The sequence below is a fragment of the Perca flavescens genome, chromosome 17, assembly GCF_004354835.1.
Source record: "Perca flavescens isolate YP-PL-M2 chromosome 17, PFLA_1.0, whole genome shotgun sequence".
Classification (NCBI taxonomy): Eukaryota; Metazoa; Chordata; class Actinopteri; order Perciformes; family Percidae; genus Perca; species Perca flavescens.
The window spans coordinates 2,867,821-3,011,999 of NC_041347.1; the positions used below are offsets into that span (position 1 = coordinate 2,867,821).

General features: G+C 41.0%; 6 protein-coding genes across 10 annotated transcripts in view; 4 read left to right on the top strand and 2 right to left on the bottom strand.

Annotated features, from left to right (window-relative positions):
• Window positions 1-10,866: 10,866 nt before the first annotated feature.
• On the top strand, window positions 10,867-16,796 carry nanp (N-acetylneuraminic acid phosphatase). Its single transcript, XM_028603766.1, has 3 exons — window positions 10,867-10,997; window positions 12,993-13,151; window positions 14,651-16,796. Exons 1-3 carry the CDS (start codon window positions 10,908-10,910, stop codon window positions 15,143-15,145), a joined length of 744 nt encoding a protein of 247 aa, XP_028459567.1. The 5' UTR covers window positions 10,867-10,907; the 3' UTR covers window positions 15,146-16,796.
• Window positions 16,797-17,767: 971 nt separating this feature from the next.
• Window positions 17,768-37,273, bottom strand: polr1b (RNA polymerase I subunit B). Of its 2 annotated transcripts, XM_028602751.1 has the most exons (17): window positions 36,961-37,273; window positions 36,707-36,818; window positions 36,467-36,606; window positions 35,658-35,825; window positions 34,807-34,953; window positions 34,574-34,706; window positions 34,305-34,441; window positions 33,318-33,541; window positions 31,831-32,002; window positions 31,394-31,565; window positions 29,440-29,721; window positions 28,336-28,469; window positions 24,827-24,997; window positions 24,515-24,671; window positions 22,836-23,032; window positions 22,383-22,633; window positions 17,768-19,023 (listed from the first exon to the last, which is right to left on the bottom strand). In XM_028602751.1, exons 2-17 carry the CDS (start codon window positions 36,762-36,764, stop codon window positions 18,141-18,143), a joined length of 3,426 nt encoding a protein of 1,141 aa, XP_028458552.1. In that variant the 5' UTR covers window positions 36,765-36,818; window positions 36,961-37,273; the 3' UTR covers window positions 17,768-18,140. The 2 variants fall into 2 exon arrangements, with proteins under 2 accessions (XP_028458552.1, XP_028458553.1); XM_028602752.1 differs by lacking the exons at window positions 36,707-36,818; window positions 36,961-37,273 and having other exon boundaries at window positions 36,467-36,700.
• Window positions 37,274-37,323: 50 nt separating this feature from the next.
• Window positions 37,324-40,089, top strand: LOC114571679 (tubulin alpha-1B chain). Its single transcript, XM_028602753.1, has 4 exons — window positions 37,324-37,453; window positions 38,262-38,484; window positions 38,576-38,724; window positions 38,831-40,089. Exons 1-4 carry the CDS (start codon window positions 37,451-37,453, stop codon window positions 39,809-39,811), a joined length of 1,356 nt encoding a protein of 451 aa, XP_028458554.1. The 5' UTR covers window positions 37,324-37,450; the 3' UTR covers window positions 39,812-40,089.
• Window positions 40,090-40,802: 713 nt separating this feature from the next.
• On the top strand, window positions 40,803-54,551 carry si:dkey-187a12.4 (uncharacterized). Its single transcript, XM_028603667.1, has 4 exons — window positions 40,803-41,294; window positions 45,144-45,367; window positions 50,109-50,268; window positions 53,729-54,551. Exons 1-4 carry the CDS (start codon window positions 41,012-41,014, stop codon window positions 53,887-53,889), a joined length of 828 nt encoding a protein of 275 aa, XP_028459468.1. The 5' UTR covers window positions 40,803-41,011; the 3' UTR covers window positions 53,890-54,551.
• A 5,962-nt stretch (window positions 54,552-60,513) lies between these two features.
• Window positions 60,514-113,624, top strand: LOC114572357 (ras and Rab interactor 2). Of its 4 annotated transcripts, none has more exons than XM_028603956.1 (12): window positions 60,514-60,737; window positions 70,346-70,425; window positions 73,190-73,290; window positions 74,006-74,216; window positions 76,120-76,231; window positions 80,577-80,649; window positions 82,768-82,859; window positions 90,629-92,275; window positions 107,864-108,172; window positions 110,152-110,283; window positions 110,388-110,551; window positions 111,859-113,624. In XM_028603956.1, exons 1-12 carry the CDS (start codon window positions 60,665-60,667, stop codon window positions 112,333-112,335), a joined length of 3,471 nt encoding a protein of 1,156 aa, XP_028459757.1. In that variant the 5' UTR covers window positions 60,514-60,664; the 3' UTR covers window positions 112,336-113,624. The 4 variants fall into 4 exon arrangements, with proteins under 4 accessions (XP_028459757.1, XP_028459758.1, XP_028459759.1 ...); XM_028603957.1 differs by having other exon boundaries at window positions 60,654-60,741; XM_028603958.1 differs by lacking the exons at window positions 60,514-60,737; window positions 70,346-70,425 and having other exon boundaries at window positions 73,216-73,290; window positions 74,040-74,216.
• A 19,881-nt stretch (window positions 113,625-133,505) lies between these two features.
• slc24a3 (solute carrier family 24 member 3) overlaps window positions 133,506-144,179 on the bottom strand; it is a 148,672-nt gene continuing 137,998 nt past the window's right edge. The window contains exons 12-17 of the mRNA XM_028603933.1: window positions 142,385-142,625; window positions 140,295-140,461; window positions 138,807-138,921; window positions 137,986-138,098; window positions 135,151-135,216; window positions 133,506-134,312 (exon numbers count right to left, since the gene is read on the bottom strand). Of these exons, the coding sequence (XP_028459734.1) occupies window positions 134,163-134,312; window positions 135,151-135,216; window positions 137,986-138,098; window positions 138,807-138,921; window positions 140,295-140,461; window positions 142,385-142,625 (852 nt within the window). The 3' untranslated portion in view covers window positions 133,506-134,162. The remainder of the gene's footprint in view (window positions 134,313-135,150; window positions 135,217-137,985; window positions 138,099-138,806; window positions 138,922-140,294; window positions 140,462-142,384; window positions 142,626-144,179) is intronic.

Consider the following 144,179-nt stretch of genomic DNA (forward strand, 5'->3'; position numbering starts at 1 on the left):
TTATTGGTTTAATTTTTTCTGTGAACCTGCTGCAGCATGATGAAATAATATAATTATTATTATTTCCTTAACAGTTAATGGCAATAAATTCTATAGTTTCAAAAGAAATGTGATGCTCTAAGCTCAAACTTTACTCAAAAAGCAAAAAGTCTTAAAGGGGAACTACGCCCATTTCTTTTCTTATTTTTTCTTTCTTTTTTTTTTTCTTTGTTTTGAAATTTTAGGCCTTTATTTGTATAGGACAGCTTAGACTTGAAAGGGGAGAGAGAGGGGGAATGACATGCAGCAAAGGGCCACAGGTCCGAGTCGAACCCGCAGCCACTGCATCAATGGCGGATGCAGAACGTGACAGATGGGTGGGCCTGGATTAAGTCGAGGTGGGCCTGAATCTAGGGTGTCCTGAAATCAAAGCAGTTGTACCGAATCCAGGAAATTATATGAGGGCAGAGGAGTCTTGAGTTGCCTGATGAAACATTAAAAACTGTTCACAGGGCTTAAAGGAGAAAAAGGGAATTAATTATAGAGCTATAGAATTATAGATTCATTCCCGGTCTACATTTCCTTTCCTTGAGTTTTGAAATTCATGCACCCACAACCCCCACCCACCCCGTCCCAAATTTCTCATCTGGTCACCCTAGCCTGATCACCACTTCACCAAAATTGATTACGTTATGGTAGCCTATCCAGAAGCACCACTAAAGGGACATCACATCATACATGAAACAAGTATTCATAAAGATGTGTTTACTACTTATTTTGTAGTTTACATTTCATCTGCTGTCAAAACTGAGCTAAATACATGAGCCTATAACATAGGCTATGGCTACCGAGCCAGGAACATATCAATCACAAAAAGGCAACATTGTAGCATACAGGGCAGATCAATTAGAGAGCACGTAGCTCTAACAAAACAACAAAAAACAAAAACAACATTTTAAGGAATGACATGTTATCTGAATGAATATTCAGTCCCAGAACAAGAGGCTGAGGTGAACCCCCACATACATAACATAACATTTAGCTTCATTAAAAAAAGCAACATTTCATACCGGTATCTATAGTGCCATTAAGCTTACTAAATAGGCCTACCCTACGAGCTTGGGAGAGGTCCCACTTTAAAATTTATTTATTATCTCACTCAGAGGTGATAATAGTCTAATCCTGCTGTCAGGCCACGGCGGGCCTACATTTAAAGAAAACCTGGCTACACAAGGCGGAGTTGCCTGGGTTTTGAATTGAAGATGCTGATGATCTCGTCATAATCCAGTGTTTCTGTCAGTTCTCTTTTGAAAGACAACAGGGTCAAATTGTTCAAGCGTTCAGTCACCATTGATGCTCTCAAGCGAGTGTTGATCCTGTGCAGTGTTTCCTCTAGGATTTCTTTTACCAGTGGGGGCAGATCTGTCCGAACCCCTTCCCCCCGCGCCCCGCCGGCAAATGTTTTACATATTAAACAGAACTGACACTTCGCTGCAACGCAAACAAATATATTTATTCACCTCTATTCAACACAATGAGGCATATTTTCATTTCGTTTAGATTGAACTGTATTTTTGAGGAACTGTAGGTCTACAAAATGAATTTTACAAGAAATTCTTCATAGGGAAACCAAAACCCAAAATAGGCTATATTATGAAACCATTCATAATGAAAATAATTGCATATTTGCCTCAGTGGCTAAGTTGGCAGCCTTGCTGTGTGCATTTTATTTTTCTTGGCTTTTGGAAAAATAACTCCAAGGCTCGGTTACACCAGGACGGTCATTTTGACCATTTTGAAATTGATATGTGTAATAACTTTGCTAAATAAAAAAATACAATCCTGCTGGTACCTGACTTTTCCTAAAAGAGTCTGTATTTTCATTTAAAATTGTTTTTATATACTGTACATTACACAAAAGGCAAAACAAATACAATCACTTTGACCTATTTTGGCCATACACAGTCATATTGACCACTCGGATTTTCGCGGTTTTGTTTTTAATCTTTTGCATGGTTGAAGATGCATCTTGGTTGCTTAGTAATAATCATAGTCTCTGTCAGAGAAACGTAGCTAGTGGTCTCGAGTAACAAGTGTGGGCATCACCGATGGGCCGAAGGCAAAGCCAGAGTGGGTAACGTAGGCTACTACGGCGTGGATGGACTCAGTTCTGAATCAGAAGAAAAGCACCGGGCGATCACTCTGTGAAAGGCGCAGTGTACACGTAGATGGCCGGTAGCTGTCTACATGTTCATATAACTTCATACATGCTACAACTGACTGGAATCATTGCACACATCCTCTCCAAGGTGTGCACCAGCTGTAAAATGTCCCGGAGGAAGTTCATGCAGCAACTGGCAGAGGAGCTGAGAGCGGAGTTTATGGAGGAAAAAAAGGGATGTGTACTAATACAGGCTTAAATGAACTGACAATATAAGTTATACGACTTATAGTTCTCAAGAATGCACACATGCCATCTCAACCAGGTCCTCCGGACAGCCTCTCTCTTTTTTCTTTCTCCCTTTTCTCACTCGCATTGTGAAGCGTGTGTCTGCGCTATTCTCCGTCGACGTGCTCTTTATAATCACTGCTGATAGACGGATTTTTGTATATATATTTCTGATACTGTGGCGGGAGAAATCTAACCGTGGCGGACCGCCACTTGCCAATCAACATAGAGGAAACACTGCTGTGTGTAGCGGAGAAAAGTCTTTCAACATTGCAGTGACAATCATCCCGGGGAAAATATAATATAAATAGTACCATAAATTATGGTACTCGGGAATGCCTGTAAATGAGGGTGGGTGGTAGGTTCCCCCAGAGCTGAAAGATCAGACGGTGCAATCAAGGGTGGCAGTGATCGTCGATTAGCCAAGGGAGTGTGCATAGGCAGTTCTGCTTGGCGGTTAGCAGCAGTAGAGGTCGTTGGTTTGGAGTTCATCTCCGCTCCATTCTCAGAGCCAACAGTTTTTCCATTACGATCCGCAGACTGGTCATCCAAATCATTCTTGTTCTCAATACAATTTTTTTTTTTTTAAATGAGTAAGTGCAACTTGTTTAGCCGCACTAAAGCAAAATCAAGATACCATGACACTTCTAGCTAGCGAACGTTGTTTGTGCCAGATTGCAATAGTGCTACATTGGTGTTGCATTGACCAATGAAAACACACTTAACCAATTTCTGATTGGGCAGGCCAGCTGTCAATGTGGGCAGGCCCCGGCCCATCCAGGCCCGCCTACAGCTCTGCGCTGCGTCGAGGAGTAAACCTCCACATATGGGTGTCCGATCCACCAGGTGAGCTAACCAGGTGCCCGCTATGCCCATTTTCAAACTTTATACAGGTTATTCCTATGGTCTAAGACGGTGGCACGCGGTAGCTCAACCAAATGGCACACTAAGTGTCCAAGACATTTATGGTTTTTGGAAATATTCCAATCCGCATGCCGAATGACCTCTTTCACAGCCATTGGCAATAGCACAGACTGTTATTTACAGTAGTTTGAATGACTTTTTCCCCATCCGCATTCCACAAAGACCCGCCCTATTCTGCCCCTGATTGGCTAGTACCCATTGTCAACTTCACAGAATACCGAAGGAAAAAAGAAAAAGAAAAAAACTTACTGAGCAGGCTTAATGTTGATATGAACAAGAACATTTCAAAATGGCACTTCATATATAAAAAATGTTACCGACCGCTGGTCTAAGAAAGTCCAAAAATATTAGTATACATAAACAACTCTAAAACTAGAATGCTAAAACTCAAATTTGTGATGTTAAGTCAAAAGCTGTGTTTGAAACCGTTCCCTATCACGGAACTAGTGCACTATAGTATAGTGTGTTCGCTATTTTGTAGTGGTGTTCGAATTCTCTGTGGGGTAATTTCATTCACTATATAGTCCATTATAAAATACCCACAATGCACAGCTAATTTGAGTGTACATACGATGTACCACATATTTTACTCCCGTATGCCTTAATGCAATGCGGTCGTGTTTTCCCAGAGGAGAAGAAGAAGCAGCAGCACTCGCAAAAACTGAAAAGTAAAAATGGAGCGGGCTTTCATTTCTAAGCAGTGAAAATATAGCATGCATTATCTATATAACATTTTACTTTCCTCCTGAGTGCTCGGTTTGTTTCAGTGACGTATTAAAAGTATTTTTGTTTGTGTGTCCAGAGACAATCAACTGGAAAACATGTCAGAGATCAGTGGTTTCCAAATGTTTTCTTGTCAAGGATACATCCATTCTGTTACAGTGTTACTTATGGATGGAATTATAATGAAAATAAATGATTTCCCTTTTGCTGGTCATCCCCTGGAACTCTCTTTAAGGACCCCTGGGGGTCCCCGGACCCCAATTTGGGAACCACAGTTATAGATGACACTGAGTGCACCCGGGGGAATGTTCTCAGTAAATGGGTACATTTTCCCAACTGAGAACAATATACAATAGGATAAAGCTCATTTGAGTATATAAAATCATTCTTCCATTCATTGTCTAGATAAAGAGCAGCTCCAGACTTCATACTAAATGGTTGGACAAGTTTCAAACTTACTTCTGTGGTTTCTGGCTTTGAGAGAGTGCAGCTCATGTTCACAAATATGATTGAACTATCCTAGGCCGTGGGAATAACATGATGTAATTCCTAATTTAGGTGGTGTTCCCCTTTAACCCTAAAATGTTTTGGGGACCAGCTTTTTTGGCCCCGAAATTAGAGACGTGTCCCATAATTGTGACTGTGAGAAAAGATTTTTGTTCCCATAACATGAGTCTACACACACATTCCGCTCTGGTTATTGACTTTGCTGTGTCCCAGCCAGGACTGGATTGCGATTGGATGATCTTCCAGGATCCAGGCTCTCAAGGCTATACTCCAGTGACCACACATAGTTAGTCTGCCTCCCTACTGCTGTGCTGGTTCAGTCGCCGGTCAGGAGAACCCAGGTGTATCAGCACACAGACGGGGGCTACTGGAAGCCTGCCAGACTATGGAAGGTGGCGTGGAATCTCACTCAAACCAGCATAAAATAATGCACAACAACACTGATGAATTGATAGTTATAGTTATTATTATTGTACAATAATAAGAGAAAGACAAACCTTGTCACAAAACCCATAAGTCAGGAAGAGAATGACTTTCTGACCAGGCAGACAGTCAGTGCGTTTACATGCAGTTTAAAAACCTGATTATATTCGGGTTAAGGCAATACCCCGGTTTCTCAAACGCCATGTAAACACCTTATTATTTGTGCATGTATACACCTTAACCAGGGTAAGCTTGGGTTATGCGTCTGTGTAGGTTCTGTATGTTATAACTGGCCCTCCCCACTCCACTGCAGTGGTTTTTGATTGGAAATTGATGAGAGCAGTTGGAAGCGACAGCGCCAAAAACAACACAAGCTTTAAACTGTTGAACCCACTGAGTACTTCACCATGGTAAGTACTATCAAGAAGACCCATTTCTGGACAGACAAGGAGACCATGTTCTCCCCCCTATCCAAGTTGATTTTGACTAAGGTCAACCAGAAGAAAAGGCCTTTTACAACCAGTTGTACGTTGGAAGAGCGCCACCTACTGTACCAGAGGTAGAGTTACTCCCATCATTCTTCCTAATGTTCCCTGCTTATGTCAGTCCTTCCTTTTTTTGTGATTGTTGTGGGCAAAAATCCTGAATTATGCGGCACGTTTTCTTAAAAAATTTGATGGAATATGCGGGATATTTATGCAATTTTATGCGATGAAATTGCAGGAACTTGCCAAAATTGCGGGAACTTGCAAAAATTGCGGGAACTTGCAAAAACTGCGGTTTGATGAAAAAGAGGAAAAAAAGTGATTCCCCCAACACCCTGCTTTTCAGTGATGTTCACGTCACTTCATAACGTCACTTCATAACGTCACTTCATAACGTCACTTCATAACGTCACTTCATAACGTCACTTCATAACGTTCCCATGGCAACAGGGGAAAATGGCTGCTCTTGTGTGAAGTAAACGCAACATTTTTCAACTTTCTGCTAAGATGTATGTGACAAAAATGCGCTGATTATGAAATCAAAATTGACAATTTATGTTATGTATATGCACTGCAAAAAAGGTTTTTCATTTTCTGTCAGCAACACATGTTATTTCATGTGGTGTCAACAAAAAAAAAAATGTTGGCCCACAGGACTTGAAACATTGCATTGTTCTGACTATTATAATTGCAAGTTGCCAGTTGATTAGTTGTTCTAAAAACTTGGGACAAATTATTTTTGTACCCTCAACTATTTGAGTTGGTAGCACAATCAAGAAAGAGTTGTTAAAACTCAAAACAATTCATGCAACTTATTATTTTAAGTTGATACAACTAAGCCCTTTTTAAAATTGTGGGGAGAACTGGCTACATATGCCAGTTTCTGCTGTGCATCTAAATGCACTGAGAAATCCAATCCAATCCAATCCAACTTTATTTGTTAAGCGCTTTAAAACAACCAAAGTTGACCAAAGTGCTATACAGAAGAATAAATCAACAGACATCATAAATAAAATACATAACAATATGACATGAATAAAAATAATAGCTGCACAATGAAAAGCAATCAATCTAAATAATTAAAAGAAGTAAATTAAGTCAACATCTTACTAGGTTTCAAAGGCCACAGAGAAGAGATGGGTTTTAAGACGGGATTTAAAAACAGACAAAGAAGAGGCCTGTTTAACGTGCAGAGGCAGATCATTCCATAATTTAGGAGGCGACACAGCAAAGGCACGGTCTCCTCTGAGCTTCCGCTTAGTTTTAGGCACGCTCAGGTGCAGCAGATCTTCTGACCTGAGAAAGCGAGTGGGGATATAAGGGCGTAGAAGCTCCGAGAGGTAGGGCTTTAAAAGCAATCAAATGTAGTTTCCTCCCATTGTCTACGGAAAGTTGGATATGATATAATAGGGTCATGTGTACATCATCTGACAGCTCATCGGACAACTCAATACAGAATGTAAATTTTCTATGAAGAGCACTCGACATCCATCCGACCCATCTTTGGCATGCACCGTGTAATTAAAGCAACACTAAAGAACTTGTCCCGCTTCTGTCCCCCTACAGGTTAGAAGTGGAATTGTCCATTACATTACATTGTCCAGTTCATTCGAACTGCAGATCCGCTCCCCGATCTGGCAAACTTGCACAATGTAATGGACAACTCCGCTTCCAACCTGTAGGGGGACCGAAGCGGGAAAAGTTCTTTAGTGTTGCTTTAAATACAACATTCTTTTGTTTACAGAGGAGCCAAGTGAGCAGAGTATCACTAATATCAAAACTTGAATAAATGATAAAACAATGTTTCATGCAGGTTCACTTTCACAGAGCTCCTGTCATTTCATAAGGGACACTCACACTCCATACTTGACACAAATGTTGTGAAATATTTGTCTACAAAAGCCCACTAAGAAAATGGCCAATCTATGTTGATAAAAAAAAAAGAAATCGGCCTCAAAGAGTAAACCCCACTGACACAATTGATTGCAGTTGACAGTGATACTGATGGCTATGGGCGAGAGGCTGCTGGAGGCCCCTAACACACAATCTGCATAAGCTTTGCAGAAAAGCATATCGCTCCTTGATCATGGAGAGCATTGTGTAACAGCCCAAAGAGGCACCGTCCTGCCCCAGATCATGTTGTTTTGGTTTGTGTGTGCATGCAGTTTGCCAGACTCCCCTTGTTGCCATGACAAGTGCGATTAGGCACACCCGTGTTTCTCTATTTAGACTGTAGTTCATACATTCCCCTGGCCGTGATAAAATCTCACATCTACTTGTGTGTGTGGCCGTAGTTTGGCTCTAAATCCGAGGCAAGGCTGGATAGGAGCACCTTGACAAAAGAAAGGACAGCAGAGTTCCAGGTATCGCTCTCCACAGCGTTGTGGGCATATTTGATCCAAATCTTTCAGCTCTGAAGAATGTTCAATATTTAGATAAGTAGATAATGAATTTGGTGTCCTAGACTATATCTGTGTGAGCAAATAATTGAGATATCTTGATTTGTAGGTGACCTGTACACTTCCTATTTTAGAGCTCAGGACATGCCAATACAATTTCGGGGTCTTATTCTTTTCAGATTACCTGACATCAATTAGAAACCCCGAAGCAGCTAACATCCTTAGAATCCCAAGTTCCTTTCTCTGATGGCCTAAAGACTCACCTGTCCCTTTGGCTTACACTCGCCCTATCCAGACCTGAGCCAAAATGTTTTTTTGGTTCGTCTGTTCAGATTATTTTGTTCTTGTTATTGTCCAAAAGGTTTGAAGAAGAGTGGGTAGGACCAGAAAAGCTTTCAACTTCTTCCTGCCCCTGTTGAACATGAACAATATTCTTTCAGTTTGTTGGTTATATGTTGCTGACCAAAGTGCTGTACATAGCGCATTAGCCACAGGGTAATAAAATAAAATAAAATACACTTACAAATCAGTGATTTAGGCTAAAATGACATCAAAGGACAGGTTAGGTGAGGTGAGTTTTGAGCCTGGCTTTGAATATCACAATTGAAGGGGCATTTCTGATGTCAGGTGGCAGTCGGTTCCACAGCTGAGGGCCAGCAATAGAAAAGGCTCTGTCACCTTTTTGCTTAAGCCGGGACCGTGGGACATGGAGGAGGCCTTGGCTGGAGGATCTGAGGGACCTGGGAGCTACGTGGGGAATGAATGATATCTGCTGTGTAGCTGGGGGCCAGGGCGTGAAGAGCTTTAAAAACCATCAACAGTATTTTAAATTGTATCCTAGACTGAACTGGAAGCCAGTGCAAGGAGGCTAGGACAGGTGTAATGTGTTGTGTTTTTTTGTATTCGTGAGCAGCCTAGCCTCTGCATTTTAGTCCATCCAAAGCCGTGCCACCAGAGTCAGAGGGAGACCAAAGTAGAGAGAGTTAGAATAGTCTAGGCGGGAGGTTATGAAGGCATGGATGACTTTTTCCAGATCATTGTATGACAGAACAGACTTGAGTTTGTAAATTATTCTTAATTGGTAAAAACTGGTCTTTACAACAGATGATATTTGTTTCTCCAGGTTAAGATGGGAGTCTAAAATAACACCCAAGTTATGTGCATGGGATTTAACATAGGGGGCAAGGGGACCAAGGTCGGCATGGATGGCAGTTTGGGATTTTGAAGGGCCAAAGACAATAACTTCAGTTTTGTTATCATTTAACTGACAAAAATGGTTAGCCATCCATAAAGCATTTTAATAAACTCAAGATGAGGAAAGGTCTGGAGTGCTCACAAGTTCAAACACATAACGAAGGTGCTCTTTAGAAGGGAACACAAACATTCAAAAAAGAAGAAAGGTTCCAAGGCACTCTTCTTTTCTGCAAACAGCTAAAAAAGCCTTTATTTAAATAGCTATTTCATATTGAAATTGTTAGTATGTTAAAAAAATACTCAATACTCAAGCGTTATCTTGCAGCTATGAGGTGGAATGACACCCTTAATAATGGGCCTTTGCAGGGGATTGGTGCCCAGCTGAGAGATAGCGTGTGCAGCCACGGCCACCCACACAGATAAAAGAGGAAGGGTGTCGTGCAGACAAAGTCCTTCAGATGCCTGCACTTTCTTGGAAGAGTCACAGGCGGCCAATCATTTGCTTCGTTTTTTCCCCCCTCTACATCAAAAGGGAAATTCCATCTTTACACTTGTAAGTTCACTCTTCACAAATCCACTGTTTATGTTTCTCTTCCCCTTTTTTAAGGTTAAGGGTAATAATAAAAAAGAAGGTTTTGAGCTCATTTGCCTCACGTCTGTCATTTAATCAAGCACATGTCTCCTTCGCATGCAAGCGGTAGGTGTTGTTTGTTCTGATAATAGCAGGTTAGGCCTCTCACACCATTCCTTGATTTATAGTTTATCTTATTTTTTCTGTCCAAGGTAATTGAAATGATCAGGTCAGGTTTCTCTTAAAGACACAAGCACATGAGCTGCAATCTGAAGCTGTCAGGTAATGTGAGAAAAGATTATTGTGATTCCTGCTGGTGCAACAGGCATACTGTTGCGTGTCAACCTCTGGCACGTTGCCAGATGAGAGAGGAGTTATAGTTGCATAAGAAATGAGGTATGTTTTGATTTTGAAATAGTGTGTCACGGAATATGTGTTTGAAATTGCAATATGCATAGTCCAGTGTGACACAGGGCATTTAATTAGACAAGTGATGATACACATTGTTTTCCTTTCATTTTGATAATTCCTTTCTATAAATAATTTTGGAGTGAAATATAAGCAGGCTTTGGTTATAGCCAAATGGAAAATTTGTCATAATGGAAAACACAACATAATGGAAAATGGTGAGTGATGTGTGGTGGTGTGTCAAATAAGGCAAAGTGCTCCATTTTGGCCTTTTTTTTCTAACAAAATAACCACTTATATTCACTAATATTTCTATGAGGTGTTTTAGTGTGTCACGTACGTATACTCATACTTCTTTCATATTTTTCATATTTTAAATCGTTCTATTCTGCCTTTACAGTTATTTATTTAAATTAAGCCTATCTAATAAAACAAAATGTGTCTGTAGTGACTATTTACCCTTAAAAATTGGGGAGGTTTTGAAAATTTTGATTGTATTTTGAAATTGTAACATTTTTACATTTCTATTGCTTATATATAAGCAGCTCTCTTGTCTATATTTCCTTTAAATGACACTAACAAGGTTTCATGTAATTACATGTAAAGTCATTATAAGTGGAGCAGCGGAAATCAGCGCTTAGTCCGTGTGGAGAGCTCATTGTAAAGCTTAGGAACTGCTGGCAAAAATATTTGATTTAATGGCGCCATCTCAAGGAATAAGCTCGCAAATAGGCCTACCTCAACGCTTGCATTTATCAGAACTACGACTCCCATCATGCAGTTTACCCGGCAGTACTTCCGCAATGTAATATGTGTTTATGTAGAATGAACAGTGTGCTGCGGCAATGGACGATAAAGCTGTGAAGGCGATATTGTTTGACTTAGACAACACGATCATTGAAACAAGTCGGGCAGGTAGAGTGGCCATACAAAAGGTGATAAAGTCTGATATTCTTCATGTAGCATTTAAAGTTAGCTTCCATATATGTAATGTTTAAGGTAGGCTACTATACGTGTTCAATGTAGCCTACTACGTGGACTGGTGACTTGTCTCTAACTACCATAACGTTAAATGTCGTTTAATTAATTTAATTCAGGTTGCTTTGTGACTACCTGTGACGCTATTAAGCGATAATTGAGCTAAAATTGTGTGTTACTGTTGTCAGTGGTGTAAAGTAAATTAACTACATTTACTCTATTACAATTTTGAGACACCTGTACTTCGCTTAAAGCCTCTTTACTACACACACAAGGGGTCCACCCACACAGGTATTTTTTCGCACCTCCTCTCGGTACTGGGTGGGCATGTACACTGGGATTGACAGGCCTTTTTTACACAGCAGATCGTTTGAATTGTGAGAGCAGTAAAAGCACAGGTGTTACAAATTAACTTGGGCACCACTGTATATTCTTCTTTTATTACCAACACAGTATTATTACAATAGAAAAAAATAACAATACAGGGATTATTTTTTTTACAATGTGCACATAAATATACAGTTTATAACAATAAATAACCAACTCAAATCATCTGGCAATGTTGTCCATAATGTTCCTCAAGAGATGAGAAGTCATTCATTGTTTTACATTTTTTTAATATTTTACAAGCAGTCATAGAATGTTGAAAGTTGACGGTTGTATTGCACTTAAGCCTAAACCAAGGGTCGTCAGTGTTTCTTAAGCCAAGGAGCCCTTAAATGAAAGAGAGGAGGAGCAGGGCACTAGGGCTGGGCGATATGGAGAAAATGAAATGTCATGATATTTGTTGACCAAATACCTCGATACCACTAGGGCTGGGCAATATATCGATATCGTGATATGAGACTAGATATCGTCTTGGATTTTGGAAATTATAATATCGTAAATGCAAGTGTTGTCTTTTCCTGGTTTTAAAGGCTGCATTACAGTAAAGTTATGTCATTTTCTGTGTTACCAGACTCTTCTATTATTTTTACCTTTACCCACTTAGTCATTAAATCTACATTACTGAAGATTATTTATCTTAAATCTCATTGTGAAGATATTTTTTATAAGCACCAATTGTCAACCCTATAATATCGCCACAATATCGACATTGAGATATTAGGACAAGAATATCGTGATATCTGATTTTATCCATATCGCCCAGCCCTAGATACCGCAACGATATTGTAGTGTTGACGATTGGTGCTTTCACAAAATATTTACACAATGAGATTTTTGATAAATAATCATCAGTAACGTGGATATAATGACTAAGTGGGTAAAGGTAAATAATTGAACAGTTACAACAGTCTGGTAAGTTCAAAAAATGACATCACTTTACTTGTAATGCAGCCTTTAAAACCATGAAAAGACAACGATTATGTCATATTACGATATTACAATATCAGAAATCTAAGACGATATCTAGTCTCATATCACGATATCGATATAATATAGATATATTGTCCAGCTCTACAGGGCGCCCCTACTAGATATTTTATCAAATTAAGTTACCTATTAAACTGGGCCTAGAATAAATTGTAGGGCGGCCTAAAGATTTTACACATACCTTTTTTTAGTTCATAATTCTTAGCTATTAAAATAATAATTGTTGGCATGATTTTATAAATCATGTTTTAATGTTAAACATACATGTGGCACACTGAATCCTTAGGATGAACTGAATCTGTGGATGTGACTACCTTACTTATAGGCCAGTAAACTTATCATTAATGTTTTCATCCCAAATAGGCTGATTTATGATATGTTGGATTCGTGTTAAGACATTTTCAATGTCCCCCCTGCAGTAACAATGAGGACCCCCAAGGGGTCCTGGACCCCCTCGTGAAGATATCTGGCCTAAACCTCTAAAACAATCTCGAGGCTGACCTCTTGTGGTTTCTCGCCGAATTAGATACACGTGTTTTCAGTTTTAAAGGGTCATCTGTTGTGTCTGAATCTTACAGACCAGTGAACTTTTGAAGAGCACACTGGCCCTTGACGACAAAACCATCAGCAGCATTTGTGACAAGTTCCAGCAGAAGCTTTTCCATGAGCGCTTTGACCCGTCAGCCGGCAGATCCATCGATGAGGTCCGGGTGGGTCACTGGGAGGAGAGCATACAGGTAGAGCTGTAACAATTCCAAATTTTGCCGTACAATTAATCTCAGAAATAATTGTGATTAATAATATAATTGTCTCTTTCAGTCAAATTCTTAAAAATGTTTATTTATGTATTACTTTTTCAAAGAAATTCAAGTTTGGAATGAATCCCAGGATACATCTTTTGGTTATATCCCGGTTATGTGACCCAGATAATGTAATAACACAGGTACACAGCCTATTAAGTAAACCATGCCTTTTTATCACATAAAACATTGTATTTTTTTTCTTAAATGAACATAAAATTGACAATTATTGTGTGGCCGGGTTAGCTCAGTTGGTGGAGTGGGCGCACATGCTTAGAGGTTTATGCTTCAACGCAGAAGTCCAGGGTTTGAGTCTGTGACAATTTCCTGCATGTCTTCCCCCTCTCTCTCCCCTTTAACACCTAGCTGTTCTGTCCATTAAAGGTCCCATGACATGGTGCTCTTTGGATGCTTTTATATAGGTCTTAGTGGTCCCCTAATACTGTATCTAAAGTCTCTTTTATATAGACCTTAGTGGTCCCCTAATACTGTATCTGAAGTCTCTTTTATATAGACCTTAGTGGTCCCCTAATACTGTATCTGAAGTCTCTTTTATATAGACCTTAGTGGTCCCCTAATACTGTATCTGAAGTCTCTTTTATATAGGCGTTAGTGGTCCCCTAATACTGTATCTGAAGTCTCTTTTATATAGACCTTAGTGGTCCCCTAATACTGTATCTGAAGTCTCTTTTATATAGACCTTAGTGGTCCCCTAATACTGTATCTGAAGTCTCTTTTATATAGACCTTAGTGGTCCCCTAATACTGTATCTGAAGTCTCTTTTATATAGACCTTAGTGTTCCCCTAATACTGTATCTGAAGTCTCTTTTATATAGACCTTAGTGGTCCCCTACTACTGTATCTGAAGTCTCTTTTATATAGACCTTAGTGGTCCCCTAATACTGTATCTGAAGTCTCTTTTATATAGACCTTAGTGGTCCCCTAATACTGTATCTGAAGTCTCTTTTATATAGACCTTAGTGGTCCCCTAATACTGTATCTGAAGTCTCTTTTATATAGACCTTAGTGGTCCCCTAATACTGTATCTGAAGTCTCTTTCCCAAAATTCAGCCTTGGTGCAGAACTTTAACCTTGCTCCTTATGACCTCATAAGGAGAAGATTCCAGATCGACCCATCTGAGCTTTCATTTTCTCAAAGGCAGAGCAGGATACCCAGGGCTCAGTTTACACCTATCGCCATTTCTACTCACTGGGGGACCATAGGCAGGCTGGGGAAAGCATATTCATGTTAAAAAACCTCAAAGTGAAATTTTCACGCCATGGGACCTTTTAAAGTTGGAAATGCCCCCCCCCAAAAATGAATTATCATCAACAGTCATACCCCTTAAGAGTTAGCAATTAATTGCAGTTAAACAAAGAAACCTTGATTACATGAATAAAATTGCGATGAGACAATGATGTAATAATTGTTACAGGCCTATATCCAGGAAGCAGTGGGCAGTTGTTCCACACCCTCATTGGCCGCTAAGTGCTACTACCTGTGGAAAACCAGTCGCCTGGAGGTTCTCAGTCTGTCCCCTGAGATCTGCAGTCTCCTGAAACAACTGCGCAGTGGATACAAGCTGCTGCTGCTGACCAACGGGGAAGCTCGCACTCAGAGGGAGAAAGTGGAGGCAGTCGCATGCGAGGAGTTCTTCAATGCCATCGTGATCGGGGGAGAACACGCGGAGCAGAAACCGTTCGCCTCCATCTTCGCCTTGTGTTTCAACATGCTGGAGGTGGAGGCCCAGGACTGTGTCATGGTGGGAGACTCTCTGGACACAGATATTCAGGGGGGCTTTAACGCTAGGGTACGGGCTACCGTTTGGATCAGCAGTGCAGGAGGTGCTGTGCCCGATGGTTCAGTGAAACCAGACTACACTATCCCTACTGTCTTGGACCTGCCAGATATTCTGCAAAAACTGGAGTAATAAGAACTGGTAATTGAAACCATGTGTAATACAAGTGAATGAGGGGAATTTTGTGGGATTTATTTTTAGTTGGAATGGAAATGGTAAAACATGAATGCTGTTTATAATAATGCTGGGTGCCAAATTTAGACAGACCGAATTGCCTCCATAGCATCGAGTATCGGAAAATGCCTCGTCATTCAATACCAAATGTCAATACTTAAGGAGTAAATCTCATCAGCGACAGTGAGCCAATAAGCATGCAGCACGCTTCTACCAAGCTCTAATGATGCTGGTGATTTGCTCAAAGTATCTTTATTTCAATCAGGAGAGACTTCCTTGCAATTATGAACATATTTATTGTACAGACAAACATGTAAATATAACAAGTCTCTGGAGATTGGACTCCATTGAAACCAAATGTCATAAAGGGTTAAGGAAACCCAAACATATCCCCCGATGGAGTCCAGACACTGGAGGTGGTGATGAAGGAGCAGAGGAACCACGACACCCGAACCCGAGGGCGTGACCACCGGTGGCAGAAGGGGAGGAGGCGGGACGCACTCTATTTCCTGAAACGACAACTGCCAAACGCGGAAGAGAGATCCGATTTTAAAGCAGGATGTCATGCTGTGATAGGCTCGTGACAAATGGCCGACTCCGATTGGTTTAACTAACAACGACACAACTGGATCTGATTACTACTGACAAGTGACATACCATGAAACAGCTGATCATTATGAGTGATGGAAAAAGTATATGAAGTCTTCCTTTTAGAATTTACGCTGAGCTTAATTGGTCTCCCCAAGGAGAAATTTGTGTTTTGGACACAGAGAGAAATTGCTGCAAGAGTTACAACAGAGACACAGCAAGCAAAGGTTAAAATAATTAAAAGACAAATGTACAGTAAACATTTGGGCTACTCAAAGAGCTGTGCAAATTGCAAATTACCATTTTCTATACTTTCTAAAAGCCATCCTTCCTACATTCTTCTCTTCTCCCATACGTGCCTTACACACACTCATTCCTACTTCCATAAGCATAAAATAAACATTCATTTATCCATACATTCAGTTATAAATATGAATTCATTCCTCCATTCATATCCATACACACATTCAGTCACAGATATACATTAATGAATTCATATTCATACGTTCATCGCTGCTCATTAATGAGGTTGACTGAGAGAGGAACAAATGAGTGCTTATGCCGGTTATATTTGCACAGAGGAACCCTGTACCTCTTTCCTGAGTTCAATAGCTCAAACTCTGAAAACTGTCTCACGTTACACGTCGTAGAGACACACAGGAAAAACTCTCCGTCACACAGAGACCGGGCTCGCGTAGTAAGTGCCGTAATGTTGTCATTTCTTTTTGCTAAAATGGTTTTTATAAAATTTGTATTGGTAAAAGTATTGTTCAGAAACCCGTATCAAAGTTACGGTATTGGCATCAACTTTTTGGAATGATACCCAGCCTTAATGATTAATTTTACAAAATTCAACAAGGGTGCTTTTTTTTTTTTGTAACTTGTTTTATGCTTTCTGCTATGGATCTTACACTACATCCTACACGGAGTCTGTAGTAAGATTACTCACACAGCTGCACTTAAAGTGATGGTTCGGAGTAATTTCACCCTAGGGTCCTTTGCACCATGACCTCGAGCCAAACACCCCCCCAGAAGCTTTTTTCACCTGGGTCGAACATTGGGAGAGTTAGCGTAGAGTAGTGTTATCAGCTGAATAGCTTAGCGCAGGGGCTAATGGACCCACGTTTGTATTTCGTAAATTACCCCACTAATAATGTCAGAAATGATACCAAAGGTCTACAGTAGTACATATAGGTTATGCATTCACAAAACGATGGATTGGAAAGTTTGTAAGTACACCAGAAGTTTATGAACACTTGCCTGCTCTCTTCTGCTAGCTACTGCTGCTGCTGCTACCTGCAGTTAGACTAGTGCTTAGGGCCGTCTACAAATTACAACACCGAAAAGAGATACAACACAAATATTTATTAATTTAACTTTGACTTTTTTAAGTAAGTGCTGTAGTATAACTAGCAGGAGACAAGTAATAATTGAGGTAAGTTTGGAGACATTACCTTATTTAATCATTAAATAAAGGTCATGGTGCAAAGGACCCTAGGGTGAAATTACTCCGAACCATCATTTTAAGTACAAGTATCTCAAAATTGCACTTGAGTATTTTTATTTTCTGCTTCTTTACTTGTACTCCACTACATGTCAGAGGGAAGCACACGGTTACTCCACTACATCTCTGACAGCTGTAGTTACTAAACACATTAAGGACGTACATTCAAAGATACACAATACACTGATCAAATAGATTGTTAAAGATTCAAAAAGGTTAGTAGTTCAAACTAACTCCACAATTACCCAGCTACACAGTTCTGCTTATGTTTTGATGCATCAACAATCTAATAATATAATATGGCATACGGGCATTTTATGCAGAATGAGTACTTTTACTTTAAAGTACATTTTGCTGATAATACTTCTTTTTTTTAAGACTATTATTTGCAGAATCCACATGGAGTGTGAGTTGGTACTATTATTTGCAGAATCCACATGGAGTGTGAGTTGGTACTTTTACTTTAAGTAAAGGATCTGAATTCTTGGTACAATGGTACAGCATCATTTTTATTCAACACTCAGTGTGACTGTACAAAAAGACCTTTGGGTTATTTATTTTTACACACCTTTAACATATGTCAACACATTCATTCCATCATATGCTGCTTTTCTGTCATTTCCGCAAAATCTTGGCAAATAAAACACTTGACGAAGGAGATTAACTTCTCAGGCTCCTGGCTATTCTTACACACATGGCTTTACAGTTTATTGTTTTTAATCTTTATTTAGCATGGTTAATTGTAGCAGCTTCAAAAGGGTATAAAGACCAATTTTAATCAAACACACAGCAGTTTCATAATCCACTTACTTTGATTTGACACGTTTAAGACACGCATCTTTACTGGTTGTCCTGCAAAATTTACTTAACGTCTAATTTGACTTTGATGTTCATTGCTGCGAGCTCGGCTACAAAGTAGCGGAACACATAAGGGACAGACACTGAGTCTATAGAGTCGCTTTTACCACACAGAGTGCAGACAGTCTTACGGTGGCGCATGGCCGACCAGTAGGGTGGTGGTTTCTCCAACAGAGGGGAGAGCAGGCTGCCGCAGTCGACGCACACCTGAGCCACGGATCGGTCCGAGCAGTTGAAGAGGCGATCGTGAAGCAGGAATGACGAGCCGTGGGCCAGCAGGGCGTCTCGCTCCATCTCCCCAAAACGGATGCCTCCCTGGATGTTCCTGCCTCCCACCGGCTGGTTGGTCACTTTGTCCCGCGCTCCCGTGGTCCTCACCTGGAACTTGTCGGAGACCATGTGACGCAGCCGCTGGTAGTAGACGACTCCGATGAAGATGTCGGCCTCCAGCTCCAGGCCGCTCACGCCGCTGTAGAGCCGCTCCGTGCCGTAGAAGTTGTATCCGCCCGCCCGGAGCATTTCGCCAAAGTACTCGAGTGCCGAGCTCTCCTCTGAGAAGGTGAAGGGCGTGGCGTCGTGGCTCAGGCCGTGCAGGGCGCCCGACTTGCCGGCCATGCTCTCGATTAGCATCCCGATGGTCATGCGGGAGGGGAAGCCGTGCGGGTTGAACAGGATGTCGGGGGCCATGCCGCTCTCTGTGAAGGGCATGTCCTCGGCCGGCCACAGGCGGCTCAGGATTCCCTTCTGACCGTGGCGACTGGCAAACTTGTCCCCGATGGTGGGGTTTCGTGGCACTCGTATGGTGATGCAGACGCGTTTGAAACGGCCCGAGCCAGTGTCGTTGCTGCAGATCTTTATATTGTCCACAACGCAGGCCTCTTGACTCCTAGGAGAAAAAAACAAAACGCATTCACATTGTGGTTTGTAAACTGTAGTGCTGCCCCTTCTTAGTCGCCTAATGGGTCGTTTTGTTCTCAGTAGACTAAGATTTCTTTAGTCGATTAGTCATGTTCTTATCCTTTTTCATGCTGAATGACTTCTAGGGCTGGGCGATATATCGATATAAAAAATATATCGATATATTTTTAAATGAGATATGGAATTAGACCATATCGCATATATCGATATAGTTCAAATGTGATCCTTGCTCCCATAGATATATACACAGATGTCGCCTTGAGGTTCTAAACATACGTCAAAACCGCCGCCATCTTGGAACAGGCATTCAGATCAACGCTAAAGATGCCGGACTTTTGTACTGCTTAATTATGTTCGATAGAGGAAATGAAAAGAACAAACAGCAATGAATAACATTTAACAGGTGACAATGTGTTTTATGATTATGTATGCCGCCTTCGACCAGCAATCTGAGCTCCGGCGGCAGCGGGAGGCGGAGAGCTCCGTGGCCGGCCGCAGCGTCTCTTCCCCCGGGAAAAACACAGCTTTGCCTCGCTGCTGCGCCGGTCCCCGCTGATCCAAATCGGACCAGCCAAAGACAGAGTGGTGATCAGTAGGATCTTACACGTAGTCCAGGACGACCTGTATGTCGATATCGGCGGAAAGTTCCAATAAGTTTGCCGGCGGCAGGCGGACGGAGAGAAGCTACAGCGGGGCAGCAGAGACCGCTCTGCGGCTGCAGGATCTGGAGCTCAGTGCCCGTTAAAATTACATGTAACGATAAATACATACAGAAATAAATAGTGGAGGAATGAGCCTGGACATTTCAGTCTGTTTTAAACTTCACCTTGAAGCAGAAACTCTTAGTTCAGAAGGGTGAAGTTTCCGTTTGGACTCAGATCTGTGAACCGATCATAATAAATATTCTTTGTATTAACACATTAATTAGTTTCTTTGTTTTGTAGTCGATAGTTCATCTTTTAGTTTACTTAAGTGGAAGCAGTATCAAGTGGAAGAATAGGACTATAAACCTAGGCTTACAGGCATGAGGCATTACATTTTGAACAAAGTAGATTATATTAATATCAAAAGCTTAATTGACCTTTGGAACGAATCACAAATATGGAGCTTTGATTTCAAAAAAGGTACTCCTGTTATACAGTATTTAAGTTTACATTTTATTATTTGAACAGCTGAGCATTTAATCATGAACCAGGTGAAGAAACCGGTTTATTATTTATTTGATTTTGCAACTGTTTCTATGAAACTACTTGTGACATGTCATATTTGATTTTGGCTTTGACTGAACATTTGCTCTCACTTTGCGGAAAAAAATATCGGGATATATATCGTATATCGATATTCAGCCAAAATATATCGGGATATGACTTTTGGTCCATATCGCCCAGCCCTAATGACTTCTATCAAAAAACTTAGCACATCTGTGGTAAAGAACAAGATTTAAAATGGTGTTTTTGCACGACTGTGGAGAAACTCATTTTTTACAGATCTGTCAATTTAATCAATTAGTCAACAGAATTTCTTTAGTCGAGGACAGTACCAGTAATTTCAAAAGGTTTAGCTGCAAAATTAAATACACTAGTGCAGTGTTTCTCAAATGGGGGTACGTGTACCCCTAGGGGTACTTTGGAGGACTGCAGGGGGTACGTGAGATATTTAAAGGTCCTATTTGTAATATTTGTACTGTAATAAATCAAAAAATGACACCAATGCCTCATCAGATATTAAGGAAACATGTCAAAACTGAAATACTATCTTTTCTGACAACAATGCTAATGTCAGTATTATTTCTTTTTGAAATTTACATTCCGTGACGGAATTTATGTTTATGTTTTATCAACGGCCCAGTTTGACAGCCAGGCCGGGTTGCCAGATATACCTGTAAAAACGTAAACCCAGCGCGCTACAGCTGTAATGGTAGTACAGCCATGAAAGCAGGCTAATTTATCACAGCTACTAGGGACGGGCATTTTATGTCATTTCAACATTTGTGTACTCACATTGAATTATATAGCTAGAGTACCCGAGTTGGTTTACTCGCAAAAACAATTGAGACATAGCCAGTAAAGTGATCCCGACTGGTCCTGGCTAACCCTGCTAACCCTGCTAACTGCTAACGTTACCGGGAGGACCAGGCAAACGGGCCATGGCTGTTTACAACGTGTAGTTCAGCGGCTGGAGCCGACAACGGTGAGTTATTTTAAGCCATTGGAGGGGGGCTGTAAATCGGAAAGAGAGGACTGTGAGTTTGCAGTGTGTTTAGCGATTGTTGCCGTAATGCTAAGCCAATGAAGTGTGTTCCGTCGGCAAGGTAGTGGTATTTTTAGCGTTTCGTATTGTAATTCTAAGCCGAGGAAGTGTGCCTGACTGGCGTGTGGAGAGGACAGTGAGGTTGTTGTGTTTTTAGCGGTTCATACTGTAATTTTAACCCGAAAAGGTGTGTCTGTCAGTTGGTTACAGAGCTCGCGTGACCACGGGCTTTTATGACTGTCAATATAGCCAGCATCTACCGTTAGCTACTCCGCTGTGCTGTCTGGCTATGTGAGACTAGCATCTAACGTTAGCTACTCCGCTGTGCTGTGGAGTAATGTCTGGCTATGTGAGACTAGCATCTACCGTTAGCTACTCCGCTGTGCTGTGGAGTAATGTCTGGCTATGTGAGAAAAGCGTCTAGCAACATTGTTGTGAATGCTGCGGTCTCAGCCTGGCAACCTCCGTGAACTTCAAGTCTGGGCAGGAGGGGGCGGGGGATACGACTCTCCCGTATTTTGAATTGGTAGTGCAGTAACTATTTTAACCGCTAGCTGCCAGTATTACATACAATATTACATATTGCACCTTTAACAAAATGTTTAATAGTTACAAGGCTGTTTTCCAGAACACTGTTCCTCTTTATGTAGACTTTTTTTTTCTTCTACTTAAAATGTGACATTTGTGTCGCCTTCTTTGGACCTATTCTTACCTTCCTTCCTATCCTTCTACTTTTTACAAGTTTCTCGCTTTTTTCTTCTTATGTCACTGTTTTTGATACTATTTTGATCTATTCTTGCCTTGCTTCCTTCCTTTCCAAGTTTTTGTCTTTTTTATAGTTTTTGTCTCTTTTTCTCATTAGCATTTAAATGTTTTTTCAGTTACAAGGCTGTTGTTTAGTAAATCTATCGCTGACATCGCTGTACTGTTCCTGTGAAAAATGTTTTCTACCGAAATGATTTGGCTTAAAGAAACAATTCAAAAGGGGTACATTATTGAAAAAAGTTTGAGAACCACTGCACTAGTGTGTAAGCAGTGTTGGTATTAAAGAACTTGTTTTTCTGATGATGAAATTACTTGTAGAAGTTGACGAAGGTCTGGCCAGTGTTGAGGTTGATGTAGCTGTAGAAGGGGTCTCCGTACTGAAGGGTCGAGCCAATGAATGGCAGTCCGTCAGCGTCCAGTTTATCGTTCACTTTGGGGTCACCTGGCTTGGTCCCAAACACCACGCCGTCTTCTCCCCGCACCTTTTCTGCCAGGTCCACCAGCTCAGTCTTGTAGATACTTCCGTGTGCAAAGCCTCTCTCCCATGACGACTTGTTCACAATCTAATATGATCAAATTGTGTCACAATTATATTTCACTCCACTTTCAACTTTTTCACACATAATGTAGGTCAGTTGATAAACACGCTAAAAAGCGATTATGCGTCTCACACAAAAACGGAATACGAATTGGCGTGTCATACACTTTAGGAGATCAGTCTGCCACTTTTCTACCATGAAAAAAAATGACTTGTGTTTTCCTCACCATGGCATCTTCCATGTCGTAGCCTGTGTAGGATATGACGGCCACGATGGCGTTTGTTCCGCTGGGGTAGTTGTCCAGGTTGTAGTGGTCGTACATGTAGGGCCGGACCAGTGGGCTCTGTGGGGTCTGCAGCCGGTACAGCTTGTTATCGGAGCGATCCATGAAGGAGTGCAAGGGGAAGCCCATAGTCTGCTTACCTGAAAAGAGGAGGGGATTAATCTCTGGTGGACACAATGCGTCATGACTGCAAGGGTGATGCTTCACAGCAGCTCAAAATGGTAATGAAAAGATTGAAGTATTTAAATTGCATCGGCCTGTACACCTGTGTAGGTGCATGGGGCCCCCAAAGGTGCTGACACACCAGGGACATGGTCGGCCGGCCGTTGGTCAAAGTTAGGCACGACGATGAGCGCCTGTCGCCCTAGTTTTTGCGGTTTCACAGGGAATGAAGCAGAGGCTCTGTGCTGCCACTGGCTGATTTGGGCAAATTTTCTGATTCAGAAAACTTTATTGTCGGTCATGACAGAAAATCAGATTAGCACATCTAAGTTGATTTTCTGTCAACACACTAGGGGCCCCATCTTGCACTCTTGCAATTGCCTTTGTACACGACGCATGTATCATTCCTATTTTGCACCCGACGCACAGCGGAGTTTTCCCTCCACAGACGCACGTCGGTAAATTAGGGAATGTATTTGCGCTCCCGGGGGCGCTTCAGCGAAAAGAGGAGGCGTGTTCCGGCGCAAACGTTCCCTGGTGCTATTTTGAGGTTTCAGAAAACAATTCCACCACTGATCAGGAAAAACCTGGTCTAAAGTCAGTGGCGCTAGTCTAAAGTCAGTAGCGCGTTATTCAGATGCTATTTTAGGGGCGCATGCTTGGCCATAATGTAGCGTGTGGACAACGCGCATACACTTTGCTTCTCTCATCTACACGAACGCAGCAGTTCCCATTTCCCGTTTTTTTTTTTTTTTAAATCAAGAATTGTTTTTTAATCTATCTAATCTTGAACCTAAAAATCGATATTGAATCGAATCGTGACATTTTCTGAATCGTGCACCCCTACGACATACAGTGCAAAACAAACCCGGACAGTAAACATACAATATGTGTTCTGAAAAAACGGACTAAAATAACAAAATTTACACAGGATAAAAAAAAAAAAAGTAATATATGAAAAGTAAATAAAATGCTGTTTAGTTTTATGTATCATAGCAACGGTTTATACATACGGTTTCCCTTTTTGAATGACAAATAGCTTACCTCCGCCTGCTGGCATGGAGGGTTATTTCCTCCAACGCAGGCGCAGAACTTTCACGCTAGTTGGCCGTCGATTGCAGTCTTTACAATGTGTTCAAGTTCAACGTTTTGGCCAAGACACAATTAGTCTCGCATTGCCAGAGCTATCTCCACAGCCCTGTGGAGTAAGGTCTAGCTACACCACACATACTGGGATAGGAGAAAGAAACACTGAGTTGTTTGCATTTCTTTAAACCAATCACAATCGTTTTGGCCGGCACTAAGCTCCGTACGCAGCGACGGGGGCTCTGCTAAATAGTCTCAGGAAGGAACTTGTTTTGGTGGAACATTTGCACCCCCGCAAAAAAAGTCTTCGTCGCCACTAGTTCTTTGTCTTCTGTCTAGTGCGTCAGCACCTTAACAGTCGTCTTAAAACTTACCCATCTGACACTGGTACATGTTCCTAGGACTCTGGTTGTGGTCCGAGTAGGGAATAAAGTTAGCCACCACGCTGAGCATACTGTGAGGGAAGAGCTCCTGATGTGTGGTCACTCCTGGCTCGATCTCATCCTCCATGATGCCTACATTGATGTAAAGCTAGAGCAACAGAGAAAAAGACTATTAAAGAAAGGTTTCAGCAACCGATGTGCAAAACAAATTAACAGTTGTGTGCTTCAGGTATCTTGCTAATATAACGACCACATCATCTTTTATTTATATATTTATTTTTTTAAATCATAGTGTACACATACTTGTTCAAAGGTGCCGATCAACTCCTGCTTGCCGAGAGCTAAGTTGCGTACGGGCCGCACCATGCGGCAGGGTGTTGTGAAGAGGAACAGGCCTGGGTACAGGCTGGCCTTGCCTGTTTTTGGAACCAGAACAATCTCAGTCCAGGGAGGGATCTTCTTCTCTTTCAGCACCTGAAGGTATTTGTTTTAAATATCAGTTTCCCTGCACACACAGTGTGGGTGGTACAGACAGTTGACACCAGGGCTGGGACGATATGCTTTTGTCCCGATTCGATTCTTTCATGATACATGGCTGGCGATTTGATTTGCCATTTTCATTTATTGGCATTCTAGAAGTATTGCGATTTTCTTTTCCTTCTTTAACGAAAACAAAAGTTGAATAATACACTTTACATACATAAGTACATAACATGGATATTCTGCATTTTCCGCTTTCCGTCCGTACGGATATGATGTAGTAGTACTTACTAGTATTATTCCAGTAACATGTAGTACTAGTGCTATTCCAGTAACATATAGTACTAGTACTATTCCAATTATAATCAACAACAGACCATACAAAGTGGTGAAGCCCCTAAGTAATAAGAAGTTGACTGCAAACATAGTCAATTTAGCATCCAGTTCACGCCAGCCACAGCCTGTCCCAAAAGAAAATGAGACTGTGTCTGTTCCTCGACTAAGATCAGTTAAATCAAAGGTAACCAAGAGAGGGGCAACACTTAACAACCTAATTGGAATTAAAACTACCACTGCAATGATAGAAAAGGATAGGAAAATTAGATGTGGATTACTAAATATCAGTACTAATAAATGAATTGATATCTGATAATCAAATTGATCTATTCTGTCTTACTGAAACCTGGCTGGGCCATGAAGAATATATTAGTCTAAATGAAGCGACTCCTCCCAGTCATATTAATACTCAAATTCCTAGAGGCTCAGGCCGAGTAGGGGGAGTTGAAGCCATATTTGATTCAAGCCTGTTAATTAATCCTAAACCTAAACTAAATTATAACTCTTTTGAAAGCCTTGTTCTTAATCTTCAAAATCCAACACGGAAATCAGTACAGCCAATTATATTCGTTGTCGTCTACCGAGCTCCAGGTCCGTATTCTGAATTTTTATCTGAATTCTCATGTGTAGTCCTTAAATCAGACAAAGTACTTATTGTAGGTGATTTTAATATCCATGTGGACGTTGACAGCAATAGCCTTACTACTGCTTTCAACTCACTTCTAGATTCTATTGGCTTCAGAGTGTGCATGAGGCCACGCACTGTTTTAACCACACCCTCGACCTCGTGCTGGCATATGGTATCAAAATTGAAGATGTATTCCCGCAAAATCCTTTATTATCAGACCACTAACGACGTTCTAACTGCTGCAGACAAAGGACTTGTCTCCATACTTGTTTTATTAGATCTTAGTGCTGCTTTTGAAACTATTGACCATACAATCCTGTTACAGAGATTAGAACACTTAGTCGGAATTAAAGGAATTGCACTAAACTGGTTTAAGCCTTATTTTTCTGATCGATCTCAATTTGTTAATGTTAATGATAAATCCTCTAAGTACGCAAAGTTAAACATGGCGTTCCACAAGGCTCGGTGCTTGGACCAATTTTATTCTCCTTATATATGCTTCCTCTAGGTAATATCATTAGGAAACACTCAATTAACTATCACTGCTATGCGGACGACACCCAATTATATTTATCAATCAAACCAGACGAAACAAGTCAGTTAGCTGAACTTCAAGCATGTATTAAAGATATAAAATCCTGGATGACATATAATTTTCTGATGTTAAACTGTAACAAAACTGAAGTTATTGTACTGAGACCTAAACACCTCCGAACTTCATTATCTAAAGATATAGCTACTCTGGATGGTGTTGTCCTGGCCTCTAGCACTACTGTCAGAAATCTAGGAGTTACTTTTGATCAGGATATATCCTTTAACCCCCATCTAAAACAATCATCGAGAACAGCCTTTTTTCATCTTCGTAACATTGCCAAAATTAGGAATATCCTGTCTCAAAACGATGCTGAAAAACTAGTCCATGCATTCGTTACTTCCAGGCTGGACTATTGTAATTCCCTACTGTCAGGTTGCTCAAATAAGTCCCGTAAGACTTTCCAGCTGATCCTGAATGCTGCAGCACGTGTTCTGACGAGAACTAAGAAAATAGATCATATTTCTCCTGTTTTAGCTTCTCCGCATTGGCTTCCTGTGAAATTCAGGATTGACTTTAAAGTCCTTCTCCTGACCTACAAAGCCCTAAATGGTCAAGCACCATCCTATCTAGAACAGCTCTTAGTACCTTATTGTCCCACTAGAGCACTGCGCTCCCAGAATGCAGAGTTACTGGTGGTTCCTAGAGTCTCTAAAAGTTGACTGGGAGCCAGAGCCTTCAGCTACCAGGCTCCTTTCCTGTGGAACCAGCTCCCAGTCTGGGTTCGGGGGGCAGACACCATCACCTCATTTAAGAATAAACTGAAAACTTTCCTCTTTGATAAAGCTTATAGTTAGGTTAGATATGGGTCTATGGTGGAGTGAGGAGTTGCAGCGTCCGCCTAACCCGGCCCACCTGCTTCTCTTGGTAGTCAACAGATTTATTGATCATATAATCAATAATATAGTGAGAGTAGAGGGAGGCAGGCCAGTACAGCCTCTCATCAATGTTTTCATTTGTTTCCTTTTGTATGCATCCTGTCCCAGAACTGCTTGTTACTAACCTAGCTCTGGGGAGTTTACTCCCCTGAGTCCTAGCTCTGCGATTCCCTTCAACGCCCGGCCGCATCCTGCTGCGTCTGCTGCACCCACCCGTGCTCTGCAGCGCCACGTTTCATCCCGCAACACCCTGCTGTGACATGAACTACAACGACTACCTTCAAAGTCACTGTTCCACTATCTTTAATGAGACTATATTCGCCATCACACCCCCAACCGGCCCCGTCAGACACCGCCTACCAAGAGTCTGGGTCTGCCGAGGTTTCTTCCTAAAAGGGAGTTTTTCCTCGCCACTGTCGCAATAGCCACTGCTAATGCTTGCTCTTGAGGGAATTACTGTAATTGTTGGGGCTTTGTAAATCATAGAGTGTGGTCTAGACCTACTCTATCTGTAAAGTGTCTCGAGATAACTCTGTTATGATTTGATACTATAAATAAAATTGAATTGAATGTAGTCGCCGTCGGCGGTACCGTATAAACAGAATATATTTAGGTGAATCATTGGTAAAAAAAATAAATAAAAAAGATTCTAGGAAAAAGTATCAAATTTTTTGCCAAAAAATCACTTAATAGCCCGTGCACCCGCTGAGGGAGGGCACTGCCCGAAACTTCCGTTGTTTGGCAATAAACTATGCAGTCCTAGTAGTTTTATTTATGATTATTCACTTATAGGATCCAGCACCCAGCCTTTCAAAGCCTTCTAAGTATCTAAGTGAGCATCCAGTCCTATTTTTTCCCACCCCTAGTGGACACTGTATACATTATACAGTTGACGTACCTTGAACCTGCGCAGTGAGTCGACCACAACCGGGGCTAATTCCGTCTCCACCCAGCCTACCACAGCGCCGTCCAGGACCACGGGGAAGCAGTCGGAAAAGGCTTGGCCTGGAGATCCATCTACTGGAGTAACACCTTAAGCGCCAGAGACAGAACAGATTTTGTACTATTGCAACTCAGCCCACTGACATGTGCTTTAAAATCTGTCAGACAGAATCGTCAATAATTTGTAATATTGTAATGTATTTGTGCCTCATGGCTTTTAAGGGGTGTAAGTCGCATGCATTTTTGTGATTATTTTTTGGGGGCTTTTCCCCTCGACAGAGGATAGACATGAAAAGGGGGAGAGAGATGGGGGATGACACGCAGCAAAGGGCAGCAATTTGGATTCGAACCCGCGCCACTGCAGGACTCAGCCAACATGGGGCAAACGCTCTTACTGGGTGAGCTAGAGGCCACCCCAGTAAGTTGCACGTTTTATCACGATACAATATTATATTGATTCTTTGGACAATGATTAAATATTTGCCAACATCACCAAGTCTGCCACGGTACGATTTCGATTCGATCCAATTCAGCGGCCTGTGACCGATACGAGACAATACATAAGCCCATTTAACACAGTTACATTTATATATATTTACAAAAAGGAACTCAAATATATAATCTACTTTTATTCATTCATTCATTCATTCATTCATAACATGCATGAATGAAAAAAAAAAAGGAACAGGAAGAAGAAAATCTTATGGTACCGGTCACTTATTTGTGCACATCAAAAAAAAAACAAATAAAAAACAAAAAACAGCTGCTTCATGAGTGGATCAACCCCAATCCTCACCCCAAACACCAAAAATTATCATCATTATTATTATTATTATTATTATATTATTATATAATTTGACAATTTCATTACTAAACTCTTCAAGACATTTAAATTATCAAAAAAAATACCCTTTTTAATAAAAAGAATAAAAACAAAGTGGGAATTTCAAAATGAAGGCAATATTTTCACTTTGTATCGATAATATTGGATCGATATAGCGATCCAGATTGATGTATCGTTACACCCCTATGGCCTAATGTAGCCGAATTGTTGACTCACCAAGGGAACAGAGCAGAGCTGGCAGGGATGTGGTGGGCAAGCTCGGGGCCACAATCTCACAGATGGCCGTCATGTGGTTCATGAGTCCACAGGGCTCTCCGTCCGGAGTGTGGACGGGGCACAGGAAGCCCCAGGACTCTGGCAGCAGCTTACGGACAGAGGTGGTCCTCATCTTGGCGAAGGCAGCTCCTCTGTGCACACAGCGGAAGTGGGACAGGTAGCGGATGAAGTTGAGCTTGTCAGCTACCACACACAGGCCTGTGTTCTGCAGCATGCCGAGACCTGCACACAGACAGTGGGAAACAGTGTTTATTTAATAGATTAACTACATTTGTATTTGGACTGCACGATAGGAGGTAAATATGCAATAACGTTGTTGAATATCTCTATAACGATATTACTCGCAATAAATAAACAGATTTTAAAGTGTACTCAGTTCTGCATTTCTGCTGCTTTAAGTATTCTGCTAAAATATAACAAATTGCTTGTTGAATTTAAAACAAATTAACACATTGAACAATGAATTGAATTTAAAAAGGCATCACTAAAAAAAGCTACATTTTAAAGAGCAGTTTTCTTCTGATATTTTCTTTCAGTGTCTTTCACAATATGCCTCAGCCTTTCATGATGCATTTATTGCAATATTGGGATGACGATAAAAAAATAATTAAAAAAAAAAATTAATTAGACACTAATTTCTATACAGCTACACTGTCCTTTTAAGACAAAATTGATCTCAGTCGACACAAGAGTTTTAACTCCAGCAGAAGAACTAATCTCCGTACACACACACACACACACACACACACACACACACACACACACACACACACACACACACACACACACACACACACACACACACACACACACACACACACACACACACACACACACACACACACACACACACACACACACACACACACACACACACACACACACACCTCTGCAGTTGTAAATCATGGATGTATAAAATACAGAAAACACTTTGGAGAAAGAACAACAATTGGGGAAAAGAAAGCGCAGGGATTTATAATCTTGGACCGAAGACGAGGTTCCTGAAAGGTATGTAAACTACCTAACCGATAAGACTGACTGATGTTTCCAAACGTCTCCGTTTCTGCCCGTCCAGACTATAAAGCAACCTCAGGGTCCCCAAACCAAACCGGGGGCAGCAGTGTTTCCAAATGTCAGGCCTGTACCGAATACCATTTTTTGAGCTTCAAAGCTTCGGGGGTTTTTTGACAGTGAATATTAGAAGCTTTGGCAGTGGCAGAAGGGGAAACCAACATTTCCCATCGCACTTGAAGGCAGCTTTGAAAAAATAAAAAAGGAGACCAAGCTTGAGATGCAGGACTCTCACGCCATGATACGGACAGACGAGTCTGATCTCCGGTCACATGATTCTCTACAGCAGGTTGACGCTTGGTTGCTTTTCTCCAAAAGTTAATTCAGACTTAACTTTTTGCCGCACTGACAAGTGACTACAGACGCAGTGTTTGTGAATAAAAGCTCAGCCAGCCGGTGCCTCACTAGAGCAATAGCATTCTGAACGGTCGTACTGTCTTTACCTTTATCCAATTGCCTGAAAACGACACCAGGCTGCCACAGTATAACCATACAGACCTTTACTCGCATCAGCCTGCTCGCACGTAACTCAACATTTCTCTGATCTTGGCTGACATGGACGACATGGCGCTGCATAAATTAGCCAGCCGCTAGCGGCCATTTAGCTTGCAGCTTGATCCAGACAAAACACCATAGGGAATTTGAGCCCGCTTGCATGTTTTTCAAAGAAAAAAGAACTAATATTCAAATCCCAAAATTGAAAGTCGAATACCTACGCCGCAGTAGTGCGGACGCGGGGCGTAAACTTAGCAAAAGATATTCATTTTTAAACCAAAGCGTAGTAGTGTGGATGTAGCCTCATACTAAACTCATATGGCCGTACCTGTCTTGGAAGTGAGGTTCCCAGTGGCCAGCAGATATTCAAAGGGTTTGGTCAGGTCAGTGCCCATGTTAAATATCTTCATCACGTTTTCAGCGCTCAGTCTTCCACTCAGTCTGCTGCCTCGCTTGTCAAAGGACAGCTTTACAGACAGCAACCAGGCAGCCATTCTCTCCTGTTGGGAATATTTGAGGGGTTAAATCCATAACTCAAAATTTCTAAAGAAAAGAAATTATTAGTTATAAAACACCCCGAAGAGGGCCGTTTGTGCTGCAACGCGTGGGTTGCTGCTTTTTGATGTAATAAGATTTCAATACGAAATAGCCATTTAAATAAAGGCTTTTACAATTTTTGCAAGAAGAATGCCTCGTTTCCTTCGGGCGTAATGCAATCGCCAGGGGCCAATAAAAGGACTCGTTCAAATCCCTGGATGAGCTTACCTTCATAAACATGAGATAGAGCTGACCGGGAGTGAGCACCTCCTGACACATGATGCTGTCGGGGTTCTCCTCCATGCACTCCTGCTTGGCAAACGTGAAGAGCTTCCGGGTCATCAGACACAGCAGGTAGAACTTCTCCACGTCTGACTTCAGGTGGATACAGATGCACTCGCTGGTCAAAACACAACACAACCCATTTTACTAAAGTGTAACCAAAAAAAAACAAAAAAAACAAAACATAACCGTGTTGTTTCTGACAGGCTGTGAGTAAAAAATAAAATCTGCCAGTTCAAGATTTACTTATCGCTTCTATTGGACTCCCACCAGTGTGTTTAGAATTGGTCTGAAAGACACACCAAATTGTTGGAAATGTTATGGCGCTTTTCCATTACATGGTACCTACTCGCCTCGCCTCGCATCTACTCGCCTCGCATCTACAAGCCTTTTTTGGTTTTCCATTACGAAAAAAAGTCCCTGGTACCTGCTAACAGGTACTTTTTTTAGTTTCTCCTCAGTCAAGGTTCCAAGCGAGCTGAGAAGGTGACATGAAACCCTGCAGGCTACAGATTGGTCGGAAAGAATCGTCACGTATCACTGCATTGCTAGCGACAGACGGCATTTTTAAATAGTTTAGCCAGCTGTGTTTTTTTGCTGCCGGAGGCTCCACGTAGAGCTTTCTCCGTAGCATACAAGTGGATTGATGGTTATACTTGTTCGCTGGTGTGTGTGTCAAGCCGCCGTGTGTGTGTGGGGAGCTAGTGAGCGAGGGAGAAGTGAGAGTGTGCCGGCGATTAGCTCCACAGCGAGTAGTGACTCTAGAGTCATATAGTGAGAGAAACAAAGTGTCTCCCCTGTTCTTTCTGACCACGGTGGGAAATCTGGAGCAGGAAAAGTTAACCATCTTGTTGATTTCATGTTGTTTACGGAGAAGGAGAACCAGGAAATGAGTCGGGGGAAATGCTACCAAGCCACGCCCACGGCAGTCGCTATGACGACCAGCCAAGCTGAGGCGGTACTAAAATCTGCAATGGAAAAGGGACGCACAGTGCGTTGAGTCGAGGCGAGCAGAGCATGAACCATGTAATGGAAAAACGCCATAAGACAGAGGATGGGCAATTACTTGATGTCCTATGGTCCCGCGATAAGGTCCAGGAACTTTCTACAGGGTAACATGATAACCTATGTCAGACTGCAGGGACCCAGGTTCCATTCAGCACAAGATTATGTTCTGGGAGATGGGTTAATTCTAAGCGGGATGGATAAGCACACACGCTGGGTCCAGACTAGTTTAATGATAGCCAGACAGATTCTTTTCAGAGGATGGAGGAATGAAGGGGTGCCATCACTCCAGGATTAAGCTTGTGAGATGGCTACCCTAGCCATCTCAGTATGTTCATGTTGCATATGTTGTTTTGTGTGTCGTGTTTTAATAAAAATAGTTAATCATTAAACAAACATAAAAAAATACATCTGTCAGAAAAACCTACTCCAGCAGGTAGTTGGCACACTGCTCGTTTGTGTACCACTCGGGAAGGCTCATCTTGACCCTGAAGCGCTCTCCCAGGTAGTTGAGCACCTTGGCGCGGGTGGTGCAGCCCTCCTCCATGACGACGCGCAGCATCTCCGACGCACAGCTCTTATAGAAGGAGTTGTCCTCGCGGCCCTTGATCAGCTCCTGGTAGATCTGGAAGTCTGTGAAGTCCACCAGCGCCTGGACAAGTGTGAAGAAAAATCAACTGGATTAACAGGTTTTAAAACAGTGATTCTCAAACTTTCTTCACTATTGTAATCCCTTTTTAATTGTAGTAACCCCTGACCAGCGCTAAACATGTTTGGTAGAAAACATAAGTCTGTATGAGGTACACTACAGCGCTAGTAGTGATAGATTTACTACATTTAACCCTTGTGTTACCCTCCCGAGTCAAAACTAAAAATGAACACTTGTTTTAAAAACATTTTTGACAAAGTTTAGTCAGGATACGGTTTTGAAACCATTTAAACCGTTTTTTTTTTTCAAATGCTATACAATTGAATAAAAACAATGTACTGATCCAATCCTTCATTTTACTTGCGAAGAGAGTTGTATGGAACCATCCGTGTTCATTTGGGGCAATTTAGTTGAAAACCCAAATTTCTATTATATAAACTTTAGAAAAAGAGGTCAAATTCAACCCGAGGACAGCAAAAGGGTTAAATTCTGCATTTCAAATGGTTAAAATCCATCAATAAATTGATTCATTATTATAGTATAATTATTTTAGGAATTATGCATGACATATTTTTAAATTAGCATTTTGAAAACATTTCATGTAATCCCTGCAGTACTCCAAAGTACACCAAAGGGTACACATACACCCATTTCAGAAACACTGTTTTAAGGTATTGTTATGTCGATATTTAATATCTTATTTTTCACTTAATAATGAATGCTGCAGGCTTTGTAATTTCTAAAATACATCAACCCTTGTTATTACCTTAAGTGCAAAACCTAGTGGGAGGAAGAAGAGCTCTTTCTGGTAGATGAAGTTCAGCATCACAGTCCCGTTTTCCAGATAATGCAGGTTCATGTTGATGGCTGTGTGTTCTTCCTTCACGCAACGCATTGAAATACCTGTGAGAGGGTATTTCTGATGACATCCACAAAGATATGCAATATACGCAGCTGGAATTATTGAGCCTAGACTATTATTACAATACAAATTTTACTGTACTTCTGCACGTTAAATTAAAAGGTTATATTTACCAAACTGAGTGTATCCCTGGCCCCTGCTCTTCCATTTCGGTCTTGACATGGCAATAGGATAGTTCCTCCTTGGCATTATCAGCATACGGATAACCTTCTCATTTCCATTCACAATGAAATAACCTCCCATTTCCTGTTCATGTTAAGGACAGAGTTAGTAACTTATTAATAAATATGTTTGTATGCAATGCATTTCGATTCATCTTGCATTTGTTTTAAAATGTGTGCCGTACCTCTGCTTCTTCGTGGTGATTAACAAGCTCTTTGGGGGACATGCCGTGCAGGTTACACATCTTGGACTTCACCATGATGGGCACCTGACCCATGGACTGTTTGATGATGCCTTTGGGAACTCCGTTGACTGACCAGCTGACGTCCGCCTGCAGTGATACAAAACAAAAGCAGTTCAAGAACTGATCAGAATTATCATGCCCCCACATGCAGTTTAGATCAATTACTAAGATTGGGCTAGGGTGGCAGCGTTTGAAAAAATGTCATATAAACAGTTTGCCAGGTTGGATGTCTATACTAGAAAATGGTGAAAGTACCTGAGCTTTCTGGAGGGCTCCTAAGAAGCTTTGTGCTGAGGAGAGACGTGTATGATGGGCTAATGGTGTCACTTATACATATGTTTATTTGGTTTATGGTTTATTGTCTATGTTGTTACTATTCTGTTGAATGATTCTGAATATTGTAGTTGTTTATTGGTGTTTTAAGCCCCCAACGTCTCCTTCCAGGCTCTGCTGCCTGGAAGGCACTAGGATTAGGCAAAAAATACAATTGTTAAAAAATGACTAGGAGTGGGGAAAAAATAAATAAAAATCGATGCTTTATGTATGATTATATCAGTCTTTAGAAATGTTTCATGATATATTGTCTCTAGAAGTGTATTATTCAACTTTTGTTTTTTGTTAAAGTAGGAAAAGAAAAGTGCAATACTCAATACTACCGAATCGCAATACTTCTAGAAAAGCAATACATGAAAATCGCAATACAAATCGAATCGCCACCCATGTATCGTGAGCGAATATAATCGGGACAAAAGCATATCATCGCAGCCCTAATAATTACATCTCAAACTTACCACCAGCTTTCCTTTGTATGTACATTTTCTGCCCCTGCACTCTGCTGGAAACACCTTCATTTCCCTGCAGATGCTCCCTTTGGCGACCACTGGGTTGTAGAGCGTGGCTTCAACAAACGCAAGGCTGATCCTGTCCTCTTTGAATGTGAACTCCAAAGGGGGGATGGACTGAGAAAGATATGTCACACCACAAAAACATTTAAAACTTTGCAGGAAAAATACTGACAGGAGATTAGCCCAAGCAACAACAAACTGAGTGTGAGAACCAAATGTACACAGGAGCACTGAAACGGACAATACAAGTTGTGAAAGTTTAAGAGGGGAAAGCTACATGGCTAACTTTCACTGAGTGCGGATGCTAGTAACCTAGCAAAACCAAAATACAGCTCACTCGTTCTTCAAGTTACAAATTATAAATAAGGAAAACGTTATGTGTCCTATATTGTTATCACATGTTAGCTTCTCAAACAGAACTGACAAAAAAAACAAAAAAATAGAGAACTACTCGAAGCAAATGTTAGCAAACACTGCTAAAAACATATACTAACGTTAAGTTATGCTAACTGTTAACGTTGATGCACGCTTTAAAAAAGTTACACATTAACAGTTAACATTATTTGACTTGACATTAGCAGTTTTATTCATTAGTCATTTCAATTGAAGTTAACTTTAAAGACAAGCCGTTGTAGTTTGAAAAACAAGTTTTCAGCTTCATTAAATGCTAAACTGACACGTTTCTTTAATTGTATCTTAAGGGAATAATATGTTGTTATGTGGTTAAAACTTTATTTACAGAAGGCTGAACTGACCTGCACAACGCGGGTGAGTCCGTCAGTGACAGCCTGGTCAAACGACTCGATGTGAGCTTTTGTTAAATCCTGAACAGCAGCATGTTGAGACTCCTTCAGGACGCCAAATCCTCCCTCTGTCAGATTCTTTAGACTCGGACCTTTGGGCAAATTATTCCACTTTGATGAAGAGTCCATGCTTGCACTCACAGGGCTTGTTTACCACATGTGCATGGCGACACAGGAAGTACATGTACATACCGCTGGAACCGGAAGTCTTCCTCTTCTTCACTGCTTTTTTTTTTCTCGCAGGTCGCATATTTATTGTTGGACTAGTGCCATCTTGTGGCGTAACTGGTCTCCTGTTTGATTTCTGCCAAATGTATTTTGCACAGTCACTGATTTTGCATACCGTACAGTTTGGAATTCTTGAATCTTTAAGTACTGCTAGATCTGCAACTGTATAGCTTGCAGGACGTTAAGGGACAAAGACTGCAACCGCAATTGTTTCTCACCTGTACCTGAACCAAGGTTGGAGCTGCAGCTGAAGTTCATGGAGAGTGGGGCTTCAGGTGTTCATAAACAGCAAATAGAGTCTGGGGCTGGAACTGGTATTTTTTTTGCCTTATGCAAAATCGTTGTACCTATGTTCCATAAACAGAGAATTATTTTTACATTGAATAGTATTGTTATTCCAAATGTAGTAGTTGGTGTGTGGAAATTATGTTTATAAATTAGTTTTCAGGCCAGCACAGCTTATTTATGAAAATTTGATCAGTAACACCACCAATGATGAAGACGAATGTTTTTGTTTAACCAATAGGAAAAGAGCTCTTGTGACTCTCGACTAATCAGATTTAGCTTCTCTTTCGCCCTCGTAACAGCGAGGCCACGCCTAGCAACAGCACTATTATTTAAGCGCAGTTGTGAGAAATGACCGTTAAATCAACCTCTTCATTTTATTTCTAGTTTTGTTTGAATCGCTGTTGAGTAGTGTCAGTTAAAATGGTGAGTATGGAAAAAAGAAACGTTTTCTTTTTGATTTCACCAGGCTCACAGTCCACATGTTAAATATCAATTTAATTTAACTATTTATCGGCATTAACGATAGCTAGCTAGCTAATTGCCGAACTTTTAGGTTAACCGTTAGCTAGCTAACTAGCTAGCTAGCTAAAAAAGTCTGATGGGAAGAGCAGTTAACGTTAGCGACGCTTTGTGTTTAATGGCAATGCTACGTTTTACCTGTAATTGTGATATTGTTTTTAATATTTTTTTTTGTCTGTGCCGTGTGCACATTGACCCAGTTGGGCTAGCAAGCTAAACGTTAACATTAGCCTAACGTTAAGTACGCTAACGGCGTTATTATGGAACCCGCGTAACTTCTAGGAAAGGCCCGCCGTTCAATAGCATTCACACACTATTGTATTGGCCAGGCTTCCAAGCTTACGCAAGGTAACGTAACCCGATTTGTTCAGGTCCTATCCCCTGACCAATCGGCTCTTAACTATAACCACGCTAGGTCAATGCCTAACCCAACCAATCGAGCTGCTTCGTAGGGCGGGCCTTTCCTAGATGTTACGTGGGTTCCATAATAACGCACGTTAACGTTATAACGTTTATTTCTTTTTTCTCGTTATAACGTTAAGTAGCTACATTAACGTTAGCCTTGGCACATTGCTCTGCTTTACCGCCCAGTTGAAAGGGCCTGGATGGAACTTTTTTTGTTTCTTTTTTTTTCTAATAATAAAATGTATGAATCTGACATTTACTGGTAGTTTGCATACTGGTAAAGAACCTTGTTCTTTCCTTTCCACAGCGTGAGTGTATCTCTGTCCACGTTGGTCAGGCTGGTGTCCAGATTGGCAATGCCTGCTGGGAGCTTTACTGCCTGGAACATGGGATCCAGCCGGACGGACAGATGCCCAGTGACAAGACTTGCGGAGGAGGAGATGATTCCTTCAACACCTTCTTCAGTGAGACTGGAGCTGGAAAGCACGTCCCCAGGGCTATTTTTGTGGACCTGGAGCCCACTGTCATCGGTAAACTCTAATTGAAACTTTAGATGTCATTGTTACCTTATTTCATGAAGTCAAACCCTCAAGTGATTTCTGATTGAATCGGTCTCCTTAGATGAGGTGCGCACTGGGACCTACCGCCAGCTGTTCCACCCTGAGCAGCTGATCACTGGCAAGGAGGACGCTGCCAACAACTACGCCCGTGGACATTACACCATCGGCAAAGAGATCATCGACCTGGTGCTGGACAGGATCCGCAAACTGGTGGGTAACTTGATATCAGGAGGGTTTTCATCAATCATTTTCAAATGTATTAATTGACATAATTGTATCTCATATGTGACTGCTGTCTCTCTCTCTCGGTCCTTAGGCTGACCAGTGCACTGGCCTTCAGGGCTTCCTGGTTTTCCACAGCTTTGGAGGTGGCACCGGCTCTGGTTTCACCTCCCTGCTGATGGAGCGTCTGTCTGTGGACTACGGAAAGAAGTCCAAGCTGGAGTTCGCCGTCTACCCAGCTCCCCAGGTATCCACGGCTGTTGTGGAGCCCTACAACGCCATCCTGACCACCCACACCACACTGGAGCACTCTGACTGTGCCTTCATGGTGGACAACGAGGCCATATACGATATCTGCCGTAGGAACCTCGATATCGAGCGTCCTTCTTACACCAACCTGAACAGGTTAATCAGTCAGATTGTGTCCTCAGTCACTGCCTCCCTTCGTTTTGACGGTGCCCTCAATGTTGATCTGACAGAGTTTCAGACCAACTTGGTGCCGTATCCCCGTATCCACTTCCCTCTGGCCACCTATGCCCCAGTCATCTCTGCTGAGAAGGCTTACCATGAGCAGCTCTCAGTGGCAGAAATCACTAATGCCTGCTTTGAACCAGCCAATCAGTTGGTGAAATGTGACCCTCGCCACGGCAAATACATGGCCTGCTGCCTTTTGTATCGTGGTGACGTGGTGCCCAAAGATGTGAATGCCGCCATTGCCACAATCAAGACCAAGCGCTCCATCCAGTTTGTGGACTGGTGCCCCACTGGTTTCAAGGTGGGCATCAACTACCAGCCACCCACTGTAGTTCCTGGTGGAGACCTGGCCAAGGTCCAGAGGGCTGTGTGCATGCTGAGCAACACCACTGCTATTGCAGAGGCCTGGGCTCGACTTGACCACAAGTTTGATCTGATGTACGCTAAGCGTGCCTTTGTTCACTGGTATGTGGGTGAGGGGATGGAGGAGGGGGAGTTCTCTGAGGCCAGAGAAGACATGGCAGCTCTGGAGAAGGATTATGAGGAGGTTGGAGTCGACTCTATTGAGGGGGAGGGAGAGGAAGAAGGAGAGGAGTACTAATGATAAATAAATCTGACTTAGGTGTCATTCCTTACAGGAGTACAATATATTGCTTGTTTTGTTGATTTAACCTTTTCTGAATTCTAAATGTATTGCTGTAGTTGTATTTGCCTTTTGTGTACTGGTATGGAGGAGGGGGGAGTTCTCTGAGGCCAGTGAGGATATGGCAGTTCTGGAGAAGCATTAGGAGGAGGAGGATGTAGTATAGTATTAAACAGGCATGCATTCCTTTTTGTGATATTTTAATGTCTAAAAATAAAGTTTGTTTATTGACTGCACAATTGTTTGCTCTTTAATGTACTTTCCACAGGGAGGTGCTAATACAATACTCTAAAGCCACTTATCAACTTAAAGATGGGTTGTATATTATTTTGGTTTGTCACTTAAAAGGATCTAAAACTTAACTATAGAAATTATCTTGCTGCTAAACTCACTTCAGTCACTTGGGGGCAGTGGTGTTAAACCGTTTAAACTACCCACCTATACTGAAATACCAAATTTACCCTAAATTTCATATCGTTGCAGTATACCACTTGCAGATCACACATTTACTAAATTAAGGTGATTTGTGCTTTAGGTGAGAGTTGCCTTAGAATAACAGTTAGTGGGTGAAAATGATCTTCCAATGTATGAAATAGTATTTAGACTAGATGTGAAATCTTGCAGATTATAAACTGACTTGGGGGGACATGTCAACGTTTTTTTTACTTTGGCTCTGCTTACATGATGCCTAACAATTAATGGTTGATAAGGCTATTTTCTCCATGGGTAATTGCAGTGTTACAGCGGACAAGTCACAAATACACACAAAAAAAAAACTAAACTGAAAAGGTTGCTGGCACTGGTTAAACTATTCTATCATTTCGGTCTCATTTTTAAACAAGACGACTGTAGTGACTGTCTCGGATAGGACGGCGGTGTATTTCTTATAATTACTCAAGCGTCAAACTCCTAAAAAAAAACGGTAATCTGCCTTTGGCAGTGCGGCGCTTGCCTTGTGGGAAATGTAGTTCGATAGCCACCCCCCAATGTTCTTTCAACATTTTGGTGACGTTTGTGCAACGTGATATCGTTCGCTGGTTTTTACTTTAGCTCAACTTCCGCTTGTTCTCTGTAGTGATAGAGCAAAGAAACGTTGCCAAAACGTTTTATAAAGGCTTTCGGAAACGTTTCATCGGCTCACAGTTTGGAAAAACTTAAATGGAGCACGGTAACGGGGATAACCCCGACTGGCCGATGCAACGACGAGTGGAGGGTTTTGTAAACAAACATATGGCAGACATTGCTCGAGAAGCCCTCCAGCAGAGGCTGACTGCTGTGTCAGATGAGATGCACAATCTGGCCGAACGTGTTTCCAGACGATCAGGGGAAGAGTTCAAAGACGACCCGCGGCAAGGGGACGTGAGCTTCGGTGTACAGCCGCCACTCTGCTCCGCCTGTAGCTCCGGAGCCGCAGACAAGTTACTCTCTGCCCCATCCACAGGTAGACTGTTAGCCGCGAACCATGTATTTCACTCCACAGCAAAAATCTGGATCTAAATGGTCTGTCAGGAAGTAGGACAATAAAGTCAACGTTAGCCATTAAACTTACCCTATTTTAGGTAGGCTAAGGGAATTTACCGTGATACCTCAAAATGCACGTCAAGTGAACATCATTGTGTCGCATTGCACAATTTCTGTTATCAAAATAGTATTTCTATGTACATTTACTGCTGTTTCCACTGTATGCCACTGTCTGATAATCATGTGTCTTGAACTATCATATTTTTATTTTATTATTTCTAAAAGTACAATTTATTTTTATTCTAGAATTTCAAATCCCTTTACTATCATTAATATTCACTAGTTATTGGATTTATTTTATTTATTCTTTTTTTTTTAGTTAGGCTAGAGTTTCGAGGAATATGTAAAAATGTGGACAGCAGTTTTTGGAATATATTACTAAAGCACAATTTAAAATATTTAAACTCATATTCACCTCTTAAATTAAAATAAAAAAATGGAATGCTCTAGACAGAAGTTCTCAAGCTGTGACAGAATATGAGACGATTTTGAGTGAGATCATTAATTTATTAATAACAATAATAATAATAATAATAATACATTTTATTTATATAGCGCTTTTCATCGTACTCAAAGACACTTTACCGTAAAAACCAGCACATATATCAAATTAAAAACAGATAAGCAATAAAACCAACACATTAAACAAGCATATGGCATTGACTATAGACTAAACTATGATCTGTAATATAGAAATCTTTGGCCACGATTATATACAATAATGTTGGATTATGGCCCAGCCCTAGCTTGGAGAAGCAAGGTCAATGTATCAATTTATATAATCCATATTATAAAGGTATGTGTATGTACTTAAAGGTGCTCTAAGCGATGTTGGGGGACGTTATTCTTGTTGACGCTCAAAGTATTTTCAAACAAAACGAGACTAGCTCGCCCCTCCCTCCTCCTCCTCCTCCCTTCCGTGCTTCAGGTAACTAACCCCCCAACCCCCACCCCAAATCCTTCTCATCGGTTATTGGCTGAACGCTGGAACACTGTTATGTTTTTGTGGTCCAGGTTGGCCACTTTGTTTTTGTTGGCGTTTGTGGAGCCTGGGTTGTCTACAGAGAGCGCGTTTTTTTACAGTGTGTTCAGGGGAGAGGCAACTCGCGGATAGTGAAGAGAGGTTTGCTGTATGTGACAAAAAAACGCGCGACATCGCTTAGAGTACCTTTAAGACAACAGTCAGGAAGTAAGGTATATAGCTAACGTTAATCCCTAACTTGAATCAATAGTTAACTACTCAACTATATTGTTAACAAGACAATTAGATACAAGACAATTAGACACACAGCAGAACAAAAGACAACAGAAGTCCCACAAATAAAGTGGGACACTGAATAATAAGCACTTGGAATACAACCATACATTCACATCATTTAAAATAAAATACTTAAGTCCTACGTTCCATAGTTTAAGTGCCAGGTTTTCCATCATAAAGTGCTAGTGCAAAACTAATAAAGTCCAGATAAAGAAAATCCAGAGATTAAAAAATCTCATCAATCTCTAATAACATCTGAGCAGCAAGTGCCATCACAAATAAAACTACAGACAATCACTACAAATTTAAACCACTACAATGAATAATAAGACTGAACGGACCCTAATGCCCTAAACAAACACTAAGAAATACCATGGAAGATAAGAATCCAACCAATAAATACAGTAGCTTAGTAAACAGAATTGCCTTCTCTGCATTATCATGACCATCAACATCAGGACCCAAGCATACCATCACCACCAACCTACAGCCCTGGTTATACAGCTGGTAGCCTATAAAGCACACAATAAAGCAACAGTTATATTATAACAATACCAAATGAAGGGTTAAGAAAGGTAACTAAGAGATGTTGGGAGAATCCATCTCTCCTGCTCTTTGGGCCGTTTCTGGTCACTTTGGTGCCCCATGCCAGACACTGGCCCTTCTAATGGCTTTGATGACTTTATAATAGGGCTGGGACTGGGATATGCTTTTGTCCCGATTTGATTCTTTCACGATACATGGGTGCAATTCGATCTTTATTGCGATTTTCATTTATTGCAATTCTAGAAGTATTGCGATTCGTTAGTATTGAGTATTGTAAAAAAAAATCCTTCTTTAACAAAAAAAAGGAAAAATACACTTCTACAAACAATATACCGTGAGACATTTTCTGCATTCAGTCTGTTTTGCTGGAAACGGATATGATGTAGTCACAGAAAATATATAGGTGAATCATAAGTATAAAAGGGAAAATAATCTTTTAAAAATCGTTGCTAAAAATATCACGATATATATGATTTTTGATTTTTTTCCCCCCAACTTTATAGCTATCAAAACTTCATTATATATTTGCATTAAGCTTCATTCAATTCTACACAACTTTTGGTCTGTGTCATGTCATCAAAATTCTATTCCTCAGATCACGTATCTATTATTCTTAATGGAGGCCCAACGAGCGTCCGACTGTGTGTCGGAGTTCAGCGCCGGTGCTGCCTGTGTTGTTGCCTCGCCGCCCAGCCTGCCTTCCTTCACAGACACCGGCCTGCTATGAGGTACTTGGAGCTCCGTCACGACTGGCAGCCCACAGCACTCCATACCCGCACAAAGTCACCGTCTCTTGGGGAAATAGACAACTAAATACCCCTGTTCTGACAGAGCTCCAGGGCCTGAAACTCCCCTAAATTCATATGATGTGATTTTCTGTAATTTTCTTTGGGATTCTGTCTTTCACTGTTAGAATGTACATATGATTAAAATTGTAGATTTTTGCATTCTTTGTAAGTGGGCAAACCTGCAAAATCAGCAAGGGGTCAAATACTTATTTCCCCCACTGTAAGTGGCGTGACATTGTGTGTAACATTTGGTAAGAGATTGCTGGTGTAACAAGCTCGCTGACCGCGCTCTCACTCTCACACAACGGGCCATTTAGCTAGCAGGAAGAGGGGAGTTACAGGCACTGGAGCTCAGTCAGGGCTGCCAGCCTAACGGAGCTCACAGCAGGCCGGGGTCTGTGAAGGAAGGCTGGGTGGGCGGCGAGGCAGCAGCACCGCCGCTGAAGTCCGACACTTACCATACGTCTTACCATATTTGCAATTAGCCATCAATTTTCGTAAAACGGCCCATATTTGAGCTTTATATAGTTGATTTCTCACATAAAAAAGTCTCAGAAGTGAATTTGGTAATGAAACATTGCAGTGTCTGGAATATGAGATTCTGTCGTTTCTCTGTGTGTGTATTGGGGATTTGCTCAACCAATCAGCGCGCATCTCTAATGTCTGCGTATGGCAATTCGCTCAACCAATCAGCGCGCAGCTCATCTAAATATTCACGAACATACCATATTTGGAAGAAAAGCTCTTGTTACAAATAGGGCCAAAACACAGGGATGCATAAGGGCCAATAAAATATCAACCAGGCCATTTTCAGCCCAACCAATGTTACATACCCCATTAGGAGACCATAAGGAACAGTGTGAAATACTCTATATAATCATTCTATCACCCCTTGAAAGTCGGAAGTTAGGATGGAAGTACAAAGAGTTGTTGCTATGGAGATGATACACCGTCTTGTCTTGTCACATTGGTGTGAGCTGGCAGTTTTTAGAACGCTGCAGACCTGTGCGTTGCAAGTAGTTGCAAGTTCAATTCGTTGCCAATCTTAAGTCTGAACTGGGCTTAACATGTACAGTAACGATCCCTTGCCAGACTAGCCAGATGTAGTTATCTAACTTACACCATACCCTTATCCCACCCTGTCACATTCAACTCCTCTCCAACTCTTCCTCTCTAGAGACAGCTGCTCAGCGGAAGATCATCGGCCTACTAGTGGAGATTCAAGAGGAGCAGCAGCGACAGTGGGCAGTGCTGAGGGATCTTCAGGCCCGCCTGCAGGGTCCGGCCGGCTACGAGGAAGAGGATGTTGAGGCCCTGGATATGGATCTCCCCCTGAGGACCCTGGAGCAGCTGGATGACATGGAGAGGCAGCTGGATGATGCAGGAATACAGAAGAGAATGGTAGTTATAACAGCGCTGTTTACGTGTGATGTAGGGGTGTAACTGTACACAGAAGTAGGGCTGGAAGATATGGAGACAATATTGCGGCGATATTGTAGGGTTGACTATTGGTGCTTTCACAAAATCTTAATGCAATGAGATTTTAGATAAATAATCACCAGTAATGTGGATATAATGACTAAGTGGTTAAAGGCGAATAATAAAGCAGCTAGAACAGTCTGATAAGTTCAGAAAATGACATCACTTGACTGTAATGCAGCCTTTAAAACCAGGAAAAGACAACACTTGTATACGTTATATTACGATGTTATGATATCCAAAATTTAAGAAGATATCTAGTCTCATTCACAATATCGATATATCAATATATTGCCCAGCCCTACACAGGAGTCTGTTAAAGGTTCTCGATCACACACTTCTGTATCCCACTGTACGAACACTGAATCAACACTTCCCCAAAAGGCAACAGGTTACAATAAGCTGTAAAACTAGCACAACAAGCATCTCTTATACTAGGAAATTGTCAATACAGATCAAATAGAAAAAATAAAACGTGTGCACAGGGAGGAGTGTTACAATTACTTCCACCTTGGCTATATGCCAATTGCATCAGTTATTGTTTTTTTGCTTTAGTTTCTAAAGGCTGCCTGCAAGCAGCGGGGATAAGGAGTTGGGCTCCGGTTTGGCACATATGGGCTGGAGCTGCAAAGATTATTTGTTTATTTGTCAACTAATAACTTCATCTGCAACTATTTTGATAACCCAATTCACCGGTTTGGGTCATTTTGAATGAAAAAAGAATGAAAATTCTCTGATTGGAGCTTCTTAAATATGAATATTTTGTAGTTTCTTTACTCGTCTGTGACAGTAAACTGAATATCTTTGAGTTGGGGACAAAACAAGACATTTGAGGACGTCATCTTGGGCTTTGGGAAACACTGGGTGGCTTTTTTTCACACCAAACAACTAATCGATTAATTGAGAAAATAATCAACAGATTAATCGACTATGAAAATAATTGATAATTACAGCACAAATCTGAGCAACGCCATCGACTGTGCAAAAGAATGTTGGATGGGTTTCCATCAAAAGACCCTTCAACGGTGGAGCACTGCCAACACACCGTCTTTGTCGTATACACAACTCTGTCTCTCTGTTGCTGTTGTAGCTGAGCGGGATCTCCGGCGTTTCATTTGCACTCGCCGTAGTGTGACAGACTCGCACGCCAATCTGTTGTGCGAACCTATGCACGTGTTGCTAACGGCGTATGGGTAAAAGTGGAACCTGCGCTCGTGAAATTTGGTTCCACATTACATTTCCAAATCACATAACATTCATCGTTCTACACACCGTGTGTTGTGCGTTCGGCTGCGTGCCCTTCACCTTTACCCCCGTACTTGGACGGTTCGGTACGAATACAGCCCTGATGTGATCGGATGCTTAAAAGATACAGTTGGTAACTGTTATAAAAAATAAACTTTTTGTCATATTTGCTCAAACTGTCACTATATCCTGACAGTAGTAGGCCTACATAAGACAGATCATCGGCGAAAACATCATGTTCCTCTGTCTCCTTCTGGGGCTTTGCATAAAGAAAACAACTTTAAATAGTTAATATTCAGATATGACTAGTATCATATGATTCAGTCAGCAGCATCTATAGGGCCCCATTAATGGAATCATTTTTTTTTTTTTTTTTTTTTTTCATGATCATTTTCTCTGTATTAAAGCCATGTTTGACTGTGGACATTTACATTAAAACGTTTGTAGTGGCTTAAGGCGATCACCACTATCTCTTGAAAGTGTTAGACGTGCTCTCCCACTGCAACATGTAAGTAAGTAAAGTTTATTTATATAGCACTTCTCACTTCACTGGCCGAATAAATAAACACATTATAACAAATCGAAAATCATGAAAAGCTCAATAAATCACAGTAAATCATACTAAAACACAAAAGCATAAAATACATAGGAATACAGTCAACAATGTGTGCTTAGAAACACAAGAGGATGCCACTGAAGTTCTGAACGCTACATTTATCACTGCCACACATTTAGCACACACTTTCACTTAAAGTGGAGATGTGATTCTGAAAGGGATAATGACAATGGCGATTTTTTTTTATACATAAAGTATGCTAAAATTAACTAATTTACCCAGGGTCAGCACTCGCAAATCTTGAAGCAGTTAAGTTGTCCCTCTCTTTTTATAAATAATAAGTACGACTTGACAAAGTAACTATTTAAAAGTCAGTTATGAGCTTTAGGCTCTTTCATTACAGATTTAACACACACACACACACACAGCTGTGACTGGCTCTCCCAGTGCGTGATCCCGGTTGTAAACACTTCCGTCCAGCAACGGTTGAGCCGAAGCTAAAGAATAAAATATTTATAATCCGGTTAGCTAGTGCAGTAGGCCAACGTTAGAAACTGCTAACGTTACACGATACGTCTAACTAGGATGTCTATCACTAGACTGTAACTGTAAGTACCTGTCACATCAGGGTCTCAGGGCGGCTGCGCTGCGATGATACGAGTAGGTGGACGTTCCTCGTCATCAGATGAAGGTTCCTCATCTGATGGAAATGACGGGTCTCCCTGATCCGATTCACCATCACTCATGTCCAAATTTAGCTTGCTCTAGCTTCTGATAATGCAGCCGCCTTGTCGAAAGACATGTAAACAACATGCGTTGCTTAGTAAACAAGCTTAGTAATAATGTTCAATTTCAATTCAAACCTGATTTCTTTTTAGTTTAGAGGGTACGATTTCAATTTCAATTTTGTTCCATGTTTATTTTCATTATCTGCCCGAGATCGTTCTCGTCAGTGTTTTGGTTTATTTTGTAAAAAGAAAAATAGGTTTGATCTTAAGGACAGATGTAAAAATGAAACACCATGGTATGGTTTACATTTTGTACTACTTTGTAATCTGTATCATTTCAAGTGTTGTCAATTGAAAAAGAAAAAAGGTTATTCTTTGTAGCCCTGCGTTGCTAGGCATGGTCTGAGCACAGCGGCTTTTATAAGGGGGTTAAAGTCATAGACGTAGGCTACTAATGAAGTGAGAGAACGGCTGGAGCAGTCGCTCTCTGTGTCAATTATCGCCGCAGATAGGATTACAGTTGAAAGTCCCCTGTGATAAAGACGCCATGGAGACCTAGTAATTGTGTTGTTGTTGTTGTTTGTATGTTTTATGGATGTGATGCTGAAACAAGGGGCACAAAATACAACTGACAGTGTTGTGCCTGAACGCGTTCATTGAATGATAGTTCATGAACTCGTTCGTATTTTGGACGAACGTGAACTGAACGTACCGTATTACTGCCTGATGAACGTTACTGTGAACTCGTTCATTCTGGCGTCTGTGAACGGCACACTCTTTCAGTTTTTCATTCAATAGGGTGCCAGATTTCTATAGAGCATTCCAGGCGAAAACACGGATAAAACACACCGTAAACAGGCCTTAGTATGTAGCGGAAAAAACACCCAATCTGGCAACACCAGCCATCAGTGTTGCACCGCCGCATGCGTCATCAAAACAAAAAGCAGCACGGAGGCTTCTTATATACTGTGTATGCATGGAGGCGACGAAGCAGCAATGAGGCTTCATATGACCATTTAAACGAGTTTTATGACAAGGTCGGTGAGGATGCGAAAAATCCTTTTCTGTGCAAACTTTGCCCGCCGGCTTTCAAAAAGAAAATCTGCACTTCAGTCACATCCACAGCAAACCTGAAACGGCACATTGAACTGATTGGATATTAAGATGATATCTGACACATAGTTTCAGTGTTAAAACTGATCAAATATTTGCGGTCTGTGGTTCTATATGGGCTGTGGCAACTAGTTTATTTTTGGAAATGTGAACTGAACTTTGAACTAGTTCATGTAGAAAGTGAACTTTCCCAACACTGACAAAGCCCCCTTTTGCCCTCTCGTGGCACCAGGTGCGCAGTAATATTATGTAGGCTACATATACAGTACAATCACAGATATGGTTATGTGTGTCATTATAATCAAATAATGCTTAAAGGGAGGATAGAATGCGAAACTGATTTTACTTTGTCATAGTTGTAAAACGAGGGTTGGAGGGTAAATAGGACATACATAGAAACTCAAAATCCCATTGACACCTCTTTCCTGTGCAAATCTCACAATCTCACTCTGAAAACGGGCGAATCTGAACAAAGCTAAAAGTTGACGTCAACTTCCCAACTCCTCATTTGGCTCTACCTTCTATCTTTGTAACGCCCCAAAATTTACATAGGCCACAAACTGATCTGAGGTCAGTTAGTCTTCTAAATCTCGTTCGCGTGCCTGTCCGGATCGCTGGCTTTCTGCCTGGACTGTCAGACCCCGCTGCACGCTGGCTGGAGGTCTCTCAGGAGATACAGAATACTGGCCCAGAGAAAAGGAGGAGATATCGAACAATTGAGCGGTACCATCCATCCATCCATCCATCTTCGTCCGCTTATCCGGTGTCGGGTCGCGGGGGGAGCAGCTCCAGCAGGGGACCCCAAACTTCCCTTTCCCGAGCAACATTAACCAGCTCCGACTGGGGGATCCCGAGGCGTTCCCAGGCCAGGTTGGAGATATAATCCCTCCACCTAGTCCTGGGTCTTCCCCGAGTTACCTACTAAGTTACCTACTGCAGTTTTAAGTCCCTTGAGTTGTTTGCTGTGTGAATGCTCAGTGTGTGCTGTGAAACTGTTGTTGATGCCTTGTCTAAATTCAAGGTGTCTTACCTGTCCCGGATGGGCGGAGCTACGGTTGAAGATGCAGTGAGACGCCTTATGCAGGCTGTGCTTTCATTCGCTGTGGGTTCTGAGCTTAACTGGGTGGGCCGCGGACAGAAGAGAAGCTTCAGGAACACTCGCCTCCAAGGGGTCCTCTTCTGTAAGTACACATGCTAATTTAATCTACTAAATATAAGATGAGAGCAACTTTATTGTGATTTGTCGATCTGAAATGAAGACAGATTCAGCAACTGTATGGCCTATTTCTCGCTTAAAATGTTTTCAGAAACAACACAGAATGAACAGGGGGAGTGCTGGAATGGATATTTGGCGTTATTTTAAACGAACGGGAAACACTGATGAATGAAACTGCCAATAAGATAAATTTACTTACCAATGGAAGGCCGATCGTACCGGCCCACTTACAAGGTGCTGTACAGTGCAACATTACGTAAAAAATACACAGTTAAAATGGAAGGCAATATAAAAAGCAACCAAAAACGTAATAATAATAACTACAACATAAAAGGCAAACAGAACAAAATAAAAGGCAAACCCCTTATGCAGTATATTTGCCCTCCATGCCCCCCTGCAACTCTCCCATGGGGAGACGCCTCACAGTTTGAAACCTCTACACCAGAGGTGTCAAACTCAATTTCACTAAGGGCCACACTGAAAAATGAAAACCACATAAAGTTTAGTTTATTGAAATGCTTTTATTTAATTGAAAAAGTAAAATATCTTTGACTGTATTATTGTATTATATGGCTCATATAGCTTTCTCACTTACAGTTTGGCTAGTCTCGCTTTGCCCAGACCCTCCTCCAAAGCGCGCTAAAGGAGGGTCTGACTACTCCACATAGCATTCGGGGATGCGAGGAAAACGTGCTCTGGTTTAATTGCATTTCTTTAAACCAATCAGAATCGTCATGGGCGGTGGTAAACTCCGCACCGAGCCGCTGCTCAGAATGGACAGATAGTCTAGCTAGCTAGTCTGGATTTACCCTGCATAGATCTGAGGAACAGTTAACCATAGTCCTCTTAAATCCACCGAATTTAAAATTACAACACAAAGAAAGTGGAAGGAATTGGAAAATTCATGCATCCGGCAGAATTTCCTGCAGCACCGGAGCAATCCCGGAAGTGGAAGGCAAAGGATATAGACTGGCCAAGCCTAAAAACCCTAAAAAAAGTCCTTAGCCATCGTAAGCCTCTTTCCGACCAAGTAGTTACAGGAACGTAGTTATAGGAACAGTCCACTTCTAAACGGTTCTACTAACTACTCTTCCCCCAAAACCGGTTTTCCCATTTGCATTCACACTGGCCAAGTGGCCATAGGAACTGACCTTTTGTTATTATAACACAGCCATCTAACACCACTATGCGGAAAAGGGAAAAGACCCTGCCCTGAAGTAGGAGCTGAAAGAGTTACAGGAACTGTGGCCAGAGGAATTTAATAATCCCCAAATTGGTCCTGTCGTAACAGGAGAAAAAAGGGTTCTAGAAACGTTATGTACTAGGAACTGCAAAAATCGGTAGGAAAGCGGAGCAAATCAAGCAAAACAAAGAGTACATTTTTAAAAGCAGGCTACCACACAGCCGAAAACACAGCAACCTGTTTCACTGCTTGAATATGCAAACTCTCTGGTTCTGTCGGAATTTCTGAGTCTCAAAGTCGGAAAATTCTGCAGTTTGAAAAACAGTTTCCGATTTATTGTGAACCTAAATTGATATGGGGGCCGAATCAAAATGTGTGAGCTGCCAGATTTGGCCCCTGGGTCTTGAGTTTGACACGTGCTCTACACTGTTTGATTAACCTCTTGTGTGACAGTGTTGTGCTGACAGTGTTAGGCAAGTAACTTCCAAAATGTAATACATTATAGATTACTAGTTACTGACATTTGAGAGTAATGCGTTATATTACAATATGACTGTCTCTGAATTGTAATGCTACTTTTGCATTACTTTTGAGTAACTTTCACCTAAATAACAGCGGAAGTTTGACTTGGCAGGTTTGTGAATTTCACCACCGGATCAATAAAGTCTCCTCTTTATCCACTTTAATACATCATAGATTATTCATAATATTTTGTATAATTAATATGAATATGCAAAGTAACTAAAGTTATAAAAATAGAGAAGTAAAACGTACAATAGGCAAGTAGGAGAAAATGAAAATACTCAATTAAAAGTACCTTAGTTAGCAGACTTGCAGTTGAAATTGGAAATCTTTCGACAGAAGTGGGCACTAATTGAAAATTTGCTTGAAGTAAATATTTATGTATTTATTAATGTTTGAAACATGCAGACAATGTACTGGTATGTGGTGTATTGTCTGAGGTGCTGTCATGGACTTTTGTATTTACTTTAACTTTGTTGTTGTTTTGTTTTTTTATATGTAAATGAAAAGTTCAATAAAAACACAGTTCAAAAAAAATAAAAAGTACCTTAGTTGTATTGAAGTACGGCATTGTTACTCTCCACAACTGATAAAATGCTACCGTCACCTGTTGGGACCCAGATGTTGTCCCGTACCGTCTCTGGTTCTGGCTCTGACCACGGGAACAGTGACTGAAAATAATATCCATCTCACAAATGTATCTGTCTCAGCAGTCATCTCAACCATTGAATACAGCAACAGGAAATATTACATATATATATTTTATTTTTTTTCCTGTGAAGAAATGTTTCGCGGTGTTGGTGAATTCTTAAAAAAAAAAAAAACAAATGCCACTAAATGTTGCGTTAAAATGCGTTGGAACTCGCGTTACTGACATTGTAACGGGTATAATATTACCAAAATTGTATCAGTAATGCGCTATATGACTGCGTTACAGCAACAAGGAATACATTACTGTTATTGCGCCCATGGGCGTGCTGGTCTTACAGGGACGTGTGTTCAGGTGCATTCTTGGCGTATTGCTATCTGGAGGCCATTGACCAACAAAAACCTGGTCTAAAGTCAATAACGCAGCATCTCATTGTTATTTTAACAGCGCATTATTAAAATGCGCCTGTGCTCGTGCACAGCATGCGCACACAATGCTTGTTGCACACACACAGGGAAGCGCAGCAGCACACAAACATGCAAAAGATTACAAATAAAAATATTACAGCGCAAATCCGCCATCATAATAGCAATGTGCCAAGGTCCAAACGCGCCTGGCTTTTAAAGGGAATGGGAGATGTCACTCTGATTGGGTTCGTTACGCCCAAAACACACCTATGGATTAATGAAGACCCTAAGTACAACCCTTTAGAACCATGTGCACAGGCCCTTTTTTCCCGCCATCAAACTAGCAAAAGTGGATTTGGACGAGCCCTGAACGCACCTCCGCCATGCGCTTCACGCCGTACGCTTGGATCGTTAAAATAGGGCCCTTTTGAGTAGGTTTTAATATACGTAAATGAGACTTTCTTTCAGGTTTTAACTGACATTATCATATTGTTTGGCTCATGCAAACTGATTAGAGTTGTTTTGGTATTAAATAAGTGGTTTGGATTGCAGTTTCTTCATCTGTATCTGATAGAAAACATGTACAAAAGAACGTGTTATTAAGGATGGTAAATAAATAAAGGTGAGCCGTACAAAGGATAATCCCTAGCCTCTCCTCTTTTAGGCGCTCTGAAACGAACACCGGTGGGTAAGGAGGCCACACATCACCAGTACGCTGACGTGGTGAAGAAATGGCTGCGGTTTGCTCCCTTCAGACAGGGAGGGACCGGCCGTCGCTGCTACAAAGCTCCTGTGGAGTTTCCAGATTCTGAGGAAGCTGACTGAGTTTTAACCAGAGCTGACCAAACTGACATTCATGGTATCCCAAGATACCTAAACATGAGGGTTTCCATTCTGAGACAAGATATCCACATGTAAAAATAAAAAAAAAACACACATGCATGAAAATATTTCTGTTATGATAGCAATTTAATTATTATGTCTTAAGACCCCTGCACACTGTACACTTTTGTATTTTTCCTCTTCCTGCTAAAAGTGCAAATGTCCTTTTTAAAGACGCGAATGAGAAGACATTTTCTTCATTTCAGTGAGCTTTGTTAGAGAAGAAAGATGGCAGTGATACGTCTTACAGAACTTTTTTTAAATATTGGTCAGTGCACATCAGTCTCATTTGTTTATAAATGAATGTATAGTGTATGATTTTATTTTTTTCTTGTATGTTAAAGCATCGTAACGAACGAAAATATGTGAGCGTTTGTACAGTGGGTGTTCACAGTTTATACTGTAGGGGGCAACCAAATCAAAACATTTGTCTTAAAGTTAAGAAGAGGTTTTTTCTGTCATCTCCTGCCTTAAATGTATAATATGTAGTAGGTACCACTCAGAGAGAAAGAGAGAGCAGCGGTGGTCGAGTGAGCTAGAGAGTAATTGAAGAGAGGGAGCACTGAACAAAGCAGTGAATTGAAGGATTGCATTTTATTTTATAATGATTGTTTTAATGATTATTTTACTGCAGTTATGTTCTGAAGCACAAATAAACACACACCTCCATGAGAAGGTACCTCATTGTCGGATTGTGTGTGTGTGTGTGTGTGTGTGTGTGTGTGTGTGTGTGTGTGTGTGTGTGTGTGTGTGTGTGTGTGTGTGTGTGTGTGTGTGTGTGTGTGAGACTACAAAGTTGACACAATATAATCAACAACAACCATCTTCACCAACATCAGCATCCATTACATTACTCTACTGTGTACTTCAGTACATCTGAGGAAAACATTGTACTACTACGTTTACCTGACAGAAAAAAATGTTACTGGTTACGTTGCAGATTCAGATTTCACCCACAAAATATCACAATTAAACTATATGATGCATTATTATTCATTCAACTGTCCAGCATTATATCACAAAAAATCCACCCCTGACACACACCCAAGTCACAACTACTTGTGGTCAGAAACACTAAGTGTCTGGCAACATTATGGAAAGGATGGAGAAGTTGTGGTTATCCTGCCATGCTGTCATAAAATCAACCAGAGCCAGTCAGCCACTGAGTTTCAGGGAACTGGGATTGTGCATGCTGGCTCACTGTCACTCTGTCATAACAGGGACACCTGAATTGAACTAGAAAATGCATTTCCTGCAGAAAATGCGTGGGAATGCTGAATAGCTGAATTGCTAAAGCTAACTGGATGAATAGCTCAAATCCGTAAGAAGAAGTTGAAGTAGTGAGAATAGCTGAAAAAGTGGAAATCATTGAAAAGTTCAAAGTTGACGCTAAACTGAATTGTTGGCTATGAAGGTTGAAAAATGACAAAATATGTAGAACATTGTGAGGTCTTTAGCTGAAGCTGAAGAATAGTTGAAAAAGTGGAAATTGGTTCAATAAATATGAATTTCATTGAAAAGTTGAAGAACACCACTAATAAAATATAATTTAATATATAATAATAAAATAATTTCTCCCAATCACGCCTCTCCAGGTGTCTCCATCATTGCCCACGTGTGCGTTGAAGTCCCCCAGCAGAAAAAATCTGAGGCCATGGTTCTCAGCAGGAAACCGATGGAATGCCTTCTCCAGGTAGGGAATGAGTCCTTACCCCAAGTGAAGGAGTTCAAGTACCTTGGGGTTGTGTTCGCGAGTGAGGGGACAATGGAGCGGGAGATTGGTCGGAGAATCGGCGCAGCGGGTGCGGTATTGCATTCAATCTATCGCACCGTTGTGACGAAAAGAGAGCTTAGCCAGAAGGCAAAGCTCTCGATCTACCGGTCAGTTTTCGTTCCTACCCTCACCTATGGTCATGAAGGCTGGGTCATGACCGAAAGAACGAGATCCAGGGTACAAGCGGCTGAAATGGGTTTCCTCAGGAGGGTGGCTGGCGTCTCCCTTAGAGATAGGGTGAGAAGCTCAGTCATCCGTGAGGAGCTCGGAGTAGAGCCGCTGCTCCTTTGCGTCGAAAGGAGCCAGTTGAGGTGGTTCGGGCATCTGGTAAGGATGCCCCCTGGGCGCCTCCCTAGGGAGGTGTTCCAGGCACGTCCAGCTGGGAGGAGGCCTCGGGGAAGACCCAGGACTAGGTGGAGGGATTATATCTCCAACCTGGCCTGGGAACGCCGATCCCCAGTCGGAGCTGGTTAATGTTGCTCGGGAAAGGGAAGTTTGGGGTCCCCTGCTGGAACTGCTCCCCCCGCGACCCGACACCGGATAAGCGGACGAAGATGGATGGATGGATGGAAAATAATTTCTTGAAATACATTTGTAGAAAAGCGGTAAGCTAAACTGTAAAACTGTCAAAAGTGGAAGTTTCAATAAATTGACTAAAAAGACTTATTATCAGCCATATCCATTGCATAGAACAAACAAGAGAGAAAGAGAGGGATAGAGAGGAAAGGAGAGAGAGAGAGGGGAAAGAAAGATAGAGAGATAGAGAGAGGGAGGGAAGAGGGAGGGAGAAGGAGGGATGGAGAGAGAAGGAAATAGAGAGAGAGGGACAGGGAGAGAGAGAGAGAGGGGGATGAGAGAGAGGGGGAGAGAGAGAGGGGGGATGAGAGAGAGAGAGAAGGAAAGACAAAGAGAGAGAAAGAGAAGGAGAGAGAGGGAGAGACAAAGAGAGAGAAAGAGGAGAGAGAGAGAGAGAGGGAAAGAGAGAGAGGGATGGAGAGAGAAAGAGAGAGAGAGGATAGAGACGGAGAGAGAGAGGCAAGGGGAAAGAAAGAGACAGAGAGAGAGAGTGATAGAGAGAGAGAAAGGAAGAGAGGGGGAGGGAGGAGGGATGGAGAGAGTGAAAGAAAAAGAGAGAGAGAGGGATAGAGAGAGAAAGAGAGAGAGACGGATAGAGAGGGAGAGAGAGGCAGATGGAAAAAGAGAGATAGAGAGGGGGAGCGAGAGAAGACAGACAGACAGACCAGAACAAGAGAATAGAAGAGAGAAGACAGACTAAAGTTCATATTCCTGCCTGTAGTATCTGGGTGTGTATCTGTTGTCATGGTAACGACTGGCCAGTGAATGTTTGTAGTAGTTGAAGTAGTGAGAGTAGTAGAAAAAGTGGAAATTGTTTTAAGAAGTATGAATTTCATTAAAAAGCTAAAAGTTGACGCTAAACTGAACTGCTGGCTTCAAAAGTTGAAAAATTACAAAATATGTAGAAGATTGTGAGGTCTGAAAGAGAGAGACAAAGAGAGAGAAAGAGAAGGAAAGAGAGAGAGAGGGGGATAGAGAGAGAGAGGAGAGAGAGAGAAAAAAAGAGAGAGAGAGAGACAGGGAGAGAGAAAGAGATAGAGAGAGAGGCAGAGGTAAAGAAAAAGAGACAGAGAGAGAGAGAGAGGGAAAAAGAGATGGAGGGAGGGAGAGAGACAGAGAGGGAGGGAAGGAGATAGAGAGGGAGTGAGGGAGACAGAAAAGAAAAAGAAGGAGGGAGGGAGGGATACAGACAGAGGGAGGAAAGAAGACAGAGGGAGGAAGGGAGACAGAGGGAGAAAGACAGAAGTAGGGTAGGAGACAGCGAGAGACGGAGAATGAGGGAGGAGGAGGGAGACAAAAACAAAAAAACAGAGGAGGGACGGAGAGAGAAAAGGAGGGAGGGAGACACAGACAGATTAGGAGACAGACTGAAGTGGAAGGCAACAGATCTAGACTACTGTTCATATTACTGCCTGTAGTATCTGTATAGACTACTGTTCATATTACTGCCTGTAGTATCTGTATAGACTACTGTTCATATTACTGCCTGTAGTATCTGTATAGACTACTGTTCATATTACTGCCAGTAGTATCTGTATAGACTACTGTTCATATTACTGCCTGTAGTATCTGTATAGACTACTGTTCATATTACTGCCAGTAGTATCTGTATAGACTACTGTTCATATTACTGCCTGTAGTATCTGTATAGACTACTGTTCATATTACTGCCTGTAGTATCTGTATAGACTACTGTTCATATTACTGCCAGTAGTATCTGTATAGACTACTGTTCATATTACTGCCAGTAGTATCTGTATAGACTACTGTTCATATTACTGCCTGTAGTATCTGTATAGACTACTGTTCATATTACTGCCTGTAGTATCTGTATAGACTACTGTTCATATTACTGCCTGTAGTATCTGGGTGTGTCTGTGAAAGTGTTGTCATGGTAACGAATGGCCAGTGGATATGTTTATAAACATGCTTTGATGTCTGTAATCAAGTTGATGAGCAACACCTGCTGAATCTGTCAGCTGTGCTGTGCTTCAGCTATTCAGAGTCCCTGAGAGCGAGCTCTCAAACAAAGCCTCACAGTGGCAAAACGATAACTGCTATCAGTCAAATAACGTCATCCTGAGCACCACAAGGCCTTTGTGAACGTATCGGTATAAAATGTATATGGATAAATGTAAAAATGTGGTCATATCAGCGATTTCAAAAAGTGGTTCGTTCAGTGTTTCGCTGGGAAATATCCAGGAGTTTTAACATTGGAGCCAATGGAAAAAGATATGGACCTCTTGTCATTTGGAAGCTCAACCAGCCAAAAGTAAAAGGTGTATCACAAAACTGAGCAGCTTGGCTGAGAGTAGACACAAAAATACCTACGTTTTGATGTATAAATTGTGTATGACAAGTAGATATTGTGGGCGTGAGAACAATTTATTGAGAAGGGACAAAGATAATTTTTTCGAAGCTTCACCCTCTAGCTATGACATCATCCACTCTAGCTCACGCAATACACACTGTTTAATCGATAAAATTTCCTGAAATGATCACTAAACTTAAACAGCTTTTTAACAAAAACTGTTAAAGATATCAAACTGAAAAGATATAGCCTGATAGCTGAATATTTTGTGAACATTTTAAAGTTTGTTTGGCGTCTGTAGGTGAAAGTATGAAGGAGCTGAAAATTTTGGGAGCGGAAGAAGATTTTAAGGACTTGAAAGCTGTAGAACAGCATTCCCACTAATTACTGTAGCTTGGGTTGTACATCATTTGTATGTCGCTATTGACAAAAGCATAAAATCAATAAATGTAGTTAATATACTACTACTACTACTACCACTACTACTACTACTACTACTACTACTACTAATAATAATAATAATAATAATAATAATATATTTTATAATAACTCCATTATAATAATCATAAACTAAATACTACCATAGTTGAAACTGGCTTTAAAGTGTATAATGTCATATCATGGAAAAGCATGACAGAGATCAAGCTAAATCCAATCCCACTCTGTTTAAACTCAGCAACTCCACCCAGAGCGGAGGAGCTGTGTTAAATGTTATAGTAGGGTTTTACACTTACGCAAACATTTTTTTCTTCTACAGAAGTGCAATTTCTGCAAAGTATGATATTTTGCCTTCTTTCTGTTCCTCTTTCCATTTCTGATAACAATGCTATAACTTTTAAAATAAGACCTAAATGAAGGGAGTATACTGAGCTGCATGGAAAAAATCAGATAAATAAAATAGTAACATGTAGGTAGTCAAACATGTACCTGTGACATGTTTTTATATTTAGCAGTGGTATCATCAACTTATAAATAAAAACATTCTCCTTCCATTTCAGCGATTCAAAATTTGCACTGCATTTTTTTTTTTTACGTTTACGTTTGTTGCTTATATATTGCCATTATTAGGGTCTTAACATGTAGGCAGTCTTATAGAATAATTAGATCTGTTGTTGAGTTATTTTGTTTAAAGGGCATCTCAGTAAGTTGTAATTGCTCTGATCTGGGGGGGAAACCATCAAACTTTGTAAAGGGAATAAACATTTTGCCAGTCTTTGGTCGGGACACGTGATTTGATATTAGTCTGTTTTTGTTCATTTGCAGTGCGGTGTGGAGATTGAGGCAGTAGTGGCATCATCAAGCTGGCTTAGAAGAAGTAAACCTCCGGAAGTAGTGCGGCTTTACCTTTAAAATAAAAGCATGACATGTGACGCTTTTAAAAATGTCATGAAATAAATTCTGCTGCATCACACATGTGGCACCATTAGGACATAAGACCAGAGTCATTTATACTAGACAAAATATTTGAAAATATTTGATAAAGTTTAGAGAAACTGGAAAAAATTGTATAAATAACACATAATATCCCTTTTACCCAGACCACATTGCTTTATCTATTTAGACATGAAATTTTGTCATACAAGCAACACGTATTCTAACTTTACTCTGGTGTCTGGTCAATCAAGTTAAAACACTAGCTAACTGAAGTATGGCTATTGGTAAGAACACAGGAAGTAAGTTATTCTCCAAAATGTACTTAAACTATTTTGTTTATAGGGTATCTTAGTTTAGATGGTATTAACTTTTTTTTGAAACAGCTGAAAATCTACTTTTAATTGTATTTATTTATTTACATGTAGGCTAAACAGTTTAAACTTTATTTTGAAACGTATAAACGGAAGTCCTTCCTTCTTGTGGCTTGTTTTACACAAAGAGAACAACGCAGCCAGCAAGTTTCTCAGAAGAGTTTAGGACCATGAAGGCAGCCGCCCAGACACAGGACAGATTCTGTTTACTTGTTTTTCCTCACCGGAAAGTTACAAATACGTAATTAAGTATTAATTATCACAACCTACAACCACCGAAGGTACTCGACATGGAGCTATAATGTCAATTACATGTCCAGCAGCAACTCTTCGGAGCAGCGGAGTTTTCTTTTGCCAGACTGGAATAACACTCACACCGTGATAGGCAAGTAAGGAACGTTACCGTTAAAGCCTCCCTTTGTGTTGACATTCTGCTCTGGTGGTTTCGTGTTTTTGTCGTCTGTAGCTAACTTCCAAACTCAAAGTTAGCTCCGTCTCTTGAGAAAGCAAAACTCCCAGCGATAGGCTCATTATTTATTGTTGCACCGTCAACAACAAGGCAGCATTATATGTGTGAAGAATACTGCGGGACGTGTTGTACAAGTTATCACCACCTGTTGAACGTCGTTAGTGTGTATAACTAGCACAGATGAAAGCCGAGGCATACGCAAAACATTTCGTATAAAAATGTGTGAGTTCACATAGAGCATAACTGTGATTTAAATGGGTTTTTTTTTGGGGGGGGCATTTTTATCCTTTACCCAAGAGGAAAGCCGAAGACATGAAAGTGGAGAGAGGGCTAATGACATGCAGCAAGGGCCGCAGGTTGGAACCGAACCGGACCGCTGTGGCAAGGACCGAGCCTCAGTACATGGGGCGCACATTGAACCAGGCGAGCCATCCAGGCGCCCCCATTTAAGATGTTTTTGCTTCAAAAAATCCAACACAACTAACATATGAATGTTTCGTTCATTATAAACCGTAATGTGGTTTAAACTTTAAAGCATTTTAAGTAGGCTCTCGACATCTTACAGGACATTATAAGCGGTTTGTTCCTGTACCATACGGTCCATGGCCAGTATCGATAATCGTAAGCCTATAACTAGATATGGCCTATAGATAATAGGCACATTTTTTTAATTGAGTTTGGTGTATGCTGTAGATGTGTACTTGGTGATTTATAAGGACTTGTGTGCATGCCAGTCTAAATCACTCATCTTGTGCAGATTTAGAAGTTACACAACTTTTAATACAGAACCCGTGTTGAGTTTTCAATGAGAGATGTGATTTAAGAGACTATGTCAAGTCAAGAAAAACAAAATGCTTATCCCCAAAAACTCTCATAGCATGGAGCATCCGTTGATATGTGAGCAGTGTGATTTCAGTTCAGCCTAGGAATCCAATTGTCTGCCGTGGTGTTTTGTGGCTGGTGACCTGAGACTCGGCTTTCTTTTGCCCCTGAACGTTTCCAGCTCACAGATTGGTGTGTCATCTATTGTTTGCACGGCAATTAGGCTGCTGTTCAAACATTGCTGCCAGGCATTTGCGGGGTTCTCGGACTGTAACCTCAACTATTATCCCAAGCCTTGCACATCATATCATCTCCCTAACTTTTTTTCTCATAAGTAAAGCCAAAGTATTTCACGGTACAGGCCAAGACCCTGGTTTTTCAAGCTCTTCAGAAATCTGCTAATGTGCTTAGTGCTGTGTTGTCTACCTCGAACCTGAGTCACAGTTCAGGAATTCAAGCGTGCATTGGTCTGGCAGCCTGGTTTTTTGTTGTCTGACCAATTTCTTTTGAATGTCAAGCTCAGTCTCTTTGCTCAGGTGGTGACATTATGGTTTCTTTTTTCTCAGTTTCTATACCTCCGCCCATGGATGTATAATATGACCTGGATACAGCTGTCTGCCGGAAATCATGAATTTCGTGGCCAATTCTGGTTGGTTTACTGAAGAGTGAACGCCTCTCAACAGCTGAAAGTTTAGGGAGAGATAGTGGTGATTGAAGTAATTTAGAAGTCTTCCTGAAAGAATTTGCGCTGAGCTTCATTATGTTGGATTCATGTTAATGTATATTTTCAGACATTGACATTTTTTACAAAAATAACAAATAATTTGGTGGCCCCCTCTGCAGTAACTCTGAGGACCCCCCTAGGGGTCCCAGACCCCCTGTTGAATATATTTGCTCTAGTGCAAGGATTATCCAGCAGCAGCTAATAACAGGACTCTGCCTACAATACATGTGACATGTGTGTAATTTCTCTAGAGCTGGGCAATATATCGATATTATATCGATATTGTGATATGAGACTAGATATCGTCTTAGATTTTGGATATTGGAATATCGTAATATGGCATGTCTTGTCTTTTCCTGATTTTAAAGGCTGCATTACAGTAAAGTCATTTTCTGAACTTACCAGACTCTTGTAACTGTTCTATTATTTGCCTTTACCCTCTTAGTCATTATAGCCACATTACTGATGATTATTTATTAAAAATCTCATTGTGCAAATATTTTGTGAAAGCACCAATAGTCAACACTACAATATCGTTGCAGTATCGATATCGAGGTACTTTGTCAAAAATCTCATGACATTTGATTTTCTCCATATCACCCAGCCCTAAATTTCTGCTATAGGCCTGAGTTGTAAAAGGAACTTTTAGGTTAGAGGATATAACTCCTCTCAGATCCTCTTGCCTAACCATTTGTAGAATCAGGCATTAGCTGGTAGTTCTCAACACATTTACCACTTGTCACTTACATTCCAAGAATATGAAAGCACAGGTTTGTCCTTTTGTTTTGAAGAGGCTCGTTTGTTGACATCCCCTTTGTGTTAGGTTTTCTACAGACAATGGAAACATGGAAACCACACACCCCAACTCTCAACTAATAGAAGTCATCAGTCAACATTTTACATGTAACTTTAGATATTCAGTAAGCAGAAAGGTTTGCTTTCACAGTGGAATGAACAAAGAAAACTCTTGAACACTATAGATATTGCACTTGTTTAACTGCATGGTCGCTGTTTTACTGTGAAGAAGACAAAGTGACACACAGGCATGATTTATTTTCCCATTTCCCCATTTTGTGTTCTGTTAGTATTTCAACTGTAGAGACCCGCCAGCTTTGTAAAGTTTAATCATACAAATATGAGTCATTGTCACAGAGTGCATATACAGTTTAATCCTTGTGTATGTATAGATGGATGACAAATGAAAGTAAAAAAAACAAACAATACATTTTAAAACATAGATTTTCCCTCGCTTTAGTAAAACTAGTGCAGTCCCGTTTAGAACGTATGAAACATATTACACATTTTAGTTAATCTAGTCTCGCCAAAACCACCAATTTTGTCATTTTAGTCCACATGTGTCAAACTCAAGGCCCATTATCATTATCATTTTTTTGATTCATTTCAATTTTGGCTCACAGCAAATTTTGGCCCGACTAGACCATACCAAAAAAAATCAAGAAACTGTTTTTCATACTGTAATTATGCGACACTGGCGTGCAGAATTTGACCGATTGCCGACTTTGAGACTCAGAATTCTAGGGCTGTGCTCAATTAAAGAAATTCTTAGTCAACTATTCAATTAGTCAATTGTATCGACTAATCGATTAGTTGATTTAATCGACACATCTGTAAATCTGAGTTTCTCCGCAAAGAGTCATGCAAAAGCACCACTTTAATTCTTGTGTTTAACAGAGATGTGCTCGTACATTTCTTGGAAATAAGTCATTCAGCATGAAAAAAGCATAAAACATGACTAATCGACTAAAGAAATCTAAGTTGACTAAGATCAAAACGCAGCCCTACAGAATTCCCGACAGAAGCAGAGAGTTTTTTAATATTCAGGCTGTGAAACAGGTTGTTGTGAGTCGGCTGGGTGGTAGCTGCTTTTAAAAATGAAATTTTTGTTTTTCATGACTTGCTAAATTCTACGATGGCTAAGAAACTTTTTTGCTGACTTTTTTTAGGGTTTTATGTCGACCAAACTGTATGGGAGAAAGCTATACGAGACATACAATAATACAAAGTTGATAGACTTTTTTTGTTAAATAAAAGCATGTAAATAAACTCAACATGTCTAGCCCTTATTGTGATCGTCATTTCCAGTGTGGCCCTTAGTGGAATTTAGTTTGACACCCCTGTTTTAGTCAAACTGATTCCACATAAGATTTGATCTGATATATCTTATCATTACCTGATGAAAAACACAAAGGTGCCTGTCGACAACGTTATCTTCACTTCACCTGTTCAACTGACTTCAGCAGTTTAGCTAACAGACACTCTGCTGGTGGCCAGGTTAGCTCAGTTGGTAGAGCAGGCGCACATATATAGAGATTTACTCCTCGACGCAGCCGCCGTGGATTCGTCCCTTATTTGTCTGTTACCTTCCGCTTTTTTTGTGTTGGCATTCTAAACTCTGGTGGATTTCTGAGGACTATGGTTAACTGCTCCTTAGATCTCAGCAGGGTAAATCCAGACAGCTAGCTAGACTATCTGTCCAATCTGAGTTTTCTGTTGCACGACTAAAACAACCTTTGAACGTCCACTTCCCGAGTCTGTTTTGCAACGGCATCGCGGATCTGTCCGGCGCTTAGCACCGCCCAAGACGATCGTGGTTGGTTTTTAAGAAATGTCAATAAACCGGAGCACGTTTTTCTCCCATCTCAGAATGCTCTGTGGACTCTCCAGACCCTCCTCCGCAGCGTTGTAGAGGAAGGTCTGGCAATGCGAGAATAGTTTATCACTGAATAGCTGGCAACCCAGTGTTTGTTTTTCCTTGACTGACAACCCCAGGGGCCTTCCTGTTTACCAGGCAAGCACTGTGTGAATTACACACAAGCTTGCAGTCACCCACATGAAAACACATGCACGTCTTGCTCCAATCAAAACAAATCCAAAAGTCCACTCTACTTTTATGTTTTGACAAGAGGGGTTGGCCCAACAGAGCCCCTCTAGAGATCTGGGGAGGAAAGGCAGAGTAAGAGAGACAGAAGATAAAAAAAAAAAAAAAAGCAAGGTTCCATGCCTTCTGTCACTCTTTGGCTTCTGTTGCTTTCCAGGAAATAACCTCTTCCCCCCTCTGCCTTAGTAAAAAACATGGAAATATAATCCAGCCTTTTTCCAAAGGGTTTTTTTTAGCCCAAAAACTAGATGCCTTATAGCTACACACTGCACATGTGTTTAAATGTGCGTGATTGGGCCAGTCATTGTGTTTCTTAGCCAGTACCAGGGGCGAAGTGAGGGGGTGGCTTCTGGTGGTCCAGAACGTCAAAAAGTTACATTACCTGAAAACAGCGTGTAGTTTCTTTTTTAGCATCTGACATCACAATTTCAGTCACTATGACTACTACTACGGTCAGAAACATTGTGCCAAAATATGAACAATAACGGCGCTGTCAACGGGCTTATCTGCTAATGTTAGCTACCGACCGTTACCTTGAAACCATCCAGCAAATAGACGGTACCGTGGGGTGCCGTTACCTGAAACCGGTGATTTAACGTCACCGATCATTTTACACACAGTTTAACAATAAAACAAAACAGTGAGTGAACATTACTGTATTAGCTACATTTTTCATGTTGGTTTGGAGCGGTATGCACCCCCACTAACCTGGAAAACGGTTTTAAAACAGTAACGTTAATACAGCGTGTCGGAGGAATACAGCGTCAGAGTCAAAGGCAGTGGGACCGCAGCGTTCGCTAACGTTAGCTTCTTGTCTCATCTGGGGTCTGATAAACAGTAAATTCATCAAATTCAGTGTCCACAATGCTATTTTCCAATAAACTGTAGCTGTCATTTTTCATGGGACCCGCGTGAGTGCAGATTTCATGTCGCGGCTTTTGTCGCCGTTTGTCACTTTGCCTAAGATTGAGCGACATGCAGTGTTCGAATTATACCGTGAGCTTCGGAGGGTACAGCTATTTCGACTGGTGACGTCACTCTCCATTTTATATAGGAGATCCACTAATTTATCTAAATTCCCTGAATATTAGTGCAGATTCCCTCTTTAGAAGACATTAACAATGAAATTGCACAAAATGATAAATCGCCTCATTAAACCTCTCCGCATATCAGTATATCTATGGAACTCCTGCTACGGCGTGTGATTGTAGGCCTAATGTTTTTAAGCAGCAGCGATGGTCGTGGCCGCTGAGTGGAAGGGAGACCTCCGGTTAAACCATAGCGATCTGTATGTTGTTCGGGACGGTAGTGAAGACCTATCTCGCGCCTAAATACAGATAGACTAGCTAGACGGGCTAGCTTCTTCAGCCGTTCAAACGCACACATTTGAGCACGTTTCCGTCCAACAACCTTGTCCATGAGATAATAAACTGCTTGCATAAATGCAGTCATTCTCGGCTTAGTTTCACCAAGAGACGGACAATATTTGCTTTGTACAGAGAGCTTCAGGAGCTGCGTGAACTTTTAGCTAGCTAGCTAGCTAGACTATGACTTCATTATAGATGAGAGAAACACTATGAACAACCAAATTAAGACAGTTATTATTATGTTCAGATGACGAGCTACTCATAACATTTACCACAAAGCACAACGCATGATGATATACAGGGCAGTCCAAACCATAGGCAGAGATTGAAGTTGATTCAGCCACTTACTCTTAATTTTGCTGACACACCAGCACTTGCGTCCGTACCCGGTACATACGTTTTGACAGCTAGTGAAGTGATGGCAAAGAACCATAGCAAAGAACACAGTCTGAACGTACCAGAGAAATGGTACAGCCCAATGGGAAGTGAGGGTTTGAAAATCGTATTTCATTAGATTATTTCCTGAATTGTTGGTATGTGATGGTAATACTGCATTTAAATACATACAATTTTGGAAAGGCTAACATTCTATTTTATAAAAAAATTATTTTCATCCCTTTGGGAGGGTCCAAGTCTCATCTAGGGGGTTCGGACCCCCCCACAATACCCCCTGTAATTCAAACAGTGGTGACAAGTAGTACTCACCCTGTTGTTTATTTGGTTGCCAGTGATGGCGTCCTGTCACTGTTCCAGTTGCTCAGCCTAAAGGGGAGAGAGAGCGGATGACAGTTCGCTTGAGTTCAGTAGAGCAGACGGCTCTGCAGAATCGTGTAATTACGACTTTATGACTTTTCATCAGCAGCTGAAGGAGCGGCGGTGTACATAGCGGAAACCCTTTTGTGCGTCTGCCTTATTTCTGATACCATGGCGCAGTGTTTCCTCTAGGATTATTTTTAGCAGTGGGGGCAGATCTGTCAGAACTCCGCCCCCCCCTGTCCCGTGCCCCATCCTGCCGCCAAATGTTTTACATATTAAACAGTACGGACACTTCGCTGCAACACAAACAAATATATTTATTCACCACTATTCAAACACAATGAGGCATATTTTGATTTCGTTTTGATTGAACTGTATTTTTGACGAACTGTAGGTCTACAAAATGAATTTTACAAGAATTTCTTCATAGGGAAACCAAACCTAAAGTAGGCTTTAGTATGAAACCATTCATAATGAAACTAATTGCATATTTGCCTCAGTGGCAAAGTTGGCTGCCTTGCTGTGTGCATTTGATTTTTCTTGGCTTTTGGAAAAATAACTCCAAGGCTCGGTTATAGGGGAATTCAGAAAGAGGTGGCCCATTAATGCTGAGTAGCAAGCATGCTGTTAGATGGTACCCCTGTGGCCTGTTTTGAAATGTATATGTATAATAACTTAGCTAAATAAAAAAATACAATCCTGCTGGTACCTGAAAATACCTAAAATAGTCTGTATTTTCATTTAAAATTGTTTTTAGGCTATATGCATTACACAAAAGGCAAAGAAAATACAATCACTTTTACCTATTTTGGCCATTTTTGCGGTTTTGTTTTTAATCTTTTGCGTGGTTGAAGATGCATCTTGGTTGCTTAGTAATAATCATAGTCTCTGTCAGAGAAACGTAACTAGCGGTCTCAAGTAACAAGTGTGGGCATTAAGGGCATTAAGGTGGTAGCCTAAGTGGGCAGAAGACAGATAGAGAAAGAGGAAGCAGACGTGTTGTAGATGCAGCCGGAGCAGAGCTGGTGGTTATTCATTTTATAACGTGGGCCCTGGAGGTAACGAGTCTCCCCTGGTTTTCTGATCACGGTCGGAAACGAAGCGATCAGGAGAGGTTAACCCATTGAACATTTTAACAGCTTATTAACGTGCACTTGTTTCCCCATGCGCTGATGCGCTCATCTGTTGACATTTCCGAAAGCCTTCCTACAGTTTCTTAATAAAAAAGGGATTTCCACACAAACAAACGTAGCCTACATGTGTCATTAGTATGAGGAAAAAAATGAGATTTTAACTGTGTTGGGCTCGCACACAAATTTCTTAATGCCTGTCTGGCTCGGGCCGGGTTCGGTCACGGCTCTGTCGGACGCGGGCCGGCTCGAACAGAAAAATTCGGCCTGATCCAGACTCTAGTGGGCATCACCGATGGGCCGAAGGCAAAGCCAGAGTCGGTAACGCAGGCTACGGCATAGCACCGGGCGCTCGTTCTGTGAAAGGCGACATAGGCCTACACGTAGCCTAGATGGCCGGTAGCTGTCTACGTATAACTTTATACATGCTACAACTGGCTGAAATCATTACACACATCCTCTCCATGGAGTGCACCAGCTGTAAAATGTCCCAGAGGAAGTTCATGCAGCAACTGGCAGAGGAGCTGAGAGCGGAGTGAAAAAAAAAGAAAAGGGAAGCGGCGCACGGGTCCGAACTGCGCTGCGCACCGCAGCAGACACCAAAACGGAGGCAGTGCCAGTTAGGTTTGGTTATAAATGTTCAAATAACATAGCCTATTTTTAATTGTTATTTGGCTGGAATTATGTTGAATGAATTTCCCCCAATATGTTTCGGGACATGAATGTATGAAATAATCACGGTTTAGCCTACTATGCCATATTATGATATCAAGGGCGTTGTATTGAATCAACAGCCACGTGCAATTTAGCTAGCAGGTGAAGGTAAAACTAAACGTGCAAGCACTATAGACTAATACAGGCTTAAATGAACTGACAATATAAGTTAGGCTATAGGACTTACAGTTCTCAAGGATGCACACATGCCATCTCAACCGGGTCCTCCGGACAGCCTGTCTCTTTTTTTTTTCCTCCCTTTTCTCTGAGTGGCACGCGTGCACACTCGCGATGTGAAGCGCGTGTCCACGCTATTCTGCGACTCTCTAACAATCACTGCTAATAGACGGCTTTTTTCTGATGCCGTGGCGGGAGAAATCTAACCGTGGCGGACCGCCACTTGAAAATCAACATAGAGGAAACACTGGTGGTGGCAGAAAAATGTCTGCCAACATAGAGGAAACACTGCACTGTAGCTTTCAACGTCAATTCCTGAGAGCTTCCTTGCTGTTTGAAGCATAGACTGTTATTATTAATAATATACAGTCTATGGTTTGAAGACGCGTAACCATGGTAACCCCTGCCGACCTCAGCTGCAGCGGCATTGCCAGATAATGCTTAAATTACTGAAAGATGTGAATAACTAGACAAACAGTCATTTAAATTTGTAGAAATGTAAAATAGAGCGTTATTGGCGTTACAGAGCTGCTTGGTTTCTGTCTGTTCGTCGGTTATGAACATTGTCAGTACGACCGCATTGCATTGTGGGATACTTATGCCGGCGCAATGTCCAGTGTTTGCATACTGTATTATTTCATTGGAAATGCTATGAAATTCACGTACTACTAGTTTCATACTAAGGTTTCGGACATACTAAAAAAATCTCACATACTGATTTAGCAAATTTTAATTTTTTTCTTGTCCACAGGCTTAAAAGTTGAGGTTCAAATTGCATTTGTGTCTTTGGAAACAGCAGTTGACAAAACAATTTTGATAAATTAAACACCCTAATGATCGGTGAGGTCATAGCAATTGCCTTGGCTGAACAGATTAGGATCTTGTGTTGTTGTTTTGATTGTTATAGTTTTTTTGTCTTTTTTTCCTCTCCTCAGAGACGGACAGAGAAGGCTCTACAGACACCATGTCCACCAGTCAACCCGGCAAGCAGGAGAGGAAAGGCAGTTTCTTCAAGGTATGTGCCACTCAAATATTTATATCTGTGGGGCAAAATAATTTCTGCACACAGATCTGTAAAGGCAGTAAGGTGTTAGAAATTAGGGCTGGAACTATATGCTTTTGTCCCGATTTGATTATTTCAAAATACATGGGTGCCGATTGTATTTGTATTTGTATATTTGCGATTTTTATTCATTGCGATTCTAGAAAGATTGCGATTCGATAGTATTGCGATTTTATATAATATATAATACACCTTTAGAGACAATATATCATGAGACATTTCTAAAAACTAATTGTTTTCTAAAAAATCACATTTATTTAATTTGTAAAGAAGTACATAACATGGATTTTCTGCATTTACTGCTTTCGCTCTGTTTTGCTGGAAACAGATATGATGCAGTCGCCATTGGCGGTAAACATAAAAGTATTTAGGTGAATCATTGTTAAAAAAAATTATTTATTTTTGATTCTGGGGAAAAGAAAAATTATTTCCCCTCCCCACCCCTATTAGCAACTCTAGTTTACCTTAAGATCCTGGACTATTCTGTTTACAGTGTAGGGTAATGTGGGTCCAGTTCCAGGCTAAATCCTGGAGAAGATTAAAGGGGAGGAGAGGACAACTCTGTGATTTGTTTTCCTGTCAGGCTTTTCAAGCTCAGTTTCTCCTGGGTTGCTTAACAGAGATTTGTTTTTAAGGAAGATGTAATAGTGAGCGTAATATTCATCAGACAATGGGAAATAAGGTTCTCATCAAATATTCCCACAAAAGAGGAAACAATCAAAGCACAATACCACCTTGTACTTTATATCTGTAGTTCACTCGTTCAGAGGAAGGGGCTTAGTGTGCTCAACTCTGCGGCAGGCAGTTCAAAGACTGATCCTTGCCAGCCTGAGGGTAAAGGCTGTGTCACTGTTTATCTGAAGTCTTGACAATTACATGCCTGCCTTAAACACACATGGCCTTAAATCATAACCACACCTCACAGCAAGCAAGCCGAAACAAAAAAGTAAAATAAAGGTGGGGTGGAAATAGAACTATTAAAGGGATACTTTGCTGACATTCAACTATATTTGAATCATAATAATGTTGGTGGTATGTGCAAATGAACTATGTTAAACTTCCCTCCATCTTACGAGTGCCCAGATCTCCCTAACTCACAGACCAGCAGAAAAAACTCCAAGTTTGACGCAAAACGCGTCACTTGGAGGTTTAGTATAACAGAATAACAGTGAGTGAAGTTTTCCAGCCTCTTTTTTTTAATATTTATTTTGCTCTCTCTGGACACATACTTTCCTCATGACGCCTGAAGAATGATTTTGTTAGTTAAAGGCTGTTTTATTGCATGCAGTGGGCACAGACCTGGTGGAATCTCAAGCAGTGCCACTGTGTGCCATTTTGTGTCAGCAGCAGTGTCCTTGCCAAATGGCCACAGTTTTCTTTCCCCATAGTTTGCAATCCTGTTTTTTCATAGTTTACCCTGTTGCTTGCAGACATTCATCTCAAACACTCATGCTATTGTAGTTTCTCAAATAGTATTCCAAATATTTTCCAGCATACTAACAAAGTGAAATTTGTACTGCATCTGATTATGTCAGGGACTTAATTCAGAATGTGATTTTCAATACTAGCGCAGTGCCCTAGTATTGAACATGCCTGTTTGGAATGGGTCGATAGCTTGGCCTGTGGTTAAGCTAAAGATTTATCATGATCTTCTAAACAATTAATGTGTGAACAAATATGAACATTGAATTATGTTACTATTCTAAGGAATTGTATGCCGAAATAACAGAAGGCCCTCTAAGCACTTTAAACATATGCAACTCAACTGTAAACTACTGATTTAACTGTGTACTTCTACTTCGGAGAAAAACATTGTACTACTTTTTGTACTACTATTACCTACAGAGAAATGTTACTGGTTACACAAAATTAATAATAGGCACGCACGCACACACACACACACACACACACACACACACACACACACACACACACACACACACACACACACACACACACACACACACACACACACACACACACACACACACAGCTTTAACTAGTCATTGCTTTATAGTTAAATGTAAGGTTGTGATCCTCAAATGTGCCCTTTGCAAATCCAATGAGTCAACGTTTGTAATTTCCTTTGGAACAGCTAAGCTAATCGTTTCCTCTATGCTAAAGCAGCTGATGTGATGTTACTCAACAGAGGTATTGCCCAACTAGACATAGATAATTGGGAAACAAAACAAAAGACAGCAGTGTAACACTGAAAAGAATTAGGCTCAATCTTAGTTCCAGGGAAATAATTGCTTACAGTATTCCTATAAATCAAGACTTGTGTTTTTCTTTCTCGTTCAGCTCACTGAGCCTGCTCCATTACTCCCTGTGATATTTGGGGTTGGATTTTAGGATAATCTTAGAAATTATAACTTTAAATCATTTAGAAGTAAGAGAAAATAAAAACCAAGAAGTGGAAGTCCGATAACTTTACATTTAAAAAATGAAACTTTTGTAGTAGTTAGGTGTTGAATCAGGCCAGTGTACTGGTTAAGGCTATTAGCATTGTTGTCGTTCTTATGAATATTTCACAACCCAAAATGCACCTTGGCTCCTTTGCGTATTGGCTTATGTATTTAAGCCACTTGAACTTGAACTTTGATCTTACCTAAGAATAAGCGGGAGGGACGTTTTGATGAAAGCCACAAACGTTTTTTAATTGTTCTTATGGATAATTTATGAATGTGAATGTGTTGTTTTATGTGTTTCTTTGTAGCTGATCGACTCATTTGCCTCGGAAATTGGCACATTGAAGAAGGAAATGGGAAAGAAGACTGAGCCTGCAGAAGGAGACCACAATACAGATACACTCCTTGGGTGAGCTCAGGGTGTCTGCACATAAGACAGTTTTCTGGTTTTGAGTGTGTGTGTGTGTGTGTGTGTGTGTGTGTGTGTGTGTGTGTGTGTGTGTGTGTGTGTGTGTGTGTGTGTGTGTGTGTGTGTGTGTGTGTGTGTGTGTACATATTTTTTAATTTCCATGCCAGTATTGCCATTTGCTACAATGTAGTGCAGTTCCCCATGACTACCAACAGAGGACACTCTTATAAGGCCTTAAAATGTAAAGTGTGAATTGTGGTGGCACAAATGTGATACTGACACAATGCTGTCACCTTGCTATGTCAGGAATCAGACTGATAAAGCTTTCCGGGAACGTACGTGTGTGTGTGTGTGTGTGTGTGTGTGTGTGTGAGGACTTCTTCCCGAAGTTTTTCAATCTAAATGACATCTTACCTTATCTTACCCTTGTAGGAAACAGAGATTCCAGACAATCTTCTGATGATAATACAATATAAGCTTTGAAAAGAAGACTCAGAATGTGTATGCGAATAATGTCAAGTTGAATTCAGACCATGCCCATTAGGTCTGCACGATATACCGTTTTTTTTTTTTATCGTCATCGCAATATCAACTGCCGCAATATACATATTGTGAAAGGCTGCAACATATCGCGAAAGATGCTTAGAGATTTCTGGTAATTAATTTTCTAAGTTTCTGTAGCATATATTTCATATTTGTTTGATCTTGTTATCAGACTGGGTGAAGAGGTGGGAGGTCTCTTCCTGCAGGCTTCCCCCTGTGCTGGGATGGGAGCGGGGCTGGCCAGAGCCAGAGATTCGGGCTACGATTCCCTGCATCGGCGGCTCAGTGTTCTGGACAGACTGGTGCAGACGCATGCTGTGTGGCTCCAGCTGGGCCTCAGCCACCAGGATGCCATACATATACTGCAGAGCCAACCCACTGGGGTAAGGGAACAGCAGCCACTGGGACTCCTTGTGTCCACACTGTTGAAACAATAATTTCAACACCTCCTCGGTGTTACTACAGCCTCCAACATCATTGCCACCAATTAATTCATTTTTAACACAGTCCAACAAAAGTATAGCTTTAGTGTTTTATGTACTTAGCAAAGTATGAGACAAAGTGCAGTCTTGAAAATAACTGCAGAGTCAGGGGTGTGAATCACCAGAGGCCCCATGATACGATATTATCACGATACTTATGTTACAATACCATATTATTTATGACCTTTTTCTTCAACTTCAAATTATGTCCCCAAAGGAAAATCTGTTTTATCTGTTTTTAAAAGCAGTTGATTTCATTATTCTAGTACCAAAACGTTAAATTAAATTCTCATGTGCAGTTTCTATTATAAAAGTCTTATATTAACGTCCATGTATCAATACAGTGTTGCCACGGAAAAGGAAGGTGTAATGTTTTAAAACACTTATGTCATACTACGTTATTACACTTTCCAAAATATCTAATCTCATATATCGATATATTATCAATATATTGCCCAGCCCTACATGAAGGTTACCTATGATCCATCTATGTCTTAGTTGGCATTTCTTTTTCTCAACCTGAAAATCTCCTGCCACTTTGTAATGTACACAGATGACAGGGGGTTTGTTCACTGCTTTGCAATCAATCAATTAACCAATCAATCGCAATCAATGTCACATGAAATCCTATAAAATACAAGTCCAGTGAAATGGAATCCAGCCAGTTCCTTTAATTTGTGCCGACCGCTTCATTCATACTTACTACTGTGACTATTCATTTTTCTTTTCCACATAGCCTACCTGTGGTATGTGTATTGTGTGATATGCTGGTGTAATTTAGCCTCCTGGCCCTTGGTTGTCTATATAAGCAATCATAGTGTCGCATTGCCAGACCTTCCTCCACAGAGAGGGTCTGGCTAGTCCACACAGCGTTCCGGGTTGGGAGAAAAAACGTGCTCTGGTTTATTGGCATTTCTTTAAACCAATCAACTTGGGCGGTGCTAAGCGCCGGACGGATACACCGTGCCTCTGCAAAATAGCCTCGGTAAGGAACTTGTTTTGGTGGAACATGTGTACGTTCAAAAGTAGTTTTAGTCGTGCAACAGAAAACTCTAATTGGACAGATAGTCTAGCTAGCTGTCTGGATTTACCCGGCCGAAAAGAATGACATCCGGCGGAATTTCCGGTGGCGCCGGAGCAATCCCGGAAGGGGAACATGGTGGATATAGACTAAAGCAATCATGACTGACTCCTCTTTCCAGTCTCACCCTGAAAAAGACCCTGTGTGGTCGAAACCAGTCGGCGTTTGTGATATATTTTTCTTTTATATGCCCTAAACTGATTAAGGCATTTTAACTACAGTACATCCTTTGCTCGGTGCAGGTTTGCCTTAAGTAAGCCCTAGTGTCTTCCCTTTTTCTATAGGTGACCAGATTGAATTCAACACCCCGTTTCCATCTGGTATTAAAATCCGATCTGAGAAGTGGTCCCTCAAGACACATTTGGAGACACATTCTACTGCCAAGTGGGAACACTACAGTACAGCTGTCCACTTATGATCCTATCACTCAGATCAGATTTTAAAACCAGGTTAGAACGGGGTCCAAGAGCATTTTGCATTCACCTGGTGTTTACTACCGTACAACCATGAGCACCCTGTATTTTTTCTTATTGCTAAATCCTGATTGGTGCGTGAAACGTACATGACAAAACCTTTTCCCAACTGAGGCCTGTCCTCTTTAAAATACTGGGAAGCGCACAGAGAAAACCTTGAGTCAGCATAACTCCATAAAGAATGACACAGCTCTTCAGTAAACCCTGAAGTATATGTTTTTGATTGGATGTTTCCTCCCCTGGCCTGCAGACATTCGTGGTGAGGAAGTCAACTAGCCTGCAGAGGAAAGTAATATCTCTACGCATGGACAAAGAATCTGCAGTTCCTGTCAAAGACTTCCCTGTCAAAGAGAGCCAGTACAGTAAGATTCTTTGAACCGCTATTGCGTGCTTGTGTGCTTGTGTGCTTGTGTGTGTGCGTATGTACATGTACTTAAAGTATCAAAAGTAAAAGTACTCAATGCAGAAAACTCAATCAAAACAGTTCTATCAATCAAGTGTTTAATCAGCTAATCATTTCAGCTGGACTTGTAGGCTGTTATATCGTTGGGTAGTTTAATTTATAATAAAACATTGTATTTTATGAAATAAATGTTTTTTGTGCAAAAATCTTAATTTGTAAAGTAACTAGTTTCAGATGAATGTAGCGGAGTAAAAAGTACAATATTTCTCTCTGAAATGTAGCGGAGTAGAAGTAGAAAGTGGCATGAAAAGACAAGTAAAGTACAAGTACCTTACTTGAGTAAATGTACTTCCTGACTAACACAGGCATGCATTGCAGCAACAAAGATTTACTCAAAGAAACTCAACTTTTGCTACAGTCAAACCACCCAGAATGTAATTAGTTTACAAAAGCATCATTAACCAATAATTAACATAAAGTTTTAAGCAAATGTTATTGGCACCCTTTTTTTTTTTTTAACCTTCTGTTGTGTGTACAGTAATTCCTCTTGAGGCTTTGTTCTAGAGTTTGAGGGTTATCTCAATCTAATGTGTCAGAGGCTTCAAGATGTCTGTGAGATATTTGGTGACCTGGGATCTTCCCTTTTCTATAGACTTCTTCCTCGTCCATCACCCCCATCTAAATTAGTGAATCACTAAATCCACTGTTCTTTTCTTCTTTGTTCTGTTCTATTTTTTTTAATTGCCTGAAACACAGGGATTTTCCTGAAGCTTTGAACAGACACCTCACTGCTCTGAATGTGTCGTTTCTTCTTCCTCTACCTGTGGGTGCTGACATTTTGGCACCAGACTGGAATTTCCCATTGCTTACCTAGTGAGAGTATGCGCTGTGTGTGTGAATCACCGCCAACTACAGCCTTTTCGGCCCTTTCCATTTTTTTTTTTTGCTGACGACTGGTAAAAAGTGTAGACTGAACAGTCTGTGACATCTCTCTTATCAAGAGCTTTAGAGACTTTAGCTTGTTCACTGTAACCCCCAGAGTTAGACAAGTCCATACATACCCTTCTCATCTCTGTGCGTGCTGTAACGCTGTCTGACGCCCCCAGCATTAGCTTAGCCTAGCACAGATCCTGCAGGTAACTGGTTCCAACTAGCCTACTGCTCCGAATAAGTGACAAAATAACGCCAACATGTTCCTATTTACATGTTGTGATTTGTATAGTCACAGGGTGTATAAATAACAACGTCACATGAGACACAGCCATCTTCTAACCGTATACATGCTGGGAACTATAGTCTCAGAAAGGCAAAGCTGCTCTGGGCTTCTCAGGTGCTGCAAGCATATCACTCCGCCTGAGTACTGAAAACACGTCTTATATTTTAGATTCTTCAAAGTAGCCAACCTTTGCTTTTTTTGATAATTCTGCAAACCCTTGGTGTTCTCTCAATGAGCTTCATGAGGTAGTCACCTGAAATGGTTTTCACTTCACAGGTGTGCTTTGTCAGGGTTAATTAGTGGAATCGTTTCCCTTATTAATAAAAAAGCAAAGGGTGGCTACTTTGAAGAATCTAAAATATAAGACATGTTTTCAGTTATTTCACACTTTTTTGTTAAGTACATAATTCCATATGTGTTCATTCATAGTTTTGATGCCTTCAGTGAGAATCTACAAAGTAAATAGTCATGAAAATAAAAAGGAAACGCATTTGAATGAGAAGGTGTGTCCAAACTTTTGGCCTGTACTGTATATATATATATATATATATCTCATGTAGTGTTCTTTAGTGCGCTTGCTTAATTGCAATGTGAAACCAAAACTGACCGGATTAAATGTATACAATGTAGCAGAATTGTAAACCTTGGTTTGCACCTTCAGGTGTGAAAACTGGTCCAACCCAACCGGTATCGTCAGATGGCCGCCCACCAAGAGCCAGGTTCTGTTCGAGGTTTCTGCCTGTTAAAAGGAAGTTGCACCAAATGCTTGCTCTTGGGGGGAATTGTTGGATTTCTGTAAATTATAGAGTGTGGACTATTGCTACTCTGTCTGTAAAGTGTCCTTGAGCTAACTTCTGTTATGATTTATCTATAATAAATACAATTTAATTGTGAAGGCCCTCAGAGTCTACAGCAACTCTGTGAGGCTGTGCTTTGAGAAAAATGCAAACGTCAGCATTCTCACATCATAAAGGCCGTTTTATGGTTGTGTGTAAACTCCACACCGGGTACGGCGTCGCTCCTACGGCGTTCGGAGTTCTGCGTCAGGGTTGAACGTGTTTCTTTGCATCGCGGGTGCATTTCACCGCCAGAACGCTAAGGGGTGTGTGGTTTCCGGAGGGTCAATCGCGAAACTCTTTGTTTACATGTGCGTTGGTGTGTGCCTCGAGCCGGCGAAAGTGAGAGAGTGACGACAATTCTCTTCTTCATATTTTAGAATGGTAGCATGCTAACATTTGCTTAAACACAACTAAAGTAGAGCTGAGGCTGATGGAAGTATCATACATTTTGCCAATATTTGGTCAATAAACAAAGACTTGGACACATTGACTGGATCCCAAATTTTGTGGCGATCCATCCATCCTAGACAAATATTTCCGTAAAAGCCTAATTTAAGTCTCAACCAAAGTGCTGGGCTGACCGACAAAACGATATTGCCATCCATAAAGCCGTGCCATTAGCATGACTGATAATTTGGTTATTGCTCAAGTGTATTATCTTCCAATAAATGACGAAAACCTTGGCACAAGTTTCCTGATTGAATTGAATTTCGGTTTTACTTTATGTGACTCATTTTACTCTCACGCTACTTGAGGATTACATTGTACTGTGGCCTGTTAGAGCTTGTGTTCTTTAACAGAGAAATGTTGAGTTGCGTAAAATTGTTTAGTGTATCATAGATAGATAGATAGATAGATAGATAGATAGATAGATAGATAGTCTGTGCAGATTAAGCAAATAAATCTGATTGGCCCATGTGTCAAATCAAAACTCTCTATCCAAAGTATGGTTTGATGACTTTAGAACTAAAGTATGTATCACGTTTGATTTTGTTTCTGTTTCATCCCACCGTGTTGATGTTGTTTTGGGTGTTGGAACCCGCAGCACATTTTGAGAATTGAATTGGTGTTCATTGAAGTTTTGAAAACTGTCAACAAAAGTTGCCACGGCTTGGATTCTTCCATAGTTATATTTAACTACTAAAATATTTAATTCAGTTTATTTAAAGCCAGTGCAAATTAATAAAACGCATGATTATACATGGATTAAAAGTGCCAGAATTTGCCAAAAGGGCAAATTTTTCATTAGTAGTTCTTTGACTGGATGTTGCCAGATAAAAATAATAATTATAAATCTTTAACTTCTAAATGTCAATATTTGAACAAGAGTGTGATAGATTAGAGCTCAGTGGAGATTTCAGATAAGGAGAGTTCTAAGTTGTAGGCCTGCTCTTATCTAGACATAAGTTTGGCTTTAACCCACTCCTCATTCACTCCAAAGTGTAAACCTGTATTCTTGTCTCGCTGTCTCTGCATCCTTCTCCCTATTCAACCATTTGAATCAACCTTTGGATTCAAATGTACCGTAGAGACATAAATGCAAACAGTTCCATTTTATTGACTGATAAAATCTCACACTCCTTATTTTACAACACACAGAAATGCCTGTTATCTCTGTCGATACCCAGAAATCGCTGAGTACAGTGCCAGTAGGCACGACTGTAAGCTGTTGCAACTGTGTGCCCATAGCAAAAAACGTTTTCACTATTGTATTACTGACAAGTTGCATAAGTTTTCCTCCTCCCAACTGTGTTGCACTTAATCTCTTAGAAATGCATTAAGCAATAATTTGAGTCCACATGGAATTCTGATTGCTATTTGTTCCGATTATTTATATGACACTTATAATACCAATCTTATTCTTTTATCATTAGGGGAATTTAAGTTAGATGAGGAAGATGAAGTAAACCATTCCTTTAGCATGCATTGGTTTAAAACAATTTGCTCTGCTTGTTGTGCTTGTTTCTCAGCTCTATCCTCTTTGCCCCTTGCTAGTAAAATAAGTTAAAACATGATGCATGTGGAATCTGCATGGTTTTATATCCTAAGAGTTACAGTTTATGCCCAAAATCGCAGGATTTCTTTGCTGAAATGAAATCCCAAAAATCTTGTATGGTTCTGTGGACTTTAGAGTTTAACTACTAAATGAAATGGTTAATTTTGGAGCTGTTTTGACTAAACCTTGTTTTTGTTTTTAATGATTTTCCTCTGATAGTTTCCTCTGATCTTGTTGTTCTGTGCTCCTACAGCTTTCTCTTTGGTGGGATCAGGCCTGAGCTTTGCAGACCTTTTCCGTCTGGTGGCTTTCTGCTGCATCAGCAGGTGAGTTCATCAGTCCGAAATACTCTGTGTTTCACCTACACAGTATGATTCATGCACATTAGGGCTGCACGATATGAGGAAAATATCTAATTGCGATTATTTGGACTGAAATTGCAATTATGATGTAATTCACAATATTGAAGGGAATGGTAATTTTTCGATCATTATTCACATTTTCATCGAAAAAATATTAAAATGAAATGATTAAAGTGTGAGTCTTTGCGAGGATCTGTACCAAACAAAGATTTTTTTCTTTAGTCTGTAGGATAGGATTTGTAGGTCGGGACCCCCGCGATTTTGATATTGCACTAGTCCATATTGCGTTTTTCGATAACATTGCGAATAATTGCAGCCCTAATGCACATACATTACACACACCATTATCTAGTTGTCTGTCTACGTCAAGAGATTGGGGGGCACAGAGGGAGAGGCATTAGCTGCTAATTTGCATCAAAATTAGTTATTCTTCTCTGAATTGTAACTCAGTCAAATCTAAACACACAGACATGATACACTCATTTTTAGATTCAGTGTGACTCACACTTCTCAAGGTGCCATCATAAATAAACGTCCATATATCTGTTTAGAAATCATAGAAAAAATTAGTCAAGATCTTGCCTGAGAATCAACACTTTTTCTTCAGTATCATATTTCTGTACATCCATGGCTACACTGAAAACAGGAACTGCAAAAATACAGTAGATTTATGGCCAGGTAAGTAGCACTTAGCACGCTAAGGATTTGTTTTGGTTGATGGTGCATTAAAAAAAAACAATAACACAAAATAAACAAACAATAAATACAGAAACAAATAACACATACATGCATATGGTTATTTAACATTAAGAATGGAAAAAGAGGGTTTTTGCAGGATGTACAAAAATGCAGTGCATAGTGCACAAAGTTCAAAAAGGAAAAAGTTAAAAAAGAAAAAAGGAATGTGCAGAGGACAGGATGTAGAACTATCAATATTGTTGTAACATGGCTAAAGGCTCACAATGTCCCATCAACATTGGTTCTTATGTCTGTGGAACACCGAGACTCTGCTCTATCTATTCATTACAGATATTTGCCCTGTTTTTGACAGAAAGACGAAAAAGTCAACATTTTAAAATTGCAGCTGTGGGGTGACGGGCTGTTTTTGTCTTGTATATAATGTTTGTATCACATATTATTTCTTTTGTATATAAATTAGGGTACATAGTTAAATTATTCAAAACACATAATGTAAGTATATTGATGAATGAAATAAAATATACTAAGCCAAAATACTCACACATTGTATGTTCACATACAGAATATTAAAAACTACGTTTTACAGTATCACTCTAAAATGTTTGTTGTTTTTGTGGGTAGAAAAGAGTACGTCTGGTTCTAATACAACACAGCAAAGCTACAAATTAAAAGGCCAAGAAGGAGGTATCAAGAATGTTATCATCCTTTATCTTAACAGGGAAGCACAGAATCATTTTTAGATGGATACATAGTTAAAATAGAAATATGTCACTAGTGCATTACTGTTCCATTGCACATAGCGCCACCGTTGCCAGAGCAAAACAACTACTCATCATTCTGTAATTTAAACAGGACAGACAACAAAAGCAGGTTTGATCAGAATTATAATTGGAAACACTAAGGTTCTCTCAGTAAAGTTGCTTCATTTACCGGCAGTGGCAGATCATTGGAATGTTCCCAACCAATGCTATGTAGCAAAGTTTACGGTTATGAGCTTTTCTAGTTAACATCAGCTCAAGATAATGATTGTTTATATCTTGGTGCGCTGGCACAAGACAAACAGGGACTTCACTTAATTGCACGTACACTATAATTATTACATCCTTCACAAATCAGTAGGTAAAATGTTAAGCTTTGGTTACTCGGGTTTGCTTGACTGAGAACTTTGAAAAGCTTGTAAAAGACCCACAGGGAGGAGAGCAGCGGGCATATATTACCCTCCAGCTGTCTGGTTCAACATACACCACACACCCAGGCTACACCATGCTCCTCTTTTTCAACACAGTGACTCACACACTTTGAAATATTCTATCAATCCCGCCCTCTTTTCTCTGTTGACCAGGTCTTTCTCCCTTACACTCCATATTTTTTTCTTTTTCTTAGGGATGTGCTGCCCTTCACTCTGAAGCTTCCAGAAGCCATCGCTTCAGCCAGAACGTCTGCTGATCTCGAGGAGGTTGCTAAACTTGGAGCAGGTTTGTTCTCAAATTTTAATATATATTTAGGGAACAAGAATGCAATTGGGGGAATCTGTAAACTGATTGCAGGCTGAAGGTGGGAAAATGAAGATGAAGTTTCTTGATTCCATTGCAGCAGAAAGCAACATGATTTAGATAAAAACACAATAGATAAAAGAAATAATCATGCTTCATGGCGAAAGTGATTGCTTTTTATCTAGAACAAATTAGAAAATTGGCTTATAACATTTGCAAATGAAGCTGTTAACACATGCAAAAAAAGTGTGAAAACATAGTATGTGTAATGTTGGATGTAGGCATGTAAATGTACACCATTAGGTGTTCCTATAATCATATTAAGTAATGAAAATATAGAGTTTCCAGAAAGGATTACCATGTAAACTCTGTAAAGGTTGTGTGCAGTGGTGTAGTATCAGTGTGTTATGAGTTGTGTTTGTTATAAATCTTGCTTATTGCATCAACAGAGACACCAGCCAGTTAGAATCTATTATTGGTAGTATTGCATCACTTGTTTGCAGGCAAACTGATTTGTGTAGCTCTGTCAGCTTCTTGCTGATTCAGAAAAGTTAAGTGTTTTACTCCATTCCACATCTGTTTGTAAAAATTTCTTTTTTTCCCTTTTCCTGAGGCGTTACACTCGTAAAGCCCCTGTCAACCACATTCCCCCATGCTTGAAAGCTTAACTGGCATGCCTTTGCTAAATGACTCACCCCCCAGGGACAAAAGCCTCTTCCAGGCCCAGATCAGTGCTGCTCAGCTGGGCATCGACTCAGGCGAGAACTGGGGGCCTCTGGAGCTTTTCTTTCTTTCCTCCCAACTGTGGAAGGCTTCGGCCTTCTTACAGCCATCACCTACAAACGCTGGACATTTTCATTCATGTAATCTGACACCATGTCAAAAAAGTGTGATGACATGTTTACTGTAATGAAGACCATGTTGTTATCACAAAACCATTTCATTTATGTAGTTCTTTAAAGAGCAGACATTATTTTGACTACCTGCCTCTTCTAACTATGTACTTTTGCACTTACTTGAGGCAAAAATAATGGTTTAAAAGTGTGTAGGTGTTGGTGGATGTATTTTCCACATCACTGCTCTTTCCATAACCCACGTAGAGTGACCTTTCTGTGCATTCAGGCTCGTGTTCTGTGACTCAGCTCTGAGCTGTCATGTGTACTCTCGGCTGACTCGGCCAGACTTCCAGTGTCCCTCTTCCGGACAGCTTCTGAAAGAGTTCAGGATGACACACAATGATTCTATCAGAGTCTTTTGTAGTCTCAAATAAGACATACATACAGACATACATTTTTTTTCTATTTCTTTCCCTCTCTCCCTGTCTCTCTCTCTCTCTCTCAAATTCATTTACGTATCGCATATTAAATACATAGGTGTCACATTCTAAACTGTACTGATCGCTATACATCACACTTACAAAATAATAACATTACACAATACATTACAGTTATGTCACTCACACTCTCTCTCTCTCTCTCTCTCTCTCTCTCTCTCCTTTATTCACAAAAGGGTTCTTGTTTAGTGAGGTGACACAATGGCAGCTTTTGTGTCTGTTAAGGTACTTGAGTGGCAGTGGATAGTTGGATCTAAAAGGCTGTTACGTAGGTACATACGTGCAACCTTAATGGCTGGGAAAGATGAGAACAGAGTACTGTTGGCTCTTCACAGTGTCGTATTGTTTACGTTCTGTTATATGACTCTCCACCTGTTGGTTTAGGTTTGTTTGTTGTAACCCACCATTGGGCAAAAATGACGTGTTGGCCACTATGGAGCCCCACACACACATGTTCCCCCAACCCATTTTTCTAACATTCCCAGAAACCAACCAATATTTCTACACTGGAATATTAGCCAGTCCCAGGTTCATTTTCAGTTTGTCATAATTGATTGAAACCTGAATTAAACTAAAATATTAACTTGATTTTGACAGACCACCATTGTGGTTTTCATTGTATTTGGTGTATTTTACAAGAGATTGGTACCCGGGCTGATACTGGCCTTATTTAGGGGATCAGGTACCAGATGTGACTGATCCACATTTAATACAGTTTCTTTAAATTCAATTCAATATAATTTTATTTATAGTATCAAATCATAACAAGAGTTATCTCAAGACACTTTACAGATAGAGGTGGTCTAAAACCAATAATTCCAACAATTCCCCCAAGAGCAAGAATTTAGTAGCCTCATGAGACCGTCCTGATCTCGCGAGCTCCAGTTTTCCACTCGCAGATCAGTCTGGCATCTTGAGGCAGAGAAAATTTGGAGCCGTTAGCCAAACAACCGGGCCAATCAGCGTTGGTTTTGAGGTGGGTTAGGTGGTGATAGACAGATGGTTTATCCAATCAGCTAACCAGTATTATCAGCCAGCGGTAGCCCTAATTCTGTTAGCCGCTCGCTAATGCTTTTTTTCTCTTGGATCCTTCTTTTGGAATATGGTCCGGGAACCTGAAATGGTGCCTTTTATTCCTAAATTCTCGTTACACAAACGGCAAATATCCTTTACCGACATGTTGCTTGCATGCTGAGCTTACGAGCTATGCTTTGCCTGCAGCAGCAGGGGCGGGCTTGTGGTTGTATTTTCATACGCTTCGTGGATCTGATTGGTTGATTTGGCCCGTCTATTACCAACATAGGTGATAGACAGATGGTTCATCCGATAAAATAACCAGTATTCCGCCCCTTCCCAAAAGTTCTCCAACGGAAAGTTCCCAGATGGATATGCCGAGCAAATGCGAAGCAATCCATCTGGCGGAGTCAGGTTAAGAATTTAGTGCAACAGTGGTGGGAAAAAACCTCGGACAGACCCTGACTCTTGGTGGGCGGGCGTCTGCAGGTGCCGGTTGGGACACAGAGACTCTAATCTTTGTCAGTGTTAGAAAATGATGTGTTCATGCTATCAATTATTAATAAACATTTATTTAGTCAGTGTAGGACGCCAACACTGTTTAGTTGCTGTACATATTTTGACTGAACAAGTGGGTTGTGCATTTTTGCTACTTTGGCTTTTCCTTTCTAAAGCTATATCAGCTATGTGGCATTAACTAAGTAACAATCAATGCTAGATTATCGGAAAAAACCTGCGCCCTGAACGTTTCTTAAGGCATTTTTTCTGTAGTCTTTCAAAAAATGAACTGAACTGAACTGAAAATGGCTAGAATGAAGTTTGGGATGCCTGCTAGATGCAGTTAGAAGAAGCTGTAAATGGATCTTGAGATTATTTGTCAAACTACTCTTTCCAAGGTCAAGAATGAACCGTGTCCCAGCTTCTTTCCTATTATGATGTATGAATGCACAGTTAGGATTCTGAATTTATGGCAGAGATGGGGACTGGAGTTTGAGATTTGGACTCAAGTCACATACGTAGTGACCTCAGACTTGACTTGAGACTCGTCTTCAAAAGACTTCAGACTCAACTTGAGATTCGTGACTCGTGAACAATTTTTATTTTTTTTCAGGAAATTTCTGATGAGGTTATTCCCCTCCCTGCGTAACCTATAACTTACAGTACTTACATAACACGTAACATGTACTGATCTGCTGCGCACAGCTACACGTGAGAGAGGACAACATGTCGACCGCACCTGCTGCTGTGCCATTCATCAGAAGCTTTGGCTTTAAAAACGTCCTCCAACAAGGCCCGCACAAAATAAGCGCTGAATGCAAAACGTGGACTTCACTCAAAGAAGTAGATTTGGCTTGGCATTTTAGCTCAGAGACTTGTGAGAATCTCTGATTTATGGCATTGTTTCTGGTATTGCTCATCACCAATCTGCATGTAGCCCATCTCGTATTTCGCAAATTGTCGTTGCTTCTTAATCCAATGTTTGATATGCTGATGTTTCTTGTCACTCTACAGTTTGGAATTGGATATAATTGTAGGTTTGAAGGTTAGAGAAACAGCTTTGTTCCTGAATCTCAATATTTCCCTCGGCAGCTACATTAGATGAATGCCTTTTAAAAGAAGGAAGGGATCCAAGCGTTTTACTTTGCTCTGCTGCAGGATGCTTTACATCCTGGACATCAGAGGCTCCTGTTTTCCAAACTATTTGCACACACTATTTGACGTTTACAAAGATAATCCACCATTATAACAGTATTATTACACATATTAAATATATTTAATTAATTAGTTAGTGTATACTAATTAACATTAGTAACATGCAGCGTGGTAATCAGAGTCTAATCTACTGCTCACTTTGACATGTCATAACTTTGTGTCTGCTTGATCTACATATGTTGTGTAAATTCTACATAAGCCCAGTCAGTAATTAGGTTTTTGAAAGATTCCCAGCTCGGCACGAATCAAAGTGACTGATGTCCTGTGCAGTGTGTTAGCTCTGTCTATTTTTGGCTCCAGTTTAGCTGTCATACTTATGTCTCTACAAGTTGCCCTTGACTTAACGTTGACTTTCCCAGTTCTTACGTCAGCACACCAAACCACATTCCTCTATGCTTAGTCCCTGGTGTGTGTGTGTGTGTGTGTGTGTGTGTGTGTGTGTGTGTGTGTGTGTGTGTGTGTGTGTGTGTGTGTGTGTGTGTGTGTGTGTGTGTGTGTGTGTGTGTGTGTGTGTGTGTGTGTGTGTGTGTGTGTGTGTGCGTGCGTGTGTGTGTGGCTTGTACAGCAGCGCTTGGCATATACTTGTGTGAACACGCTTGTGAGTATAACTGAGGAATCAAAACAATTCCACGAAATTGGAAGTGTCGAGAACAAACAGAATGATCAAAACTGTATCTGATGACCTAGCAGCAGTAATAAGTGATACACTCAGAGCGTGTAACAGAAGAAAATAGGGCTGCTTGACTATGGAAAAATTCATAATCACAATTATTTTGGTCAATATTGAAATCACGATTATTCTTTTGGAAAGATATTGCATAAATTGAACTTAAAAAAACAACAGTAAAACAGTTAAACAAATCAACAGTGAAAACACCTTGAATTGTGAAATATCCCTTAATACTTTTCACCTTGAATATTTTGAATCGGTTACTCTGTTTTGGGATCATTAGGAGCCGAAATCGCGATCAAGCTTCGATTCATTGCACAGCCCTAGAACAAAAGGAGAATATGCTAATAGAAGAGAGAGTAAACAAGAGTAGAGTAGGAGGGAAATGGGAAAAACGTGTCTCTGTGTGTCAGAGAAAGAGAACAACAGAGAGAGAGCGAGACGGACCACAAACTTAAACGGAAAGCAAGGAAGGGAGGCGGGAATACTGTGCTAACAGCCCGCCCAAACACACATTACCAGGAGTGAGTCATAACACAGATTGAGCATGAGTGAGCGAGAGAAGCTTCAGCCAGTGCAGACACAACGGCGTGTCCTCTGCAACACCGTCAGAAGTGTACAGAGAAGTTAGACAGAGTGTGCGACCGACAGCTTGTCTGTGTGTCACTGAGCTTTGGGATCACAGTGAGTATTGTTGCCCTCTCCTTTCTGCTCTGTAGTTGTGTGAAGGGGCTGCTCTGTGTCTGGTACAAGTATTCCTCATGCTGTATTGTTCCCACTGGTGTGTGTCTGTCTTGTTTTGCTCTGTCTGGTACGGCTCAGACTCTAAAGGTTCAACAAATTGTTCTGTTACAGTAGTTTATTGCTTTTTTTTCCTCTTTCTTGTTTGCTAGGAAAAGATAGCTCCCTGACAGGCTGAGCCTCTAGTCTGCTAAAGGAAACAGGCAATTTTAACACAAAGCAGCATTTAGAGGTTTTTTTGAGATTGGTTGTAATTGCAGGTCTTGTATTGAGTCATTGGGAGTGGATGAGTGGACCAGTTGAAGTTGGCAAAAGTTAAAGGGGCTATATTCAAAATACTGAAGAAAACAAGTGGGCTGGGATTGCCTCCACACGGCTCTCACAGACCATTCCCCAAATTGTGAAGCACCGTCATTTTGTGGCACTAACATGCACGCACAGCTGGACCAGCTATCAAAACAAAGAACAAAGAAGCTCGGTTTACAGCACACAGAGAGGTAGTGTGACTTCATTGATGAAGCCATTACTTTACTATACCTTTACATATGCTGCTATATTAATGTTTTGAAGTTTGAGTACAGAACCTTTTAAGTTAAGCATTTTTTAGTCCACATATCTTTCTGCCGTTAACTGTAGTATAGCACAGTTTGGTTTGAGTTTATACAACTGTTAGCTACCAAAAGAACAGCAGGAGACAAACAGCTGACAATTGACAGTTTCATTGCTCCTCTGGCACCTTAAAAACAACTTAGGTAAACACATTAATCGATGCACCACACAAACACACAAGCAGACTAAGCAGGGGCCACCACAATGTGAAGGAAACATACTTCTGTGGCATTTGCTATTGCTTTGGCCCAGCCTGGAACTGCAGTAAGTAAGAGAGGGATTTGCAACTCAGCCAGTTTTAGACTAGTTCCAGTAAATGACATTTCTAAGCGATGTCATCACAAATGAGTAAGTGTGTTCAGTCAAATCATTGCCAACAAGAGTGACACTATTTCTGGTTTTGGCAATAGTGATGGAAATCCATGCTTTCAAAAGATCTACTGAAAATAACTGGAAAGATCTACTGAAAATAACTGGAATGGGTGTTTGTTAAAGGGGAACTTCACCACTTTTACACATCAAAGTCTGTTTACAGGTCTACTGCATATGTAAAAAAGGTGTATGAAGCCTTTAGTGTCTCCAGAGGGAGCTGTGTGGCGTCTGATAAATGTCTTCAGGTGATGGCTCTTGGGTCAGCGTCGGTTGGGGCTGAAGATGTAAAAAAATGTAAAATGCAGCCCGGAGGCTCTAGGCTACATTAGCAGCTACTAGCATAAGATATCCAAACTATAGGCAGTCCAGGTGCATTGGATCACTGGTTTTAACAGACAACATCACATTCCTCCTATCCTAGCTTCACTTCCCTGGCTCCCTGTTCGTTTGAGAAAATTAAGATTTTACTGATCACTTTTAAGGCTCGTCAGGGTCTGGCCCCTGACTATATCTCGGAGATGCTTGTCCTATACGAGCCTGTTCGCAGCCTTAGATCCTCGGGCGGGGTCCTTTTAATCGTTCCAAGGTCGAGGCTAGTAACCAGAGGTGATCGTGCATTCTCGATCAGGGCGCCTCCGCTTTGGAACGACCTGCCCGAGGCGATGAGGCTTGCTGATTCACTGACTTCTTTTAAATCACTTAAAACTTCTTCATGTTTTTATCCCTTTTTATCATTTTATCGCCACTTATTGACTCCTATAACCTGCTTATTTCCACTTATCTTTGATTTACTTGATTTTTTTCTATCCTTTAGAGCTGCCCCATCTTATGTTGTGTATTTATAGGTATGTGTATTGATGTGCTGTGTATATTTATGTTTTGTTTATGCTTTTGTTTCTTCTGTTAAAGCACTTTGTAAGCTGTTGTTTTTAAAGGTGCTAAACAAATAAAGTTGTTATTATTATTATTATTATTATTATTGTGGGTAATGTAGGCGCCAGGTTTTGACGAGGAAAAAGAACGCATTGGAACAACAAAGACGATATCTCTGGTTCTTCTGCATCGATTTTGATAATTTAACATTATCATGAGTCCAACAACATTATGAGCGCAATGCTAAATTAGTGGAGTACTCTTTATTTTGTCTGAAAGCTGGTGAGAAGGCTTCAAGCCACATACTACTATGTAAACCCCTGGGGATGAGACAGGGCCCAAACATATTAAATGTGGTGCTTTCATGTTGTATTACACCCTGTCAACATACTATAGGTAGCATATTTCTCTCACTGTCTCACACAGGCTTCTGGGACGCTCAGTGTTGCCACAGGAGGAAGGACTCTGTCTCCTTGTCTGGAATAGCTGCTCCCGAGAGACCACCTCCCCCTGCCCAGAGACCAGTCTCTTCGGCCACCAACCCAGGGCGCCCTCGGCTTCTAACCCGCACCCCATCAGAGCTTGAGTGTTGCCAGCCTAACGGAGCACTTTGCTTCATCAACCCCCTCTTCATAAAGGTTCACCAACCAGATGGTGACCACAGCACCGCTTCAAATCCCTCTGGTACAGCAAAGCAAGGCCTGAGGGAGGAAACTGTCAGCGACAGCCTAGAAACCAACAACACGGACACTCAACACCCTTGCAGTCATCAGGTCTGTAGTTCAGAGAAAAGTGACAGCAGCCAGTTCGCTCAAAGCAACCTTCAGAGCCTCGACAGAAACACAGGGTTACCGGACATTGACAGCCAAACCAGCATCAGCAGCAGCCAGAAGCTAAGCCCTGCAGACAGCGTGCCGCGCTCCCCACCTCCACGTCCACCCCCGCCTCGCATTGTGCTGCAACGCTCAGCCCCTCCTCTCCAACAGCGCAGTATGCCGGAGAAGATCGCCTGGATCAACGTCCCCAACGAGAAGATGGAGGAAAGGGAGAGGGAGAGGGGCAGCCTCCTTTCTCGTCTGGGCTCCTCGCTAAGCATCAGCCCCTCGTCCTCCCCTCCCAAGAGATTTAGCATCAGCTCCCCCATATCCATCCCCTTGCCCTCCCTGCCCATCTCTCTATCATCTCTCTCTTCCTCTCCACGCCGGGCCAAGGCCTCCCCATCATCCAGCCAGGAAGATGCCCAGTGCCACCTGGCGCTGGAGGACCAAACTATAGAGAAGGCCCTCATTAGGGCCGGACTGTCTCGGTGTAATGCTACCAGAACCTCCACCCAGGACTCCAGTAGTCCTCCAGACCCTTCGCTGATGACATCAAGCAAGGAGGCAGATGAGACAGGAGGAGAGGAAGAAGAAGTAGGCGAGGAATGCAGTGGCTGCGGCCAGCGGCTGAGCGACATGAGCCTTTCCACAGATTCCTCAGACTCTCTGGATTTCTCTCAGTCCTCGGCCTTCTTCCTTCCCCCTCTGCATGACCCCAGCCCCCCCACGGTGGCAGACTTTAACACCCACCTCCCCCTCTCCCTCCCACCGTCCCAGCTGCCTTACTGCAGCATGGAGGACGACGATGACGAGGAAGACGAGGAAGAAGAGGAGCCCGACTATGGCGTCAGTCTGGAGAGCGACCAGGACCAAGATCAGGACCTGACCATGGTACCGCCGGGCCACCGCACAAAGCGCCGCCCCAGCGCCAGCGCTCTGGTCCTGCAGAAGGCCCTGCGAGGGCATCTGCGCAAGATGAGCGGTGTTTTCAACTCGCTGCTGACGCCTGAGAAGAGGGCGATTCGCAGGGTGCTGGAGCTGTCCCGGGATAAAGGCTCGTACTTTGGCTGCCTGGTGCAGGACTACCTGAGCTACATGAGCGAGGGTGCGGGCACCCAGGCCTGGCAGGGCTACGCCTCTGGACTGGAGCTGCTGCAGACTCTCCGCCAGTTCATCACTCAGATGAAGAGCTACCTGCGACAGAGCTCCGAGCTGGAGCCACCACTCGAGAGCCTCATTCCTGAAGACCAGATCGGTGAGTACCAAATGAAATAGTTCCACAAATCTTTTACGCTTAGCTCTGTTTTGTCATCCTTGTTATTTCACTAGTTTTGGCTTGTGCACTGGAACAATGTCGGCTTTATGCTTTAATAACATTAACTGTGGGTGTTCGCATGTCATGTGTTATCTCTGTTAGAGTAGCATGGTTGCTCAGTGGTTAGCACTGCTGCCTCACAGCTAGTAGGCACTGCAGATCCCTGGCCTGGGCATGGCCTTTCTGTGTGGAGTTTTCATGTTCTCTCTGTGTTTTGTGTGTTTCCTCCGAGTGCTCCGGTTTCCTCCCATCATAAAGACATGCCTTCTAGGTAACTAGGACTACAGTTGAAAATTAGCCGACTGGCTAAAACTGCCGCACTTACAAAAAATAAATCTTAGATTACTGCTGAAATGCTGGGGCTGCTCGATTGCAACATTATGACCTCAGGCTCAACTCAACACGGAGGTGAGTCATTTATGTATGTGCTTGCAAATTTTGCAAATAGTGTGAATGATTGATTTATTTATAGAGAAATCTTAAATTTTACGGAAACGCGGTGTCACAGAAAGTGTGTTCAATGCAGACACAGCAGTTTCACTTCAATATTCTAGCAGTGAGGACATTGGAAATTGTCCGTGTTTGCAGCTGGATGTGTGCACATGGGTTTATGCATATGTATACATCCCTGGTTGCCATCAGGCTATTTTTTGTTAATCGTTGTCATGTATCCTGGTAAGTCAGTATCCCTTTGAAAAAGAAAGTAAGGACAGGCGAACATGGAGTCAAATCAATCTTTACCTTTGGGAACGGAGTGCAAAGCTCCTATAGTACAATACTAACATTTGCATTTCCATCTTGTTGCCCTTTATTATATCTGTCCTTTTATTGCATCGTACAATATCATGAGAGCAACATGAAAGGGGGACCACACACACACACACACACACACACACACACACACACACACACACACACACACACACACACACACACACACACACACACACCTGCCGGAAGAGTGGTCTGAATCATTTAGGCGAAGATTCAGTGGCTGCATTAGACCTTGGACAGAGTAACATGTAAACGAGAGCACAAAGAGGGTTTTATCTCAGGAGGAAGGGAGCTGGTGAACCAACCTGTTTCTACTGGCCCCGTTCAAATGGTTCACCACAGGGCTGTAATTATAGAGTCATGAACTGGGTGAAAAACTGCTGTCTTTTATCAGTAGTCATCTCACAACGTGAATACTAATCTTGAATGCTGACATTTTACATTTTCATGTTAGTTTTTTTTTAGCAACTTTTTAATTGTAAGAATTATGTTTTTACTTAACTTATTTGAAAATGTTATGGGTGGCAATGTCAGCATCTGTTCTTTGTTTACTTTTCAAAGCACTGTATTTTGTTAAAGGGGCACATCAACCTCTTTACACAGTTTGGAAGATGGTGGTGTTTACCAAGCATTGAAAATCAAATGAAAGACCATCCAGTTGGATTATGGGAAATGTAGGATATCCAGCTTGACCCATACTAGGGACTAAAAGTCAGGATATTGATCTTGGATGCTTTGATTATGATCATTCATTTAATTTAATCTGTGTTTCACAAATCAAACAACATTATGGAAGTGACATGCAACAGCAAATGCTTCATTATCACCTTACATCATTTATGAACTGATGCAACACTGCTTTAACATGTTGAGCTCTGAACATGTACTGTGAGAAGGTCTTTTCCAGCAAAAGTGCTTTGGCACACAGCAAGTGATCTTCTTTTATGGTGTTTGGGATTTTTGAAAATTAATTAGAACTGAGTAGGCATATAAATACACAAATCATTACATTACATTGCATTACATGTCATTTAGTTGACGCTTTTATCCAAAGCGACTTTCAATTAAGTGCTTTCAACCCTAGTAGTAAGTGCAAGTACATTAGCTTTAAATAAGCAAAAGTACAAAGAGCCATATCAAAGTGCAGCTTCAAGAAATATATATATACTTTTTTTTTGTTTATCCGAGGTGTAGGCGGAAGATGGCTTTCAGCCATTCTGATGTCAATAGGGAGCTCATTCCACCATTTAGGAGCCAGGACAGCAAACAGTCGGGATTTCGTTGAGTGATTAGTTTTCCCTCGCTGTGAGGGGGCAAATTAGTTACCACTTTTCTACATTTATTTTCTCCACGTTTGAGTAAAATTAAAAAAAGAGAGATATTCTTATTCTTATCTCTTATAAGACATAAAACTCCCTAAATAAAAAATCAACAAAAAAAACGTTTTAGGTTTGATTGGCATGTGCCTACTAATTTTAGTGCTAGTTTGTATGCTTGTATACTGTGTGCTGTGGTTGCCCCTTCTGTTGCCTGTTTTCTGAATGATCTATTTTCCACAGGAATGACACAATGGGAACTGCTGCAGTTTTAGTTCTTGGAATAGTTGCACAACATTTTGTTGTGACTGCTTCAGAGAGTGTTTTCTGTTCAACTCAAAGGCCAGCTGGCCCAGATGCATTTGGGTGACTGTGTGCCAAGTCGTCCACACATTGTTTTTTTTTTTACTCCAACTCCAGTTCTTTTAAACTAACTCTCCAATCAGAGTGAGGGAGATTTAAGGCAAGCCCCCTCCACTTTCTGTCTCTCTGTCGTTCTCTGACACTCTCTTTGTATTTTTTCTTGGTTTCTGTTTCTTTTACTTACTCTCTCTCTCTCTCTCTCTCTCTCTCTCTCTCTCTCTCTCTCTCTCTCTCTCTCCTCCGCTCTCCTGGCTTCAAAGTAATGTGTCAGTATTTTGACTGTTTGTGCTTTCATGCAGTATTTAATTTAAAGGAGGGATGGGGGATTGGAACAACATTTTTTACACAGTATGGTAACTTTTAATGCCTTAAAGTTGCCCTGCCACACGTATTTCATTACTTTGTGGAAGTCTGAAGTTCTACCATGGACTCCAACATTTTTTGTGGAAAAAATGCCTTTGTTACCTTGTTTCAAGCCATTCTATATAGAAAGCCTGCAGGAAGATTTGTGCCAGTTCTGATTGGCTAATAGCTAGCTAATGAGAGCCTGGCTATCAGCATCCTTTACCCAGCGCAACTGGGGGAGCTCATGAATAGTAATGAGCTCAGTCAACACCACGTCAGACTGACCAGCTTTTGTAATTGGCCTGATTTCTCCACTTATTTCTTTTCAGTGGCTAGAGCTGACAGAGGAGGTAGCAGTTCATTTTCACATTCACGACATAACACAAACACATATGGACCTAACATATTTAAAAGTAAAAACGGTTTTGTGTGGCAGGGCACCTTTAAATACCAGGAAAATGAATGCAACTTAAGCTAAGTTTTGTGTGGCAGGGCACCTTTAAATACCAGGAAAATGAATGCAACTTAAGCTAAATTATGGCAATTTATAGGTGAAAACAACAAATGTACAGACAGTAAGGGAAGACAAAAAAGAGTTTCAAATATGGAAGATGCTGTTGTTGTTCCCTTCTAGTAGCTCACTCAGCAACCCAAACATGTGTGTGTTTGGGTTCAGGATGTTCAGACGGGTGGGTGGTGGAGTAGGGGGGGCCAGAATAGAGTTCCTTGTATTCCACTCATCCCGCACAGTGAGGCTCTCCTCTGGCAGATAGCCTGAGACAACTCTACGTCATGAAGCTGTTTGTGGTGCGCATTCCCATAAAAGGGGACGTTTGGCACAATTTTATTTTAGCCTTTTACCGCACAAAATGGACCATGTGTGCCACCTACTTCAGTCAAGAGGAACAGGTTGTTAAAATGAATAGCTATGAAGAATATTAGAAAATATTACACCAACACTTTTGTGAAAGGAATAAGACGAATTCTGGCAGAAAATAACTATTCGTGTAAATTTGTAAGTTAATATATTTATTTTACCACTCACTGCACTCTCAATGCCTACTGTTTAACATTGTCTAACGTGACAACTGCACATCATAGAGCTCTTAAACTTTGAACTTGATTAAACATTATACTAAAGAACTGCGTCTGACACTGTCCCATAATGGATACAATTCAGTTTTTGGCCAAATCAAAGTGAAATTAATTTTATTGATTGAATATTATCTGAGTTTTATTATTATTTAGTATTTATTATTATAAATACCATTAGACTAATCCATTTTCTAATCAGTGTTTTATTAGCTGAAATATCAGCAGTGCAAAACGGATTTCAGCAAATCAGGAACAAGCATAAAGACATAACCCAAATTGGTATGTGTCTTCATCACTCTTGTGGATGGTATGCCGTGTAACATTTAATGTGGCAATATTTCCTGAAGCATAGAGGGAAAAAGTTACACTTACTTCTTACTCAGATTTTCTGCATCACCAACTGAATGCATGTAAGTTTCCGTATAAAAAAAACTAACAACGCGTTGCATACAGTTTGATAGCACAGCTTTTATGGCAACAAGCACAGAGCCTAAAGGAGAAACTCTGGGTTAACAAATAAAGTTGATAACCACCATTGGTATACCCTTTATCTCTACACACTGGTCGCTGCTGGTTTGTTTGACCCAAGGATAGGTACGAAGGCTATTTTTAAGATGTACGTATATTATCCAAGCAGGAAGCAAGCAATCTACTACGTATCAGGATAGTGCCTTGGTTAAGTGACAAGACACTCTCCTCCTGATTACACCAGGCTATTTTTACTACAGCGATACACAGTTTCATTTCCTGAATCGCAAAACTACAACAACAAAAATGTGAGAAATACATGCCGCATGAATGCAGCAGTGTTAAGAGGGTGGCAAAAAGGGACAAACTGAAAAGAGTATAAGGTCTGTGAAGACTACCTCTTTAATTCATAAATTATGGCTGAACGATTTGAGGAACATATCTGACTGCATTTATTTTGACTGATATAGCAATTGCGATTTGAGTAATGATATCGGAGGGAATGGTCATTTTTGCATCCTAATTCTCATTTTCATTGAAAAATATGTTAAAAGGATCATGTACCAAAGAAAGATTTTTTCTTAAAACTTGACTTGTAGGTCGGGACGTTTATACAGCACCACAACTCAGAATGGTATTTTGACACATATTTGTCACACATTTTGCCTTTAAGAAATATTGTGCAGCCCTAGTTGACTTTACCTTGTAGAGTTATTAAGGACAAGATGTTTAGTTAAAGGCTTGAAGTAGGATTGTGCCGATGGACGATATCATCGTCCATCGTGATGGTTGACCGGCATCACGATGGAGAGCCACCATCGTGATGCCACGCCCCCCACCCTGTCAGACAAACGCTACCTGGACTAGTAACGTATCAACATGCACTAACCACGCTCTGCGCTTCGGCTTGGACACAGCTGTCTCGAGCGAGAGAGAAAAAAGTGTTAACGTGGAACGCTATCACACTTTCCTTTATCCCCTCATTGGACTAACTTTGTGGATACTACTGTGTGCGTGCATGAATAAGTAAGTCTGATGAAGAAGTTATGTAGGATTTATGAATGTACGTTAGCAACAGTAGGCTAATTCACAAGGGTGCTATTTAATGTGTGAGCTAATATTGCGCATCTGTTGATGTGCAGAGTTGGGTTTCTATTTATTGAATGTGTTATTCAGTGCTAATATAACCGAGAATGTAGTTTAAACTCAGTAATGGTATATTAAGTTATTACTGTCGCTCTGTTAAAGGCAAACGTTACACTTTAAGCAGATCACGGACATCTGATTGAGTCTAGACTTTACGGCACTGTAGTTAAGTGAAAGTAGGTCAAGTTGTTATTTACTGCCCCTACCAGCATCAGCATTTAATACTGTCTATTTACAGAGGGCATTTAAATGTATGTCAGATTGTTTCTATGTTAATTGTTAGCCCATAGTAGTAGAAACAAATATTTATGTAAAAAAAGAACCCCCCGCCCCCCCGACAATGACGATATCATCGTCCATCACAACGTTTTACTGTAAACATCGTCAACTGCCAATTTAGGGGACATCGCCCATCCCTAGCTTGAAGAGGACGGAGAGGATGTTTGGTGAGAGGATGTTTATATCAAGCGGGAAGAGGCTCTGTTTGTGTCTGATTGTGAGGTGCATGGATTCCCTGTGAAGCCAGAGCAGGACACAGGAATGCGGAGGGGTAAGCATTCACTCTTGGCCTCCAGTGTCCGAAATCAACTTTTTTTTTTTACTCACCGGCCAAGTCAGCGGGTAGATTAAAAAAAACAACGTGCATACAGCAGAGGAACAGAAGAAATTAGCTGCAGCTTCGACTTCGAAGACTGAAAAACAGAACTGTTTTGGTACAAACATTTACTCGCCATGTGGCAGATAGCCCTCTGAAATTTACTCGGCAAACGAAAAATTGGCCCCGTATTTGCCATCTGGCGAATGTTGATTTCAGATCCTGTTGGCCGCTCCTCTAAAGTGGGGAAAACTCATGGCCACACTGAAACTAAACTTAAAAGCCTGTAACACACACAACCTTTACTTTGAGCGGTCTCATTTTCTCTGTCTGTACATCTGGATTTTTATCCCCTTTAGAATGACATAAACAGAGCCCTTAACTTTATGCCCAGAGTGAAGAATGTTGGCACTGCGTTCCCTGTTTTTAATCACTGTAACAGATCTGCGGGGAGTCAAGGGATTATTGAGCTCCAGGAAGAAATGTTAGTGAATAAAGTAACTAGATTAAAAGAAACTAGATTCTTTTTTATTATTAATCTGCTTCATGGTTTAAGTAACTTTTCAGGAAAATGTGCCCACAATTGCCTGGTTCCAACCTGCCTGATGTGAATATGTGCTGCTTCTCTCAGTTATCAGTTTTATATATATATATATATATATATATATATATATAAAAATAGTAAATTGAATATCTTTGGGTTTACGCTGTTGGACAAAACAAGACATTTGAAGACATCAACTTCAACGGGCCCTTGTGATGGACATTTTTCATTATTTTATCTTTTTTATTTTATTATCAAATGATTAATCAATAAATCAAGAAGATAATTATCCGATTAGTCAATAATGATGAAAAATTGTTAATTGCAACTCTAGTACTTTTGTCTAGCAAAACAATGACAAGCTTTTTTGTCTTGACCTTCTAGCCCTTTTATCTCTTTATTCTTTAATTCTTATTTCTCACATTAGTCTTCCGAAGAAGGGGAAGTATGATAGTTAAAACATTTAATTAGTTCTTGTTCCTGTTGCAGGTTGTGTCGGGGAATACCTGTTTTCTGTATTACAATTTCAAAGCTTTTGTTGAAGAAGTCCCGCACACTGTCCATTACACATGCAAATACTTTATTTCACAATGTTTCGGTCAAACAGACCTTCCTCAGGTGAATTTACACTTCACATTGAATTGTGCGCTCAAGTAGTTTGGTTGTAGCCTAGAAATCTAGACGCACCCTAGCGGCAGCAACATTTTTTGCAGCAAAGGGGGTCTAGGCACTCTCCGTTGACTTGCGAGCTGGAAAAACCAAACTCTGGTCAGGCCAATCGCATCGTGTATAGAGTCGGTGGGCAGGCTTATGGCTGCTACTGCTGAGGCAAATTTATGATTCGTGATATTGGGCTGTATAGATAAAATTGACTTGACGTGAAAGTGGAGTATAATTGAGAAGTTTTGTTTCCAATTAGACAGGTTGTCTTTTTTTATCCAAAAAAACTCATCCTTAAGTCAGAGAAAGTCTCATCCTGGAATACTAAAATTAGCTGTCAAAGATCAACTAATCCTCTCAGTCTTACATTCCGTGTCACAGAACCAGACCAACACTAATTGTGCTGATGCCAGTTAAACATGCCAGGCTTGCCCTCACTGACTGGCAACTGTCTATCGGTATCTATTTGTAGAATGAGAAAGTGAGAATGTTCTGTCTGGCTCAGTTCCAGCAAAGGTAGCAGTAATGCGGGTGTGGAGACATTTTTCCAGTAAGAACAGTGAGGGAGGTGAAATTCAACACCTCCTGACACTGACAGAGACAGATTTTTTTGGAAATGCCATCGGGCTGTGGTGGGAAGTAAAATCTGCGTCTGCAGATGTGCTCAGCCAAAGAAAAGATGCTGACTTCACCCCTTTCTGGAGGAAAGTCAGCAAAACACACACACACACACACACACATATACACACACACACACACACACAGTCTTTATTCAAGAGTGCTGTGGTTTGGCCTCCCTCTCTGCATCCATCCTGTCTGTGTTATGATATCATGGTTTGTAATAGTCAGACTGCACACACTGAGCTTGTAAACGCTGATGTTGACATGTTATTGGCCACACACTGAACTGGATAATTCTGCTCCAGCAACAACTCAACTGTATTCATATAGCACCTTTCATACAAGCTGTTAAGGTGGCCTTAGCTGCAAAGTGCTGCGGGAAACCCTGACTTTACTGCAATGCAGCCTTTAAAACCAGGAAGAATCAACCCTTGTGTCATAGAGCCCAAAGTCCTTAACAGAACACAATTCAAACGCAGATGATAATACAAAAAACAAGACGATAAAATGTTAAATAAATCAACAAATAAAACAAACTGAACAAAAGGTACACCAGGGTTAATAAATGATTTTAAAAAAGCAATGATTGGTTGCCTGGGGAGCTCACCTGGTAGAGCGCGCGGCCACGTACAGAGGCTCAGTCCTCTGTGGGTTTGGTTCTGACCTTCAGCCCTTTGCTGCATGTCATTCACCCTCTCTCTCCCCTTTCATGCCTAACCTGAAATGCCTAAAATGGCAACAAAAAAAACATTACTCCAAATTAAAAGCCAGATTGAAAAAATAGGTTTTTAATTGCCTTGCCATTCTAATATCCAGGGGCAGTGAGTTCCACAGTTGAGGTATGTAAAAACAGATTGCACTTTCCCCGGTACTTTTATGGGACACATAAGGAACGTTTAAAAGAAAGCCATAGCGGAGGACGTAAGTGATACTGCTGGAACATAAAAAAAAGAAAATGACTTATTGTATGTATATGTATGGAGGAGCGAGGTCATTTAAAGCTTTTTAAAGTAGAATCCATTTTTCTTGTTTTAAATTAAGACTCTGGCCACAGCATTCTGAACTAGCTGTAGTTTCTTTTAGACTGTTTTAGGTAATCCAGTAAAAAGGGTATTGCAACAGGCTAATTGGCTTATAATAAAAGCATGAGTGAGTATTTCAGCATCTTTTAAAGTTAAACAATCTGACTGAAAGAAGGATGTTTTAATAACCTTGATAAAATGAGAATTAAAATGTAAAGCCACCAAGCATTGAGTACATTTCTTCTCTCGCTTAAGGGTCTGATTGATTGATGAAGTTTTTTCCTCATTCAGCTAGAGCCGGGCCATATGGAGAAAATAAACTATCAAGATATTTTTGACCAAATGCATCGATATTGCGACGGTATTGTTGGGTTGACATTTGGTCAACACTGCTCACTCAGAGTAACATTAATAAAACTGGTTGTGCTTTTAGATAGGGGTGCGCCAGTCAGATACTCAGGATTGGTATCAATCCGAACTTTAAAAATTAACAAAAAAGGGGAACCTTTTTGCCACAACATGAACATATTATAAATAATGAATAAATAAACAAATGACATTGTGTACTGGCTAATATTGAACTAACTAAAATGCAAAGGAATGCAAAGAACAAAGACTTTTTAGTGCAAACTGCATAATGACACAAACCTTTAACAATAAACTTTGGTGGCTGCCCCTGTTGTCAACTAATGAAGAACTAACTTTAGTGCAAAGGAATATAATTGAAATGCCTTGTTGCTGAAAGGTGCTGTAGAAATAAAGTTGCCTTACAACCTCAGCCTGTCAGTCAGTCATCAGGGCACAGAAACCACTGTTGTGCCTGCTTCTCTCAGAGGAAGTATAACATCAACAGCACCCGCTTTTGCCTCTCCATTAATATCCTATTAATATCAAGCGCTGTATGCGTGAAGTTTTGAAAAACTGAAACCACACTTGAAACCACTTTATCGACATTGCCGTGACTCACTGTGACTTCAACAAAACTGCAGAGCCGACTTAGTTTGCCCGCACCTCTGTGCGTACACGTGTGTGTGTATGTGTCGGAGCTTTGCTCTCTGTCAATATGCAGAGAGGACAGCTAAGCTTGCGCTTACGCGCTCACACGCTTTTGGAACCAAAATTTGCCACCAAAAGATACATAATTTTCCGATTTTGACGACGTAGTTAAGGTGACAGGCTGGTGTTGTTGGCCGCCTTAGCTACAAAGTGCTGCGGGAAACCCTGACTTTACTGCAATGCAGCCTTTAGTCTCCAGGAAGCCTGTAGGTCCCTACTGACGAGACTGATAAGGAATGGGATGTTAACCTCGACGTGTTTGCTCTGAAATGAAATCGCCTCAAAATAGACTGACCGTGGACAGATAAGACTACCAAGTACTGACACAAACAAACATACAGACAAACTAGGGTCACAAATGAGCCTAGTGTGCATGTCTTCAGTGGTGGGAATACAAGGCGATGTTTACCAGTCCGAGTGATCTATGGACTCTTTTTCTTCTTCTGACGGGTGTATTTATCCATCCTGTAGTTCAGAATTTAGAAAGCTTTTGTTGTCATTGCATTGAAATACAATAAAATAATTTGTGACACTAAAGTGATGCATTCCAAAATAAAAACAAAGGGACAAGGACATTCAGTAGGATTAAAATGCAATAAATATGTATGTATGTATGTATATATATATATGTGTGTGTGTATATATATATATATATATATATATATATATGTGTATATATATATGTGTATATGTGTGTATATATATATGTGTATATATATATATGTGTATATGTGTATATATATATGTGTATATGTATATATATATATATGTGTATATGTGTATATATATATATATGTGTATATGTATATATATATATATATATGTATATATATATATATATATATGTATATATGTATATATATATATATATATATATATATATGTGTGTGTGCATATATATATTTATTTATTTAGTAAATTTTTAAAAATATTTAGTAAAGTGCAGCAAGTGCTTAGTGGATTGCAGAATGTCAGTAGTAAAAACAGGAACACAGCAGAGCTGTTGTAAATCCCTTTAGTTTTTATAGAACCATTAATAGCTACCAAATAATTATTTTTTTTCTTCTTAGGAAAAATAACCTTTTAAAACCTGTCAAATGTCATTTTTTGAGATGAAAAGTCAAAATTCTCAGATTCTTCTTGCTTGTTAAATAAAATGAAAATTTATATTTTCTAGTTTCTTCACTCCTGTGACAGTAAATTGAATATCTTTGAGTTGTGGACAAAACAAGACATTTGAGGACATCATCTTGGGCTTTGGAAAACACTGATTGACATTTTCTGGCATTTTATAGACCAAACAACTCATGGATTAATCGAGAAAACTAATCAACAGATTAATCAACAAAATTATTTGTGACTAAATAAGCAACAATCACAGTTAAAGTTCTTAGTTCTAACTTACTAGGAGTGCAACACTCAAGCTTCAGGACTGTTTAACCTGACAACATAACCAACGCGTGATGACAGTAGTGGACATTTGTTTCTCTTATGAAATAACCAGAACTGTTCCACTGTTGGCAGAAAAAACGGTCCTTGTAGCACTTTAAAGGGGTTATTAATGTGTATGCCAGTTTCTCCTTCTCATGTATCACCATTACATTCAAGTCACAGTGCTAAGAAATAGTTTATCTGAAAGAAAAAAAAAACTTAGCAAAGGGTGGTTTAAGAACATTCAGAAGGTATTTCCTAAATGGAAAGCATCAGTTGGAAAAACTGATTCTCGGATCTGTTAGGTAATGTAATGGTAACACATGAGAGGCACAAACTGGGGGCTACGGCTGTCCTAGTTACAACTCTTTTATCAAGATGAAAAACATGGTTGAGTATGAATTGGCTTCAATAATTACAATGTTTTTTTTTCAAAAAGTCTACCAGTGCATGCTAGGGGCGTTGAAATAAATCATTGCATCGATGCATCGCAAAGAGGAAAATTCTGTTTAACACATTTTATTGATTTTTGCCAGTAAATAGACAATTCTGAACAAAAAGCAGTTCAAATCTTGGCCGTACAAAAGTGCTACAAGTGGTATAGAACAGCAATAATCAAAACACCCACCCCACGCTCATCCAATCCGTTCATCCCAACCCCAACCTATCCAGTCCAAACCCTACAGTCTGTCCTAAGAAATAGGCACACTATAATAAAGTATGTTACTATAAAGTAAATACCTATAAATATAAACACAGTAAATAAAAAATAAATAAGTAAATAAATAAATTAAATAAAAATAAAAAAAATACATAAATATATACCCAAAAAATAAATAAGTGCAAAATCACAGGGGTGAGAAAAGGGGAGAAGTGGGGGGGGGGGGTCATCATCTATTCAGGTTCCTGTAAGGGTCTTTGTAAGCTCTCAAAGTATGTCATGAAGGGGGTCCAAGTCCTCTCAAAGCTCTGTATGGAGCCTTTCAGTGTGTATCTAATTTTCTCCAGTTTCAGGAAAAACATAATGTCTCTCATCCATCTACTGAATGTGGGTGGTGTTTGTTCCTTCCACAGGAGTAATATCTGGCGTCTAGCAAGCAAAGAGGTGAATGCTATAACAGCAAAAGCCCTGCCTTTAAGAGATTTAGTTTCTTGTGTAAAGCCAAATATGGCAGATATTGGGTTTGGGGGGATGTCTATACCAAACATTTTGGAGTAGGCCTGAAATATGTCTGCCCAAAATGTCTTGAGATAAGGGCAAGACCAGAACATATGTATGTGATCAGCTGGCTGAATTTTACAGCGGGGACAAGCAGGATCAGCACTAGGGAAAATCTTGGCCAGTTTAGCCCTAGTCCAGTGTACTCTAAGAAGGATTTTAAGTTGAATTAGGCTGTGTCTGGCACAAGGAGAGGAGGTGTGTACTAGGCCAAGTGCTGCCTCCTATTGATCCTCTCTCATTGCTTCCCCAAAGTCATCCTCCCAGAGCTGTCTTATTCCTTGCAGCGAAAGGGGAGAAATGTTGCAGATATCATTATAAAGAGTTGAAATTAAGCCTTTCCGATGCGGAGATAAAGAGAGAAAATTGTCTATTGTATTATCTGTTGGAAAGTATGGGAAGGAGGCAACGTTTTTTTGTACAAAATGTCTTACTTGGAGATACCTAAAGAAATGAGACTTTGGCAGATCGAACTTCTCAGAGAGTTGTGCAAATGACCCAAAGCTGCCCTCAATAAAGAGATTGGAAATAGATGTAATGCCTTGCGCCAGCCATATCCCAAAGGCTGAGTCCGGGGTAAAAGGTGGGAAATTATAATTGTTCATGATAGGAGAATGTGTTGACATTGTTGATAAATTAAAATGTCTTTTAAATTGTGACCAAATTTTGATTGAATTAAGAATAATGGGATTTGAGGAGAATTTGCTTAGTGGAGCAGGAGGAAAAGGGGCACACAGCACAGAACTTAGGTGAACCGGGCTGCTTGTGCGCTCCAGGTGTACCCAGGGCTCACTCCTATCCGGTTGATATTTTTCTGTCCAAAACAACATTTTCTGAATATTACAAGCCCAGTAATAATAAATAAAGTTGGGTAGTGCTAAGCCCGCAAGTCCTTTGGGTCTTTCAAGAGACTGCCTTTTGATCCTGTGTGACTTACCATTCCAAATGAATGATGTTATGCTCTGGTCCAAGGTTTTGAAAAACTTTTTCCTTATTAAAATGGGAATGTACAAGTAAAGAAATTTTGGTAATACAATCATTTTAATGAGGTTAACGCGACCAATTACGGATAGTGGTAGATTCGACCATCTCATCATATCTTGTTTACACTTATCAAAAAGAGCACCAAAGTTTTTAACAAACAGTGATGAAAAGGTGGGTGTGATCTCCACACCAAGATATTTAAATCCTTTTTTAACTATTTTGAATGGGAAAGTAGTTGGGGGAATTTGGGTTGCAGCCTGATTGAGGGGAAAAATCTCACTTTTCTGGAGATTAATTTTGTAACCAGACAGTCTGCCTGGTTACCTGCCTGTCTGGTTGAGCATACAGAAGTTGAACCCAGGATATGAACGCATCGTCAAATCCGAATTGTTTCAGCACCGAGAAAAGATAGCGCCACTCAACTCGGTCAAATGCCTTTTCAGCATCGAGTGAGATCACCATTTCAGGAACAGATTCTGAAGGGGAATACACAATGTTCAGGAGTCTTCTTAAGTTCGAGCTAGAATGTCTGTTTAAAATGAAACCAGTTTGATCAGTAGATATTATCCGAGGTAAGACCTTCTCCAATCGGCCAGCTAAAATTTTAGACAGAATCTTATAATCACCATTTAATAAGGAGATGGGACGATATGAAGCACATTGGAGGGGATCTTTACCTTTTTTTGGAATTAGGGTTATGGCAGCTTGGCGTAGAGTTGGTGGAAGCTGTCTAGATGACAATGATTCATTGAACATGACTTGAAGCAGTGGAGAAAGTTCAGGTGCAAATTTTTTATAAAAGTCAGAGGTGAAGCCATCTGGTCCAGGCGTTTTATTGCTTTTTAGTGATTTAATAGCATCTAAGATCTCTGCAGAAGAAATATTTCCTCCTAATGAAGAAGTGCGTTCAGATTGGATCGAGGGAAATGCAAGGTTGTTAAAGAAGCTGCTTATTTGTGGAAAGTTTTCATCACATTCAGAGGTATAGAGGTCACTGTAATATTGTTTAAAGGCATTATTAATTCCAGGTGTTCGGTCACAATTTCGCTATTTGTATTATAAACCTTAGGTATAAGGCGAGAGGAGGCAGTTTGACGGGCTTGTTGGGCTAAAAGTTTGCCGGCCTTGTCACCTGATTCATAAGTATTATATCGGGCCCTTGTGAGTAGATATGTAGCCTTGTCTGTGGTGAGAGAGTCATATTCCGCTTGTAAGCGTAGTCTTTCTTTATAAAGAGATGGAGATGGGAATGACGAGTAACGTTCATCAATACTAGCCAAAGCCTGAGAGATGTTGCCTAGTTTGGCCATTCTTATTTTTTTCATTCTGGAAGAATATCCAATTATTTGTCCACTGAGAAAAGTCTTGAGTGTCTCCCATAAGATCGAATGGGAAATCTCTGGGGTGACATTGGTTTCTAAAAAATACTGAATCTGGGATGAGATGAAGTTAATAAATTCCTCGTCAGATTCAAACAGGACAATTCTGCATTGATGCAGTGACAGACCATAATTAATTATTGCCTAATTATGTTACCTGTGGATTTTCAGCTCGCTGCTTTTTTTGTTTAGCCTTTTGTCTGTTGTCTGCTGTGTTCAGACTCTGCTACATTCAGGAAGTGTCTTTTTCAAGAGCAGATACTATAAAAAGGGGAGTATATATATATATATATATATATATATATATATCTCTGACTGCTTGATTTTGTCATATATAATAAAATTGAGGAGATGACGCATCGTTTTGTGATATCAAATTGATTCAAATTGTTGACAGGATAATCTTATTGAACCGTGAGACCAGTGAAGATTCTCACCCCTAGTGTTAAATAGGAACAACTGTAAGAAGATCCCTGTAAGAAAGCTCAACTGTTTTTCTCCTTTCCCTAGACCAAGTCCTGGAGAAAGCCATGCACAAGTGCCTCCTGAAGAGCCTGAAACCGGTGGTGAGCGCCGCCCTGCAGGAGTTCCAGGTGCGCAGTGGCGAGTGGCAGGAGCTGAAGGAGAACCTGGCGTTGGCCAAGGCCCGGCAGCCGCAGGAAATGGGCGTGGCCGACACACTGCCGCCGGACCCCGTGGCCATAGAGAAGATCAAGCACAAGTTCCACACCATGAGTAAGCTGTACTCCCCTGAGAAGAAGGTCAGCATGCTGCTGAGAGTTTGCAAGCTCATCTACACCATCATGGAGGACAACTCAGGTGAACATCTGATTACTGCACCAATGTTCTGCAATATGAGAAACACAATGATCCTCAAATCAATTAATTAGGGCTGTCAATCGATTACATTTTGTCCCAGTTGACTCGCAAATGAATCACACATTTTTCATCAGTTCTAAATGTACTTTAAAATGGATATTTTTAAAGTTTTTAATGCTCAAGTGATATTAGAGACTCAACATACTCCGTTGTAACTCAATTCACATCGACAGTACATGCAAATAACGTCTTGAAGGTCTTTGAAACTCAAATTGCCATTCAAAAGACCCTTTTCCTTATCCATTGTGCTCAGGAATCTTTGTTTCTGCTATCCATCCACTCCCGTTCATGGATGTATGAACCCAGCCCTACTGACTGCCTGCTCTGTGCTGCTGTGCAGTGGACAGGGGGGAGAGAGGAGCTGTAGACCGCATGCATGGGAATAAATTGCAATAGGAATATATTTTAATATATTTATAAGTAGCTAAGTGTCTGAAAAAGTCACTTAATCTAGTGAGAAAGTAGTCAAGTTCGCAACACTGTCCACAGTGTTACTGCTGCATCGCTTCCTGATTTTGCAAACTACAGAGCGAAATCACAGAACACATGTGTTAGTCTCGCATTGCCAGACCTTCCTCCACAGCGCTGCAAAGGAGGGTCTGGCTAGTCCACACAGCATTCCGGGATGGGAGAAAAAGGAGCTCTGGTTTATTGGCATTTCTTTAAACCAATCAATCGTCTTTGGCGGCGCTAAATCCCAAATGGAGCCCGGTGCTGCTGCAAAATAGTCTTGGGAAGGAACTTGATTTGGTTGAACAGAAAACTCAGATTGAACAGCTAGTGTAGCCAGCTGTTTGGATTTACCCTACAGAGATCTGAGGAGCAGTTAAAGGGGCGCTATGCAGTTTTGGCAATTTCTTCGCTTTTTGCTCGCAGGTTTCTCTATAGAGCTCCGCCTATAGCTTTGGAATAGATATTTGGCAACACCGTTGTAAAAACTCGTTGGCGACTCTCCCCCCTCCCATCTTCTCCCTCTGGTCATGTGCATTTGTTTTCATAGAAGCCGGCAAACGCACAGAGCCATGTCCACTGAGGTAAACGGCTATTAAACTAGCTAGTAAGCCCGTAACAGACAGCGATCATAATAAAAACCTTTAAAGACAAACATTTAAAGACAAACCTTTAAAGACAAACATCCTGAGGACAAACATCCTGAGGTCACAATAACAAGAAATACAAAGATTAAACAGAGTTAAACGCCAAGCAAGAACGCCAAGTCAGCATCGGATTAGCAGGCTTCTGTTTGTCTCAGTTCTCGCCATTCTGAAAACACAGGCCCGATGTTTGCTTGTGTCTGACTCCTCGCTAGGTCAGTCTGCCGTTTCCTCTTTCTCTGTTCCTCCGACAATGCTTTCCTAGCTTTCTGCTTCTTTTTGCCGGCTCAGCCATGATGATTGTAAAAAACTGCAACGCTGCCTTGTTCTTATAGCTAGCCGGTTCCTTTATATGTGCAGTGGCGTGAAGCAATTTGTTACATCGCGAGACCTGTTATCACGCGATATTTCATGATGCTGAGGCCGGTTCGCTGGCAGAAAGTTGCAAGGGTGGTTTTTCCACTCACAGGTGCTAGGGGGAAGCAAGACGATCACCATTCAACCCGGAAAAAAGTCATATAAACATTCCAATGACTCCGAAGTTGATCAGTTAAGGTAAAAAAAAACTAAAAGAAGGACATACGCCGGACTTTCCAGCAGCAACGGAGCAATCCTGGAAGTGGAAAACATCGTGGATATAGACTAATTGCGCGTAAAAGTTTATTTTTATTTTTTATAGCTGTTAAAAAAGAATTTCAGATAACTCATTATTAATGCATTTTGACAGACCTACAATTAATACAATTTTAAAAAATCTGTTAAAAAATATCAAATGATGAAATTGAAAGCGCAGGATCTCACAATGTGGTCTCGTCTGCCTCTCAGGTCGTCTGTACGGTGCTGATGACTTCCTGCCCATGCTGACCTATGTGTTGGCCCAGTGCGACATGCCCCAGCTGGACAACGAGATCCTTTACATGATGGAGCTGCTGGACCCCTCTCTGCTCCATGGAGAAGGTCTGTGTGGTTAAAAGTCCACCCTGAACACCCCACAGAAAAAGAACATTTTGCTTTTGACCGTCTATGTTCATATTGTTAACCCTGTGCCTGCGTGTGTTCAGGCGGCTACTACCTGACCAGCGCATATGGAGCCATGTCCCTGATTCGAAACTTCCAGGAGGAGCAGGCAGCCAGAGTGCTGAGCTCTGAAACCAGGAACACCCTCCACCAGTGGCACCGCCGACGCACCACCCAGCGCTCCGCCCCGTCCATCGATGACTTCCAGGTAGAAGCACAGTCACTGGAGGCTTCGCCTTCAATCCTCTTCTTTCCCAAAAGTAATGTTGACTTAGCTCATTCTTAAAGTTACAAAAGTCACAAGCACCTGGATTTTGGCATTTTTATAGTTTTATAGTAGTTGAGTTTTTTTTTAAAACATTTTAAAGGCAGGGATTGCTCTTGCATTAAGCCAGCCAAGAACCGGTTCCAAATTAGAACCGTTTCTAAAATTCAGAATGTTGAGCCACTTCTGTCATATAGTGGCTCTTGACAGTTTGTTACCGATTGACTGGTGAAACACACTGTTGTTACATTTAAAATCTATTATTTAAATATGTGGGTTATTATCAGATAATTTTTTTGTCATAGGAAAAACAACAGCAAAATGAAACTATAAAATTATAGGTTCCTTATACTCAAAAAAGTGAATTGTGAATATGAATAAACATGAATTGTGTAGATGTTTTTATAATTATGTTTTTTCTGTGAGATAAGCACGTCACCTAAAATAGTTTGAATCAAGATTCGATAAGAAAGAGGATTCGATAAGCAGAATCGGAATTGATAAAATTGAAACGATACCCAACCCTAGTCATGAGTTCAGATTGTAATATGAAGTTCTATTGGTTCTTCCAGAAATTAGATCTTACCGTCTACTTCAACTCTAAAATGAAATCTAAAAGCCATTGTTTCTTAGCATTACGTACAGTAGACTGAAACATCCTGAGGAGCTATTCTGCTAAATCAGTATCACCATTTAAAGCGTCTTAAAAATCACTTAACGAGAAAAAGCAGTGGTTATTTAGTTGTTTTTTCTTGCATTGCCTTCGATATGTTTTACCTTGACTTAATTGCTTCTCAGGACGAATATGTTTTTGTTTTGTTACAATAAGAACTAAAAACAGATTACAATAATTACATTTACGACTAGAAAGGCAGTCAGAGAGCGCAGACCTCTGACAAGACATGCCCTATCTTGCAACATTAATGCAGTGTGCATTTTTCTGACCACATAAATGCACCCCTGATTCGGATGCGCACCAAAATGTAATGGGTTCCTCCTTGGTCCATGCTACACCCTTCCACCAAGTTTCGTGAAAATCGGGCCATTAGTTTTTCCATAGTCCTGCTAACAAACGGACAACTGAACCAAAAACATAACCTCCTTGGCGGAGGTAACAAAACAAAGAAATGGCAAGTTCAGCTTACCGTGCTAAGCATACACCTTAGAGTACCATCCAGAAATTGTGTTCAGTATGTTCAGATCTCCAATGTTTGGCTGATTGAGTTTTTTTTCTTCTGTCTGTCCCTCAGAATTACCTGCGGGTGGCGCTGCAGGAGCTGGACAGTGGCTGTACTGCCAAGACCATACAGGTCCGCCCGTACGCCTCAGTGGAGGAGGTGTGCCGCCTGTGCGCCCAGAAGTTCAAAGTGTCGGACCCTGAGAACTACGGCTTGTTCCTGCTGATGGAGGGCAGCAGCCAGCAGCTGGCGCCAGACACCCACCCTCAGAAGATCAAGGCAGAGCTCCTCAGCCGCACGCAGGCCACTCCCTTCCACTTTGTCTTCCGCCGCGTGGCCAAAAGCGACGCCTCGCCGACAGATCCCCCCGATCTTACACCCAACCTCAACAGCCTCACTGTGGCCGCGGACCCCCACGCCAACATCAATCAGCTCAGCATAGATATGTCCGCCCCCTCCCGCCAGCCCACTCTCAGCTCAGGCCTCAGCCCCACTCTGAGCCTCAGTCTGCCGCCCAGTCACATCAACAGCAACACTATATCTCTATGACTGTAACAGAGGGTGACTGAAAGTTTGACCCGTTCATTCCTATGAGAGTTGTTCAGTGGCGCATCCACCAAAACGTTTCTAAGCTTGCGGGTTTGCTTCCATGATATGTGACCACTGACTACGCGCAATAGTGTTTTTCTCGCTCGGCCCATAGACTTTACATTGTGGTGACATCACAGGTTTTTGAATCGCTTTTCTCGGCTCGAGGGAAGTTTTTCAAAAATAAAAAGTCAATGGATTAAAAATTCAGAATAGAAAGAGTTATAACCGAGCTTGTTTGCAGTGGAGGTGTCCTGGCAGCAGTTTTACACGTCTCTTTTACAATGGTGGCCTATGGGGGAAATCCTTTCTGAGTCGCAGAGGGATTTTTCGTTGCAATCCGGCCAGTGGCCACTGGACAAAATCAGCGGAGGGGCTGAGCGCTGTATGTGGGGGGGCCTGGTTTAAACGGGGGCTTATCTCTAACAGCCGGGTTCAACCGGTCTGTACAAAATCTGACTTCTCCTTTTGGATGGCACGTCTGTCTCAGTCAACATCCCACTGGCTGGAAAGTTCGGTCAGACAGACACTAGTGAAAGAGGAAAGGAAGAAAGGAGGAAAGGAAATGAAAGAGATTGAGTTTTTTTTTTTTTTTTTTTTCCTTGGTTGGCTCTATATCTGGCATCAGGGCATCACTTTGCTGAACACAACTCTCAAAGTCTAAACACACAGTTAAGGTAGAGCTGTTGGAGATAATGTACTTAAAACCAATGTTTTCACGTGCAGATTCAGGGTCAGCTGTTCTTGTTGTTACCTTTAGGGTAAATAGAGGGAAATCAGATCTCTGATACATGTGAAACTAATCTTTGATCAATCCTTTTAAATATACAACAGATGGTTTATTTAGGTGATAGGTGTGTAACTATGATTTACTTATATAACAGTTGCTGGTAAACTGTGTTATTATGTCGTTTGTGTTTTGAAACTGTTAATCCTCCAGATTGTTTCTATGTTTTGATGGGTGTGGTGACACCCACTGGTGGCTGGTGCACATAGCAAGAGTCCCATCTGAAACAGAACAGTGATGGCCTCAGGTGGGAAGCAACGCAATACACTGTCCTGCAAGGTATACCATGCAGCAACTAGTCTAAAACTAGTTATTCTACTCCTCATTAAAAGAAAAAAAAACTGTACAGACACAACCTCAACACACCAGCGGGCGTTAAAAGAGCACAGTACTCACCATGGATAACTTTTGAAAAAAGGATCAAAATCGATGCAACAGAACCAGCAGAGATATAATAATTAGATATTCCACACATCCTTCCTCAAAACCCCGGTGCCTACATTACCCAATGCTGACGCTCCATAATGTAAAAAAAACAAACAAAGGTGCCAAAAGTGTGGTGCCAAGGAAAAAAAGAGATCCACAATATTGCCTTGTTATTTGGAAACTTGTTGGAATATCGAGCCTCCTTTTCTGTTTTAACTGGACATCTGAAGATAATCCAATAACATATATATGTATATATATATATATATGTGTATTTCTTTGTCAAAACTATGCTGTGGCTACTGGCCCACTGGCTCATTAGCCAATGGTTGATTAGCCACAGCCACTGTTTCCCTTCTGTTTTGGACATGCAGTATTTCCTGTGCATAAAGTTGCATATTGGCAGGTAGATCCCAACATTATCAATGAAAAGGTATAATATATAATGGCATTTTTATTTGATAATCTTAAGGATTAACATTTTAAAATGTGTAAAATATTCTTCTTGCATGTAGTTTGTGTTTAAGGTGTAATGTTAGAAACAGGCAGTTCTGCTGGTGTTTAAAAAATGTAACATTCATTTATCTATTTACTGATTATCCTGGTGATATGAAAGATGGTGTATCATACCTTTTATATATTGCTTGTTAAAGAGCATCTTTTTCCATTGAGATTGACAATATGTGACAGAGGAACAACTGTGGCTGCCACGTAACAATTTTGACAATTCTCTGTACTACTGACAAATGTTAAAGGTTTTTATCCTGGTGAAAAAAAGAAAAGATATGGTCAGTTATGAAAAAGATGTGTGGACTTCAAAGCTGGTCTGGTCGTTCACAGTGACACATGCTGTATGGTTTTTGTAGATACTTGGAAAGACAGAGGTATGTGTGTGTATAGAGCTCAACAGTGACCCCCCCACACTTTTTTGAGGGCTCTGGTTCCAGAAGTGTTTTTCCCAGTTCAATATCTCCATTGAAGTTTTCAGGAAATGCTTATATAAAGAGTTTTAAGCCTGTAACCAAGCCAACTAGCTATGAGATAAATCCTGACCATGAAACACTTGATTCGGCGCAAAAGAAAATTTTGAAACCAGCAATAAGAGAAAGGTACAAGTCCTTCAATACCCACCAGGTCCGGATTTGTTGCGGAACGGCTGCGACCATGACTGACAGCTCGAGGACCCACGAGATCTTGCGAATTCACGTAGAATAGAACCATAAAACCAACAACAGTTAGTTTCCATCCAGAGTAGAGGGGAAACGACTCTGTGCTGTGTTTTCAAGGTGTAGTGCAGGGAAATATGATCAGCCGTGAGCGTGGTGTATTTTATTTTGAAAATGAACCGTACATTTTATTTTGTTTCTGTGCTCAACTTCCTGTCCCGCACAATCTGAATTGTGTCGGAGCTCGTGGTCAGTCTACCTCGGATGGTTTAGACATGTTGGCTAATAATCAAAATCCTTACGTAGAAAATGAATGGGATTTTTACTTCCAGAACCCCACTGTTGAGCTGTATACAGTGGGCAGGAGAGAGAATGTTACTGAGATGGGATCGCTTTGCAATACAGTCTACATCAGTACTGAGTTTGGTATGGTCGGTCAAAAAAATACTTGAACGTTTCTTGTGAATCTAAGGGTTCCAGTAGTTGGGAAATCTAATTGATATGCTGTTTATGTACTGAGTGTATTGAACTGTTAACACTCCGTTCCTTCACGTGTCATGAGAGGTAGATGTTTGAGGTGTAGTTAGTAGAGAGGAAACCTGCCTTTTGGAGGCAGTTGAGTATTGTAGCATTAATCTAACCTGTACGTAGCGCACCGTGTACATCTCTGGGGGCCAAGTGTTCACATTTTTCAATCGTACCGCCACGTTATTGGCATCTAACTTTCTTTGATAAATCAAAGTGAGTATTTATACGTCTCTGTGCGGGGATTTTTCACAGATGGCTGTTCTATGTCTATAATGTTCTTTATGGTGTCAAAATGTAATTTGCATCTTCCTGTTTATTATTTGTCATTTAATGATACGCATATTCTTTTGCACTTAATAAATGTTGGAAATGGAATGGAACATGCCTGACTTTGTGTTTGTATTTGATTTTACAAAGAAAAAATTCACACATCCAACAATTCTTAGATGCAGGTGCGTTGGAAAATGGCACATCAGTCTCCCCCATTTCCTGTCTCTCGTTAGCTGTTCTAAATAAAGGAAAAGGCCTTAAAAAATATTAGAAAAAAGAAGTATACTAGATATTCAATCTGCAAACTTTATCTTCCAATGGTTTGAATGATGAGATGCTATGGCATGTTATGCTTTAAGGAGCTTTGGGAAATGTTTGATAAACCTAAGATACAAGTGATTCATAGATTGCACAAGTTTTAATGATTGTTTTTCATTCATTCAGAATGCAAACTTTGTAAATATTTTTATAAATAGTACTAAGTAAGAGTTGTGTGCCACTGTGCATGTTGTTCCTTACAGTGTGATGAAATTTATATTATTGCGCAAATGCCACATTTGATTATTGAGAGATGCTCCCACAGATGAGAAATTGTCCCATACCTGTGTACACAGAATGGGCGGAGCATTATGTATTTAAATACATAATGCTCTGCCCATTGTGTGCGATCATTGTTGTAAAAACTCTTGACAAAGGTCCAGAGGGGTTGAAACATAAGTATCTTCAATAAATGGTGATGCTGAGCAAGAGTAGAGAAATGGATCTTCCTTTTTTCCCCAAGTCTGGTTGTGTTTGAATACAGTTTTTTCTGAATGCTTAAGCGCTAATCGTGATTCTTGTAGCACAATTTCTAAAACTATTAATACGTATAGCAAAACCACTCACTGAGTTTGCAAAACTAAAAGAACAAACACCGCTTTGCACTCAGTTTGCAATTTTGTAACACACACTTTGCAAAACTGTAGGCACAATTGACTGCACAACACTCTTTTTGCAGAACTTTAAACACAACTCACTGCTTACACTCAATTACCAAATTTCCAACACACTCCTAGCAAAATTATACACGTATGGCTATCATTAACACTATTTTGCCAACTGTTTTAGATAATTAGTTCACTTTGCAATCAGCCTAAGCACTATAGATAAGCCACAGGTAAGCTGTCTGTGTGGAGTACAATGGAAGGAGCAGTAAGAGTGAGAAGAGTGAGAATCAGAAGAGGCCGAGGAGGCCGAGGAGGCCGAGGGAGAGGACGTGGAGGTGAAGAAGTTGGAGGAAGAGGACAAGGAGGAGCAAGATGAGGACAAGGAGGCCGAGGGAGAGGACGTGGAGTTGAAGAAGTTGGAGGAAGAGGACGTGGAGGAGCAAGAAGAGGACGACGAGGCCGAGGGAGAGGACGTGGAGGTGAAGTGTTTAAGCCTTGTTTAAGACTGTTGGGTGCAAAATCTAGCAGGAGGATAACTCGGTGTAGGCGGCACCGTTTGTTTTCGTTTTTCTCGCTACTGACAGTACTCCTGATTTACAAACAACAGAGCTACGGGTTGAAATCGACCGGAATTCTCCTTTAAGGCCTGTTAAGTCTTTCAGCGGTGCCAGTGTCATGGAGGGCATAGGAGGGCAATGCCTGCCCACTAGGCCGACAGCAGGCCCCTGCTGCACGGGAGAGAGGTTTGTGAACATCCTGCTGCTGTCCCAGGTGATTTTAATTAGCGATTGACATCGGATGGGACAGATGAACCCTGCATCCCAAATCACATACTAAATACTATATATGCTGTAATACTAGTAAGCCAAAAAAAAGTGTATGCTACAATAGTGTGTCAAGCGCAGTAGGCCAAAAATATATTATCATTTAACCACTCGGGCCGGAGCAATGTGTGATGTTAGGTCAGGAGGCTGCGCTGCTAACATTAGCCACACTGCCAAGTCGTTAGGGGGTGGTGGTAGCCTACTTTACTAGCTACATTGTAAACTGAGAAATATGGATTATCAGTTTTTAGCAGAATGCCAGAATTAGAAATTATAGGACTAATTCATGCCTGAATTGAACTGAAAACTACACTGGACTTTTGCTGATATCATGGATAATTTTGCCTCAGTCCTGGAACGGCATTACATAAGGTAAGACCACTTTATGGTTCATTTGGGCTTATAAAGTGTAGCCTATTGTTTTTGTTATATGTTGTACCAGCTTGCCTTGCTGTCAACTGGTTTTGAGGATGTTAATATTAAATGATGCATAAACGTTTATCTTATTTGTAGTTGAGAGTGGCTTATCTGGTATATATTTTAATGAGCTGTTGGCTTTAAGTATATGCGCTGTAAGCAGTTTTATCAGTGGACGCTTTTGACCGCCTAGAGTGGAACTACTTGTGGCAAGTAATTGAGAGGCTTGGTTTGGGTGCCAAATTCATTGACATGGTGCGTATTTTATGTGAATCCCACAGCCATGGTCTCAACCAATGGCTTGCATTCTCAGCCATTTGCCATTGAGCGGGGCTCTCGACAGGGATGCCAGCTTTCCCCCACGCTGTTTGTAATCTCTCTTGAACCATTAGCCCAAGCCATAAGGCAAAATAAAATCTGTAATGTCCAGATTACAGTTTTTTCTGATTGCTTAAGCACATTTTTTGTAACTATTGGCTATTTTTGCGAAACTCTACACACAAATAAGAAAACCTTTCACCCAATTATCAAAACATTGTAGTTCTCTTGCAAAAGCGAACACAGCTAGATTAACTCTTCACACCTTCGTAAAAATGGTGTTTTCGTATCAAACAGTAAACACAAGCCATCATCTACTAAGCACACAATGTGCCAACTACACACTCATGGTATGAATACAAAACACATCTGGCTTTTGCTTTCTCTGTGTACAGATGTCAATTTGAGGTCATACTTTTGTAATAGTGTCATGTAAACATACAAGGATCCAAACTTCAAGTATTGGTGTTTATTCACACTCATCAAAACCAAGACAAACTCAGAACACAAAATAGTAATTTCACAAAAAAAAACAAGTAAAAGACAATCAGCCTACATCATGTCGTCTTTCTGGGTCCGGCCACAAAATTTCGTCCACATCGCATGCGATATCCTCCAGTCCAAGGCACCGGGGAAAATATCTCCTTGAATGCCGTATCCAGGCCTGACATGATGCCTGGTCAATATCTCCACATGCCTCCTCCATTGCCTGTAACAGGGCTACCTGTTGATAAGGATGACGGTTGTACACTTTCCAGCGCCAGGCAGAGAAGAACTCCTCGATGGGATTTAAGAATGGAGAGTATGGCGGGAGGTTGAGTGCCATGAAGAATGGGTGGTCTGTAAACCAGTTGCGGACCAAAGCAGCCCTATGGAAACTAACATTGTCCCATATGATGACATATCGGGTATGCTCTGGTCTCTGAACAGTGAGCATGTCATGTAAGGTGTCCAGGAATGCAATAATGTGTGCAGTGTTGTATGGGCCTATGGTTGCATGATGGTGAACAACACCATTTAGGTTGTTACCACCACGTTGTCCTGGGACATTGATGATGGCACGGTGTCCGATAATGTTCCTGCCACGTCTCCTGGTTTTACTGAGGTTAAAACCGGCCTCATCTACAAAAAGTAGCTTGTGTCCCATGGCATCTGCTTCTAGTTCCATCACTCTCTGGACAAGACAAAACAAATGCAACACATCAGGCCCATGCACAGCACTACAGTATTCACTTCCAAATTCAGAACCAATGACACTATAGCTTACCTGCACATAGTCATATCGCAGTTGCTTTACACGTTCTGTGTTTCTCTCGAAAGGAACTCTGTAAATTTGCTTCATTCTTATTCTGTGGCGCGCAAGTACACGACTTAGTGCAGAAATGCTTACACTGTGTATATTTTGAAAGATGGTGTCATTATCAATTATGCGCTGCTGTATTTCGCGCAGTCTTATTGTATTATTGGCAATCACCATGTTCACTATATGGGTCTCTTGCTCTGGAGTGAACAGTCTTCCTCTGCCCCCAACATCTGGACGTCTAGCAATTCTGTAAAGTAACAATTTCAGTATTTTTGCATGTATGGTACTGTTGTGTTTCTCATTAGAGTATGGCAGTGCTACAAAGTACTTACCGATTCTCATTTCGAAATGTCCTAATGATGCTTGCCACAGTATAGCGGCTCAAATTAGGCTGAACCCGTTGGCCAGCTTCCTTCAGGGTCATCCCATGGTTGATGACATGGTCCACTATTGTAGCTCTGATGTCATCAGTTATTCTATTTCTTACTCTTCTTACCCTCCCTCTTTCCCCTCCTCGTCCTCTTCTTGCTCCTCCTTGTCCTCTTCCTCTAACTTCCTCTAACCCTCTCGCTTCTTCAACTCCACGTCCTCTTCCTCCAACTTCTTCACCTCCACGTCCTCTCCCTCGGCCTCCTCGTCCTCTTCTTGCTCCTCCTTGTCCTCTTCCTCCAACTTCTTCACCTCCACGTCCTCTCCCTCGGCCTCCTCGGCCTCCTCTGATTCTCACTCTTCTCACTCTTACTGCTCCTTCCATTGTACTCCACACAGACAGCTTACCTGTGGCTTATTTATAGTGCTTAGGCTGATTGCAAAGTGAACTAATTATCTAAAACAGTTTTCACATGTGAAAGTGTGCCAGACAGTTGGCAAAATAGTGTTAATGATAGCCATACATGTGTATAATTTTGCTAGGAGTGTGTTGGAAATTTGGTAATTGAGTGTAAGCAGTGAGTTGTGTTTAAAGTTCTGCAAAAAGAGTGTTGTGCAGTGAATTGTGCCTACAGTTTTGCAAAGTGTGTGTTACAAAATTGCAAACTGAGTGCAAAGCGGTGTTTGTGCTTTTAGTTTTGCAAACTCAGTGAGTGGTTTTGCTATACGTATTAATAGTTTTAGAAATTGTGCTACAAGAATCACGATTAGCGCTTAAGCATTCAGAAAAAACTGTAAATCCAATAGCAGCTCAATATTATTATTTGCAGATGATATGGTGGAGGGTGGGGTTGTGGCCTTAACCAAATGCCACTTTGCTTGTTTGAAAGCCATGATGTCTCTCTCTCTCTCATGGGTGGGCCAAATTCTCTGGACGGGCAAAGCAGAGAAAGGGGAGGTAACCTTGCTCCTTATGAACTCATAAGGAGAAGATTCCAGATCGGCCCATCTGAGCTTTCATTTTCTCAAAGGCAGAGCAGGATACCCAGGGCTCGGTTTACACCTATCACCATTTCTAGCCACCATAGGCAGGCTGGGGGAACGTATTTTAATGTTAAAAAACCTCATAAAGTGAAATATTTGGACCTTTAAGTAATGTTCAAAGGGATTTGGCCAAGTGGCAGCACGCCGGCATCACTACGGTCCAGGATTACTGTTGTTAAAATAAAAATAGTTCCCCATGTGAATTTCTTAAGTACAATGATCCTCTTACCCCCACCAATAAATTTCTGAAAGAAACTTAATACTTTGATTCTGCAGTATATTTGGAACAATAAACAACCTAGGCTAAAATACTCTACCCTGCAACGTATCACAAACACGGGAGGCCTGGCCCCCCCCCAACTTTAAAATGTATCACAGAGCCTTTCAGCTACGGGCCCTCAGAGTGTGGATAGACCCCTCATCTACAGTTCCATGGAGAGAAATAGAGCAAAACCTCACTGGAAGTCTAAGACTGCAAGACCTTGCCTTTGCAGGTGTCTCCAAAAAAGTGTATGCTAACCTATGGCCCTATTATCAGCAACACATTGGCCAATTTTAAGCAGGTGAAGGAGCACCTACGCTACACCAATAAGTGGCATTTGAATACCCCAATATGGCACAATACACACTTAATGTCTGGTAACAAACCCTTTGCTTGTAAGCATTGGAGTGACAGAGGTATTTATACTTTAGACCAGCTATTCAATGAGTCAAGTCAAGTCAAGTCATTTTATTTGTATAGCACATTTAAACGAACAACAGTTGACCCAAAGTGCTTTACAGGTAGAACGGGGAGGCAGAAACAGTCTGCCTTAAAGAAACATAATCACATGTGCAAGATACCATGAATACAGTTAGGCAAAGGTAGAATTTAAATAATGTAACACAGAATAAAACAATGGAACAACGTTTGTAAATACAAAAAGATCAGTTCAGAAGTTCAGTTCATAGCTCTGAATCTTAAAAAAAAAAAAAAAAAAAATTAGGAATCAAAGAGAGTTAAAAGCAAGAGAGTAAAAATGCGTCTTCAGAGGTGATTTAAAACTAGCAATTGTATTACATGATTTGATCTGGGTTGGAAGGGAAAGTTTAGGGGCTACTACAGCGAAAGCTCGGTCCCCTCTGGTTTTTAGGCGTGTCCGGGGGATGATGCGGAGATGTTGAGTTGTGGACCTGAGTGCCCTGGAGGCAGAGTAAGTAGACAGGAGATCGGAAATATATGGAGGGGCTTGACCATGGAGTGCTTTAAAAACAAAAAGTAAAACTTTAAAATCGATTCTGAATTTCACTGGCAACTAATGAAGCTCAGCTAAAACGGGAGTTATGTGGTCATACTTTTTGGTGCCAGTGAGGAGTCTTGCAGCAGCATTCTGGACTAATTGGAGTCTGTTTTAAATTATATTGGGTTATGCCAATGTATAGTGAATTGCAGTAGTCTAAATGTGTGGTAATAAAGGCATGAGTGATAGTCTCAAGATCGTTCTTAGATAAAAAGTATTTCAGCTTTGCTACTGTTCTAAGCTGGTAAAAACTACTACAGAGCTGACTTGTTTATCAAAATTAAGAGAGCTGTCCAAGAGAACTTGAGACTTGAGACGTTTTAATTTTAAGGGGGCTATCTGATCTAAAGTGTCAGTACACGATAGGTTAAAAATAGAGACAAGCTCATCAATATTAGTGTATGGAGACAAGTCAGCAGTAAGGGAAAGGGGGAGAGCAGGCCTAAAAGAGTCAGAAAAATGAGAGGCTATAGCTGAGTTAATGGAGAGGGTTAAAGTGTGAGAGGGGCAAGGGGCAGAGGGAGGGCAAGGCCCAGAGAGTTCAAACTCAATCAGAAAGTGATCAGAGATGGCAGCATTAGTGATTTCAAATTTATCAATTGATATCCCTGATGACAGGACAAGGTCCAGTGTGTGGCCCTTGACATGAGTGGGACCGCATGGCTGAGGTTAAAAGAGTCGAGTATTGCTTAAAAATCATTCACCATCGGTTTAGTTGGGCCGCAGACATGAATGTTGAAGTCACCAAGAATTAGCATCTTATCAGAGCGAATGGCCATAGACGGCAGGAGGTGAGAGAAATCATGTATGAAACAGCTTGTAGCTTTAGGGGGTCTGTACACCAGTGCACATAGCAGGGGGGTTTGGAGACAGTTGACAAGTAAGAACAGTAGAACTTCAAAAGAAGTGAAGGTATTTATAGGAATGCTTTTGCATTTACATTCTTTTTTTGTGATCAAATGTTTTTATTCAACACACATACACAATCAACAGTATGTTACAAGTAACAGAACATACATATAACACCCCCCACCCCCCCTTCCCACACATAAAAAAAAGAGAAAAAAGAAGAAAAAAATACATTAATGAATTCAAATGAAATAAAAGCTGTACACTTAAAACAATATTAACCCACCCTCCCCAGGACTCCATGGGCTGGCAGCTGTAAACGCAGTCGGCCTTTTAACGTCTCTGCTATTAAAAGCCACATATCTACATTCACCTGTCTAGCACCATTGATGCGAGCAGTTAAAAGTTCCATATAAACTACGTCTAGAAAGGTCAGAAGCCATTGCTTAATGGTCAAAGTGTGTGGGGGCTTCCAGCGCACCGCCACCATTTTCTTTGCAGCTGTGAGCCCGGCAAGGACTATCCTTTTCTGACATTTAGAAATCTGTAGTGAAGAAGTGTCATTCAGTAACAGAACTGGTATTGTCGCTAATACTGTCCCAGAGACAAATGTCGACAGTTCTGAGGCAACATTTTGCCAGAACCGTGCAACAGGGGGCCACTCCCAAAACATATGAAGAAACGTGCCCAAGGTCTTCAGTGAACACAATGTGCATGTTTAAATCAAAAACATCCCCTAAAAGGTAAATGCCCCCCTTTTCCCATTGGGGGAAGGTGATTGGTCTACCCCCCATCAACAAACCGTTGTTATTAAAAATGGGTGAATAAAGATGCCATCTACAGGAAGAGTTACAGTACCTTTCCACCAAGCGCCAAACCTCAACAAGATGAGAAATGATCGGACCAAATCGTAGCCGACACTGCCTAACAGACACGTTCGCAAATAGCACATCTGCCAAAGACCAAGGGTGCACCATCTTCTCTTCCATCGCTCGCCAGGAAACCACCGACTGGGGATCAAACCAGGTGACAAGCGGTCGAAGGGTGAAGGCCCAGTAGAACCATTTAAAGTTGGGAACTGCTAAGCCCCCGCTCAATCTGTCACGCTGAGCAGTGGAAGTTTTCTAGGGTTGGGTACCGAAACTCGGTGCCAATAGGGAACCGGTGCCGACGTAAACGGTAGTAACGAGACCGAATAAGAACGAAAGTTTTGGTGCCTCATTTCGGTGCTCAACTTTACACTACACTTGACAGCATGTAACGTTAGCCTACCTTTAGCTAGCAGCTGGATTAATCACAGTTAAAATGCTGATAGCTAACGTTAAACAGTGTAAAGTGTGACTGTATTTCACTGTGGAGGACTTCTACAGGGGGATGTAACAGTCTGCTCTGCAGCGCAGCAGCTGCCGTTGTCGCAATTCATAGATATACAGTATGTTTATATAGTCGGAATTAAACAACACAGACGGTGTGTTCACTTGCAGCTGCCGTTGTCGGAATTAAACAACACAGACGGTGCGTTCACTCGCAGCTGCCGTTGTCGGAATTAAACAACACAGACGGTGCGTTCACTTGCAGCTGCCGTTGTCGAAATTAAACAACACAGACGGTGCGTTCACTTGCAGCTGCCATTGTCGGAATTAAACAACACAGATTCACTTAAAACAGGTAGCCTCGTGGTGCATTCACAGTAATTGTAAAATACCCTTTTCCCATCTGGGGTTCAACAGCAATTTACTGGTGAAATAAGTTATTGTTATAGTTATTACATTATTATTAAATCTTTAATTTTGACCATGGCCTTAGCAATAAACAAGTCACTGACTGTTGTTTACTACGCTTATTTTTTTTCTTCTTCTTTTTTTTTTAAACTTTATTGAAAAGTACCGGTTCAGGCACCGTTTAGGCACCGGCACCGTTTTAAAAGTATCGATTTTAGCACCGGAATCGAAAAAAAAAAAAACGATACCCAACCCTAAAGTTTTCACACGTGGACATTTTCCTTTCCAAATAAATTTGGAAACCGCAGCTTGCAGCTTCTCCCAGTAACCAGAAGGGGGAGAGAGCGGGACCATGGCATCTACAAAATTTAACCTGGGCACAGTTAAATACGTTCTTAAAAAGTGTAGCTAGGCCACCACCACGACCTGAAATCCTTGGGGAATTTAGGAAACCCCACTGGGGAGGACATAAATCAGTAAATGGGGACAATTCACTGATACTAAGCCAGGTTTCAGTAACAAAGAGAAAGTCCAGCTCATGAGATGTGATGACGTCATTTAGGATAAATGTCTTATTGGCTACAGAATGGGCATTAATAAGAGCAAATTTAACAGGTGAAGTTTGAGTTGATCTAGTGGAGACATGTCCCTCAAAACGAAGTGAACGGAGACACGCCAAATCCACTCCGCCACGGGGGACAACAGTCTTGGCAGAGATGGGACGAGGAGCAAAGTGAACAGGAATCTGAGTCACTGGGAATTTGGGAGCAGATTTTGGTAGTCAGCGCTTCCATCTGTGTAAAGCCTAGGCGGGGAGCCAGCTGGCCGCATAGAGACGACTGTGGGGATGGTGCCATCGGAGTTACCAGGATGTGTATGGAAATTGCGCCGGCTTCCTCGATGCAGATAATGAGGTCGCTGGCGAGAGATGCCGAGGGCGGTACACAGCTTGTACACCTTAGCGGGCAGACGGAGGGGCGGCAACATTAAGTCGCGGAGTTCTTTGGTGGAGTACGATAAGGCCATACTCCGATGTGATGCAATAAGAAAGTCACTGGTAAAAATAAAAATCCACAATAGCCATAAAATGGCGAGGATCGTAAATGGACGCATTTTAATTCACCATAAACCTCGGGCCACTCCGAGACTCACAGCCAAGTTGAAAAACTCGGTAGCCAATTGTCCAAACAGATAAACTCAGCATACAGTGAGGAAGGGGAGACTTACACACGCATACGCCGAGGGATGATCTGTTGATCAGGGCAGAAGAGGGCTTGAGTTAGGCTGGAGGAGATGGTGCACCCGGAGCTGTCCAAGCTTGTAGGTGTAATAAAATAAAAAGAAGTCTCTTTGGGGAATTAAATATCCAATCTGGAACAGCGTCCATGCACGTTAAAATCTGATGGGATGAGCAGTGGAAGGCGTAGACTAAAAATCCACAAACAGCGTCAGGCAGACAAACATACAGCAGGCCAGGTAAGCAGCGGCAGCCAAAACGCGCCAGCGTCCACTCCCGGAAGTGACCGTAGGCTCAAATAGAATGAGAAAGGTATGTTCAGTTTTGAGGACCTGAAAGCTAGATTTGTGGTCCCCAGGACATCCTTTTACTTTTATCTTTGCTTAAGATCAGCCCTTAAATGTTATGAAGTGCCAGGGTTTGAGGCGCACCTAGTCATTAAATGGTTTGTTGTTTTTCCTGTGAGAGGATTAGTGTCCAAAATGTATGCTAAACTGATGCAAGTATCCATAGGAGAACTCCCAATAGTAAAGAAATGGGAGCGAGAGGGAGACAGTTTGGAACAACATCTTCCACTGTTCCAAGAACCCAAATCACCAGTATATCCACTTCAACATATGTCATAGGACATATTGGACGTCTCTAAAGCCATTCCCACTCCCTATTGTCAACCTGAACAAACTGGAACTTTCCTGCATATGGTCTGGGAGTGTGAACAGGTGCATGAGTTCTGGAATAAAACAACATAAATAATATCTAATGTGATAGGATGCTGAGTTCCTACTGACCCTGTTACTTAATGACTACTCTAAATTACACCTGCTTGGGAGACAGGAAAATTTGGCTAGCCGGCTCAACTGCAACCAAAATGATAGCTCAACGCTGGCTCCCCCCTCACTTGCTTTGTATAAAACAGTGGTTGGCGTATTTTCTAGACATAGGTATGCTTGAGCTCTCCACAGCAAGGATTAACAAAGCCAAATCATCAACTATCAGCCTATGGGAAAGCACAGCAGCACAAGTATCAGACTTAATGACCTCAGCCCCACAAGAACTAGAGGAGAGTGATTAGGCAAGGTGTGATTTATGTTTGTTTGTTTTGTTTTCCTTGAGACCGCAGAGGGTGGGGGGTAGGAGAGGGTTTTTGTGTATTTTGTGTTTCTCTGTTCTGTGCACCATCTGACATTACCTGGCATACATTGTGGAATTTACTCACCCTATGGTCATGAAGGATGGGTCATGACCGAAAGAACGAGATCCAAGGTACAAGCGGCCGAAATGGGTTTCCTCAGTAGATTGGCTAGCGTCTCCCTTAGAGATGACTGAGCTTAGTCATCCGTGAGAAACTCAGAATAGAGCTGCTGCTCCTTCGCGTCGAAAGGAGCCAGTTAAGGTGGTTTGGGCATCTGGTAAGGATGCCCCCTGGGCGCCTCCCTATGGAGGTGTTCCAGGCACATCCAGCTGGAAGGAGGTCTCGGGGAAGACCCAGGACTAGGTGGAGGGATTATATCTCCAACCTGGCCTGGGAACGCCTCAGGATCCAGTTGGAGCTGGTTAATGTGACTCGAGAAAGGGAAGTTTGGGGTCCCCTGCTGGAGCTGCTCTCCCCGTGACCCGCTACCAGATAAGCGGACAAAGATGGATGGATGGACTTTATGGAATTGGTTTTGTATGTCTGAACGAGATAAATGGTGCTAATAAAAAGTCTGAGATAACTTTTATAGTACTATAGGTCACAGAGTAGTCCTCGTCCCCAATATGGCATGGTATACATACCCACACCTGTTGTCATTGACATCAGCTCATCCCAGCAATAACTTATTTATTAATTAAATAATTAAAACTGACAATTGTCTTTCAGTGGCTATACTTTTATGCTAGCTTTGTGCTACATTTTCAAGTATGAAAAGTGCTGTATTAATAAAGTCTGATTGATTGATTGAAGATACTTTAATAAAACTGTATTCACTGCGCTAAATATAACGCTGTTGGTCAGCCCTTAATAGGTACATTTCTGCATGTATGTGTGAGTTTGTAGGTTCAACAAAAACTTACTACAGGACAAGGCTTGTGTTACCTTAAGCAAAGACAACTTTATTAATGCTCAGGTAGCAAAATTATGTCTAAAATAACATTTGAAACATCTAAACACAAAGTAAACCATTCTGTTGAAAAGTTTCTTGTGTATGAAGAGGTAAAGCTTGGATACGTCGAGAAACGTGTCGTCTGCAAACACTCACTCTCCATCTCTTATATCCTATACTAACAACAGCATGCAGTCATGTAGGATATCCAGTTCAAACTAAATCCAGTGCCGTCTAAAAACTCATTGGACTCTCATCCCAAATTACATTAAGATTGATCATAAATAATTTATTATATTGAAATCTTCCATGCGAGTAAACAAAGGACAATAGCTTTGGAGGTCTCAAACACATCAAAGGGGGGTACAAGGGAGACCTAGGATCTATGAAAATATATTCGACAGATATACAGATTGAGACAAAATATATAAATACATTTACACCTATCTATACACATATGTACATCAGCAATATCACCCATGTGAATATCACCAATTATTTAGAAATCTCCTCGACAAGAGGCCTATTTTCAAAATGTGAGCGCCTTTGTTTGTAGTTTGGTTAGTTTCAAAGACATGGTACCCTATGTTTAGGTGTTAGGTACACACAGTGAATAGCAGCACAGAATGTATTGAACCAAATAATCTATAGCATCAATTGTTAAATGGTAAAGTGCATGATACAGATATTTTGTAATATATATATATATAAATATATATATGTATATACTGTATGATAAACTGAAAAAAAAAAACACCCTGGGTGATAAAGATTGTGTTAAAACATTAAAGGAAGAGTAATGCCTTGTAACCAGCAATGCCAGCATAATGTATGGTATATAGAGTAAATATCTATATCTGAGTCACCCTACCAAACATAAACCGTAGGGAGCATGTGGCTAGTGATAGGTATAGATACAGAGCGCATTTAAGTCCCGCCCCCACCGAAGAGGGAAAACAACTCTTTGCTCTCCATTGACTTGTCGTGAAGGTGTTTCCTCGTCAATTTGCTATCAAACAACAGAAAAATGCCTAAAAGCTGCTGTGTGGTGATATTTGCTATCAACAATGTAAAGAACCCATAACTTGAGGTTTTATAAGCTGCCCACCTGAAAAACTGAGCTTTTATGAAGACAAAGGTGGATACAGATGTGAGGAATCAGCAGAGAGAATGGGGAGACTGTGGGATCCTGACACTAAGCTAACATTATGTCTGACGTTATGTGCGTTAGCTTAACTTATAGACGTACAGGCTAAAACTAACATTTGGATATATGACTTAGTAATAAAATGCTTTAGCTTAACTTACAGACATATAGTTAGGCTAAAACTAACATTTGGATATTTGACTTGATAACAAAATGTTGCTGCAAACATACTGTCAGACATAATGTTAGCTTAGTGTCAGGATCCCACTGTCTCCCCATTCTTCCTGCTGGTTCCTCACGTCTGTATCCACTTTTGACTTCATAAAAGCTCAGTTTTTCAGGTCGGCAGCTTATAAAAACTTAAGTCATGGGTTATTTACCCTGTTGGTAGTGAATATCAACACACAGCAGCTTTTAGGCATTTTTCTGTTGTTTGCTAGCAGATTAAATTAAAAAGGAGGAACCTTCCTGCAATACAAGTCAATGGAGAGCAGAGAGTTGTTCCCCCCCAGTGGGCGTGGCTTCCAGAGTATGACTATGTCTCTATTGGTTTGAACCAAGAATGCTACAATACACATGCATAAAGATCCACTTCTTAATGTCATTCAAATCACCAACTGTTGATGTTTTGAAACTAATTTCCAAAGTACCAACAGTCATCAGCATGTTGGGATTTAAAAGAGACACACTTTATTTCATTGGTCCCATGGCTTCCTAACAATTTCATAAAATGAAATGATATGCCAGTGTAAATTCTCAAAAAGGTCCTGGAAAACTATGTAATTTGGAACAATTCTAGTTAAAACGCAGACAGAACTCAGTTACACTTTAAGGCAGTGCACACAGGTCAGATGAATTCGCAAACATGTAAACCTTGTCGATAAAATTAAGGTTCCAATTATAAAGGAATATTTACTTGGATTGAATGGATCTCTGTCTGGGTTTCCATTCATTAATATATCAGCAGTTCTTTCAGAGAATTTATGGAAGCCCATTTTTTCCGCAAGGAAAAGAAAGAAATGTTAGGAATGACAAATATAAAATAAATCGTGATGATTCAACATTTCAAGATACGTCAATGATAAGTCAAAACTATGATTTTAAAAATCAAATATAATTGATTCAAAATAAAATTGTGTGATTTTAAAATTGGTGAAATAATGAGATACTTGTTAAAAAATATCAGAATGTAAGTCAAAATTAGGTAAGTCAAAATCAAAGTCAAAATGATCTAAGAGTCAAACGTATATCAATATTTGTAACTTTGTATTTCATTGTTTGGCTTAAAAGTTAAAGTTATGACTTGCATTCTCATCATTTTGACTTACCAAGTCAAACTTTCAACTCAGCATTTCATTACTGACTAATTTCTTTCTGGTGGAAAAGGGCTTCCATGTAATTCCTCTGGAAATCAGCAGTTGCTTATAAACTCAACACAACTATGTAACAATTTCCAGGTTCTTTCAAGTAAATGAGTTATGTACTTTGTATACAGCTCAAAATATTCTCACTATTTTCCCTACAATTAGCACCACATTGCACTGTTCTTTTAGGGAAGTTCTTGAATCAATTATTAGGAAATGATTGGACTTATAAAATCAATATTTAAAAGCTGTGTCTTTGATCACTGATGTATAGTGCCATTTCTATATTGCATGCAAAAATGATTCCCTCAGACTCTAATTATCTCCCTTCAGATAACCAGAATCTACAGTCTTTGATAATGATTGAAACACTTTAGCCTACCAGTAATCTGATTACCAATTTAGCCCACCAGTAATCTGATTACCAATTTAGCCTACCAGTAATTTGTGTGTGAACCGACTATGCTGATGTTTAGGGCTCCGTTTGTTAATAACAGTCTTGTTTTGATTGTTTGTATAGTGATTGATAAATAGTTCCATAAATAATGCTGTAACAGTGTCACATTTTGACAGACATTATCGACAATATGAATACATCATGTTAAAATCTATTATAAATTCCTCTTTGATCTTTAAAGCAGCATATTTACACATCTGTAAGCTCATAGTTATTGCATTACATAAGATTCAAAACACATTTAAACCCTGTTTTCCGGTCATAGCACAGAGCACTCTGCCTGTGTCTCTGAAATAATTAAATATGGACGATTTATATATAAACAAAAAAAATATTTGTACATTCGAAAGACACTATATCTCAGATTATATATTTTACATTTCTGATCAATAAATTAAAAGTGTCCCTGAAACAAATCAGACGTAGTTGTGTATTTTAGCAATTGCCTTCCATAAAAAATATATATAATATGAGTCGAGCACTCAACATTTGAAATGAATTTATCTGGAGGAAAAGCTGACATTTTGATGGATACTGTGAGAACCAACAGGCTCTGACAGACAAAGTGTTTGTCATTTCTGTGGTGGAAGTCTTTGAGGAATAGTGTGACTTTGCTGGCGTTGTGCCTTGACTCCTGTAGCGGAATAAAATTTCCCCCGTAGGGGTTCACAAACCACGTTGTACATGCTCTAAAAACTAGTAGGAATACCTATCTCAATTTACCACAAACCTACCATATCTGGACAAATCTAGACATTAGGTATTACAAAATACAAACAACTCCTGGATAAAAAAACAAACAAACAAAAAAGTCAAAACCCCAACGCATTGGGATAAAGCTGGGATAAAAGTCCTGATGCTTTATATTGCATCTTTACTCTACTCCTACGACACTACCACTTCATTAAAATGTCACTTCCTTTTTTAGGACAGAACATCCATCCAACACAGAGGAAATACCTCGTCCAACTTGCTCCCCAGTTGTTTTAAGTAATGCCACCACTGTTCTGAGTCTATTTGGTCGAGAAAAAAGCAGCAGCTCATTATTTTCTGTCCCCTAGGTGGGAGCACACACTATGACACCTCTCCACAACAATCCCCCCCCCAAAACATAACGTTTGCTTCCTTAAAACTTCAACATTATAATTTCATACAGACCTGCTTCATTTTACAAGGAAGCTATCCCTATAATCAGCACGCATTGGGAGGAGAAACACTCACAGTCTCTCTGTGAAGCTAGTTTAACCTCTTCAGTGCAAGTTTGAATTCTGTTTTTAACACACACACACACACACACACACAAAAAAACAATCAAGTTCATTAATGAAATCAACAAGACAAATCCCTTCAGAGGAAATTGTGATTGCTTGGACACGAGTGGTCTTCTGAAAAACATCTTAGGTGTAGATTTCCTCAACCCGGGGTCCATAAAAATAAAAACCTTCCCGGGTGTTTTGTGACCTCCAGAGGAGAAATGTGCGTATGGCATGAATAAATAATAAATATGACATCTGGGGGGAAAGGGGGGTATTTACAGAGGTGTACTATTTACAGAAAGAAAAGAAAAGAACTTTCCATAAAGCTAATTCATTTCCAGTACAAAACATAAAAGCTACAGAGGTGATGCTATTGAATTGAATTTATAAAAAGGTGAGTGGATAATGCCCTGGTTTTGTGTAGAGGGGGTTCAGGTATTTTTTTCCCCCAAGTTGTGTAGCTGTATGTCTTAAAATGTTCTAAACAAAAGCACTTAACTATGCCCACATAATGGGAATCTAAATAGTCCTCAGATAATGGCGTTTGAAAAATGTGCTCAGCATAACAGATTCTACTCTTTGCCTTAAGAATTGTGTTAATGAAATAAATGTAATGTTTGTTTGTAATCAGGGTGCGATTTGCCGGTTGGGGTAGGGGGTGGTGGGGGGTTCAGAGGCTAAAAATAATTTAGCCTCTGCTATAAAATAAAATGTACCCCCCCCCCTTCAGAGTGATCAATGCTACTTCACCAATAGACCATATATTATATACTTAAAATAGAAGGATTTTAAACTAAGTAAAGCGCTGTAATGTGAACACAGTCTAAATCTGAGCGTCAATTGCTGGTTGTATTTAGCCGCTACAGAGCTCCGGCTACCAGCAGCAAGTGTTTAGCCGCCAATAGGTGACTGTGAGCCGACTACAGGCACCGCCAGATGACGCTCCTTTCAGGGGCTGTGGTAGTGGAGTTTAGCCACAAAAAGTGAGCGCCATGCGGCGATGAATTTTAGGCACCAAAACAACTAGTTAAGTTTAGGAAAAAGATCTTGGTTTGGATTAAAACACACAAACAAGCGTTTCCTGGGTCAAAATATTTTGTTTGTACGGCAAAGTGAATTCCACCCTTTGGCTTGAAAGTTTTATGTTGACACTAGGTTGTGCTATTTCATATGAGATTATTTTGCGTCGAATATTGCAGTGCATATTTAAGTGTTTTGGCGTGGCTGGCCTAGTGGCACTATATCCATGGTATTGAAAGGAGGATTTAATTCTTGCATGTTTTGTTTTGTTCGATCAAACCCCCCTTCCCTTGCTTTTTTTTCACAAATCGCACCCTGTTTGTAATGTTTAGACGACATTATCTGCATCACAGAGCTAACCTACACCCTCCCACCCATTTACATCATTGCTTTTATATTTATTACTCTCAACTAGTAGATCTAAAAGACCTGCCTTTCCTCTCAGGAAAGGTTAGCAGCTAGAAAACATGACTACTTTCACACCTAAATACGGGGAAGTTTCAAAAGAAAAGGTCCTCACGTCAGAAACAAGCAGTAGTCGGACAGAGAGTTTTTGTTGTTGTGGGTGTTGTCCTCAGTGCTGTCCTGTGTGAGGGTTTGTAACGAGTCAGTCATTTCCATCTCTGCTCCTGAAACTTAATCCTGCACTCTGATTGATCGTGAGCAAACATCTGAGCAGCTCCATATTGCACCGAGTAGAAAGACAGGCATCAGAAAAAGAGTAGCAGAGTGGGACGTCTTCTCATAGACGAGAATAAAAGCAGGAAACAGTGTGTGTGAGTGTGAATCAGACCTGTGTCAAACGGTGTTTGCAAATAATTCTTGCGGTTATATTCAGAATGATACTTTCTGGTTACACATTCTATGGTCGGACACCACCCTCATTTAATACTTCACTTCACTTAGAATTCCTTGCAAACACCACTTTTAGTGTGAGTGTGTGCACATATGTTTATTTGTGTGTGCGTGTGTGTGTGTGTGTGTGTGTGTCTGTCTCAGTCATCCCGGCAGGTTGGCAGATTGACAAAGGTGAAGATGTTGTACTCGATGAGGCAGGAGAAACACAGGAAGACGGAGTAGAGGAGGAGACACATGAAACCCAGGCGCTTGTCCAATGTCCACTTGTTAAGGTGAACTCCCAGGACCTGGACAGACGGACAGGGAGACAGACAGAGGGATGGACAGACAGATAGACGGACAGAGATACAGACAGACATAGAGACGGACAGACAGAGAGACAGACAGACAGGGATGTGGGTGAAGAAACAGGCAGGTAAACAGATCAATAGACATATTGAGACAAACACATAAAAAGAAGTCAGAAACCTGTCAGAGGAATTAGTGATAAGTAGGGATGTAACGATGCATAATGAATCCGTTTTAAATCGATAAATGTTTAAATATTACAACCGGTTGAGATAAAAAAATGAATCGCAATGTTCCAATTTTAAACTGCCTAGGGCATAATCTACTTTTGATTTCACTTGTTTGACTTCAGACGTCACCCCCCCTCTCCTCCTCAATAGCATTTAAAGCTACAGACACAGAAATGGCACATACTATGGAAAGCTCATTGTGGGACTGGCTCTAGTGGCTGTAATTCTGCACCAAGGCTGAATTTCGGGAAAGAGACTTCAGATACAGTATTAGGGGACCACTAAGGTCTATATAAAAGAGACTTCAGATACAGTATTAGGGGACCACTAAGGTCTATATAAAAGAGACTTCAGATACAGTATTAGGGGACCACTAAGGCCTATATAAAAGCATCCAAAAAGCAGCATGTCCTAGGACCTTTAATACAATTTCATCAGTGTCACTTTTGATAAGAAGACACATCTATTGTTTTGCAGTTTATATAAATAAAGGAATATTTTTCAGTCATTTGTCCGCAGCTCAGAAATCATATTGTGAACTTAAAATCGTGAATCATATTGAATCCCTACATCCCTAGTGATAAGACATGCTGTCGTATATACTCACAGTCATAAACACAGATGCCAGCAGGAGGCCCACAGAGAAGATCAGTCCTTTACTGTTTAGTTTGATCTGCAACAAGATCATGTGTGAGATTAGTACTACGGTTGTGTATCACTTTGAAGACAAATAAGTAGAAAAAGAACAAAAACAACTTTTGGAATGATCTTAAATGAATATTTTTCCTCTCCACTCTACAGCGTGGCCTGGACACCCAGCAGGAATTTAAACTATTTAACAATTTAACATTTTGTGGCAAAATCAATGCATTCTAACAGACACATGGAAAAAGCTCCGTAAAGCAGAGGGGAGGTGCACATTCATTGATAATTTAGTGTTCATTTCAAAACATATTGAAACATGTTTTGGGAACGCAAAAGTAGTCCCCCCTCAAGTGACCCAATTCCAGTGAAGTTGGGACGTTGTGTAAAACGTAAATAAAAACAGAATACAATGATTTACAAATCCTGTTCAAGCTATAATCAATTAAATACACTAGAAAGAAAAGATATTGATTTTCAAACTGATAAACTTCACTGTTTTTTTGCAAATATTCACTCATTTTGAATTTGATGCCTGCAACACGTTCCAAAAAAGCTGGGACAGGGGCATGTTTACCACTGTGTTACATCACCTTTCCTTTTAACAACACTCAATAAGCGTTTGGGAACTGAGGACACTCATTGTTGAAGCTTTGTAGGTGGAATTCTTTTCCATTCCAATGTACGACTTCAGTTGCTCAACAGTCTGGGGTTAGGGTTTGATAAACCTCGGCAGTGCGGTAGTATTCGGTTTCGTCACAAGATCGACCGCGACATTTGCCACATGCTGCGGTACCGCTCCCTAACTTGGGTGAGAAAGGTTACGTTAGAGACGCGAAGAGAGGAAACCGCTTCTTTGAAAGAAAAAAAAATCCATATAGGCTGCTTAAGTGTATAAATCTTTAGTGGTGGGCAGATCGAGGCTTCGTAAAACAATGTAACAGTTGAAGCAAAGGTGCCATATTGTGTCGAGGCTTTGAAACAATCCAACACCTGTCTCAACGATGACACCTAGTGGTCACTTGCAGGTGTTGATCTGAAACAACCTTGACAACGAGCCATTAAAAAAAAAAATTTATTTTTGTAATATGTGAAGCTTGTATGGCTTGTAGGCTCATCACTGTTTCACGGATACTATCATCAAAACTTTCCAATGAACTGTCCTGTGTTTCTACTGGTGTTGATGTTGATTATGATGGGCCTGATGTTGACATTTGTGGCTCTGAATGAAAATGAAAACAGAGCTTCCATTTTTATCTATCTATCTATCTATCTATCTATCTATCTATCTATCTATCTATCTATCTATCTATCTATCTATTAATGTGTCACTGTATGTATACTCTGTCTGTCTCTAGCCTATCAGTCAATGTGTAAATTTAAATGTAAGCCTAAATATAACTAAACAAATTGCACTATAAATGTCACTATATCACCAAAAATCCGCTATCTCAAAATCAAACTCCTGTCACAAAAACCAAGAGGTATTGACTTCACTTTTATACAGATGTGCGATTGTATGGTTTGTTCCAGACCCTGTCAATCAAACGCTGATTCGGCGGACCATGCCACCTGTCGAAACACTTGTGAAACACTCCGAAGCTTCATTTAGCCGTAGTCACGTGACATGGGTGTTTTGAATCATGCTTCGGATCAGTGTTTAGAAACTCTGCGCTTCGGGATCTCGACAAAGCTTCGGAACGTCAGTTTCGCATCAGCCATCCCTATAAATCTTACCTCGTGAAAACAAATAGTGCTTTTGTGAGTGTCTTGAGCTCGTCACAACTAGGTGACATTCACAGGTGTACAGACTTGAGCAGGTAAAGTAAAACATGAACTGGAGCCCGGTGCAGGAGCCCCGCCCAAAGAAAGCAGCGATCGAGGGCGTGACAAAAATAATCATTGACTAATCAAAAAAGAAATCAACAGATTAGTCAACTACCAAAATAATCATTAGTTGCAGCCCTACTATAGAGCTCAACAGTGACCGCAGAAGAGTTTTTCCCTGTTCAATATCTCCATTGATGTTTCATTAAATGCTTATATAAAGAGTTTTGAGCCTGGAACCAAGCCAACCTGCTTTGTTCGACTGCTATGTTTGTGCTGTTTTTTTTACCTAGAATTGTGCGTGCTAGGATCTTGTCTAACTTTCAGTTACGTGTACTTTTCTGATTTACTTCTACCTGTTGAGGTAATTAGGCTGGTGTGCGAAGTATGTTGTTGAGCTATAAATAATGTTAGTGTTCCAATTACCTTGGAACTCGGAAACCGGAGCTGGGAATGACATCACACCTGAGTTGAATGCGTTCAATTTACAAATCGGATTTTTCATTGTGGGGTTAGCTCTAGCCAGGTTAGCCATTGTTAGCAATACCAGTTAATACGCATTAAGCGTAACAACATGTCTACAGATAGAAGGACAGGACTGTGTGTACGACAGAAGTGCTAATAAACTGTATGTTACTACAGCTTTCACTACTGTTGATGCACGGAGCATCCATGTTGGATTTTGAGCTCGGGGTACTGCAAGGTTGTCTGACTTCCCAATAGGGCTGCACAATAGGGCGTGTTTTCGACTTTGACCTCGGACCTCCGAGTACAAATGGAACGCACTATGAGTTTCTATTGCTGAGCTATCACCAGCTTTGTTTGACTCATTAGCAGGGGTGTGACCACCACAGTTGAACTTTGGTATTTAGCTAGTTTCAAAAGGCTGAAACGTTTTTACAGATGTCATATCTGGTGCTATGTGAGCAGATGTGTGAGCAGTATGATGTACATTGAGGAGTATGCTACTTACATCGGAGCCGTAGTTGATAGCCAGCGTCTGTAGGGCCCAGGGGAGACCAAGCCCCACCAAGATGTCAAACACGTTACTGCCGATGGAGTTGGACACCGCCATGTCTCCCATTCCTGAACAAAGATAGAGTTGTAAAGCAGAAGAAACAGAGGGAACAGGAAAAGAGAAGAAAGACAGCATGAAAGGAAAACTGAGTGAGTGGACAATGAGGAGACAGGAAGTGACGCTGTGTGTGTGTGTGTGTGTGTGTGTGTGTGTGTGTGTGTGTGTGTGTGTGTGTGGCTCGGGGGAGCTGCGACACGTCGGGACAGAGGTAGGTGGATATGGGCGAGATCAGTGGAGCTATCTCTCTGACTGACGTTCCACAGAAACAACGAAGCGGTGAAGCGACAGCGGCTACAAAGCGAAGGACGGACGGCTAAACTGCGGTGGCGAGTGTGTGTCTCCCAGCAAGCAGTCAGACAGAGCCGTTTAAATATTTGATGACAGGAGCAAGAATAAATACAGATGAAAGGATGGAGGAAGGGACCCTGTCGGGCTGTCTTCCCTCATCACCCCCCCATTCTTTTACAGTCTCACCACAGGGACGGAAGAGGGACAGCAGGAAAAGATGACGTACACACACACACCACACACACACACACACACACACACACACACACACCATCCTCCCCAGCCATCTCCTCCCCTCTGGCTCTTTAACAGCGGCCTCACTTTGATTCTGTTGTTTGGCCTCCCTCGGGCTGTAGGTGTGTGCGTGTGTTTGTGTTAAATGACAGCTTGGTAACCTGTCGTCGTGTTGTGTGTGTGTCTGTGATTACCTTGTCTTGCCACTATCAGGCTGGCCATGCAATCAGGGACGCTGGTGCCGGCTGCCAGGAAGGTGATGCCCATGATGACATCAGGGATGCCGAGTGTGAAGCCTATCACTGTTACCTGACGCACAGACAAAGAGAGACAGAGACAGACCTTTACTGCTTGTATTTTGGCAGTTGTCTTTGTGTTAGAGAGACAGGAGAAAGATGAGGCAGCTTGAGATGGGCTTGGAACAGAAAATGCTGTTTGGTGGAGAAATGGGTTAAACACGAAGCGCTTTACAAGTTGCCTCTCATTCATCCATCCACATAAATCGATGGTGGCGCAGCCGCCATGCAAGGCGCTGGCCTCCTCATCAGGAGCAACCTGGGGTTCAGAGCTCAACCTCTACTGCTCTACCTCCTGAGCCACAGCCGCAGTCACTACTTCACTCTCAACACTACACTTCCGTCGGTCCACAGCAATACACCTGCCATGTGCGAAGTTGGTTGGATGAATGCTTTTTGAATTTTAGATGTGCAGGGTTTCGCCTACCATTATAAGGTTTTAGGTTTGTTAGTAAGTTTGGTCTTTAACCTTTTTTAATTGGTATTTATTACCTGTTGGAGCTTTTCCAAAACATTTGGATGCAGATATGGTAATAATGATGCTCCCAAATGTAAAATAGCTTCTTTTTTTTAAATTGAAAATAATAACATGTTCTGACGAAGGACCCTTTAACCCCCTGATAAATACGTACCCCTAAGTCTTCCACAAACCTAGGCTAAACACTGGACATGTATTTGAATCTTGGATCAGCAGCATTCAGTTGCTTTATTTCAGCTACTTATTTTAGGACTGATTGGTGGGATTGCTGTGGTGTACACACGGCAATACACCGGTAAGAACAAATTATGTTTAACCATGTATATCCAGCTAATTTAAAAAGCTCACATTACTGTATTGAGTTAACAGTTAACTTCATTTAATATTGTATGTGGCGTTATCATTTGCTGGGTGCAAATGTTCCACCAAAACAAGTTCCTTCCCGAGATTATTTTGAGAGCCCCCGTCACTGCGTCTGGAATTTAGCGCCACCCAAGATGATTGTGATTGGTTCAAAGAAAGGCATTTTTTTTTTCTGTTCTATCAAGGAATGTATCTGTGCAAGGGCCAGACCTCATTCTGCAGCGCTGTGGGGTTATGTCTGGCAATGCGAGGCAAAATGTACTACTACATTGTCCTTTTTTCATGTTTTCACTAATGCTCCAGTTTGGTTTTCTTTTTCTTTCCATTCCAGCCAATCTTCTATTAATTTAATATTTTTTTATATGGCTAACGGATACTTTGTTAATTTCACAGGTTAATTGATACACACAACATTAAAGATTTAAAACAAATGTAAATGTATAAAATCACACAGGCTTTGGCAGAACACAATATCACTAAGAATGTATGTTTTTATCCCCATCTCTGCCAGTTTGCCTTCCCATCATTTCTTCCCAGTCGCTCACCATCCAGACCATGATGTAGGAGAAGGCGGCAATCCACAGGGTGGAGCAGAAGAAGGATAGCATGAAGTAGTTTTCCCAGCGAGGCTTGGCGCAGTTGGGGACGGTGAAGTAGAGCAGCAGACACAGAGGCCAGGCCACCAGCCACTTCAGCTTGTTAAACACACCCGCTGCAAACACACAAGATAGGAGACACAGTGTCATGGCTCAGATACATGGAGGCAGGGGAAAAAGACAGATTATTATGCCCTTTTATACTATGTTACGTCATAATCCACCTCTTGATTTCTATTGGCTGATTTGTCATGACGTTTTCCCCAACAAGTTGTGTTATGTCCGCGTCTTCAAATGTCTACAAATGAACTGTCAACTTGATTTTGACGCTGTTTGACACCTGAACAAAGACAAAGCTGGTCCAAAGAGAAGAGCGCAAAGGTCTCATCTTTACATTCAGTCGGGCGGCTAAGTGTTTAGCGTTTTTAGTTTTCAAATGCAAAACCAAGCTCTGCAATCCCTAGACGTAACGAGAGTAATTAAGATTTCCCCAGGGTTGTGGTTGTGCCGTGACACTAAGTTAAACTGATGTCCACCCATAAGAACAGTGTGCAGTCCTATTCTGTTTAAAAAAAAAAAATGATGTCCTTATAGCTTTGAAATGTAGAGACGTTTGTGCTTCATTGTTAGTATCGGTAATAAAGGATGTATGTTTTTGCAAAGTGAGACACAGGTGAACATCATATGGTTAAATGCAGCACTTTCATAAAGGCAAGAATGCAGTAGTATGTTAACTAGTTAATTTAAAAAAGGATAAATCTAATTAACTACTTAACTTGCTAAAGTGTTTCTACTCCCTCTGCCTGCAGCATTCCCCCCGCCCAACTCCTGCCTCTGTCCCTCTCCTTCTTTTCCTGGAAACCGCACTGGATCAGCTCTGCTCTCTGGACTGTGACGGTGCCTGGCTTCCCTCTGCCATTTCCACTCTCAGCCTTGGACACCGACTGCCAGCCTCAACCTTTCCCCTGGTACCTCCTCGCCTAGCCCCTGCTCTCCTCTGGCCACAAACACTCTGTTGCCAATTCTCAACAAGTAACATCAGTTTGATCCCTTGTTCCAAAACTAGCCTCCGCCTCTGTGTTCTGCACTTGGGTTCTCTAAACTACCTCCCGTGACATATAGTGCGTTCCATTTGTACTCAGAAGTTTGATTTTCCGATGTCAAAGTTAGAAACACGGCCACTGACCTCGGCCACTGATGGATTGTTCCATCACGAGCACACAGTGACAAACACAAATCAACAGAGAACTCTGTAATGAAACATGATCTAGAAAGCACAGCTGAAACAATTTGTCATAAACTAAGTAACACTAACAATAGTGTTAGCCACGATGCTAACGGCATTAATAACTAAGCCAAACGGTGCCGTCACTACTATTTTAGTGATTTAAAAGCAATCTGTTTCTTGCAGATTGTTACGTTACTGAGAATACAGCTATTAGAAGGTAATATATGATGTCGAAGCTAACTCTGACAGCTGTAGGGCAGCTAACATAAACTTCAGCTATCTCCATGAAGCTCCCAGCTAAGCTCTATAACTCGCGACGCAGTTCGGAAACAAGGACGAGCTAACTATTGATAACATAAGCATTTTGGCTTGGTGGATGTCAATTTTTAAGTCGTGTTAAAACTATTTCCTGTCCTTCCGATATCCACCCTCTGTCTGAAACGCTCCATTTTAGCACCTGTCCCTTTAAGCCTCCCTCCTGAAAAAACCCAGTCTGCTCTGATTGGCCAGCGTTTCCAGGTCTTCTGCATCTGCACTCTCGGAATCTCTGCACCATCATTGCAGCCGGGGAATGACTGTAGCAGCACTTTATACCTATATAAAGTATAGTTTTGACATCACAACTGCACAAGTCCTGAAGGCATGTTCAAAGGCACAATTTCAGAATACAGATGTGTGCATTTCTCTGTGGATTGTCATTTTGATACTTTGACAGTATTCATATAGTACCTCGACCTGCTTTATAATCAAAAAGACATTATTTTTACAATATGAGACCTTTAAACAAAAGTGACGCATCTCCAGCAGGTACCTGGGCACTGGAAGGGTACCAAGGGTCCCTCTCCTTCCTCTTCTTCTTCCTCTTCATCGTTCTCGTTGTTCTCATTGTCCTCGGTCTCTGTCTCGTTGCCCGCCTCTTGGTCGTCGCGGCGCACGCTGACGCCCCTTTCAGCCTTGGACAGCCCATTTTCTATGCCCCGCCTACTTCCTCCTCTCACTGGAACATCCGAGTCACCGTTGGTCAAAGTCCGGGTGTTGATTAGACGCTGCCTCTGTATTACACACACACACACACACACACACACACACACACACACACACACACACACACACACAGAGTTAGTTTAAGTGTTTCACTGAACATAAAATACAAATTACATTGAAGAATGTGAGGGTGTGGTAGGTCTAGGACACCACCAAAGGACATGCACAAATGTAGGTCAAACTAAAAAAAATACAAATCTATCAGTATGTTATATAAACATACTGATGGAACACCCTGATCATACAGCAGCTTCAATCGTCAATATGAAATTCAGACTTGGGCAACAGATTGCTATATTTACTGGGAAAAATAAAAGCAAAAATTCATCACTTTGTGACACTTGAAGTTGAGTTTTTTAGCTGTTCAGTGTGACACAGTTGACTGGCTCATTAGCGATCTAGGCTCTAGGTTTTCTTCTGATGGATATTTTGTTTGGTAGGACAGTCAGGAAGATGTGTGTCTTTGTTTGAAGTCAAGAAAGAGACTTTAGTTATAAGCTAAGTGGGTTGCAGCTCAGTCTGTGGCTCTTTGTGTGTCATGTCTTACGCTCGGGCTGAACACTAACACTTTTATTTTGAAAATGCAATTTGAAAGAGTAATTTCTTTGATTGCAAGAGCTGCGAATTTCAACTATAAAGTTGTGTAATAAATAGTGTTGTATCATGTCTTTATGTTTGGAAAGATATGCAGTGGGCTGTTCATGTATGACCAACAGAGTGGTGAATCTTTTTCTACAGACAAGTACACATAAATGTCAGACAGCTAGCTCAGCTGTGTAAATGACAGCTGGTGAACAGAGTTGTCAGAATATCCCTTTAAACATTTAGTCAGATATTAATGGTTTAATCTTGTAACCTTAAAGATTTCAATTGAGACATCCAAGATCCAGGGCTATGAAGCAGCTCATCCTGTCTGTGAAGCTAATGTTAGCACTAGCTTAAGATGCTATGAAGCAGAGCTGTTGACTGTAGGTGTCATCAGTTGATATGGAAACATTGTAGGATGTGAATCACTAGGTGCCAAAAGCCAAAAATTCAGAAAATCCATATTATGTACTTCTTTACAAATGAAATAAATGCCTTCTTCTTAGAAAATAATTCATTTTTAGAAATGTCTCATGATATATTGTCTCTAGAAGTGGATTATTCAACTTTTGTTTTTGTTAAAGAAGGAAAAGAAAATCGCTATACTCAACACTATTGAATTGCAATACTTCTACAATCGCCAATATATGAAAATCGCAATAAAGTGCAATAAATCAAATTGGCACCCATGTATCGTGAAATAATTGAATGGGGACAAAAGCATATTGTCCCAGCACTATGAATTACTAGAAGTTTGTCATCATTACAATAACTGGCCAAGCATGCAGCTGTTCCTGCAAACATGTATGAAGTAAAATAATTTGAGTATCTGCAGAGGAAAAACAACCTGGGTGGTGTTAGCACAGACAGGGTGCCATTATGAAACCAAAATATACTTTTTCTTTGTTTCTTTTAGGGCACTTTTTTTCTCAAAACACAGCAAGGGACCTGTAATCAGCAGAACACATATGTACAGG

What these genes read in the sequence shown, in the direction of transcription:
- nanp (XM_028603766.1), top strand. Translation starts at nt 10,908, where the DNA reads ATGGACGATAAAGCTGTGAAGGCGATATTGTTTGACTTAGACAACACG. An exon ending in GTAGAGTGGCCATACAAAAG is followed by an intron (nt 10,998 to 12,992) that starts GTGATAAAGTCT and finishes TGAATCTTACAG; the next exon opens with ACCAGTGAACTTTTGAAGAG. An exon ending in ACTGGGAGGAGAGCATACAG is followed by an intron (nt 13,152 to 14,650) that starts GTAGAGCTGTAA and finishes TAATTGTTACAG; the next exon opens with GCCTATATCCAGGAAGCAGT.
- polr1b (XM_028602751.1), bottom strand. Translation starts at nt 36,764, where the DNA reads ATGCGACCTGCGAGAAAAAAAAAAGCAGTGAAGAAGAGGAAGACTTCC. An exon ending in ATCACCACGAAGAAGCAGAG is followed by an intron (nt 34,707 to 34,806) that starts GTACGGCACACA and finishes TAACATGAACAG; the next exon opens with GAAATGGGAGGTTATTTCAT. An exon ending in CATGTACCAGTGTCAGATGG is followed by an intron (nt 23,033 to 24,514) that starts GTAAGTTTTAAG and finishes TCCTCTTTTCAG; the next exon opens with GTAAGCAGACTATGGGCTTC.
- LOC114571679 (XM_028602753.1), top strand. An exon ending in CCTGGAGCCCACTGTCATCG is followed by an intron (nt 38,485 to 38,575) that starts GTAAACTCTAAT and finishes CGGTCTCCTTAG; the next exon opens with ATGAGGTGCGCACTGGGACC. An exon ending in TGGACAGGATCCGCAAACTG is followed by an intron (nt 38,725 to 38,830) that starts GTGGGTAACTTG and finishes CTCGGTCCTTAG; the next exon opens with GCTGACCAGTGCACTGGCCT.
- si:dkey-187a12.4 (XM_028603667.1), top strand. Translation starts at nt 41,012, where the DNA reads ATGGAGCACGGTAACGGGGATAACCCCGACTGGCCGATGCAACGACGA. An exon ending in ACTCTCTGCCCCATCCACAG is followed by an intron (nt 41,295 to 45,143) that starts GTAGACTGTTAG and finishes CTTCCTCTCTAG; the next exon opens with AGACAGCTGCTCAGCGGAAG. An exon ending in CAGGAATACAGAAGAGAATG is followed by an intron (nt 45,368 to 50,108) that starts GTAGTTATAACA and finishes TCTAAATTCAAG; the next exon opens with GTGTCTTACCTGTCCCGGAT.
- LOC114572357 (XM_028603956.1), top strand. Translation starts at nt 60,665, where the DNA reads ATGTCCAGCAGCAACTCTTCGGAGCAGCGGAGTTTTCTTTTGCCAGAC. An exon ending in AATACAGATACACTCCTTGG is followed by an intron (nt 73,291 to 74,005) that starts GTGAGCTCAGGG and finishes TCTTGTTATCAG; the next exon opens with ACTGGGTGAAGAGGTGGGAG. An exon ending in CATTCCTGAAGACCAGATCG is followed by an intron (nt 92,276 to 107,863) that starts GTGAGTACCAAA and finishes TCCTTTCCCTAG; the next exon opens with ACCAAGTCCTGGAGAAAGCC.